The sequence below is a fragment of the Plecotus auritus genome (genome assembly GCF_963455305.1).
Source record: "Plecotus auritus genome assembly, chromosome: 7".
Taxonomy (NCBI): domain Eukaryota; kingdom Metazoa; phylum Chordata; class Mammalia; order Chiroptera; family Vespertilionidae; genus Plecotus; species Plecotus auritus.
Genome location: NC_137774.1, coordinates 94,589,575 through 94,733,497, shown reverse-complemented (window position 1 = coordinate 94,733,497; position 143,923 = coordinate 94,589,575). Strand labels below are relative to the sequence as shown.

Genomic DNA, 143,923 nt, shown 5'->3' with positions numbered 1-143,923 from the left:
TTGTTTTGATTCTGTTACCATCAGATTAGCTATTAGAGGAGTTAAGTTTTTCAATTCAGTAGAAACTGTGTTGGCTAGTCACACCTTGAAGGGAGGGTAGCGGGACCTTAGGGGAATAAAGAACACAGGCCAAATGGTGGACTTTTTTTTTCTTTTCTATTATCCACAAGAATCAGGTTAGCTATGCCCATAGAATTGTGGTCCCACCTTGGCCAGTTTGGCTCAGTGCATGGAGCATGGGTCTGCGACTGAAGGGTCCCAGGTTCGATTCTGGTCAAAGGCACATGCCCAGGTATTGGGCTCGGTCCCCAGGTTGGGGCATGCAGAAGGCAGCCAATGGGTGATTCTCTCCCATCGTTGATGTTTCTATCTCTCCCTCTCCCTGCCTCTCTGAAATCAATAAAAATATATTTAAAAAGGGGAAAAAAGAATTGTCGTCCAAGCAATATGTATACTAATTCCCAGTTGCTCTGGAGGTAGATGCCCCCGCAGGATGATGACATGTAGAATGAGTTTCGATTTGCATTGCAGCTGGATTTGAAAGTAAACAGTAATTAGGAGCAGGAAGGTCATGGTCTGGGTAGGAGTTGTGGGCAAAAGAAGATGGCATGGAAAAAAGGTTTAACTTGAGTCTGTTTGCTAGAGAAAGGGAAAGTGCTTTTGGGCACTGCTGAAGTCCTGCTTCTGCTGACTGCCTAGCGTACAATAAGCACCAAATTAAACTTGTTGATTGTGTTATACACTGGCGTCCTGTCCAGATTCCTCTAGCCAAACTGGCACACCTATCCACTAAGCTGCCCAGAGTTTAGGCTGCTAAGTGCTCACAGCTCTTCCCTTCTCCAAAGATTCTAGAGACTTGTCCTCAGATGGTGGGAGCTACAACATCCAGGAGTTAATCTGCCATCCCCACTCCAGCCAGTGACTGACTGATATGGAGGTACAAAAGGTTGATTCACTTGCCTAAAGCAGGGGAAAACTATAATGTAGTTTATGTTTCCCAAGCCACTCTTTGTGGATCAGGCTAAGGCTAGACCTTGAGACTGTGTCCATGCTTGACTCTTGCCCTCTTGATCGGTTTCATTCCCTCTTGCAAATATTTTTCCTGAAGAGCATACCCTTAACCAATCATGAGGTCTGAATCCCTGTTTTAGGCTCTGTTTTAGGGAACCTGATTTAAGACATTTGGTGCTGTGAGCTGTCCTAGGAGGTTGACCACTGTGGAGGGTGTCCATGAGGCAATGAAGACTCCCTCACTAATGGTGGGTGAAGTATTGGTAGTCCCTGGCGTGTGGTGGTGGTTCAATTGTGAGACGTTCACTATGGTGAACTGGGATGGCATACAGGTGGAAAGGGATGTACTGACTTGGGTAAACTTTGGTGAAAAAAATGAAAATAATAAAAGGATTATGGAATTCTTGCTGAAAGTCACTGATTGCTTGTAAAGAGAAAATGACACACTTGGGACAAATAACCACTAACTTAATGCAAACTGTGTCAAAAGTCCTTCTCAGGAGCATTAAGGAGATTCTTGTCTCCTGCAAATAGAGTCACAGAGCTAAAGATCAGATATGAGACTTGAGAATAATAACCAGTAAAGCTTGGTGTTAATATTTATTGAGCATTTAGCATGTTTTAAACATGCTAAATTCTTTTTGCAGATCATCTCAATCTTCACAACATTATGAGGTGGTTTCACTTATTAGCACTCATTTTACAGTTGGGAAAAACTGAGGTTCAGAATAGTTCATTCATTCGCCCAAAATCACACGTCCCTCCATGGCAAAATAGCATTTGAACCCAGATCACTTTTCCTCCAAAAGCTAAGATCTTAAGCACTAAACTATACTCTGTCTTATAAACATCAGATATTACAGAGTGGTGAAACTGTTGTTCTCATCTGTGTGAAAAACATTTTTGATCAAATATATGATAAAATCATATGGTTACAGAATCTTAGAATTGTAATGGGTCTCATGGGAGCATCAAGCCCAGTGGAAGAATCCCCATTCAATTTGTAAGCATGTGCCTGTAACAAGGCTTACAACTGTTGAACTGGAGAAAGCATTTCCTGGCAACTGACCATCCAGTTTTTGCATGAAATCCTTTCAATGATGGGGAGTTCATTGCCTTCTAAGGCAGCCTCTTCCATTTTAAACAGCTGATTTCCAGAAACTTGTTTCTGAGGTCGAAACTATGTTGATCTGTAGTCTTGTATCTTTCCTTGCTCCTAGTTGCAGGGGAAAAAAAGGTAAGAGTTTTAAGATTTGAACTTTTGACTGAAAAATATTTTGCTTCCATGCAGTCATCACATTTATCACAGCCATCCCTTACAAATTTCCAAAAGGAAAGGGAAAAACATTACGGTCACATATTTTGTTTGCTCAAGTTTGGGCAAGTTAGAGCAGGATTTGTTTGTTCAAGATGCTATTTCCTGATCCTTTTTAACATGAAAATGTTAGAAAGTACTGAAGGCAAAAAGGAACCGAACAGTATAATGTGCATTGCAATCACCTCAGTGAATAGGTGCTCCGAGCATGTTGGTTGAATTTTATAGAAGTGTTTGCTAAGGTACTGGCGCAGAGAGGAAGCCTGTGACTGAGTCTATAAAAAATTTGTGTTGATTTTACAAAAGTAACAGCCATCTAAGTAAGGTCATTAGCTTGGGGTCCTTTCTCTGCAGAAGGAACAATTAGAAACAGATATCATGTGCTAGTTCTCAAAATTTGTGACTTGCACCTTTCACCCAGGAGGCTAAGATTGCCCATCAGCTCCTTACTTCTTTCTCAGGGGTAAGGAGCTGCTTCTTAACCTTGGTATTATCCACAGACTTAGAAGGAGATTAGAGCCCCCTGGATTTATAGAGGAAGGCTCAGGGGACACCTGCTGGATTCCCAGGGAACACCAATGGGATGGAGCTCCAAGGGAGGGAGTGGGAATGGGATACACTTTCTGTCAGACTTGTTCTATTTGTCCTGAAGGTCCTGTGTTCTGCTTGAAGTCCCTCTTCAGGCCCAGCCACACAGCTTTGAGTTCCCAGCTGCAGGTGGTGGAGGGGACACAAGCTGCTTAGTCACTGCCCCCAGCAGGATATGGACAAACCTCTCACATTTCCCTCCCTCTTCCCAGTCCAGCTCGGTGCTTTGACTTTACCTAAATGATGGTCCCATTAGGAAAGGCGTTAAAGACAAAATATAAGACACTAGCATTTTTCTGCCCTTGTACAGGATGACTTCACCATAAAATGCAGCTCTGGTGGTTTGAACCAAAGGAGAAAGAACAGAACTTTAAGAAATTTCAGAAAAAGGAAACTACAAAATTTAGGGTGTTCACAGAGTTGAACCTGCCAAGTCACAGGTAGTAGAACTAAGAGACAATCCTTGAAATCAGAATTAGATAAGGAGAAAAACTAACAAGTACTCTTGCCCCATGGGTAGTAAACTAATGACATGCCTACAGAGATGCAGAAAAAATAGCAGACTAAAACATTAGGGAAATTAAAGGGTGAATACCAAAATAGAGGACCTTGTGTGTTTTGGAATTGATGTCAATGACAATTTTCCTCTTCACAACACATCTGTCCCTTGGTACCTCTGACAGACGAAATGATGAGCATGATAAATCAGGAGTTTGATGCAGTATGGCAACTGCTTTGTTTTAACCTTGGCTGGAAATACTACAAATATCACTGGTCATGAGGACAACCAGGAGAGAGAATATGACTGGATTAGCATGAACTCATCACTAGGTCTAGATATACAACCTTAACAAACCATTGGGACAATAGTATAATCTTATTTCTAAGAGAAAAAGTTACATATATTGTACACCTGATAATGTTATCTTTTGTGCTAAGTACCTTACATAGTGTGTTAGTCTGCTCTGACTGCCATAACAAAATGCCACAGACTGGGTAGCTGAAACAATAAAATCGATTTTTTTCACTATTCTGGAGGCTGTAAATCAGAAATCAAGGTGTCTGCAGGGTTGGTTTCTACCGAGCCTCTCTCAGTTTGCAAACAGCTGCCTCTTCATGTGTCCTCACATGTGCATGGGCCCTACCCTTATGACCTTATGATCTCATTTAACCCTAATTACCTCCTTAAGGGCCCTGCCTCCAAATACAGCCACACAGGATGTTAGGACTTCAATGTATGAATTTGGGGTTGACACAATTCAGTCCATAACAAATGGCTTTATCAGATATTTACAATAGCTGCTTAGGAGTGCATCCCAATTTTACAGTTGAGAAATCTGAGCTTCAGAAAGTTAATAAATTGTCCATAGTCAGATAGGTACTGAGAGTTGGAGTCAAGTTTGAAATGCTAATGTGCCCAACTCTGAAGCTTAAGCTCTTTATCTGCAGCATGTGGAGTATCTTTTTTCTTATGTAGCTCTATGAGTATTTATACTCTATATAGTGCTTTAAATTTCCAAAGCATTGTCATCTGATCTTCAAAAGTGCTGCAGAGAAAATGAGCAGGATAGTCCATTTTACAGATGAAGAAATGGAGGCACAATGATATTATGACTTGACTGTAACTCTGAAATGGAGCCTGGAACCTCAGGCCTCCTAAATCCTAATCTAGAGAGTGCTTTCCACTACAACGAGAGAAAAGAAAGTCTGTACCTGATGTTTTCACAGCTTTCTAATTCTCCCATTCTGATAGCAAATTACTTGAGCTTCCCTCCCCATACCATCTTTTCAGAGGAGGGGTGACTTTGCATGTTCCCAGCCTCTCAGGGTGGCTTTCAGTTGGGATAGGTGTTCACCAAAAAAGGGAGCCATATCTCTCCCTTAAGAGAGCAAGAGGTTGAGAGACTGCCTTCCATTCTGAGACCCTAGCCAGTCCTAGTCCAGGAATGAGAAGCCTGGAGCATGCCCTTAAATAATTTATGACGCTTCTCAGGATTTCCTCTGAGGCCCTCTGAGCAAACCAGGGCAGAAACAGTTGTGGAAAATGTATTGTTGGTGCATTGTTCCTGTCCTCTAGGGTCATGGATCAGTTTTTTCTTTCCTAATCTTGTCTCTCATTCTTCAACATTAATTCTCTTCTTTGGAAAGAGAAGTTTCTAGTTGGGGGTCCTTATGGCTTTGAAGGATTATTTGCCTGGTTTTTGTAGTCCCAAAACCTGAGCAGCAAGGATAAGAATTCACTTATAAAATAGATCCAGAAAAGTTCAGTAATTTATCCAAGATTACCAAACCTGTTAGCAGAGCTGGAACTAAAAAACCAATCTCAACACAGGAAAAGGTAGGCACCCCTAAGTAGGAAGAGTAAAGAAACTCAGCCTGCCCCAGTGCCTGCATTATTAGGCTTTGTGATGAGGAGGAACATGCATTGTACTGTGAACTAAGTGTTGGTGAAATCAGGAGCTTCACAGACCAAAAAGGACTAAGGGAATTTATTACCACCAAACCAGCAATGCAAGAAATGCTAAAGGGTCTGCTGTAAAAAAAAAAAAAAGAAAGAAAGAAATAGGAAGTGAAGAAGGAACACAGGGGTAAAGAATAAAAATGGCGACAAATAAGTACTTATTAATAATAACTTTAAATGTAAATGGATTAAATGCCCCAATCAAAAGACATAGGGTAATGGACTGGATAAGAAAACAAGACCCATATATCTGCTGTCTACAAGAAACCCACCTCAGAAAAAAAGACGCACACAGACTGAGGGTGAAGGGATGGAAAAAGGCTTTCCAGGCAAATGGAACTGAAAAAAAAAGCTGGGGTAGCAATACTTATATCTGACAAATTAGATCTCAAAGTGAAGGACATAACAAGAGATAAGGAAGGCCACTTCATAATACTAAAGGGAGCAATCCAACAAGAAGAAATAACTCTGGTAAACATATATGCACCCAATACAGGAGCACCCAAATACATAAAAAAACTCCTGGAGGATATCAAGGGAGAGATTGACAGCAATACAATCATAGTAGGAGACTTTAATACCCCACTATCACCATTGGACAAATCCTCTAAACAAAAAATCAGCCAAGAAACATCAATCCTAAATGACTCACTAGACCAGATGGAATTAATTGACATCTTCAGAACATTTCACCCCAAAGCCACAGAATATACATTCTTCTCAAGTGCACATGGGTCATTTTCAAAGATAGACCATATATTGGGACATAGGCAAAGTCTCTTCAAATTCAAGAAGATAGAAATCATATCAAGCATCTTCTCAGACCACAGTGGCATAAAACTGGAAATCAACTACAATAAAAACAACCCAAAGAAATCAAACACATGGAGACTAAACAGCATGCTATTAAACAATGATTGGGATACCAGAGAGATCAAGGAAGAAATAAAAAACATCATGGCAACAAATGACAATGAAAACACTACAATCCAAAATCTATGGGACACAGTGAAAACAGTCTTTTTTTTAATATATATTTTATTGATTTTTCACAGAGAGGAAGGGAGAGGGATAGAGACTTAGAAACATCGATGAGAGAGAAACATCGATCAGCCGCCTCCTGCACACCCCCCACTGGGGATGTGCCCGCAACCAAGGCACATGCCCTTGACCGGAATCGAACCTGGGACTCTTCAGTCCACAGGCCGACGCTCTATCCACTGAGCCAAACCGGTCAGGGCCGAAAACAGTCTTGAGAAGGAAGTTCATAGCTCTACAAGCCTACTGCAAAAAAACAAGAAACAATGGTAATAAATTACCTAGTCCAACAACTCAAAGAGTTAGAAAAAGAGCAACAAGAAAAGCCCAATGTAAGCAGAAGGAAGGAAATAATAAAGATCAGGGCAGAGATAAACGTCATAGAGACCAAAGAAACAATACAAAAGATCAACAAAACCAAGAGCTGGTTCTTTGAAAGGACAAACAAGATTGATGAACCTCTAGCCAGGCTTACCAAGAAGCAAAGAGAGAGGACCCAAATAAACAAAATCAGAAATGAAAGAGGTGAAATAACAACAGATCCCGCCGAAATACAAAGGGTTGTTAAAAAATACTACACACGCCCTGGCTGGTTTGGCTCAATGGATAGAGCGTCGGCCTGCGGACTGAAGGGTCCCAGGTTCGATTCCGGTCAAGGGCATGTACCTTGGTTGCGGGCACATCCCCAGTGGGGAGTGTGCAGGAGGCAGCTGATCGATGTTTCTCTCTTATCAATGTTTCTAACTCTCTATCCCTTTCCCTTCCTCTCTGTAAAAAATCAATAAAATATATTTAAAAAAAAATACTACACACAACTCTATTCCAACAAACTGGACAACCTGGAGGAAATGGACATATTCCTAGAAAAATATAACCTTCCAAAACTCAATCAGGAAGAATCTAAACAGCTCAATATACCAGTAACTATGGAAGAAATTGAAGCAGTCATCAAAAAGCTTCCGGCAAACAAAAGCCCGGGGCCAGACGGCTTCACAGGAGAGTTTTACCAAACATTCAAGGAAAAACTAAAACCTATCCTCCTCAGACTATTCCAAAAAAAATTCAAGAGGAAGGAACACTTCCAAGTTCCTTCTATGAAGCCAGCATCACCCTAATACCAAAACCAGATAAAGACAACACAATGAAGGAGAATTACAGGCCAATATCCCTCATGAACATAGATGCCAAAATCCTCAACAAAATTCTAGCAAATCGGATCCAGCAGTACATCAGAAAGATCATACACCATGACCAAGTAGGGTTTATCCCAGGAATGCAAGGATGGTTCAATATCCGCAAATCAATAAATGTGATACATCACATAAACAAATTGAGAGATAAAAATCACATAGTCATATCAATTGATGCAGAAAAAGCATTTGACAAAATCCAACACCCTTTCTTGATAAAAACTCTCAACAAGGTGGGAATAGAAGGATCATACCTCAACATAATAAAAGTTATATATGATAAACCCACAGCTAACATCATACTCAATGGGCAAAAACTAAAACCATTACCCCTAAGAACAGGAACAAGACAGGGATGCCCACTCTCACCACTCCTGTTCAACATAGTACTGGAAGTATTAGCCATTGCAATTAGACAAGAAGAAGAAATAAAAGGCATCCAAATTGGAAAAGAAGAAGTAAAGCTGTCCTTATTTGCAGATGTCATGATATTGTACATAAAAAACCCGAAAGACTCCATCAAAAAACTAACAGACTTAATAAATGAATTTGGCAATGTAGCAGGATACAAAATTAACGCCAAGAAATCTATGGCATTTCTATACACCAATAGTGAACTTACAGAAAGAGAGACTAAAAAAGCAATCCCATTTACCATCGCACCAAAAAAATTGAGATACTTAGGAATAAACCTAACCAAGGAGGTAAAAGACCTATACGCGGAAAACTACAGGACACTGAAAAAAGATATAGAGGAAGACATAAACAGATGGAAGAACATACCATGTTCATGGATTGGTAGAATCAACATCATTAAAATGTCCATACTACCCAAAGCAATCTATAGATTCAATGCACTCCCCATTAAAATACCAACGGCATATTTCACAGACCTAGAAAAAACTCTCCAAAAATTCATCTGGAATAAAAAAAGACCCCGAATAGCCACAGCAATCCTGAGAAAGAAGAATAAAGTAGGAGGGATCTCAATACCAGATTTCAAGCTGTATTACAAAGCCACTGTCCTCAAAACAGCCTGGTACTGGCACAAGAACAGACATATAGATCAATGGAATAGAATAGAGAATCCAGATATCGACCCAAACCACTATGCGCAATTAATATTTGACAAAGGAGGCATGAACATACAATGGAGTCAAGACAGTCTCTTCAATAAATGGTGTTGGGAAAATTGGACAGATACATGCAAAAAAATGAAACTAGATCACTAACTTACACCATACACAAAAATAAATCAAAATGGATACAGGACTTAAATATAAGACGGGAAACCATAAAAATACTAGAGGAATCCACAGGCAGCAAAATCTCAGACATATGCCGAAAGAACTTCTTTACTGATACTGCTCCTAGGGCAACGGAAGCCAAAGAGAAAATAAACAAATGGGACTACATCAAAATTAAAAGCTTTTTCACAGCAAAAGAGACCATCAACAAAACAAGAAATCCCACTGTATGGGAGAACATATTTGCAAATGTTATCACTGATAAAGGTTTAATCTCCAACATCTACAGGCAGCTTATACAACTTAATGAAAGGAAGATAAATGATCCAATAAAAAAATGGGCAACTGACCTAAATAGAATCTTTTCGAAAGAAGACAGAAGGAAGGCCAAGAGACACATGAAAACATGCTCAAAGTAACTAATTATCCGAGAGATGCAAATCAAAACGACAATGCGATACCATCTCACACCTGTCAGAATGGCTATCATCAACAAATCAACAAACGACAAGTGTTGGCGAGGATGCAGAGAAAAAGGAACCCTCGTGCACTGCTGGTGGGAATGCACACTGGTGCAGCCACTGTGGAGAACAGTATGGAGTTTCCTCAAAAAACTGAAAATGGAACTCCCATTTGACCCAGTAATCCCACTCCTAGGAATATATCCTAAGAAACTAGAAACACCAGTCAGAAAGGATATATGCACCCCTATGTTCATAGCAGCACAATTTGCAATAGCTAAGATTTGGAAACAGCCTAGGTGCCTGTCAGCAGATGACTGGATCAGAAAACTATGGTACATCTACACAATGGAATACTATGCTGCCATAAAAAAGAAGGAATTATTACCATTTGTAGGCACCTGGATGGAATTAGAGAACATTATGCTAAGTGAAATAAGCCAGTCAATGAAAGAAAAATACCACATGATCTCACTCATTTGGGGATAATGAAAAACAGTATAAACTGATGAACAAAAAGATAGATACAGAGGCAGTAAAGCATCAAACAGACTGTCAAATTACAGCGGGAAGGTTAGGGAGAGGTGGGGGAAATAAGAGATCAACTGAAGGACTTGTATGCATGCATGCATATAAGAGTAACCAACGGATGCAAAACATTGGGGGGTGGGGGAATGTATGGGAGTGGGGTGGGGGGGCAATGCTAAGATATGTACACATATAATACCTTAATAAAAAAAATTAAAAAAAAAAGAATGAGAGAGGCAGCAATGGACATAGATTCCTTCTCTTTACAAACAGTCATATTTTCCCTACATTTAAAAACAAAAAAGACTTTCCTGTCTCAAAATCACATCTCAATTCCCTATTTCCAGGCAAACTTCTAAATCTTTGTAGTAGTCTTCCCATCCCAGGCCTCTGTTTAAAGTGCTCTTGCTAGTTACCAGTGACCTGAATAGCCTTTGACTCCTAGCAGTCAAAGCCTTTTCCCATCAGTCCCCAATATACTCCATTTGAGAACTCTGTCATTCCCACAGCACACCACAAGCCTTCTGCCTTTGACCATGTTGTTCTCTTTGGCTGGAATGCCCTTCCACCCACTCCCCTTCTAGGCCCAGTTTTTTTTGTGTGTTTTTTTCTCCCTAGGCCCAGTTTTTAAAAATATTTTTTTATTGATTTCAGAGAGGAAGGGAGAGGGAGAGATAGAAACATCAATGATGAGAGAGAATCATTGATTGGCTGCCTCCTGAACGCCCCCTACTGGGGATCAAGCCCACAGCCCAGGCATGTGCCCCTGACCAGAATCAAACATGAGAGCCTTTAGTCTGCAGGCCGATGCTCTATTCACTGAGTCAAACCAGAGGCCTGGTTTTTATTTACTTATTTTTCATTTTTATTTTTTAAATATATTTTTATTTATTTCAGAGAGGAAGAGAGAGGTAGAGAGAGATAGAAACATCAATGATAAGAGAGAATCATTGATTGGCTGCCTCTTGCATGCCCCCTAGTGGGGATAGAGTCCACAACCCGGGCATGTGCCCTGACTGGAATCAAACCTGGGACCCTTCATTCCACAGGGTGACACTCTATCCACTGAGACAAAACAGTTAGGGCTAGGCCCGGTTCTTAAGTGTGACTTCTATGGTCTTTTTCATCATTCAAGTCCTCTCTTTTGAGAGCCTCGGGGAACTTTTTTCTCACCTGTATTTTAGCATTTTATTCTTTCTGCTTATATTTTAGTTGGTTGTCATCTCCAAGACTATCTTCCTCAAAGGGTTTCCCTCTAGTAAGGGGCAAAGACCATGGTTTAGTCCCCTCTAATTGCCCCTGCAGCATCTAATACAGCTTGCCATTAGCAGCTTCCAGGTGTCTCAAATTGATGCTAGGAGTATTTGGGACTTTGGAGGTTCTCTGCTCTTCACCAACTGTCCCACCTCATCTCTAGCCCACCCAGTCTGTGTTTAGGAAAAAAAAGAAGTCAAGAGCCAGGAAGGAACATTGAGAATGACAACAGGTGGCAGGTGAGAGATTCCAGTGAAAGGTCAGAGGTGCTGTGGCCTCCTGGCATGTGGAAATTATGCCCTTTCAAGTTAATTAGTGCTAAATTGACTTACAAAGAGCTGTTGTCTCTACTCCCTGTCCTCTATTAGAAGCCAGGCACTTCAAGGGCTATGCTTGGATGAATGCCATGAGAATAAAATATAGATTGTGCCAATTGACAGGTGCAGCTGAAAAAAAAATGACTGGCTCAGTTATCCTAAAAAAAAAAAAAAAAAAAAAAAAAGAAAGAAAGAAAAGAAAAAAGGATAAGCCAAAATCCATTTTTCTCTACTTTTGGAATGTATTTTTAACCATAGATTTTCCTTCTTAATTATATTGCTTGAATGTAATATTAAAATGATACCATTGTAACATAGAGGAAAAAGCACAGGAAGCATTTAAGACCAGGAGTCAGTTTTCTCACCTGTAAAATGTAGAAATTCAACATTCCATGAAGTTTTCTAGTTCCCTGGGCCCACATCAACTGGGGACAGCCAAGGAAGGAGAAACCAGTCTCCGAACTCTGGGATCTGGTGCTTGTGCTGTAGACCCACCTCTGGATCATCCCTTTAGCACCAACCATAATGGTAAAAACTGGAAGAGTTTGCACACATAGTAGACCCACCCCCAGAATGGAGTGTCTGGTGTTAACAATAATCATTACACCTGATAATGTATAGGGACTGTTTGCAAAACATCTCTATATATAAAAGGCTGTTATGCAAAGTGTCCCCTCAGGAGTTTGCTCACTCGCTATGATGTGTGCTGACCACCAGGGGGCAGCGCAGAATGAAGGAAGGCCCTGGCTGGCAGCCGGAAGGCCCCAATCGGCTCTGATCACCAGCCAGGCCTAGGGACCCTACCCATGCACAAATTTCATGCACCGGGCCTCTAGTCCTTATATAAAAAAGGATAGCCTCATAGCAAATCTGGGCCATTCACTTAGGGAGTGACAGGTCCACGACTGGACTTGGTCTCGACTCCTGTCTGTGGGACCTTCTGCCATCATTCATCTTCCATCTCTCATGTCAAAAATCCTCAATTTTAGTGTTTCCAGGCCAGGGTCCAGATAACCCACTGCCACTTCTGCATGAGTCAGCACTCCTTACTTAATGCTGGACGAGATGGGTGTAGGCAAGACAATGTTGGCTGCACTGCAGGCTCCTTCGCTCCCAAAAGCCATTGGGCAGTGCTCTCTGGTTCTTGGGCCCTGGGGAGTAAGGGGGAGGGACAGGGTACACTGGACTCACTGTCCCCATTTGCTTGGTTCAGTCTTGTCTCAGAACCTAAGGTCTGCAGACTGACAGCTCCAGTGAGGTCCCTGAGGTGGGGGTGCAGGGACTGGCTGTCTTACTCAGAACTACTCACCTTCTGGGATCTGACTTGTCCTCAAGGACATGAAGTTAAGACTTGGTCTCTCTTGTCTCTGTCTTGGTCAATTTGGATTCTATTTCACAGGGCCCAAACTGGTCCCAGACTTTCCTACAAAGCCCTTAAACCTCTACTGAAGTGTACAAACTCCTCTTGGTTTCAGTTGCTTTTCTCACTATAGCTCACTGAAATTTTACATGAGTACCTGTTGATTATTTTGTAGTTCTCAGATCTTTCAAATGATTGTTGCATCTCTACTTCCTTGTACACATTGGCTTGAGACTTACATTAGTTTTTGGAAGGCAACTGATTGATGTTATCTCTCACATTGTCGTTTCTCTCTTCCTCTCTAAAATCAAATATATATATATATATTTTTAAGGGACATGTATGGTGAATAATTGAACCTGAATGGGGCTCTGCCTCAAAGGAAGGAGCAAGGCAGCAATAGTGGACAGGGGAACAGATCTGAGTATAAAATTGCCAAGAGCACTAATTTTCAAAATTAACAGTAATTCACACAAAATATGTTTTATGGTATTATCCTATATACACACATATACATGTAACTGACACAAGTTTCATGAAATAATACTGTTATTATATAGGAAAAGAAACCTAGTAAATTCCAAATATAATTTTATTAATATTTAAATACAATATACAAAAAATGCCTACAAATATACAAAACCAAAATTTTTTAATGACTGTATTTAATGTGATGGGTGTGCTTGCCTGTTCATTAGTTCATTCCAGTCAGGGACACACGAAGATAAGGCTACACACATGTCAGGTGCACTATTGAGCCTATTTCTTTCCTTTGTTTTCAATAGTGTCAAGATTGAAAATCCTAGTTCACACAAATGGGTAGTTGTGAATGGTAATAATTGCAATACACTCTTTCTACTTAGCAATGGAAATTCATCTTTAAGCTTAATCCAAAATGCTGATAAATGTAATGTCTCATAATAATGCCTCAGCGTGAATGATGAATTGAGCTGCAACAATTCACTCTCTTCTTCAGGCACCAAGTTTAACTCAATTATTGATTCTGGGGTTTGAAAAGCCAATGGATCTTTTATCCAAATATTTTCCTTTAACACTTGAAATTTCTCTTCTGGAAAGTAATGACTAAAGAGTTGAGACAAAGAAGTGAGGTGCAACAATATCTCTAATTTTATTTCTTTTAGGCAGTCTTCATTAATATTTTCTTCAATGTGTTATAACAATGTTGGGAACATATAGTAGCTAGGGCGATTACTTTTTAAAAAAATATATTTCATTGATTTTTTACAGAGAGGAAGGAGAGGGATAGAGAGTTAGAAACATCGATGAGAGAGAAACATCAATCAGCTGCCTCCTGCACACCCGCTACTGGGGATGTGACCGCACCAAGGTACATGCCCTTGACCAGAATAGAACCTGGGACCCTTGAGTCTGCAGGCCTAAGCTCTATCCACTGAGCCAAACCGGTCAGGGCGAGGGCGATTACTTTTAAGTCTTGCTTGCCACAACAATAATGTCTTTTGAAATCCTAGGATATGTTCAAGGTATTTCAATATATCAGTTTTCTCCCTTTATTTTCAAATTTAATTCATTAAGAATGCAAAAAATATCACTTAAATATGCCAATTTTGTTACCCAAATGTCATCTTCAAAAACAGTTGCCAAATGAGACTGCTTCTCAAAGAGAAAAATGTAAATTTCATTTCTGAGTTCATATACTCTGCTCAATATTTTTCCTTGAGACAACCAGCGAACTTCTGTATGAAACAATAAGTGGGTATGGTTAACTCCAATCTCTGAACAAAATAATTCAAGAGCTCAGCTGTTCAATGAACTTCCTTTAATAAAATTAACAATTTTCACTGCGTTTTTCAATACATCCATTAGACTTAGTAGAATTTCTTTAGATATCAAAGCTTCTAGATGAATAAAACAGTGGTTCCAAAGAGCACCGTTATGGGTTGCTTCTACCAATTTTTCAATAACTATGCTTTGTTTTCCCGTCATATTTGCTGCCCATCACCAGAAATTCCCTTACATTTTTTCCAGTTTAATTTATATTGACCAACAATATACTTTTCTAATTCAGTGAATAAATCTAATCCAGTTACATGTGAATTTAAACACAACAGATTCTCTATAAAATCATCTTGCCAAACCTATCTCACATAAAGAGTGTTAGAAAACTTGAAATATCAGTGCTCTCATCAAATTGGATAGAAAAATCTATACCAGACTGTAGCCTTGTAATAAGCATTGCTTCTAAATGTTTTGCAATAGTACAGATTCAATGAGATATTGTATTGTCACTAAGAGGTATAGTTCTTAATTTATCAGCTGATTTATCATAAAAATCGTACGTACCATATCCATACATGCCGGAAGAATTTTTTCAACAGCTGTGTGAGCCATTTTCTCTTTTGCCACTCGATACACAACTAAATAGGATGATAATAAGGCTCTCTCGTTCATAGTTGTGGTACAACTAAGAAATTGTGGTGATAACTCTATCTTATGTCTTTCTCTTTGGAAATGGTTTTTTCCATCCTTTCCATCTTCCTCCTCCACTTTCACTATCGCTATGCCTTCCATCACCTGGGTAGCCTGGGGAGACAGATCTGTAGCATTCCTTAGTTCAGCAGTTATTACCCAGGTTCAAAGATCTGGCTCACTTGATCCAAATAGGGTCTTTTTGCAAGACTATCCTTTCTGCCCTAGATGTTTTATGAGATTGGTTTTTGCAAACCTACAAGGTAGAAAAATTTTATAAGTATTAAAAAAGTAACACTGAATTGTTATGATGCTAACTCCTGATACAAGTACTCATGAAGCCAACTTACTAAATCCAATGGTGTAACATGGTAAATGCTGAACAATTGCCATTTATGTTAGCTGTGTACCAGGTGTATTTGGCACATTACATACTCAGGTCATTTAATACCCATGGAAACCTAATAAAGTACATAGGATTATCATTCCTATTTTATAGATGAAAAGAGAAGCTGAGAAAGATTAAAATAACATATAGGTAGTGCAGTACTCAAACCCTAGCCTGAAGCCCAGGGCCCCACAATGTTGTTACACTGCTATCTAGTCACTCTATTTCCCTTAATTTTTAGTGATATATTTTCTGAAAATTCCATTATGACAGGTATTTTAAGAAGATCGAGGAAAAGAGATCTTGGTTTTTTGACATCTTGGTCAAAGCTTTAAAGGTGGGGAAGGGGAGATGACACATCCCTAGAGCCCTTTCCCCTCCAGCCCCCCAGAATGGCAGTATGAATCAAAATGAAGGGACTTCAAGGACATGAAACTCAAAGATGCAGAGCTGAGGTCAGGAGCATAGCCTCTCCTCTCTGACCTGGAAAGGTCCTCTTGGATGTTTTCCTGCTCACATTCTGGGCAAGTAGCAGTGGAAAGGCTTGGTTTTATTTTACATTTCTTGAATGATCCTAACATCCAATCATCTTTTGACTTTAGACTCACTATCTCCATCATTAGTTTGGTATGTAATATTTTGATAGCTCTTACCCTGAAACTTAATTTTTTAAAAATGTTTTTATTGATTTCAGAGAGGAATGGAGAGTAAGAGAGACAGAAACATCAATGATGAGAATCATTGATCAGCTGCCTCCTGCAAGCCCCTTTACTGGGGGGATTGAGCCCGAAACCAGGCATGTACCCTTGACTGGAATCGAACCTGGGACCCTTCAGTCCGCAGGCCCAACGCTCTACCCACTGAGCCAAAACAGCTAGGGCTGAAACTTAATTTTTAATGCTTTCATACCTTATCTCAACTAGATTACTCCTCAAAAATACTCTTTTGCTTTCATCGTTGCCCTTAAGTCACTTTCATTGTTCCTTGCAACCCATAGACATTTAAAAAACATTTGTTTAAATAAAATGTCAACATTTTCTGCCCATGTGTAGACAGTTCAACAAATTCACTTTGGGCCTGATATTTCAGTACTTAGAAGGGCATGTCATTTATTAACAGATTTTGTTACATTGCAACTATCAGGTTATTTATGCAACATCTGAATGAGAAATATTATAGCAGCAGGTTTAAAATACATAAATAATGTGGCAATGGGTTAGTTACTTACATATCTCTTACTAGAGGCCCGGTGCACGAAATTTGTGTGTGTGTGTGTGTGTGTGTGTGTCCCTCAGCCCAGCCTGCACCCTCTCCAATCCAGGACTGCTGGCTCCCAACTGCTCGCCTGCCTGCCTGCCTGATTGCCCCTAACCACTTCTGTCTGCCAGCCTGATCACCCCCTAACCACTCCCCTGCCAGCCTGATCGACGCCTAACTGTTCCCCTGCTGACCCGATTGCCCCTAACTGCCCTCCCCTGCTGGCCTGGTTGCCCCTAACTGTCTTCCCCTGCAGGCCTGGTTGCCCCCAACTGCCCTCCCTTGCAGGCCTGGTCACCCCCAACTGAAAAACCAAACTAATATCTGAAATGATTTTTTTAAAATTCAGGAAGTTCAGAAGCTTAAAGGAAATGGTGAAATGTATATCTTTTCCTACTGCATCCAAATCACTTTTTTTCACTAGGCTTCAAACACTATTTTTATTTATTTATTTATTTTTTAAAGTCTTTTTTTAAAAAATATATTTTATTGATTTTTTACAGAGAGGAAGGGAGAGGGATAGAGAGTTAGAAACATCGATGAGAGAGAAACATCGATGAGCTGCCTCCTGCACACGCCCTACTGGGGACGTGCCCGCAACCAAGGTACATGCCCTTGACCGGAATCCAACCTGGGACCTTTCAGTCCGCAGGCCTACGCTCTATCCACTGAGCTAAACCGGTTTCGGCTTCAAACACTCTTTAATTACCACCATTGATGGTAATGGGTTTGGGGGTGAGCAAATGATCTGCAAACACTTATGAGGCTTAAACTTGTCCGCCATTAACACACACACACACACACACACACACACACACACACGCACAAAAAAAAACAACACAAAAAACAACCATGGAGCTCGGAAGCCTCAAGGGTCTTCCCCATTTTATACCTTGGGGTCCCAAGAAATCTAGGAAAAATGTTCTCACCAGAAGGACAGCACATGGAATTCTAAGTGGGGAGCACAAAAATTAAACTAGGGTCATTTTTGCAATCCACCCCTTGGGGTGAACAAAACTCATTATGGGCCTGATATGAGACTGCCTCTTCCCGGTCCCAGAAACAGCTCATCCTAGACCGGAAACGAAATTTTCTGCTTAGATCAGGGCTGTGGAGATGGCGGCGCTTCCTACCGCCGAGGCTGGGATGCGGGATAGGGACGTGGACCCTCCTCCACAGGGCGGTCGTGGGGTGGGGGATCGGATCGCACAACATAGCGGTACATAATCCACTTCTGTCCTGCCTGTCCTCCCCCGTCGGACCCACGTCTCACCGTGAACTCCGGAGAACTCTGGGGTTGCTGGGATACAAAAGGGAGGTGACTGGGGAAATCGAAGGGCAGCGGAAAATTGGACCCAAGCACTCTGCTCCCCAAAACCCAGGCTATCTGTTTGTTTGTGTAGTCACAGAAGCCGAAAGCGCGTCAACATCCGCCTTCCGGGACTGGGCTGCGCTTCCGAGTTCTCTCTAGGAAAGCGGGAGGACTTTGCATCTGTGTTCCCCAATCGCTGGGTTAGGCTTTGGGGAGAAACTTTGTCTACTCAGCTCAGCTTTAATCCTCAGGAAAAGGGGGGGGGGGGGGGGGATTATGTTACCCTAGATACCATCCTGTTCAGATAGGTATACGTTTCTCCTACGTTTCCTTATTGATGGTAGTAATTGTAATAATTCTAGTTATTACCAAACAATACTACTACTTAGTGATTGTGTGTCTGTGGCAGAGGAACTGCACAGAGGAAAATCAAAGTAAAGTCAATAATGGTTTCCATGACATATCGCTTTATACCCACTAGGATGCCTATAATAAAAAAGTCAGATAATAGGTGTTGGCAAGGATGTGAAGTTGGAACCCTCAATACACTGTAGTGGTAAACATGCAGACTAGTGCAGCCACTTTGGAAAACAACCTGGCATTTAAGTTGTTAAACACAGAGTTACCATATGTCCCAATAATTCCATTCTTAGCTATATATATCCAAGAGAAATGAAAACTTATACATGGCCCTAACCGGTTTGGCTCAGTGGATAGAGCATCGGCCTGCGGACTCAAGGGCCCCAGGTTCGATTCCAGTCAAGGGCATGTACCTTGGTTGCGGGCACATCCCCAGTGGGAGTGTGCAGGAGGCAGCTGATCAATGTTTCTCTCTCATTGATGTTTCTAACTCTCTATCCCTCTCTCTTCCTCTCTGTAAAAAATCAATAAAATATATTAAAAAAAACCTTATACATGAATGTTTATAGCTGTATAATCCATAATAGTAAAAAGGTAGAAACAACTCAAATATCCATCAAATTAATAAACAAAATGTAATATGTCCACAGGATGAAATATTATTGGATCACACAAAGGAATGAAGTACCGATACATGCATCAACATGAATGAATCTTGAAAATATGCTAAGTGAAAGAAACCAGTCACAAAAAAAATCAGTTATTGTGTGATGCCATTCACATGAAATGTCCAGAACAGGCAAGTCAATAGACAGTAAATTAGTGGTTGCCCAGGGCTGGGGAAGGTATAGGAAGAGACTGCTATTAGGTATGGCTATTTTTGAGAATGTTCTACAACTGATTGTGACGATGGTTGCACCATCAGCAAACATACTAAATATCATTGACTTTCATACTTTGTGTGAATGGTGGGGTATTTGAATTATACCTCAAAAATGGTTTTATTTTTTAAATATATTTTTATTGATTTCAGAGAGGAAGGGAGAGGGGAGAGAGAGATAGAAATATCAATGATGAGAGAGAATCATTGATCGGCTGCCTCCTGCACGCCCCCTACTGGGGACTGAGCCCACAACCCAGGCATGTGCCCTTGAACTGAATGGAACCAGGGACCTTTCAGTCCACAGGCCAACACTCTACCCACTAAGCCAAACCAGCTAGGGCTCAAAAATGGTTTTAATAAAAATAATTATTAAAAAAAAATGAATGGTTTCACAAAACCAAAGTGATTGCTTCTCTGGGGATCCTGATTATGCATTGCCACTTGAATGCGCAGTATTTTCAAACAGACATTCTTTCCAATACTAGAAGTTATAAGATTATGAGCTTATCCCTAACTGGTTTGGCTCAGTGGATAGAGCGTCGGCCTGCGGACTCAAGGGTTCCAGGTTCGATTCCGGTCAAGGGCATGTACGTTGGTTGCGGGCACATCCCCAGTAGGGGGTGTGCAGGAGGCAGCTGGTTGATGTTTCTCTCTCATCCATGTTTCTAACTCTCTATCCCTCTCCCTTCCTCTCTGTAAAAAATCAATAAAATATATTTTTAAAAAAAGATTATGAGCTTGGATAATGTTTCCAGGGAGTTTTCATAATAACAATAATGGAATTATTATAGTAAGTCAAATGTGAGGCATTTTTGCTGTCAAAATGTTATCAAAATAATGATGACTTTTACTATTACTTCATAAGTAGTTCAAGAAACTTCATCTTTTATAAAATAGTAACTGACACCTTGAATGACTGTGACACCACTCTAAATTCCAAGACAACTTTGAGCACAGCAATGGAAAGCCCACAAAAGGAATAGCCACCTGCTGCAGAGGCTGCCAATGACTAGGTGATATTCTGAATAACCTTCCATGCCCTGAAATGTCCCATTCCTTATGAGGTTTGACCTTGCTGTGTTTGCCATTGTTTTTGCTTTCTACTTCCCCATGACTCTTCAATAATTCACTTGAGTAGGTCTTTGCTCCTTATAACTGGCTGGATCCCTAACCTATAATCCTCTTTGAAGACATTGTATTCCCAGAACTTTTTCCTCCAGATACTTACTCATATTTCTGTCCAGTGTTTCAAGTCATCTCTAAGAGCCATTACATTATTATGCATTGTGTTTTTCTTTGTATAAACCTGCTCTTTTCCCTCTACCACCACCCCTATTTTTACATTAAAGTGATTGCAGCTAGGTTATTGAATGTAGCTGACTGGGTGTTTTTTCCATTTATGTAGTATGTGTGGCAAGGACTTTGGGAACATTTATAATAACTCCATTCTTTGCCTAATGATCTACTGGCACCAGGAACCCAAAGTGGCCTGGTGGTGTTCTGTTTCCAGTTCAGTGGGACACAATGTATCTCCTAAAAGAAATGTTCTTTAGAGAATCTGGACCATAACCCAGTAGACTCTAGGTTTGGAGATAGGAAGCCCAAATTCCACAAATGGATTACTGGGTGCCACCACTGTTTTGACCCCTTGGTTCCTGTACTCATGTAGTCTTTCTATTAGAGACACAATATCATATATGTAGGTAATTGGTTCAGTGCATATCAATGCATATACTGTATACCCAACTATGCAAGGTGCTGCATCTGATATGAGCAATTTAGTTGCGTCTTCAATACGTGCCTTTCCACAGTTCTATCAGGCTAGCTATCCTATATAATAAAAGGGTAATATGCAAATTGTCCCCTCCACCGGAAGTTCAGCCAAAGTTCGACCAGGGAGCAGGGCCAGCCCTCCAACTGCCTGCGGTCCTGCCCCCAGGCCATCCCCACCCCTGATCATGCCCTCCATCAGGAGGGGGCAGGCTGGCCAACCTCCCATGTCCCCTCCCATGGCCGGCCTGGCCCGATTGGCCCTGATCAGGGCAGGCCGGCCAGACCCCCCCTACTTGTGCATGAATTGGTGCACTGGGTCTCTAGTTTCTGAATAATGAGTAAGAACCATTAATTCTGTGGTTACATGCTCATTGTCACACCTCCTTGACTATAAAATAGGTTCCTTAGTTGTCCAATGGATAAGGCATCCTGTAAGCTCACAAATGATAGTGCTAGTGTTGACAAAGTAGTCAGATTTTTAGAGCATGTATCAATTTTAGTGTGATATTTTACTTCTTTTGTATTGATCCATGCCTAGTTCAATGGTGGGCATAAAGGAAAAATTAATGAAGCGCTCATACATTTTCTTTAAAGCTATATAGTTTACACTAAAAATCACCAAATTTATGAGTTGGTTGTTTCCATCTGCATCATGTGAGGAACCATTGAAAGAAAATTTTGCTCAGAAGCCAAATAGTAGCTATTGTTTCTCACCACTCTTTGTTAGGGATTGATGACATTGATACTCAAGGAGGAAATAAAGGGAAGGTATATCAGAATCTCTGAGGCTGATGTTGTTTAAAAAAAGATATACAATGCCATAGTTTTGTTCTTATTTAATTTGATGTGAAGTAGCATTAAAGGATAATGTTTGATGCCCTAACCAGTTTGGCTCAGTGGATAGAGCGTTGGTCTGTGGACTCAAGGGTCCCGGGTCTGATTCCGGTCAAGGGCATGTACCTTGGTTGTGGGCACATCCCCAGTAGGGAGTGTGCAGGAGGCAGCTGATCAATTGTTTCTCTCTCATCCATGTTTCTAATTCTCTATCCCTCTCCTTTCCTCTCTGTAAAAAATCAATAAAATATATTAAAAAAATAAAGGATAACGTTTGATTTGTGAGCTTAAACAAAGCAGTCCTACCTAAATCCCTTCCAAATCACTTTTTTTTTTATTCTTTAAGACACTTGCCAGTCCCTAGCAGATCTAGTTTCACAAGACATCACATTCTCTAAGAATCCATGAAATCATAATATAGGATATTCTGTTCAGCACTCTGGCCTCCCTGTCCAAGTTCTCCGTGCTTTACCTATCCTTGTTTCTGCATAGTCTAGTCTTTCCCCCAGGAGTGTGGCTCTCTCCCAGTCTCAGTTTCTCTCTTCCACTCCTATTTGCTCAACGCCCCAACTTCCGCCAAGAACCTTAGTAGATTCAGATCCTCGATTTTCTGTGTACCTCCTATAATCAGAATCTTCAATCCTCTCTTTAACGAGTATTCTGTACCCTTGTGCTAGTTCCCGACTGGTTGACTCAAGGAAGTCCTCATCTCCAGGTAGTCTCAAGGGTTGGCAGAAGCAGGGAAGGGCCTGCGGGGGCGCTTTGCAAGCCGGGGCAGTCCCAGTCATTACCGGTGTACGGGCTACAAAGGCAGCCAGCGGGGTTGGCAGGGAAGGAGGGCAGAAGGCACGACAGCTAGCTCCGAGGTTCCCACGCCTCACCCGTGGGCCTCCTCCAGGGCCCTCATCCGGGGCCCTGCCCTCTGCACCCGGCCGCCGGACTCCGCCTCCGGAAATGCCACCGAGAAGCACCGCCCTCCAAGCGGCGTAGAGCGACTCCCAAAAGGCCTGGGTGGCCGCGAGCAAAGGTGTCTGCGACAGGACGGCAGCCTGGCCCACTGTGGCACTTGGGTGAGTCTCCGGAAGCCATTCTGGGGTCGCGGTAGGGGCGGCCCCATGTTTTAGCCTGCCGGGGAGGAGGCGGAGGCGGAGGCGGCGGGTCCCGCCGACGGCGGTTTCCGTCCCCGGGAGCGCGCGGGCCGGTGGTGCGAGGGCCTGTTTCTCCTCAGCCCGGCTTTGCCCCGCGGACTGAGGACCCTGCTGTCAGGACCCGGTGACCGTGTCTTGGTGTCAGCCGGGTGACCGCGGCTTGCCTCGCCTTTTTGGGGCCATGTTTTCACCCAGCGGAGGAGTGGGAGGAGGGCACCGCCGGGAGAGGCCTTCTGACGACCCGACGCGAGGGCCTTTCTGAGGGTTGCGGAAGGGAGACAGCCCTCTCGCATAAGCGGGACAGAACCCTATCGCGTCCTTGGGTTTGAAGGACACCAGTCAAATCTGTTTGGACCGCAGCTCTTCCCTGGGTTACTGTCAGGATTGAGGGAAAAGGCCTGTCTACCTAGTCAGAGTTAGCGACGGGTCTCATCCCAAAAGTGGGATTTTGTTTTCAGTCAAGACTATTTAGTAATTGAAAGTCGGCTGACGGAGTGTTTACCAAGTAACCCTAAGGGGCCTGCTCTTAAAAAAATACTGAGTAATCATAAGTAGCATATATCTCTGGGTACAGACTTGAGCCTTGAAAGAAATTTGTAAATCTCAACTATTTTAAACTTCCCTCAGAAATCTTTACTGTATTAAATTGTACTTTATTGATTTTTTTTTGAAATACCACAAGTTCGTTGTTTAATTTAGGTGCTTAATCATTATCAACTATTTTTATTGAGTATCTACAGTGTCTAAGGTACTTTGCTAAGTACTCAGGATATGAAATTACAGGCTGTTTTAACTTATTAAAATAATTTCTCCTAATCTCACCCCACAGTGATGTTCATTGCCCTCCAGAACAGGGATGGAGGAAATATCTGTCCAGGAAGCAGCAGGATCACCAAGGGTCCAATTTCAGTCTTTGGAGACCCAGTCTGAGGGTCTGTCCCCAGAGCCTCAGTTCCTGCAGGACACCGACATGGAGCAGGGACTCACTGGGGGTAAGGCAGAGAGAGCACTTACATCCAGGAGAATGGGAGTGTAGAGGGGCTTCTGGGCCTGGTATGAGAGAGGCCAGGAACTTCAATAAGAAGATGGTCCCTTAGAGGGCTGTCTGGAAGGGAGGGGCTCGTGTGCCTCAGTTCAGTCCTGGTCTTGGGCCCCTCTATTAAGGACAGCCTGTCTTTCCTTAATAGGCAGAATGGTAGTCACTCTGCTCCAGCTGCTTTTTGTTGATACGACCTTTGCTTCATCCCATTTACCACATCCACAATCACTTCTAAGATGTGCCATTTTTGCCGCATCTCACAATCCTTGCTTGGCTTTCATTTCCTCTTAGGTTTAGGGCTATCCCTCCCCCTCTTCCCTTCACTTAGTATCTTCTCTCCTTGATGACTTTTCCTGCTTTGCCACAGGCCATTCTGTTGCAACTGCAGTGTTTGTGACTAATTTAATTGTGGTCAAGAAAGCACCCATTTAATTCCTTGGTTGAGCCTGTATGAATGTATACATGTCTTATATTGATTATACAATAACATTTTTATGTATTATATAGGTAGGTTGATCTGTCCTATACTTCCTTTGTTCTGTAATCTTATCTCAGAATACTTGTAGCCAACTGCAGTGAAATAATGTGTGTCAGCAACACTAGGTATGTAGAGTGCTGTGGGGCATTGTGGGAGTGTGGACAGGATTGTGAGGCAACAAATGGCCATTCCTTATTCTTAGCTGCCTTACACACTAGTTGCAGAGACAGTGCCCATTCACAAGATAAAGGTTTAGTGATTATAGAACAGTGTCTGGGGAAGGGTCAGAAGTCTATTAGGTAACCATGGCTCTTGACAAGTCACTGTAAGTTCTTATGCTTTGCTTTGCCCATTTGCAAAACGGGTATATTGCTTAAAATCCTGAATCATGGGTCTAAACTTTTGTAGTAGGACATGCAAGTGCTGAGAAGGAGCAGAGTAGACACACTCAATACTTAATAAATGTTCATGTGAAGAATGTTGATATGAAGAAGGGTCCTACTGGCTCTCTTCTGTAAGGGAGCCCTGGGGAAGGGCTGCTCTCACTCTTGGCTCCTTTCTCCTCCCTTAGCTCCACCTGTTCCCCAGGTGCCTGCTCTTCCCCACGAGGGAAGCCTAGGAGACCAGGCAACTGCACTCCTGACAGCCAGGTACCAGGTGAGCTGAGGAACCTTCTTTTCCTCAGGGACTGTTGCTGCTTATTGAGTGTGGCCCTTCCCTCACCCCATCCATAAACCTTGCCTAGAATTTTTTCAGTAACAGACTCTGGTTTCAGAACTGGTCCTCTTCAGAGACCTGGACGCCACACAAACCATCTTCCCAGCTTCTTAACACCACCAGAAAACACTGTTTCTTCTTTATCCCTAGTGTTTTGATGGGGGCTTATTGTTAAAGGGTTATGGAATTTATTCCCTAGATTCTAATCTGTTCTCACTCCTCCCTGACATAAATACACACTGGAGACTCTATATCATCTCCTTCAATCTCTGGCCATGATGCTGTAGTGGCCTTATTCCCAAGAGCAGCCAGGCTGTATTATTTCAGGAGTTTGTGACATTCGAGGATGTGGCTGTGCACCTTACTCGAGAGGAATGGGGATGCCTGGACCCCGTTCAGAGGGATCTCTACAGAGAAGTGATGTTAGAGAATTATGGGAACGTGGTCTCACTGGGTAAGGACTTCTTTTTATTCATTCAGTTGACCCATTGGGATTTCTTTACTGAGTAGGTGTGAGGTCTCTGAGAGTAGAGTTTGGCTCAGATTCCAGGTCTAAGAACCTCTGAATCCTCTATCTTTAAGGCCATCTCCTCTGGGAGTGGTTTTCCTTTGGGGGTTTTAAGATGAGACAGTCTACTCCTTATTCTGAGTTAATGGTTCCTGCTTTTATGGGGTATCTGTTCCTTGTTAAAAAAGGGAAGCTTGCTTGTGCTTTGCCTAAGTTCTCACCTTCGCTATTTTGTTTTAATTTAAATTTTATTTTATAGAGAGAGACCTAAGGCCTCCCAACCTACAACCAGACACTTTCCTTCCTGGTAATTCAGTTCCTTTGTATCTGAGTTTCCCATTTTCTTTGGAAGAAGAAATGCCTTTTTAAAAGATAAGCTTAAATCTTTCTTGTTGAGTAATCTCTTACAAGAGAGATTACTAAATTAATCTTCGAGCAGGCAGAATTTGAGAGACTTCATTTAAAGGCATGACTCACTGTGCGTACATTTCAGTGAATCACCCAGATGGTAATTCTAAATAACCTCATTCCTAACAGCAGAAGTCTCAGATTTAAACCAAGTCTCTCCTTTGTCATTTGGGTGGTATATAGTAGGCTGCCCAGATTAGGTGACCTGTGGTGCTGTGGAGAAACGTCAGTGGGGGGTTGTTGATAGCCCCCTTGATGTGAGCATTGCTCCTTTCTCCTCTCTCTCTCTCTCTCTCTCCCTCTCCCTCTCCCTCTCTCCCTCTCTCCCTCTCTCCCTCTCTCCCTCTCTCCCTCTCTCCCTCTCCCCTCTCCCCTCTCCCCTCTCCCTCCCTCCCTCCCTCCCTCCCTCTCCCTCTCCCTCTCCCTCTCCCTCTCCCTCTCCCTCTCCCTCTTTTTTGTTACCTGTCTCTGCTTTTGTTCTTTTTTATTTATGTGTGAATTTAATGAAGGTTTTTCTTTTCTCTCATTTTGCTTTGCCTATGCTGATGGCATCTAGGGTTGTTGCTTTGTCTCCTTGATTACACTCAGGATTAAAGAGGTCTTCTTCTCTGTGGGGAGGCAGCCTGCCCACTGGGAACGTTTTAGCGTGTTTTCCATTCGTGGCTCTTTGATCTTTGTAGGCATACTTCTCCGTCTTCCCACCACCCGGATTCATAGTGTGAATTCCTGCCCGGCCCTGAGTCATACCCAGGCAAGTGCTTTCTCTGGAGAAACACTTGCAGTCCTTTCAGCAGGAATCTCCAAGAGATGGCCCAAGTATCGGCTTCCCATCGATATTGCTCATCCCTGCTCGGAAACTACTTTTCCACAATTATAAGATATTACACTTGATTGATGGAATAGATGCTCCCAGGATGCCACCACTATGTAAAATTGCAGCTCCTCAAAAGACCTTTGTTAAATTTCTAAAGGGCCAAGGAAACTCTCCGTTGCCACCAGATGCATTTTGTATCCTGAATTTTGAGTTCATTCAGAAGCCATGGTTGGTGGTCATCTACTTGTGTTCTGTGAAATCACAAAGTTCAACTCCAGCTCTTCAGTTATGATGTTTTCATTTCATTTTAGAATGTGGAATGTTTGTTGTGCGCCCCTCCTTTTCTGTAGTGAACAGGACCTGCTCCTTCTGATGCTTAACTTTCTTGTTACCCCTGGGCTTTCTTTATATTTAACATTCTAGTCTTCTTCTTTTGAGTCCCTGTGGCCGCCTCCAAGGTCCTGACTTTGTCCCCTTTATTATTTGTTGCTAAACAAGATTGATACATTTACATGACCTTTTCTGATTAAGTGTTCCTTAGCTCTGTCCTTGGTGGAGGGGAAATGGGAAGGCAAAAGAGTTCAATTTCTTTATTTCAGGGCATCAAATTGAATGTATATTTAACAATTTTGTATACTGTAAAGTGATATGTAATTGCAAGATACTATAAATTTTATCTAATAATAACATAATTTCCAACAGTTAATCTGTCTACTTTTTGGAGTAAAGCAACTTCTTAGCAGCTTAATCAGCCTAATAGCACAGCATGCTAGTTAACTGAATTTCGTTCCATTTTCTCGCGTCTCTATATACACAGGACACACATGCACACTTATACACATACTGGGCACAAATGCACACAAGAAATCCTCATATTCAATTTGCTCTTGTGATAGGAGCATCTCCTTAGTAATTATTTTCTACTATCCTAGGGAAGACCTTTCATATTTGTGGGTTCAGCAAATTCCATGTGAATTTTAAAGTTATACACTTAATTAGCTTAGCTTAATGTTGATGTTATAAAATAAGGACTTTTATAATTCAGTCCCTTACTTAGCAGCCACACATCTTTTTTTCCCATGGCAGTAGCTTTGAGGTGTATTTGTCACAGACATCAGAACTTTGGTCCTTTGGTTAAGTGCTTTGACTATATTGTAGTAAATATACAGAGTATGGCCCTCACTGGTTTGGCTTAGTGGATAGAGCATTGGCTTGCAGACTAAAGGGTCCCAGGTTTGATTCCCATCAAGGGCATGTACCTTGGTTGCAGGCTCCTCCCTGGCCCGGGCCCTGGTCGGGGTGCATGTGGGTGACAACCAATGTTTCTCTCACATCATTGTTTCTTTCTGTCTTTCCCTCTCTTTTTCACTCTCTCTAAAAGATCAATGGAAAAATATCCTCGTGTGAGGATTAACAAAAACAAAACAAAAAAATAAGTAGAGTATGAACAGCTGAGTAAAAGAGTGAAAAAGTTTAGAAAATCATAATTTTTATTACCAAATCTAAAAAGAAGCATGCTCTATTAACAATGTATGAATTACTGGCTTGAGGGTCATACCCAAAGGAATGTTATATGTGACTTAGTGCTTAAAATTAAGTACTGGAAATTAAGACTGGGACAGAGGCCTGGCTTGCATTGCAAGTGGGACAGAGTGCCGGGTGCTTGATTAGATGACAGCATTAGAAACATGTTTATCAGAATTGTAGTTCATGATAAGTGAGTTTATCAGGAATGTTTGGTACATATCCCCTAACTTTTTTTAAAAATATATTTTATTAATTTTTTACGGAGAGGAAGGGAGAGGGATAGAGAGTTAGAAACATCGATGAGAGAGGAACATCGATCAGCTGCCTCCTGCATACTCCCTATTGGGTATGTGCCTGCAACCAAGGTACATGCCCTTGACTGCAGTCGAACCTGGGACCCTTGAGTCTACAGGCCGACGCTCTATCCACTGAGCCAAACCAGTTAGGGCTCCCCTAACTTTTTGAAGTTAATGTCCTCAGGACAAAAATGATTTTGTATAGAATGTTTTTATTGCCACAGCTATATACTATTTCTTGAGCAACCGATATGTTCCTAGATTTTATATATATATAATTTAATCCTTACTGTAACCTGTGAGCAGGTATTACTCTATTTTATACCTGAGGAAGCTGAGATTCAGAGAAATTAGTAATTCACGTAATTTGGACTCAAAACTGACTATAAAACCCATGCTCTTTTTTTTAATATATTTTATTGATTTTTTTACAGAGAGGAAAGGAGAGGGATAGAGAGTTAGAAACATTGATGAGAGAGAAACATCGATTCAGCTGCCTCTTGCACGCTCCTTACTGGGGATGTGCCCGCAACCAAGGTACATGCCCTTGAGCGGAATCGAACCTGGGACCCTTTAGTCCGCAGGCCGATGCTCTATCCACTGAGTCAAACCGGTTAGGGTGAAACCCATGTTCTTTTTCACTATTTTGTGTCTTAAAGCAATTAGTCAAACCACATGGTGTTTTTTATATTTTCATGGCTCTGTACTCCGATGACAATGAAAAATGGCTATGATAAATTGAACAGATAGGCATAAGTTTGTATAGTTTGGGAACAGAAAGGACACATTCAAGATGTAAAATTATCTAGGAATATATTCCATTATAAATATACTAGAGGCCCGATGCACGAAATTCAGGCCTACCTTCCCCTGGCTGCCAGCACCGGCTTCCCTCTGGCACCCAGGACCCGGGCTTCCCTCGCAGCCCCAGCTTTGTCCGGAAGGTCATCTGGAAGGATGTCCAGTCTAATGAGCATATTAAACTTTTATTATTATAGAAGACACACAAGAACAATATTGCTAAGGAGAGATTTTATTTGTGTATTTGTTAAGGATCAGGAAGAAAGGCATGAAGCTTCCCAATCGCTAAATCTTAGGCAGCAAACCAAATAATGAGGTATATTTTATTTTTTTGCTTTATCCCTTAACCTTTTAATTCTGAGGTATATTTTAAATGTTACTTTAAAAAACCAGATTAAGTAAAAATAAATTAGGAAATGGTCATGGATTAAATTTAAAAATTAAGAGATTTTAACAAAAAATTGTTATTTTTCTAAAATATATTTTTATTGATTTCAGAGAGGAAGAGAGAGGGAAAGAGAAGGAAAGAGAAACATTGATTTGTTGTTCCACTTATTTATGCATTCATGGCTTGCATCTTCTATGTGCCCTGACTGGAAATTGAACTTGCAAGCTTGGCATATCGGGACCACACTCTGACTGAGCTACCCAGCCAATGGCAAGGAAACCTGTCTGAATGCTTTCTGAGACCCTTAGTGTGGTAGAGTAGAAAGAATATAAACTCTGGAATTAAACTTGGGTTCCAGTTACCAGCTGTGATACACGGAGCAAATATTTAAGCTCACACTCATTTTCTTCATCTATAAAACATGAAAAATAGTGTCTCCCTTTTGGTTTGTGCCAAGGATTAAGTTAGATTATGTTTATAAGTACCTGGCTCATGGTAGTTACTCAGATGCTTGTTTGAAAAGGACAAGTGATATGAGCTATAGACCAGCTTTTTTAATACAAATAAAAATTTTAGGAGAGTGTTCAAATTATTTCTTTACAAGTGCAATTTCCTCAAATTGAATATTGCTCTGACTGTGCCTAGAGTTTGGATTTTTATTATAAAGAGATTTTTTATTTTTTGGCACTAAAGATCTCTTAGATCCCTTTTAATGAAAACATTCATGATTCCAAATCTTTTGGATCCTGGTTCTCCAATCACTATTTCTATTCTTTTATTATGTTTACTATTTACTCCATTATCAACATATTGGTCTTCTGTCTTTCTATACATATTTTGGAGGAAGGAATGGATTTCATTCACAATCATTTTTTTTTTTTACTAGTAGATTATTTAAAAGCCAGGTTCTGAAATAAGACTGGGGTTATGTCCTAGCTTAACCACTTAGGCCTTGGGCAAGTTAATTAACCTCTTTGAATCTTAGTTTTCCTATTTTTAAATGGGTATAATAATAGTGACTACCTCATAAAGGTATAGTGAGTATTAAGTGAGTGCAAGCTTGTACAGCTCATGGTATGGTACTTTGTACCTACCACCTGCTTAGTAAATCATAGCTTAATATTTGATGATACAGGTGACTTTAAGTCTATATCATGAACTCTCTTTTCTTCTGAACTTCAGTCTTGTATATCTAATTGCCTGTTAAGCATTTTATATCTTTCTACATTACCTTAAACACAAGTCCAAAATCAAACCTCTCATTCCACATTGAGATGATCTTTTTTGTTGTACATATGTGACTTAAGTGTAGATATAAAGAACCAAAATTTCAGTTGTCAAATACTTAGAAATATCTTAATATCTCAAAAGTAGAAGTTGCAAATTATGTTATGAGAATTCTAAACAGAATAGTTGCTGCTTCATGCCACAGTAACTTTTTTATAACTTGCAAAACTATTTCATTTGACATGGGGGACCTTACTAAATACATGTCCAAAAGAACTCTATTAATGCCCAGCAGGAACTCAGAAACACAGTAAATAAAAGACATTTATATCTTTTTTATATTTGTTCTGATCTCTCTGCTCTTAGACTCTCACACAGAATCCCAAGAGGGCAGCTGTCAGTTTATATTTTCCAAGCCCAATGCCCTTTTAAAAACATTGATTATTTGTTATATGTTGATACTTGGACACAAAATTGGCATTCAATGAGTAGCTTTTAAGCAAATGAATCAAAAGAAATGCAAGATACAAGCTACATGGACCCTGCAAGACACAAGCTACATGGTCCCTGCAATCAGGTAGGGATGATGATACCTGAAACCAAGTAAAAAAATCTATAAATTCCATTATATAGTGACATATCAGGATAAGAGGAACAAATAAATTTTGTAGACATTCAGTAAGTGAAGAGAAAGGCTTTTGGAGATGAGAGGCTTGAGCTAAGACCTTGTATGTGTGCTACTAGAAGCTTTCTGGGCTGAACACGTGTAAAAAAATGTCCCTTTGATACTATAATAGTTCTGGCCCTTCAGAAGCAGACTGCCTCTTACTTTCACTTTAAAAGAGTTTAGATCCTAGCAGTCCATTATGCAAGCCAGAGAAAGACCATTTTATGTGACGATGCACTTTTATTGCACTTTCCTCACTATATATTATAATTATTTGTTTATACTTGTCTCTGTAGTTAAGAGTATAAGGTCCTTGAGAGAATGGGCCTTATTGGCTTGAGCCCTTTATCCCTGACATACTTTGGATAGAGAGGGCATCCCGTAAATGTTTGTTTAATAAACAAGAGTGTAAGCTCCTAATGGGTGAGAATGTGTCATATTATTCTTTGTTTCCTTATTTGAATTGAAATGAATTTTCTTAAGGTTTATCCTAAGAATATTTACTCAGTCTTCACTGATTCTCTTGCTATGGTTCATGTTACTTACAACAGATGCTTAAATATCCACTTTTTCTAGGTTATATTTTGATTACCTCAATTTTGATCAGGTCTAATACAAGATTGATCTAGAGGCAACAGGTGAGGAGTGCTAATGATAATTTCTGTGAAATTATCCCATGCACAAATTCCGTTGTTTGAGTAATGTTTAAGTGAATACTATTGCTCCCAAAAGTCATAAACTTGTTCTTTGACATACTTCTTTATAGAGCACAAATAGGAGTTCCATGAGAGGATCTTTGCCACTTTCACACTCCAGGCCTTCTAATGTTTTCTAAGAATTTACTTTCTCTATTAACCATAAGTTAAGAGAAAAAGTGGCTGGTATGGTATCTGGGGATAAATTGCCACATCCCATTTCCTTCTCTATGAGCAGGATTTCCAATTTTCAAGCCTGATGGGATATCTCAGCTGGAACAAGATCTACAGGTCTTTGATTTGGAAACTAAGAATAGAGGAGTCTTAAGAGATGACTGCTCAGGTGAGTAAGGCAGAATCAATCAGATGGAATTAGTCCTGTTGTTGAGCCAAGTTGTAGCTGCTTTGGCAGTCAGAATGGAGAGCTCTGTCTGTATCCCAGAATGGAGAACTCTTTCCTTTTCTCTTCAATTTTTTTTAAAAATTGATTTTTAGAGAAAAAGGAGACAGCAAAATATCCATGTCAGAGCAAAACATTGATCAGCTGCCTCATGCACACCCCCTACTGGGGATCAAGCTGGCAACCTGGGCATGTACCCTGACCAGTGAATGGAACTGGCAAGCTTTTGGTGCATGGGATGCCAAACCAACTGAGCCACACTGGCCAGGGCTTCCCTTCAGTTTTGATGAACACTTTGCATTTATTTTGTCCTTTATCATCCACAAGTTGTAGTAGGTCCCTATTAAAGTTGCTTGTCTATAATTCGTTTGAACTATTTCTATATTTTCTCCTTTGAAATACCTTAATTGATTTTCTTACTCTGTTGAAAGTACCTTCTGTTTCTATCACACCCTGAACCATTTAGAACAGTGGTTCTCAACCTTTCCAATGCCGTGACCCTTTAATACAGTTCCTCATGTTGTGGTGACCCCCCAACCATAAAATTGTTTTTGTTGCTACTTCATAACTGTAATTTTGCTACTGTTAATGAATCGTAATGTAAATATCTGTGTTTTCCAATGGTCTTAGGCTCTACAGCAGTGGTTCTCAACCTGTGGGTCTGAACCTTTTCAATGTCACGACCCACAGGTTGAGAACCGCTAGCAGGGTCGCCTAAGACCATCGGAAAACACAGGTATTTACATTACGTTTCATTAACAGTAGCAAAATTACAGTTATGAAGTAGCAATGAAAACAGTTTTATGGTTGGGGGTCACCACAACATGAGGAACTCTATTAAAGGGTCGCGGCATTGGAAAGGTTAAGAACCACTGATTTAGAACCTACCACACTTCCTATTCATGCCCTTATATCTACTGTTGAAATTTTGTGCATATGTTTCAGAGTAAATAAACTTCTCTAATCTGGATAGATACTATATTAGCTTTTTCCTCTCTGAGTTTTCTTTTTCTAAGCATAGGGTACAGATTACATTTGCATTTTCTATTTATATATTGCATCAGATGGAGGAACCAGAGAAGAGAACAAGCTGTTGATTCCTAAGCAGAAAATTTCAGAAGTACATTCATGCAAAATGAGAGTAGGAAGACTCAAAAAGGATGCCGGCCAAGTTCCTGATACTAGAGAAGTGTATAAACCTGAGGACAGATTAGAAAGGCTTCAGGAAATACTAAGGAAATTTTTATTCCTGGAGAGAGAGTTTAGGCAAATAACAATCAGCAAGAAAACTTACACCAGTGAGAACAATGAATGTAATGAACCTGAAAAAAACTTCAGTCTGGAATCTACCCTTGATACAGACCAGAGAGATCTTAGAATACAGAACATTGATGACATTGATAGGTATGACATTAGCCTCAACCAGAATTCAGCTGCTGAGAAACATGAACAAGTAAATCTAACACAGGATTTTCAGAGTAGTGAATATAAAGAAAGCTTAATGGATCTTTCCCACCTTAGTAAATGTGAGAACATTTTCACCACTGAGAAATCCTATAAATGTGATGCATGTGAGAAAATCTTCCATCAGAGCTCAGCTCTTTCTAGACATCAGAGAATTCATACTAAAGAGAAACCCTACAAATGTAAAGAATGTGAAAAATCTTTCAGTCAGAGCTCAAGTCTTAGTCGACATAAAAGAATACATACTAGAGAAAAACCCTATAAATGTGAAGTGTCTGAGAAGTCCTGTGAATTATCTGACAAATCCTCTACTCAGAGCTCAGGCATAATGAAGCATAAGAGGATTCACACTAAAGCAAAATCTTATAAATGTAGCAATTGTGAAAGAGTATTCAGTCGTAGTGTACACCTTACTCAACATCAGAGAATTCACAGAGAGATGCCCTGTAAGTGTACTGTATGTGGCAGTGACTTCTACCATACCTCATTCCTAGTCGAACATCAGAAGGTTCACTGTGAAGAGAAAGCCTATGAATATGAATGTGGGATGACCTTTACTAAACATCAAGGAGTTAGTCTCAGAGAAAAGCCCTATACATGTACTGAATGTGGAAAAGACTTCAGATTGAATTCCCATCTTATTCAGCATCAAAGAATTCACACAGGAGAGAAACCACATGAATGTAATGAATGTGGGAAAGCTTTCAGTCAAACCTCATGCCTTATTCAGCATCACAAAATTCACAGGAAAGAGAAATCCTCTGAGTATAACGATTATGAGGAAAGTTTTAATCATAGCTCAGATCTTGTCCTGCAGCGAGAAGTCCTCACCAGAGAAGAAGCCTTTGATTGTGATGCATGGGAAAAGAACCTCATTCAGAGAGCACAACTTGTTCAACATCAAAGAATTCATACCAAAGAGAAACCTTATGAATGTAATGAACGTGGAAAGACATTTAGTCAAGTTCAGGCCTCATTCAGTATCTGAGAGTTCACACCAGGGAAAAATTGTGAGTACTGAATGTGTTAAAATCTTCAGTCAGCTCAACCTTTTCATCATTGGAGAATCCACACCAGAGAGAAATCTTCTGAATGTGATGAATGTAGGAAAGCTATTAGTTTTAAACTTTTAATTGACGCCTGCAAACCCATACCAGAGAAAACCTACAAATATATTGAATGTGGTAAATGCTTCATGTTCATAACTTAGTCATCATTGGAGAATTCTTACAGGAATAAAAGCCCATCACTGTAAAGAATGTGAAAAAGCCTCAGTCAAAGAAAATACCTTTTCAGCATCAAATTTATTCCATGCAGAAAGCCTATGAATGTAATAAATGTATGTGTGTATGAAGATTCAGTCATATTTCAGTCTTCAACATCAAAGAATCCATACCCAAGAGAAGCCATTGAGTATAGGAGTTCAAGTCTTTCATCATCAGAATATCTACACCAGACCAGAATCTGATATAACTCAAATGGAAAAAATTTACTGCCATATTTCAGGCTTTACTCAACATCAAAATATTGGAGGGACAATTGTTGATTATTTGTATATGAAATCATTAATATATAGTCCCGATCTTTTTCATTGCAGAAGAATCTAGCCTGAAGAGTGACATGGTGAATGCAGTGCTGTTTTCTCATGGCATTCTTTAATATAATAGGTGTTGTAAGTAACTATGTATACTTTATTTATGGAATTCATTTAAGCTATTTTTATTTTAATATGGCCTATAAACATTTTTCTTGAAATTGGTATGTATTGTTCTCAGCTTCCCTAAGGTAGTGTAATTACACCAATGTTAAAACATATCAGCATCTGGAAAGTAGCTCATTTAGTTTTTTTCTGCTGTTCTCCACCCAAGTTCTCTCCAAAACAGACTATTAGGCTTGCTTTTTTCTGGGGACCCTAATTCCTATTTGTTTCTAGCCACAACAACTGGATTCCTGTTGATTTCTCCACTCTCTTAAGCGCCTTTGAATGATGGTTTCCTACTTTTAAGCTTTTTACCAGCAGGTATGCCATCCCTACTTGATGTCACTGTTCTGGTGTCTTTTTTCCCAAAGTAAAGCATCTTCCTTTAAAAGAATTGGATTTCTACATCCGGTTCACCCATGAGTATGAAGGATTCTGTCTCCCTTGAATTTATGACAGCTAAACATTTTCAAGTGATGCCCAAATTCTTAGCTGCCTTGTTTTTCATCCACAGCCCACTAACAGAGATGATAAGAACTCCTGGTGTTGTAGCTGCATTCATTCAGCATCTACTCTGCATATCTAAGTTTAGAAATATTTTATATACTTCCATTGAAGGCCAGCAAAATTCTCGGGCCTGCTTTTGATAGGGCAAAACATAAAGAACATATACTAAAAGATCAGAGAGCTTCATAAGGCAGAGAGCTCAGCCTTCCAACAAAGATATTGCTGTTCTTATGTAATATCTCTAGAGAGAATATTTCAAGAGAGTTGGTAATTCTGTTCCTGGTAAAATTTTAACCATTAAGATTGTTTTCTTATCTATTTGGATTTCCAGCCTCAATATCCCCTCATCAATCTAGCATAGTATTTGAAGTGTGAGGGCATTGTGTATACTTATTCATTATCACTTTTTTTTTGTATTTTACTAGATTCTATAGGCCATATAAAAGAACATGATTTTCTTGATTGATAAAAGTGATCACAGATGTTGGCTCCAGAGTTCAGGGTCACCATCATAACACCTAGCAACAGTTTATGATTGTTTAGATGATGTTAAAGCATTTTATTATATTTTTCCATCTTAAGTTTCATAATATTTTATGAATAAGACAAGTGTTATTTAAAATTCTAGTTGTCATTCCAGCAGTTGAGGCCTTCATAGTTCAGATGTTATAATATTCATGAGGGATCCTCAACAAATATATAAAAATGTGTTGCTTGCCCTATAAGCATTTTATGGCTAACCTCTAGGATAGTTCTACCAGTATATTTTACCTCTTAGCCATCAGCAAGCATATGATCTAATCAGGGCAAGATAGGAATCTAAATGTAAAATCAAATGAAAATGCATGTTTTTTTCCTGTCAAGGAATGTGTATACTCATGTATAGAAACTAATAGTCACCTCCGGGGATTATGAAACAGAGATGAAGTAATCCTTAAATACCAGAATGTATAAACATGCCATGTATGCATTTGGTTTAGGAATGTGCTTTTTACTTCCACTTGAATAAAAGTGTGTTTGACATTCTGCAAATCTCTTTCAAATAAAATCTGAAGGCCTTAGCTGGAAGCATTTGGAAATTTTGGAATCACCTTTCTGCCTGCAACTCAGTTCCTTACAGATACTTGCTTCATAACAAGAGTAGATCGTTCTCCTGTGTACTGATACTTGCTCTCCCACAGAACTCTTGAGGAATAAAGTCTGAATGTTTAGGAATTAATGGGTTATTCGGTTGGGATGGTGTCAGTACATAAAATAAGAGTAAATCATTTGAGGTTTCAGTTAAACTAGGCAGTGTGTGTGTGTGTGTGTGTGTGTGTGTGTGTGTGTGTGTGTGTGTGTTTAAATAAAACACATTTTTAAAAATTAGAAAAAAGGAACTTGCCAGTTTAAGCTTGCTGATATTTAATTGGTCCAATAGAATATGAGTTTGTGTTCTTAATTTTTTTAGTCTTGATGCTGGAGAGGTAAGAGAAGAAATCCATTAGTTGAGAGACACCTAATTTTATCTATCTTCTATCTGCCCACCCACCTACATGTACATGTATGTATGTGCATATTCAAACTTAATTCTCACAACTCTGCAAGGGAACTAGCTTCATTTTACAGAACTGAGGTACAGGGAGGTTAAAGAACTTGTTAGGATCACATAGCAAGTTCAAAGTCAGGTGTGTTTGACTCCAAAACTTTGTATCATCATGAAGTTGGTATTAGACACCAACCAGGGACGTTTTCTTTGATTGCTCTTCATTCCCTGTTGCACCCCAGTGATTCAATGTTGTTAGTTTGCAGCTCATCCTAAATGCTCTTAAAGCTCTCTGGGATACTAGGAGAAAATATCCCAATATCTTTTGGGTGCTAGTCAGAGACCCTTCCCTGCCCCATGAACAGGCTTAGACAATTTTGACAGTGACAGATCACAGATCCAAGCTCCCAAATTCCTGTCTCTTGCTCAGTCCCCTCCATTCCCATCACTAGATTTACATTTCCATTTTCAGTGCCCAAATGTGCTCTTAATTTTTGCTGCTAATTAGAACTTGCTGATGAACATTTCTTCTTACCAAGATTTACTGTCACCTCTGGTTATGTTATAGCAGTGGAACAAAGCAGTTATTGGGAAAATCAAGTTTGATTCCTAGGTTCTGGCTTGAGCAAAAGAGTATCCAAATAGAGGTAGACTGGAGAGATATGTGGTACACTGGAACAGGAGCAAGGAGAGTATTTCAGGCAAGAGAGATGCTGTCAGAAGGCCTACAAATGAGAGTATGCTATTTTCAGGGTAATATATGAGCTTTCTGGAGAAATGCCTCACGCTAGGAAATAGTATGAGGGTAACTGATGAAGTTGAAGAACGAAAACTCCTAGAGTGTCATCTCAGCAAAGCATAATGGGATTACCACAACTAGAAATGTAACTACCTGTCCATTCAATAATACATTTGTAAGACACTGATATTCAGTGTTACAGTTAACCTAATCAAACGAATGAAACCATCTACTGAGTAAAAAGACACAGATTAGTTGTCTAAGCAATAGCTTTGGAATTAGACATACCTGTGTTTGAATTTTGCTGTTTACTAGCTGTGTGACTTAGGAAATTTTACTTAGTCTCTCTAGTTTTCTTGTCTATACAATGTGGTTAATAGCATGAAAATTAAAGAGATAATGTAAAAGGTACTGGTCATATAGTAAGTGCCAAATAGTTACTAATATAAATACTATTATAAAAACTAGTAAAAATAGAAGACAGATGTTTAGATAGACGATAGAGGGAACTAATGAGCAAGCATTTAACAGTGTAGGACTGGCATTGTCCAGGATGGGATGCCCTGGGTTTGGAGAACTTAAATATGACTAGAGAAAACATCAGGCATCCTTGTCTGTGCTAGGAACTGCCTCCTGACAGGCACTCCCTGCTGGAGTCAGCAAACTGACATTTGTCTCATCTAAAATTTGTATCATATGAGTTCACGTTTTCAAAATACAGATGCATAAAGGAACTATTGTTTAATCCAAGACTATAAGAATGATTTCAGTCAGAAATCAGATGGTGCCCTGTATAAGTCAACAAGAAAATAATGCTGGAATTTTTTAATTTTGTTGATGCATCCTATTCACTCCACTTACAGAAAATGGTTAACCTCTTGTGTTTGTATTTCATTCATGTTTATAAATTTACAACTTGGGCATAATTACAAGTGTCTTGTCTTTTTTCTTTTCTGCGGTTGCTCATATTACAAATCTTCACCCAGTCTTTCTTCATTGTCCTTCCTAGGTGCAGTTAGACACCAGGCTCTGATTTGAGCAGACCAGGGTGCAAATGCTGCCTTCTTGCTTACTGGCATGTAAGATGGTAAAAATTACCAACTTCATCGGATTGTTGTGAGGATTAATGAGATAATATCAGTTTAAATGCTCCACAGTTGGTAGCTGTTATTTCTGAGTTTAGCAGGAATCTACCCTTATCATAACTCATTGCCTTAATACCTTTTCCTGCTTCAACATATCAAATGTGCCACAGGCAGATCTGTACTGCAGGCGCAGTAGGGTCTTTGGACCTCTCTAAGGTTTTTCTTCCTCATATTGGTATTGGTACCAGCATGTTCCTCCTGTTTTTTTATATACTCCATGCAAAACTGGTAGGGACTAGGTTGAAGGGACAAAGGGAAAGGAGGACTGAGGGCCTTCATAACCTGAATTTGGGCTCAGCGGGTGACCTGATCTGTAATTTTGAAGGAGGTGAGATGGGTGGAAAACTGCAGGAGTCGCCCTGGCTGACTTGGTTCAGTGGATAAGAGTATCAGCCTGTGGACTGAAGGGTCCCGGGTTCGATTCCGGTCAAGGGCATATGCCTGGGGTTGTGGACTTGATCCCCAGTAGGGGGTGTGCAGGAGGCAGCCAATAAAAAATATTAAAAATATATTTTAAAACAAAAAAAAACACTGCAGGAGTCAAGGGGAGGAGGCAAATGGGGTGCATACAGGGTCAGAGGGGTTGAAGAAGAAAACAAATTTAGATCCTTGGTCCACTTAGTGATATAGTGGACAAATAGAGAAATCTGTTCCAATCTCCTACAATCCTTTCTGGGGGAAGGACAAACACCAATTTAAGGTCTACACCTCCACGTGGTTCTGGACCCAGATCCCCAGTGGCCTCTAGAGAACCTGCAATCAAGATTAGACCAGATTAGCCGAAACCGGTTTGGCTCAGTGGATAGAGCGTCGGCCTGCGGACTGAAGGGTCCCAGGTTCGATTCCGGTCAAGGGCATGTACCTTGGTTGCGGGCACGTCCCCAGTGGGGGGTGTGCAGGAGGCAGCTGATCGATGTTTCTCTCTCATCGATGTTTCTGACTCTGTCCCTCTCCCTTCCTCTCTGTAAAAAAATCAATAAAATATATTAAAAAAAAAAAAAAAAGATTAGACCAGATTAGACTTCTGAACTGCCTAGATGGGACCCGGAAATGCATGCCAAGGACCCGTTTCCAGGCTTCTGAGTGAGTGTAGGGCAGTGGTCGCGGTTTGCCACTCTGTTGACTAATGAGTTTGCTGACCACTGGACTAGACTAAATGTTACCGTGTAGTTGGAAGCTGTGAGGATTAGGCAATTGTGGCATATTGTGTCCAAAGAGGTAAAGGGTAGTATATGACAGTGGTCGGCAAACTCAGTCAACAGAGCGGCAAGCGAGCCGTGGTTTGCCGACCACTGGTGTAGGGGATCAGAGACCCAGAAAGGAGAGTGGCAGCCTGTGACAAGCTCGGACTGTGGTGGTGGACTAGGGCTGTGCGGGAGGGGAGGGGCGCAGTGCGGGGGACTCCCATGGAATTGGATTGGTGCTGGCAGTCTGGTGGCCATCTCACGGCAGGACCCAGATGACCTGGAGAGAGAATGAAGCTTCTCAGACCTTTTCCTTGGCTGAGAGTTTCTCCTGGGAAAGGTTCACCTGCCATTTTCCCTATATCTGACCCCTTCTCCTACCCTTTCCTGAAGTGACTGCTCGTCCCTTGTGTCCTGTTCTGAAGAATTTTTAGAGAAGATCTTGGCCTTGGAGCAGCACCAGAGATTGGACAGAGCCCTGGGGAGCCCTTGGAGAAGCTTCCTGAGCAGAAGTCCCCTGAGTCGCTGTTTCCATCCCCTGAGCAGTCATCTAAAAAGAGCAAGAGTGAGAAGCTAACCTAACTGGCTTTCTTTGTCTAAACTTTGTCCTTCTAACCATGGCCTCAGATCAGATGGACATGATTAACCTTACACTTAGAATTGTTCTGGTATTTATTTATCAAGACTACTGATTTTATTTATTTATTTATTTATTTATTTATTTATTTATTTATTTATTACCTAAAGCTCTATTGCATGTAAACAAAGCCTATAACTAATGTTTTCTCTCTATGTTGAGCAAACCGGCAGAAGCACTATCATAGCACTAAGTCTTGAAGAGCTATCATTCCAGCACCTGCTAACTTGCTTTGTCTTTGGAGAAGCTCAGTGAATGTTGTGTGGATAAATAAGTGAATGAACCCGGCAAAGTATGTCCCATACCCCAAGTACCAGGAAAAGAGCTCTCCTTCACCATTAGGGAAGATACATTTTCTACTCAAGGTATAAACTGCAAGAGGGTGGCTGCCTATGGAATACAATAGACAAGCTAGCCACCTGCTGATGGAAAAAGAGGTTAAACTCTAAATATCCATATTTTAATTTCAATCTTCCATCTCACTATTATCTGGTATATATGTCTGGCTATTAAAAAAGGTGGACTTGATTATTTAATTGGAGGACAAAGGCTTAGATATTGCACATCATGGACTTCGAGATGGCTTATGTTTGGGGAGATTTTCTTTCACACATACAGTCTTCGAATGGTGTTTTTAGGCTAATGTTTCATTCAGCAAGTATTTATTGAATTATTATTTATGAGATGTTGAAACTAAGTTGAAAAAAAAATAAAACACCTAACCCCTACCCACCCCCGAGCTTAGAGTTGGAATACATAACAGTGAGAGGTCATAGAACAATAAATAATGTAGAAGTTTACAAGAGGAGATCCCTGTGAACTAGTGTGAGCCCAGGAAGCCTTAGAAAGTCTCGAGTTTGTCCTTGGAAGAATTTAGAGTAAGAAAGGAGTCAGGTTTTAGAAGAGAGAGGATAGAATAGACCCTTACCATAGGTTCCTTGCCTCTAGTCTTTGTAAGAGGTCAAGTACCCATTTCACCTCCCTAAAATACAAATTTATTCATATTTTGAGTCCATACTTCATAAGCTGGCAATGAGTCCTCCACAGTGGCCTCAACCCAACTTAAAAGTCTCACCTCAGTGTTCCCCGAAGACAAACCCAGCAAGCATGGCGTGTCTGCACTAGGTAACGCAGGAGTCACTGTACTACTCACTGTTGTGCATTTGTGTCCTTTTACTCACATGCATTGCTGTTTCCTACATTCTCTATCAAACCCCACATGTCTCAAGATCCCATGTGTGAAGACTTAGTGCAGGACAGCCTCTTTCATGAAGCTTCTGAAAAGACCTGGGCTATGAAAAAGGAAACAGATGCAAGAGACATTTACATGGAAACTTGCCAGACTTGGTGGCTAGTTGAGCAGTAGAGGGATGTTGGCTACAATTGCCTTTGTTCCCTTCACTGTTATACCTCTTACAAAAAAAAAAAAAAATCTTCACCAGTTGCTAATATCTTTGTAATTGTCATTCATGTCTCAACACAGCACACTGTTTCTATTTAATAAAAACTGGTTATATCTAGCCCTGGCCGGTGTTGTTAAGTGGTTAGAGCATTGGCCTGAACACCGATCAAGGGCACATACCTGGATTACAGATTCGATCCCTGGCCCTGGTTGGGGTAGGTGTGTGAGGCACTGCTGGTGGTAAATTGGTATGGTCATTATGGAAAATGGTATGAAGGTTCCTCAGAAAATTTTAAAAAAAAGTACCATACAATCCAGCAATTCCACTTTGGGGTATTTATCTGAAGGAAACAAAATCATTATCTTTTTTTTTTTAAATATATATATTTTATTGATTTTTTACAGAGAGGAAGGGAGAGGAATAGAGAGCTAGAAACATCAATGAGAGAGAAACATCGATTAGCTGCCTCCTGCACGCCCCCTACTGGGGATGTGCCCTCAACCAAGGTACATGCCCTTGACTGGAACCGAACCTGGGACCCTACAGTCCGCAGGCCGACACTCTATCCACTGAGCCAAACCAGCTAGGGCCAAAATCATTATCTTAAAGATATCTGCACCCCCATATTCATTGCAGCATTATTTATAATAGCCAAGACATGGAAACAACCTAAGGTAAAGAAAATGTGGGGACATCTGTAATACTTTCAACAATAAAGATAAATGTTGCCCAGCTCAGTGGTTGGGTGTTGACCTATGAACTAAAAGGTCATGTGTTCATTTCCTGGTCAGGGCACATGCCCAGGTTGCAGGCTCAATCCCCAGTGTGGGATTTGCAGGAGGCAGCCAATCAATTTTTCTCTTTTGTCATTGATGTTTCTATCTCTCCCTCTCCCTTCCTCTTGGAAATCAATAAAAATATTTTTTTAAAAAACCAATATAGAAAAATTTTTTAAATGTGGTATACATATACAATAAATTATCACTCAGCCATAAAAAAAAGAAATCCTGCTACTTGAGGGCATTATGCTTAATGTTAAGTGAATTAAGTCAGAGAAAGACAATGTATGATCTCACTTATATATGGAATCTAAAAAATCCAAACTCATAGATACAAGAATAGATTGGTGGTTGCCAGAGGTAAGGGTGGTGGTTGTGGGAATTGAGATAAAGGTGGTCAAAAGGTACAACCTTCCAGTTATAAGGTAAATAAGTCCTGGGGATATAGTGTGCAACATGGTGATTATAGTTAACAATACCATATTGTATATTTGAAAATTGCTAAGAGAGATCTTAAAAGTTCTCATCACAAGAAAAAAATTTGTAGCCCTCCCCCCTCCAGTATCCAGATTGCATGCACAGAGAAGAGGGTATCTGGAGGTGGAGAATAAATGTAAATATGGTTCTGTGATGATATCACAAATCATTGTTAAAGTCCTTAAAGTCAGTGACCATTACCTAATAAACTCAGGGCTGCATAAGTTTTAGGCTTTCACTGCTGATGGAAATGCTGCATTGGAAATTTCTAAGCACCATCTTCTTCCAAAAAGATCCCTCTAAGTCGCACCTTATTTACCATGAATATTTTAATCATTAAAAGAAGTTCCAGAAGTACCTCTACTTAGGTAGTAGAGTATTAGGTCTATTCTGGGTATCTGAGAGGAATAAGTCTGCCCGGAGACCAAGCTTACCTGCGCGGGCCTCGGGGCCAACGGAAGCCTGGACCTCGAGCTGAATGGGCAGAGGAGGGGGGTGGGGCGAGGGCGGGGGCTGGTCCCACTGCCCTGGGGCCGCCTGGAGGGAAGCCCAGCCCCGAGACAGGGAGACCAGGAGACCCCTACGGTGGCCCAGAAAGGAAGAGGAACCGGTGGAGGGTGAGTGGAGGTAGCTTCACGGGTGGGGAGGGGGCAGACATGGAGAAGACACCATCTGCTCCCCAGGGCTAAACATAACCCGTTGAGCTGTTGAGACCCACAGGGTGGTGTCTGGGGGTGGATGGCCTGGTTGGGGCCCATTTTTGGGTCTGTAAAATGTCACTGACTTTGGGGTCACGGAAGGTCTGGGCAGAGGAAGGTTGACAGTGGGAGGAATGGCCTTCCTCCCCAATGTCCAGACGGTTCCCGCCTGGTCTCTTCCCTGTTCCAACCCAGGTTTCCTTTATGCGCCCACCTCTGTACCCCTCAGCACAGTTTCCAGGTGTCTCTGGGCCTGCACTCAGGCTGTTTCAGGGTGGCTCAGGGAGACTCCCAGAGGGAGCCCGGCTTGAGAATCCTCTCCCCAAGCCGGTGGTTCTAAGATGCTGTTCCTGGATTCACCGAGGAGTATGCGGTTCTGCTTCCAGTGTCTGAGATCCTTTTATTTATTTTTTAAATATATTTTTATTGATTTCTAAGAAGAAGGGAGAGGGAGAGAGAAACAGAAAAATCAATGATGAGAGAGAATCATTGATTGGCTGCCTCCTGCACGCCCCCCTACCAGGCATTGAGCCCACAACCAGGGCATGTGCCCTTGACTGCAATCTAACCTGGGACCCTTCAGTCTGCAGGCTGATGCTCTATCCACTGAGCCAATCAGGCTTAGGGCCTGAGGTCCTTTTAAAATAATGAAAACAGTCAATGATAGTAGATGACAGGTTTTTTTGTATGCCCTTACAAAATAAAAAATGGCAATTCTACCTTCCACTATTCTCTCTCCCTTTCTCACACACACATATGAACATAGCTATTAGAGAAAATCTCGGGTTCCATTGACTTTCACATTTGTAAATCACTGAGCTGAACTGCTGGCCAGTAGGGGCTGGTGAAGTGGGAGAGTCAGCTACTTGTTTTTCTGGTCCCTGGTCCTCACTGACTAACTGTGGGATCCTGGACCAGTGGAGCCTGCTCTCCTGCTCTCTGTTTCTTCATCAGTACCAAGGGGTCTACAAATCCCCTCTATATTAAAATGTCGGTGGTGGAGTCTGGCCTATATCAGTGCATTCCCAAAATTGCATATTTATCAAATCTCAGCACTAAGGGCTGTTCACATGCACGCAGAACCTTGGTCTATCCTCAGAGAAAGGTGAACAAGGGCCACCTTACTGGAGAGCAAGGTTGAGGGTAGAAGAGGGGTTGCATGGGGTGGGGAGTGCAGACAGGAGGTGGAACACTGGGTGGCCTGTGGTAACCCCAGGCTGGGGAGAGGAAAGTACTGTGTCAATATAATGTGTTTATTTGTTTCTCTCTGCAGTAGTTACCAAGAGCCTGCAAATTCCTGGCCTTCATTCCCCAACCCCCCCCCACCCCCGCAGCCCTGTATTGTTCCCATTGGCCTAAAATGGGCATGGGGCGTCCAGTAAGTGCACAGTTAATTTTTTTTTAGTGCACATTTAATTTTTGTGGAGGGAATGGATAATGGTTGGTAACTGGGAGGTCTACATGGAGTGGACAGACAGGATCAAGCTGAGCTTTGCAGGAGAGGTAGGATTGAAAAGGTCTGGAGGAGCAGAGAGGGCACCCTCAGGGAAGGACCCCAGGCATGGAAGCTGCAGATGCTTGGGGGGGGGGGTGTTCCAGGACTAGAGGGAGACACGAGGAGTGTGGGGGCAGGAAGGGTGCTTGGTTGGGAAATTTTGTAAAAACTGAGAAAACAAGGAAGGCTGATGAGCTGGGAGCATGAGAGAAAGGGAGAAGCCAACATGAGCTCCTGGCTATAATGTGGGCAATGGAGAGGATGACTGAATTAGGGACAATGCTCAGGTCAGTTTTAGACAAGGTGAGGTTTTTGGGAATAGACAGGAAGGGGTACAGACCATCAGATGAAAATGTCCAGGGTACTCCAACCCATCCAGAACATGGGGGTCAATGTGTAGCCATGACTCCCACCTGGAGAGTTTTATAGCTGGGACTCAACACTCGCTGGTTCCACCTATTTCATAATTGTAAAGCAAAGAGAACTGAGGCCCTGAAGTTCAGGTGACTCATCAGTAGACCTGGAGCGTGGAGGGGAGATCAAAAAGGTAGCTTTGGAGAGAGGGAAGGATCCAATTTTTCAGGTGGGGAGAATATAAACTGGTAGGTGACAGAAAGGAGGAGAAAGTATGTTAGAATGTTTTCAAAAGCATTAAACATTTATAAACACAGCATAGTTGGGTGGGAAGGCTGGGAGGGCACCCACACCTCTGCCCTCTGCCTTTAGACTTGTTCTTCTATAGTGATCAACAGTTCCCAAAGCCTCAAAGACACTCCTGGTTCCAGCTGCAGTGAGGGGTGTCTGTAGTGGGGACCATGGAGAGACCCTGATGCCTGGGCATGAGCAAGGGTGCTTGCACAGGGTGCAGAGAGGTAAGAGCAGCACCTTCACTCCAAGGACCCTGTCTTCAGTAGTCATCATGCACAGCTTGAATCCTTGGTGCTGCCAAGCACTGTCTGGCTTATACAGGAGTCTCTAGGCCTGGCTATGGGCATGACTTGGAAAGAAGAGCTGTTCTGTTGTCTTAGGGTGCCCCTCATCTCCCTTGTCAAGTGTCTCATCTCCTGATGCTTCCCTTCTGCACCACCAAGTGGGCAGAGTTATCACATGCTATCTGGATACATTCTGACCAGGCCTGCCCTCCCTGCAGCACCACAAGCTCCTACTCCTCTCCTTCCTCCACTTGTTCCTCTCCACCTTGGGGAAAACTCATTCCTCGGGGCTGCCAGGCTTGGCAAAGGCAGAGAAGAAAGCAGACTAGTTGAATACATTTTACCTTAGACTGTGAATGGCCACTAGCCCCCTTTTCAACAGGAATATTTGAATTTTAGGAGAAGCTCATCCCCTTCCCCTACTCCCCCTCCCTCTTTAACCAAGCACTTGAGTCCCAGCACTGTGCTTGACACTTCAGTATGCAGTATTTCATTTGGCCCTCCCCAGTGACCCACTGGGCATTATATCCTCCCTCTTCCAAATGGGAGACCCAAACTCCTGAGAGTTTTAGCAAGCTTCATGAAGTTACACAGCTAGCAAGTGATAAAGCAGGGATGACAGCCGAGGGTTTCTAAAGCCAAGTCCAGCCAGTTCTTATCTTCTACATCTCAGGTGCTCATTCAAAAGAAGGCATCTTTTTTAAAAAATGTATTTTTTTATTGATTTCAGAGAGAAAGGGAGAGATAGAAACATTAATGATGGGAGAGAATCATTGATCATCTGCCTCCTGCACACCCCACACTGGAGATTGAGCCTGAAGCCCTGGCATGTACCCTGACTGGGAATCTAACCATGACTTCCTGGTTCATAGGTCGACACTCAACCACTGAGCAACACCAGCAGGGCAAAAGAAGGCATCTTTAATGACGGATGGTGGTTAAGGAGAAGATTTGAGGAATCCTTAACAAAGGGCCTGACCTCCAGGCCTAGAGAATACCTGGGGCTTCAGGAAGGTCTCAGACTTTAAAGCTATTTGCAAAACTTGCTCTGCATATGATCTGCTCTTTTTTCAGCAGATGGCCCCTCCTGGCCAGGTGGACCCCTTCCCATCTAAACGCAGCGTCCTGAAGCAAAAGGGCCAGTCACTGAGTAAGGGCACTTCAGACCTGGTCTTACCTCCCCCTGGTCCTCATTCTGAAATCTCAAAAGGCAAATAGCTGACTGTAGAGGGCATTGGAGAGGTTCTTCTGTGGGTAATAACAATTGAATGGTTAGAACTTTAGAGCTAGGAGAGATTGAGGACAGCATAGTCCAACCTCCTCATTTTACAGAGGTGGAAAAAGGGACCCTACATGCCTAAGATCATCCAGTGAGTCAGTAGCAGAAAATGTCTATGTTATTTTAGGTCCACTGAAGAGGTCTGAAAGACTGTTAAGTTTATTGAGGCAAAGAAATCAGCATTTACTGAGCCTCACTTATGTGCTAGTATTACCTTAGATGCTATCTCCTTGTACCACATGAGTATTGAGAGTATGTGCCCCACCTCTTGCCCTCACTTTTCCCTTACACAGATGATACTGACTTTAGAGGATAAAGACATAAAGGGCTTCACATGGGCCATAGCCCCCACCTTGACTGCCCTGGGCTACCTGCTCATACTGCTGGTCACCATCTTCCCCTTCTGGGTGCGCCTTGTGAATGAGGAGTCCCGTGAAGTGTTTTACAGTGGCCTGTTTGAGAACTGCTTTCATATCAAGCGCTTGAAGCCTCGGCCCTTATCCAGTAAGGAGGGATGAACGCAGGGACTGGGGAGAGATGGGGCCGTTGCAGGACCTGGGGGTGGCAGACGACAGGCTTTAATAAGCCCATAAGGGGATTTTTCTCTGAGTCTCCACTCCTTAGGGGTTAAAGGAAAGTAGGCGGCTGGGAGGGGGTTAATAATGCCAGGCTGACACCAGAGTCAGGAGCCAATGTGTTAGCAACCAAATTTATTTATGGGGAAAAGAGTGGCCCAACATGTGATATGGGGGGTGGGATCCTGCCATACTCTGTGAGGCTCCCCCACCTCTCAGGGCTGCCATTAGCCCATCCAGACAGCACCCTTTAGGCACCACTCCTAGTTGAGGAAGCAGCCTGGTTAGCAGAGCCTCCACTTGTCCCCTTGGCCACACACCTGTCTGTCCATCTCTGGGTGGCAGCTCTGTAGATACTGTGCTCAGGCCTGGGTACCACATTATCAAAGAGACACTTGAGACCATGTTTTATAAGGAACTTGGAAAGTTCATGATGGTGTCTGTCTTGGAAAAGAGGTGACTCTGAGAGACCTAGGAATTATCTCCTGGTGATAGGAAAGAAGAGCCACTTTGGGGAAGAAGGGCCAGACTGTGTGAGCTCTTTGGTCTAGAGTTCCTCAACCTTGGCACTACTGACATTTTTGGTTGGGTAATCTTTGATGTGGAGGGCTCCCCTGTTTCTTACAAGTTAATAACACCCCTGCCCTCTTCTACCCACTAGATACTAGTAGAATCCTCCCAGCATTAGTTGTGACACATATCTCCCATGGGGGGAAAAATTGTCTCTGATTTAGAAGCACTGTTTTAACCCAAGAGTAGATTCTAGAACTCTGGGTCTTCAAAAATACCTTTGTCTCTTTGTTCTACCCCCAGCTGTCCATTTCTGCATGCTCAGGAATATATACAAACTCATTTTAACATGGGTCTGAATCATGCCAACAGTAGGAGAATAAGACACCCTGTCCTTAAGACTCTGGCTCTGCTATTTCGGGTCTGTTTCATTACTTCTATTAACTGGGATAATTATAGGGGTTTCCTGCAGAATTCAGAACATCTTGACTTTCCACCAGTGACTTGTACAATGTGACCAATACAGATGTGATTCCTCATGTTTCCTTGTGTAACAAATTTTATTACCAGGGTTTTATTTTAATATGTTTTTTAAAAAAAATGATTTTAGGAAGGGAGTGGGATAGAGAGATAGAAACATCAATGAGAGAGAAACATCGATCAGCTGCCTTCTGTACGCCCCTTCTGGGAATTTAGCTAGCAACCTGGGCATGTGCCTTGACTGGGAATCGAACCAGTAACTTCTTGGTTCATGGGTTGATGCTCAACCACTGAACCACCCTGGCCGGGCTATTTTGTTTTTAAAAACCACCATTTGTCCATCTAAATTTTTTTGTTTGTTTACTCCCATGTCATGGGGAACAAAATGGGACCAGAGCATTCTTGGGGCCAAAGTGGCAGGGTCAGAACCTTGGTCCCAGACCACATATTGGGGAGCTCCAGGGGTCATCCCTGCCAAGGATCTGTGGGCTTTGTGGGCTCTGCCCTTTGGGGTCAGGGTGCCCAGCACTTGCCCACTCTCCCTCCCCTGCAGTTTACATCATCCTTGGCCGAGTTTTTCTGCTGTCTGCAGTCGTCTTGTCTTTCCTCACCACCCTCACCATGGTGTCTTTTGCATCTCAGCTCTTTCTAAGGACCTGGAAGCAAACTTTTATATCAGCCTCCATCAGCTTCTTCACAGGTGTGGAGCAGGCAGGCAGGCCATGGGGAGGGTCTGGAGAGGGGTCCAAAGGCAGGTGGGGAAGTTAAGGGGGAGGGGAGTGGTCTCTGTGATGTTAGGAGAGAGGATTTGAAGGCCCCTCTCTTTTGTTGGCTTTTCTATGAAGTAGCCCACCCTCATACCTGCCCCCTCAGTATTTATGACCCCTTTTCTTTGGGTCTTTTCAGTTATTCATACTTCCAACTAGCATAGTCCTTATCACATTGATTGGAGGTCATTTGTCTGGTGGCCTTTTACCATAATCTCTATCCCAGTGACTGTCCTAGAGTCTAGAATAGAATTCTAATATAATTGAAATATACGATATAAATAAAATATCAATGTTTCTTAGATGAATGAATGGAAGGGACTATCTCTGCCCTTTGGAACCTCTGACGTTAAAAGGTTGACCAAGGCCTTCCCCTGCCATGAGAGGGAGGGGCTGGAAGGCTCATGGTGGGAGAATCAGGTTGGGTTTCATCCAAAGCATCACACCCAGAGGGCCCAGGCTGAGTCAGCTGAGGTCATGAGCATGGAGGGTACTCAGGAAAAGGATTTCTGATTAGGGGGCCCCTGGGAGGGGAGGCACATGGGCTTTGAGATTAGTTGGGAAAGAGGGCAAGATAGGCATATGGGGTGGAAGTTATTGGCTCTGAAAGGGCAAGGTGTGCCATCAAGAGGAAGGAGCCTCCATGCAGGAGCCACAGGGCTCTGTCTAATTAAGTCTGAGGAAAGGCTGGAGTGAAGGCAGAGAACCACAGGAGGAGATTAAGGATACTTCCCTGTGACCCTGCAGGGACTTGTGCTTTCCTGGCCTTGTTGCTGCATGCCCTGGAGATCCAGAGTCTGAGGATGCAGCCCAGCCCTCCCCAGTTCTCCGTGCAGTGGCCTTACTATGTCCTGGGATTTGGTATCCTTCTGTTCATAGCGGCTGGTGAGTGTCCTGGAACTGGTGCCCCTCTCCCTGCCCTCTGTCTGGATTCAGGAGCCTTGCTCTAGAGCTGTGCTGTTCAAAACTGCAATCACTAACTACATGTGCTATTTAACTTTAATTAATTAAAATGAAGTAAAGTTAAAAATTCAATGCCTCAGTTATACTAGACACATTCCAAATATTCAATAACCACATTATTCGGTGTTTAGTGGCTACCTTATTGGATGGTAAAGATATAGAAATTTTCATTGTTGTAGAAAGTTCTACTGGATAGCACTGCTCTAGAGCTTCAACCCTACCTTCCATCCTTGTCCTTTCCAATTCTTATCCTACTTGACTTGAGAACCAGACTCTTCCAAATTTTCATATTCTCCCTTATACATAATATCCTGGTTCCTAAGGCTTTCTAGTCCTATCTCTATCTTTTTAAAAAAATATATTTTATTGATTTTTTACAGAGAGGAAGGGAGAGGGATAGAGAATTAGAAACATCAGTTAGAGAGAAACATCAATCAGCTGCCTCCTGCACACCTCCTATTGGGGATGTGCCCGCAACCAAGGTACATGCCCTTGACCGGAATGAACCTGGGACCTTTCAGTCCGCAGGCTGACGCTCTATCCACTGAGCCAAACCGGTTAGGGCTAGTCCTATCTCTATCTTTATCCTGAAATCAAGAACCTATTCTTCACCCTACCCCCTTTATTTTTACATACCATCACCATCTAAGTTTATAGTCCTAATTTTGTCTCTATTATCTTTGCCTGCTATGTTAACCTGACCCATGATTATAATCTATTTTTTAAAATATGTTTTTATTGATTTGAGAGAGAGAGAGAGAAGAAGAAGGGAAATGGAGGGATGAAGGGAGAGGCAGAGAGAGAGAAAGAAAGAAAGAGAGAAACATCAATGTGAGAGAGACACATCGATAGCCTGCCTCCTGCACACCCCCTACTGGGGATTGAGCCCATAACCCAGGCATGTGCCCTGACTGAGAATCGAACTGGTGACATTTTGGTGCATGGGATGAAGCTCAACCAATGAAGTCTCACTGGCCAGGGCATGATTATAATCTATTTTAACTCAATTTTATTATACATTGAATATATAATAAAGAATATTTATAACATAACTTTAAGATATAAGTACTTAAAAATAAACTGCACACCCATATTTCCACTATATAGTTTAAGAACTAGCCATATTTCAGTGACTCCATTGTTTATGTACACCCTTATTTTATGTACCACTGAGAAAGAAAAGTTGATGCCAAGTATAATTCTAAGATGCTATAGCTTATAAGATACATCCTCATTTCAGAGATGTTAATCTTCCTCCGAGGATATTTAAATATATATATATATATATATATATATATATATATATATATGTATATATATATATATATATGTATATATATATATATATATATATATATATATTTAATATTTTTATTGATTTCAGAGAGGAAGGGAGAGGGACACTTCAGTGATGAGACAGAATCATTGATCGGCTGCCTCCTGCACACCCACTACTGGGGATGGAGCCTGCAACCAGGGCACACGCCCTGACCAGAATTGAACACTGACCTCATAGTTCATAGGTGGACACTCAACCACTAAGCCACACCAGTCAGGCTAAAGGATGTTTTTTCCACTGTTTTTTAGAGAGAGTGGAAGGCAGAGGGAGAAACCTTGATGTGAGTGAGACATATAGATTGGTTGCATCCCGCACATGCCTCTACACGGGATGGGAATCAAGCTTGCAACTGAGTGCGTGCCCTTGACTGAAATTGAACCTTCAGTCTGTAGGCTGACACTCTCACCACTTAGAAAAACTGACTACAGCTGGAACTTGACATTTTCTCTCTTTTAAATCCTCACCTGAGGATATGTTTTTATTGATTTTAGAGAGAGAGAGAAAGGGAGAGAAACATCGATGTGAGAGAGAAGCATTAGTTGGCTGCCTCCCTTATGCAATCCAACTGGGGATTGAACCCATAACCTAGGTATGTGCCCTGACCGGGAATTGAATCCACAAAATTTTGGTTTATGGATGAAGCTCCAACCAACTGAGTAGGCACTTAAAACTTTAATTCCAAAACACACACATACACACACACACACACACACACACACACACACACAAAACTTGAATTCCCCTCTAAGAATTGCTTTATTTGCAGCTCCTCTTTTAATGTGTAGTATTTTTTGTTGTTACATTTCAAATATTTTCTAGTTCTCCTTATGATTTCTTCTTTGATCCCTGAAATATTTTAAAATTTTCAAGCACAGAATTTTTATTGTATCTGTGTTTATTATTTTAACTTAATTTCAATTTGATGAGAGATCATGGTCTATATAATCCTAATATTTTTGGATTATTGAGACTTGCTTTATGGCCTAGTTTGAGGTCTGTTTTCATGTTTCATGTTGAATGCAATCTTTTATATTTCTAATAAACATCAGACCAAGCTTGTTTATTGTTTAAATCTTGTCAGAGGCTTACCATCTTTTAGTTTTTAAAGAACCAGCTTTTAGCTTTATTGAACCTTCATATTTGATGTTTGTTTTCTATTAATTAATTTTTACTTCTAATTTTGAACTTCCCTACCTAAATTTTTGCATTATTCTGCTACTCCTTTTCGAACTTTTAAAATCAGGATCTAAGCCCATTGATTTAGACTTGTTATATTTTACTAGGGAATTGAACTTTTTATCATTACCCTTTTTATTTCTAGTAATGCCTTGTTGTAAAGTCTGTTTTATCTAATATTACTGTAGCTACTTCTACATTTTAGGTTAGTATTTACCTGTTATATTTTTAAGACCTTTTACTTTAAAATTTTCTCTGTCTTTATGATTTGGATATCTACACTAATAAAAGAGAAATATGTAAATTGACCATACATCCACAACACCCACCAGCCAATCAGGAGGGAGTATGCAAATTAGCAGGACAAAGATGGTGGCAGCCCTGCCCCCCAGCCACTCCAGGCGCAGAGCAGCCAGGCGGGGCAGGATGCCTGCTATGAGGGGGCAGGTGGGTGGTGGAGGGAGCTACAGGAGCGGCTCTCTGGCTGGAGCAATGCAAAGACTGCAGACTCTGGCTGGAGTCAGCGAGAAGCCTGCAGACTTTGGCTGGAGCGAAGGCGGAAGGCTGCGGCCAGAGTGAAGGCCTGGGTCCCGGGTGCTGGAGGAAAACCGGTGCCAGCAGCCAGGTGAAGGAAGGCCTATTGCACGAATCTTCGTGCAACGGGCCTCTAGTCTTTTATAAATAGCTTTTACTGGTAACTGGATTTTTTCATCTAGTCTTATAATCATTGTCTTTTTAAAATTTAATAAATATTTATTGTACAGTTTATTACAGTTGTTCCTCTTTTTTACCCCCATAGCTCCCCTCCACCTGGTTCCCACCCCACCCCATGCCCTTACCCCCCATCTCCCCACTGTCCTCATACATAGGTATAAGATTTTTGACTAATCTCTTCTCGTACCCCCCACACCCCCTTCCCCACAAGAATGTCAGTCCACTCCCTTTCTATGCCCCTGATTCTATTATATTCACCAGTTTATTCTGTTCATCAGATTTTTTATTCACTTGATTTTTAGATTCACTTGTTGATAGATATGTATTTGTTGTCACTTTGTTATTCATAATTTTTATCATTACCTTTTTCTTCTTCTTCCTCTTCTTAAAGAATACCCTTCAGCATTTCATGTAATACTGGTTTGGTGGTGATGAACTCCTTTAGCTTTTTCTTATCTGTGAAGCTCTTTATCTGCCCTTCAATTCTAAATGATAGCTTTGCTGGGTAGAGTAATCTTGGTTGTAGGTTCTTGCTATTCATCACTTTGAATATTTCTTGCCACTCCCGTCTGGCCTGCATAGTTTCTGTTGAGAAATCAGCTGACAGTCATGTGGGTGCTCCCTTGTAGGTAACTAACTGCTTTTCTCTTGCTGCTTTTAATATTCTCTGTCTTTTTCTCTTGGCATTTTAATTATGATGTGTCTTGGTGTGGTCCTCTCTGGATTCCTCTTGTTTGGGGTTCTCTGCACTTCCTGGACTTGTAAGTCTATTTCTTTCACCAGGTACGGGAAGTTTTCTGTCATTATTTCTTCAAATAGGTTTTCAATATCTTGCTCTCTTTCTTCTTCTGGCACCCCTATAATTCGGATATTGGTATGCTTGAGGTTTTCCCAGAGGCTCCTTACACCATCTTCATATTTTTGGATTCTTTTTTCTTTTTGCTTTTCCGGTTGGGTGTTTTTTGCTTCTTCATATTTCAAATCTTTCACTTTATTCTTGGGATCCTCTAGTCTGCTGTTGGATCTCTGTATATTATTCTTTATTTCAGTCAGTGTATGCTTAATTTCTGATAGGTCCTTTTTCATATCCTTGAGGGTCTCACTAAATTTCTCGGAGGTTTCTAGAAGATTCTTGAGTAACCTTATAACCATGGTTTTGAATTCTATATCCAGTATTTTGCTTTCCTCTATTTCTTTCACTTGTGACCTGTTTCTTTGTCTACACATTTTGGCTGCTTCCCTGAGTTGATAGAGTGGCTTTGTGTGCTAGGTGTCCTACAGGGCCCAGTGGCTCAGCCTCTCCAATTACCTGAGGTGGACACCCTTGGTGCACCCCTTTGTGGGCTGTGTGCACAGTCTTGTTGTAGTTGAGCCTTGATTGCTGTTGGTATCACTGGGAGGAATTTACCTCCAGGTCAATTGGCTGTGAGGACCAGCTGTGTCTACAATGGGAGAGCTGCTCTGCTGGAGACATCCTTATGGGGCAGGACTTGCTTCAGTGGGGCTTTGGTGCTCACGGAGTCTGCCCCTTGAGTGTGTAGCTTATGGATGTGAAGGGTTGTAATCTGGTGTGGTCTCACTTTGACCACTGGGTGCTCTGGCTCTTGGATCTCCAAGGAGAGAGGCCACCTAGCAGGAACTACAGAGATCTGCAGATTCCTCCTCTTTGTTTGGGGTTTGGAAGTGCCCAGATGAGGCCTAGCTGTGAAGCAATGCAGGCTACCACTGCAGGGCCTTAGGTTTTCTTTTGGATGCTTTGAAGCTCTCTGATCCAGCTGCAGTTTGTTAGGTTTTAGGTTGCAAGGGGAACAGGCCATTCATATGCAAATGCTGCTGCGCACAGCTTGGGTGGGGTTGTAAATTGGGAGGGGCAGGGTCTCAGGGAATCACCAGGGCAGAGCAAACAGCAATGGCTGCCAGTCCACCCTGCCCCAGCGAGGTCCCCTGGTCTCTGTGTCCCGCAGCCCTGTGCAGGAACAATGATCACTGTGAACACCTCTGAGAGAAAGCCACCCTCGCGTTCCTGCCTGATGCCAGATAGTCCAGTTTCTCCCCATATGAGTCTGGGTCCCCAGAGTCTCACCTGGAACTGGAGTTCAGAGCAATTGGGAGCCTGTTTGTCCCTCCCGATTGAAAAAAACAACAGCTCACCCAGTTGCCAGCCCATTACGTGCATCTCCGTACCTCCGCATTTCCACACCTCCTGCCAGTCTCAATGCGCTTTTTTCTTTCCTTCTAGTTGTAGAACTTCCAGTCAACCAGGTTTCCTGTGGTTCTGGATGATATTTGTTTTGTCTTTAATTGGAGTTTTGATGTGGTTGTGAGAGGCAGCAAGTACAGGTATTCACCTATGTTGCCATCTTGGTTGTTCTATAATCATTGTCTTTTAACTGGAGCATTTAGTTGACTTACATTTATTGTGACTACTGATATATTTGTATTTTTTCTGTCACTTTAATTTGTATTTTCAGTTCTTTTATCTTCCTCCCTACTCCCAAATCTCTTACTTGTTTTGGATTGATTGAATTTTATGTATATAGTTCTTATTACATTTCTAGCCTCTTTAGTTCTGAAGGCATATGGTCATTTTTACTTAAAAATAGGAATTAGAATGTTAAGCAAGCACACAATTATTTTTGACATTTTAAAATGCTTACTTAACAAAGTTGAAAGATAATCAACAGTTATTCTCTACATAAATAATAAAAGGACCCCCACAAGCTATATGCTATTTTGTCCAATGTTTTAATTTCTTCTTGTTTTTTTAAAAATCCATACGTTTGGTATTATTATTTTATGCATTTAATATTTGTTTTTTTTTAATTTAACCACATATTTACTAATTTCGTTGCTCATCAAAACTTCTTAGACCTTTTATCTAAGATCATTATCCTTCTGCTTGAAATACATTCTTTATTATGCTTTTTAATAATAGTGAATTATAGAAATACTCTCTCATATTTGGTTGCACATTAAATAATACATTATTTAAGAATGTATATGTTTGTAGTAAATACTATTATCATAAGTTTCATAATAAATGGTTCTGGAGGGGAGAAAAGATGAAGGTATCAGGAAGAGCCAGATTAGGGGCGGGGGTGGGGGGGAGGGAGACTTCAAAGATACTTAATGTTCTACCATATTTCATTAATTTTGACAAGCCAATTTTTTTAGGAATAAAAAAAGCACATAACTATAGATGCAGCACAAATTAAGAAAACATTTTGAATAATTTTATATCAATGAATTTTAAAACTTAGATAAAAATGGAGAGAAACCAAGATGGCGGCATAGTAAGCACCTAAACTGCTGCCTCGCATGACAATTTCAAAACTACAACTAAAAGACAGAACGGACACCATCCAGAACCACAGGAAAGCTGGCTGAGTGGAAATTCTACAACTAGAAGGAAAGAGAAAAGCTCACAGAGAATTGGAGGTACGGCAAAGGGTCTTTGTGTGCGCAGAGAGGAAGGGTGGCTGAGAGCCTGGCTGACTTTCTCTGGCGGAAGGGGGAAGGAAGCCCCCGACTGCACTGAACCCCAGTTCTGACTGCACTGAACCCCAGTCCCGGGTGAAACCCCGTGGACCCAGGCTCATGCAGGGGGAGTCTGGACTGTCAGGTAGAGAGAAAGGCACCTGGAGACTCGGAGACCCAGGGGAGACCCAGGGGAGCCCCGGCAGGCAGGGTTCTGGAGGCACGCGCCAGTGTGCACAAAGGCTGCGGAGGTTGCCACAGGCTTTCCCTAGCAGAAGGGAGTCCGAACCTCCTGACTGCACTGAACCCCAATTCTGACTGCACTGAATCCCAGTTCCAGGCGAGCCCCTGGGGACCCACGCTCTTACGGGGGGGAATCTGGACTCTCAGGCAGAGACTCGGGAGCCAGGGAAGGCAGAGGTCTGCAGGTGCGCGCATGCCAGTGCGCACAAAGGCTGCAGAGGTTGCCACAGGCTTTCCCTAGTGGGAGTCAGAAGCTCCTGACTGCACTGAGCCCCAGTTCTGACTGCACTGAACTCCAGTTCCAGGAGAGCCCCCGGGGACCCACGCTCTTGTGGGGGGAATCTGGACTCTCGGGCGGAGACTCGGGAGCCGGCAAAGGCAGAGGTCTGCAGGCGCACATGTGCGCAAGGGCAAGGCTGACTGGAAGCCAAGACTGTCTGCTTTGCCCTGAGACTCCACCCTATCCAAGCTGAGCACAGAGGCTATTGCAATTTGGCAAGTCTAATCCTATAATGCTGTCTCCAGCACCGAACTTCTCCCAGCGTAGACACAGCTGATCCTTACAGCCAACTGGCCTGGAGGTCAATTCCTCCCAGTGATACCAACAACAATCAAGACTTAACTACAACAAGGCTGTACACACAGTCCACAAAAGGGTGCACCAAAAGTGTCCACCTCAGGTTAACTGGGGAGGCTGACCCACTGGGCCATATAGGAAACCTAGCACACAAATCTACCCTACCAACTCAGGGAAGCAGTGAAAATGCGGCGTCAAAGAAACAGATCACAAACGAAAGAAATGGAGGCAAACAAACGACTGGATATAGAATTCAAAACCACGGTTATAAGGCTTTTCAAGAATATCCTAGAAAAGGCCGATAAATATAACGAGACCCTCGAAGATATGAAAAAGGACCAACTAGAAATTAAACATACACTGACTGAAATAAAAAATATTATACAGAGACCCAACAACAGACTAGAGGAACACAAGAATCAAGTCAAAGAATTGAAATACAAAGAAGCAAAAAACACTCAACCGAAAAAGCAAAAAGCAAAAAAAAAATCCAAAAAATTGAAGATAGTGTAAGAAGACTCTGGGACAACTTCAAGCGTACCAACATCTGAATTATGGGGGTGCCAGAAGAAGAGAGAGAGCAAGATACTGAAAACCTATTTGAAGAAATAATGACAGAAAACTTCCCCCACCTGCTGAAAGAAATAGACTTACAAGTCCAGGAAGTGCACAGAACCCCAAACAAAAGGAATCCAGAGAGGACCACACCAAGACACATCATAATTAAAATGCCAAGGGCAAAAGACAAAGAGAGAATATTAAAAGCAGCAAGAGAAAAACAGTTAATTACCTACAAGGGAGCACCCATACGATTGTCAGCTGATTTCTCAACAGAAACTATGCAGGCCAGACGGGAGTGGCAAGCAATTTTCTAAGTGATGAATAGCAAGAACCTACAACCAAGATTACTCTACCCAGCAAAGCTATCATTCAGAATTGAAGGGCAGATAAAGAGCTTCACAGATAAGAAAAAGCTAAAGGAGTTCATCACCACCAAACCAGTATTATATGAAATGCTGAAAGGTATTCTTTAAGAAGAGGGAGAAGAAAAAAGTAAAGATAAAAATTATGAACAACAAATACATATCTATCAACAAGTGAACCTAAAAATCAAGTGAATTAAAAGCCTGAGGAACAGAATAAGTTGGTGAATATAATAGAATCAGGGGCATAGAAAGGGAGTGGACTGATAATTCTCAGGGGGAAAGGGGTATGGGGGGATTCAGGAAGAGACTGGACAAAAATCATACACCCATGGATGAGGACAGTGGGGGGAGGTAAAGGCAGATGGTGGGGTGGGAACCGGGTGGAGGGGAGCTATGGGGGGGAAAAGGAGAAACAATTGTAATAATCTGAATAAAGATTTATTTTAAAAAAATAAAATAAAATAACAGTCTAAAAAAAAACCAAAAAACTTAGATAAAAATGTATAAATACATATAAATATGTTACTAAAATTGACTCAAGAAGAAATAAAATACCTGAATACTCCTGTATTTATAGTGTTTCCTGAAAAAAGGATTTGTATTGCTTCTGCCTGGGACACAGGTGCATAACTAGCCTAGGATCACAAGCAAAATACATAAATATTGTGAATACAGCTATGAATGCACATAACAACTAGCTTATATTTGTGAATTCTTGGTCCGCACAGGTAACTTTGAAGTTGCAGTTTCATATGACAGACTTTTATTAGATTCTCACCCTGGGCTTTTTCTGCTATTTTTTGTGCCCCAAAAGGCCAACAAAATGGAAAATCAGAGTCACCTGGGTTGAGTGTGTCTCTTCAAAGTGAAAGCTAATTGTGTGCTTGCTTAACACTCTAATTTCTATTTTTATTATGGTTTTGGCTTCTAAGAAAATTTTGCTCTGATGCCAGCTTGATGATGTATTTACAAAGACATTTTTCTCATTTAATCTTTATTGTTGAAAGTATTACACCTGTCCTCCTTTTCCCTCCGTTAACCTTTTCCAGCCCATTCCTGTTCTCCCTCCCATCTCCAGGCCCTCACCACCCCATAGTCTGTGTCCATGTGTTATGCATATACCAGTATACATACAAGTTCATTGGTTGACCTCTGACCACTCACCCTCCCCTGCCTTCCCTCTGAGGTTCAACAGTCTGTTCATGCTTCTATGACTCTGGGTCTATTTTTGATCATCAGTTTATTTGGTTCATTAAATTCCACATATGAGTGAGATCATGTGATACTTATCTTTCTCTGACTGGCTTATTTCGCTCAGCATAATACTCTCCAGGTCCATCCATGTTGTTGCAAATGGTAAGAGTTCTTTTTTATTGCCGGGTAGTATTCCATTGTGTAAATGAACCATAGTTGGTTTTTAAAAATTATTTATTTATTTATTTATTTATTTATTTTAATTTCTTTATTGATTAAGGTGTTACATATGTGTCCTTCTTCCCCCATTACCCTCCCACACCCCCGACTCATGCCCTCACCCCACTGTTGTCTGTGTCTATTGGTTAGGCCCATATGCATGCATACAAGTCCTTTGGTTGATCTCCCCCTCTTACCCCCACCCTCCCCTACCTTCCCTCCGAGGTTTGATGGTCTGATCGATGTTTCTCTGTCTCTGGAACGGTTTTTGCTCATCAGTTTATGTTGTTCATTATATTCCACAAATGAGTGAGATCATGTGATACTTATCTTTCTCTGACTGGCTTATTTCACTTAGCATAATGCTCTCCAGTTCCATTCATGTTGTTGCAAATGGTAGGAATTCCTTCTTTTTTAGCGCAGCGTAGTATTCCATTGTGTAGATGTACCACAGTTTTTTAATCCACTCATCTGCTGATGGGCACTTAGGCTGTTTCCAAATCTTAGCTATGGTAAATTGTGCTGCTATGAACATAGGGGTGCATATACTCTTTCTGATGAGTGTTTCAGGTTTCTTAGGATATATTCCTAGAAGTGGAATACTGTGTCAAATGGGAGCTCCATTTTTAATTTCTTGAGAAAACTCCATACTGTTTTCCACAGTGGCTGCACCAGTCTGCATTCCCTACAGCAGTGTTCTAGGGTTCTCTTTTCTCCACAACCTTGCCAACACTTGTTGTTGGTTGATTTGTTGATGATAGCCATTCTGACAGGTGTGAGGTGATATTTCATTGTCATTTGATTTGCATCTTTCAGATGATTAGTGACTTTGAGTATTTTTTCATATGTCTCTTGGCTTTCTGTATATTCACTTTGGAGAAATGTCTATTTAGGTTCTTTGCCCATTTTTTAAACTGGGTTGTTTGTCTTCCTTTTGTTAAGTTGTATGAGTTCCCTATATATTTTGGAAATTAACCCCTTATCAGATGTATCGTTGGCAAATATGTTCTCCCATGTAGTGGGATCTCTTGTTATTTTGATGATGGGTTTTTGTTTTTTTTTTCGTGCAGAAGCTTTTTATTTTCATGTAGCCCCATTTATTTTCCCCTTAGTTTCCATTGTCCTAGGAGATGTATCGGTAAACATATTGCTGTGAGAGATGTCTGAGATTGTGGTGCCTATGGTTTCTTCTAGGACTTCTATGGTTTCATGTCTTATATTTAAGTCTTTTATCTATTTTGAGTTTATTCTTGTGTAGGGTGTGAGTTGGTGATCTATACAAAGGCATTTTTGAAGAGATATTTTATTTAGACCTTTTGTTATTTTTAGTGGGAGTGTATCTAGTCTGCTATAAGGTTGAAAATAGTTGTCATTTATTTTCATGTTAACATTAATACAGTATTTACCATTCATTTAAGGTATCGCCACTTATTCTTATGAACATCAATTCTCTTTTTCCTTTCTTTTATTTTACTAAGGTTCTTGAGTTGGGCATCAAGAGGCCTGGATTTTATGTTTGAGCTTCTTCTCTTAAAACTTGTTCTCTCGTCTAATGGTTTGGCAACTGTTATTTCCAGCACTGGCCATGGGTCTGTGAGTTTATCCATCTGTTTGTATGCCTTGTCTTCTGGTGCATTCTGTTTCTCCTTCTGTCTCTATAATGCTCTATGTTGGAGGGGAGCCTTGGGGAGGGCAGAAAGAGTTCCATTAGTGGAGCGAATTTCTGACCTCTAGGGGATGAAGTATGATACCCTCTCTAATCTGAGCCAAACTTTTGCTGTTCCCTAGGTGTCATCTGCCTCTCTCAAGAAGCCTGCCATAGGTGCCATTTATTACACATTTCCCAGCGTATCAAGGAGACTCGAGAGAGCCCACACCTTGAGATTCTGGAGAGTTTTGGAGGAGGACTGAGCTCATTGCAAAAGGAGACCCTGCTGAAGGAAGAGACAGTTATCTAGTCCAGGAGAGTCTGTCCTCCACCCTTCATCAAGTTGTGTGAGAGAGCGTGTGTGGGTGGCACTCCCTTCTCTGCCAGTCTCTGCTACTTTTAATAAGCTTCTTGTATATCAAATTAATGCTCCACTTCCCTCTACAGTGATTCTATTTTGCTCATATTTGACTTTTTTTTGTATTTGAAATTTCTGAATTCTTCTGAGTCTCCTGAGTGATCTCTCTCCTTTCCTCCCTCCCTCCCTCCCTCTCTCCCTTTCTTTTTTCCAGTCTTTCTTTTTTTTCAGGTGTTTTCAATAAAAGGACTACTGTCTGTTAATCCATACCTCAATCCAGCCTGGAGGATAGGAGGGGAGGGAGTTATATTATAAAATGATTAAGTGAAATGATCTTTCATAAGACAAAAAATGAACAGAATGTAACCACTACAGGTGTCTGAGTTAGTTATATTAAAAAGAAAAGTGATTTCGCCATACTAAAGTGTGACTTGGTACAGAAAACCTTTCCTTCCTTTTTTTTTTTTATTCTTTAATCTTCACCAGAGGATATTTTTTTCCCATTGACTTTTTAGAGAGTGGAAGAGAGGGAGAGGAGAGGGAGAAAGAAGGAGAGAGGGAGGTGTGAGAGAGACACATTGATTGGTTGCCTCCTGCCTGGACCAAGGCCAGGAACGAATCTTCAAACCAGGTATGTGCCCTTGACCAGAATCAAACCCATGGCCCTTTGGTGCGTGGTCCGGTGCTCTACTACTGAGCCACACCGGCCAGGGCCAGAAAACTTTTCCTAAGTATGTGTTGGGAGGAAGGTTTGGGGTGGTTAAAGGTGAAAACATCCCCAGGATTGAATTCCAAGGTCTGGAAGCCTGAGCCTAATGAGTCTATGCCCCGGAGGAAAGCATAAAGCAATGTATTGGCATTCCATCCTTCCACTAGAGTCAGAAGCCTCCTGAGTGCACCTCTAACATGCCCCGTTCACATTCCTGATGGTGCTTACAGACTGGGGAGTGCTCAGCCTACCAGCTAGGATGGGAGTAACTGGGAAGTACAAATGCTTTGGGGTAATGGGGAGGCCAGAAAAGTGATCCTAAGTAACTGCCTCCCCACTTCTCTCTCAAAAGAACACACATGTGGAAAGCTCTTAGAACTTTAAGCAGTGTAGATTCAAAAACAAGTACAGGGAGCCATCTACGTCTTTCTGAAGAAATGTGATGGACATAGCTAGAGCCTGTTGTGACGGTTAGTGTTCATAAAAGGTTGACCTCGTGCAGTGCGCCTTGGGGTGCACAGAGGTATCAGAATCAGTTTCTGTTCCCTAGAGGCTTACACCCAAGCAGAGGAGCTAAGACATATACACCTGAAAAACAGCCACAAGGTGTTTTAATTATATTTTTTTAGTTTCTTATATTTCTCTCCAAAAGGTATCTTGGGAATTTCTTATAGGGATATGGTGACAGCCTAATTTCCAGTCGTCTCACTTATATTCCTAAAAAAAAAATCCATATAGGAACTATAATTATCAGTTAAACTAGGAATAGAGAAAATCTACAAACTAAAATATGTAATTGTGGCCCAAACCGCCCTACACCAACAAAACCAATATGGGAAGTCACAACTGGAAGAGTGGCATGGTGGGTACAGTGGGGTGGGTCAGACAATATATAGGGGTTGTAGTGGTGGCAAATTCCAAAACTCACTAGCAAATACTAACCTTCAGATGTCTGAGAAGGACCCACTTTGAGAGGGAATGGCTACAAATAGGACAGAGGAGAAACATGGGACATGTGTGTTAGGGAGGCAGAGAAGGCATGGAATGTGCATGGGAGTCTATAAAGGGAACGTTTTAAGAAGCACCACTTGCAAAAGAGAGGAGACCACCTTGGAAGGCAAATGACAGTATCCTTTGATAGCAATGACTGATGAAGAATAGAAGGAAGGAAATGAATGATAGTACACGCCACCCCTTTGAACTGTTAGGATATAAGAACCAGAGGAATCCTGGCGACATGGGAACTATATATTAAAGAAAGTATCCCTCAATGTAACAATGGAAAAAAAAGCCTTCATACTGAGAAACTGGGAACGTTCTGCTACCTGACTCTCTTTTCTCAGTATCCATCTGCAAATAGCTGATCCAGAAAAATCAAACTCATTCAAATAAAAGAGTAAAACAGCAGTATCAATACAACAGTATTACAGGAAAAAGCAGAAAGAGAAGCAAAAGTCTGGCTATGAAGAAAACTCACCAGAAAAGTGTTACCACAAAGTAGAGGAAAATTAAATCCAGCACCAGGGCACGCGAAATAAACACGCGTTGACTCACTGGGCTTACTGTAAAGCCTAGACCGAGAGGGAGGCGCAGTGCCCGGTGTAAGTCTGGAAAGCCCTCCCCACAGAGGGGAAACAGGTGAAAAGGCATGGAGGCGCAAAGGGGCCTGGCGACCGAGAGCCCCGAGGAAACCAGTTAGCCCGGGAAAGTGCCCCTCACGGTCCCACGCGCCCCAGAACGGTCCCCGGGGATGAGCGACCAACGAGTCGCCCCGACCTCCGAGAGTCCTAGAGAGGAAACGGAAGAGACCCTCCCCTTACGCACCTGTCTGACAGCGTTCGCCTACTTCCGGTCCTCGGAGGGCACTGGGGAACTTGGCGCGGTTGCGGGGCCTTGGGTGAGAGTCGGGTTGGGGCCGCGAGGCACGTTGGTGTTCGGGGCGACGGGTCCGTGCTGTGGTGCAGGTCGGGGACGGCGGCGGGGCTGACATTGCGGGAGGCGCGTCTCCTCGGAGCTGCCTACTGCGCACCTAGGCCTGGCGGGCCGGGATCCTGGCGGCGGGGGTGGAGTGACGCCCGCGGTTGGCTCAGGTAGGAGGGATGCTGATCCCGCCCGGCCAGGGTTGGCCTACGTTGTCCACGTACTGGAGACCTTGCACCAAAGCAGAACTCTCTGAAACGTGAAAGTAGTTATTGTAGAGCAACACGTAGGATAACGAATAGTTATGGGGCGCCTACTATTTGTCAGGTGTCAGGAATAAAAGATGAGTGAGGACTTGCCTTCTGGGAATCTGGTAGACAGAGACACGTTGGTAAACATTTGCGCTATAGTGGGATGAATGCAATAGCTAGAAAGTCATGAAAGAGCAAGCTCAATAGATGCAGGAGAGAAAATGAATAGACTGAAAATGTAAAATAGATTTAAGAAGAGTAAGTAAATATATAAACACCTAATGGGATATTTAAGCAGAAGCGTCGGATTTGCCTCCTACCAATGGCTCATTCTTTGCTCCATTTAGAGTGATCTTCCCTCCCTCTAAAAGCCGAGCCCCTTACCTGCTTTGGAGTTCTAGGTCCATTTCCCCAGCCTAAGTCACTCCCTCTGCCCCACAGTGGAATTAAACAGTACTCATTCTCCAGTGTAGTACAAGCCTCCTTTTTCTCATGAGTACTTGATCCTACATTTACCTTTATCTTTTTGGCTTCCCATGTTTCTCATCTAAACCATGTATTTTGGGATGCTGACCTTGGCCAGCCATCTCACCTCTTACATCTTCAGTTTATGCATCTTGAAAAGTAGGGGAAGTAGTACTCACTATACAGAATTGTAAGTATTAAATGAGGGTATGTGTTCACATGCTTTCTAAATGGTAAAGCCTACACAAATTAGAACTCTTTCAATCAATTATGATAATGGTATATATGTTGCTCTGTTGTCTTTAGGTTGAGCACACATCCAGGCCACCAACCAGTAAATCTATTGGGTTTATCTCCAAAATATGTCTTTGTCTGCTTCTTTGCCGCCATCCTGATCGAAGTCCTGTCATCTGCTTGGACCACAGTAAGTGCTGCTGCCCTCCTTTTCCTCTCTGTTCTTGATACATTGCAGGCAAAAATGACCTTTGTAGAACATGTAGCTCCCTACTAAAACAAGAAATAAGAGTAAAGCCCTTAATTCTTTTAAAAAAAATATTTTATTGATTTTAGAGAAGAAGGGAGAGGGAGAGAGATATAGAAACATCAATAACGAGAGAGAATCATCGATCGGCTGCCTCCTGCATGCCTCCTGCTGGGGATCCAGCCCACAATCCAGGCATGTGCCCTTGACCGGAATCAAACCCAGGACCCTTCAGTCCGCAGGCTGACGCTCTGTCCACTGAGCCAAACCAGCTAGGGCAAGCCCTTAATTCTTACTGTTCCCAAGGACCTGGGTAATTTTGGTTTCTGCATACCTCTGCTTCTACTTGTGTAGCTCTGACCATGACCTACTCTGCTGAAGCCACACTGCACTTTGGCTTGTTATCTGACATGCAGAGTAATTTTTATTCTCAAAGCTTTTGCCTGGAATGCTCTTTGAATGACTGGCTCATTCTCATCCTTCAGGTCTCAGCCTTAGTGTCATCTCTTCAGAAAAGCCTTCTTGAAATTGTCCCCTATTAACAGAAAACCCTACTTATTTCCTTTCTAGAACTTTTCCCAACAGACAGCTGGATGGACTGGTCTGTGTCTCATTTGTGGTCGTTGTCAAGGATAAGCATCTTGTCTGTCTTGTTTTCTATTGTATTTCTAGTTTCTGTGGGTCTGGCATATATATGTGTTGAATGTTTATGTCCTTTAGTTTTGGAAGAGTGAGCCCAGGTGACTGACCTAATTATCATCCATCTTATATTATTATCTGATTAGAATGTTAGCTCCCTAATGGGATCCTGAGGTACTTGTGGGTAAAAGCTAAACCCTATACATTTCACATTCTCAGCTCATTCTAGGTGGTTGGCAAATAACTGAACTGAATTCACATGATTTTCAAGACTATGTTCAGTCTCTTGAAAATGTCTCCTAAAACAGCCCTAACTGGTTTGACTCAGTGTATAGAGCGTCTGCCTGCGGACTGAAAGGTCCCAGGTTCGATTCCTGTCAAGGGCATGTACCTTGTTTGCGGGCATATCCCCAGTAGGGGGTGTGCAAGAGGCAGCTGATCAATGTTTCTCTCTCATTGATGTTTCTAACTCTCTGTCCCTCTCTCTTCCACTCTGTAAAAAACGCAATAAAAAAAAAAAAAAAGAAGAAAATGTCTTCACCAGTTGGCGACCGCTGTCCTAGAAGGTCATTGCCATGTTCTCCAGTAGAATATTCATTGATGTAGAGACAATTGGGATGGACTGATCCATGTCTCATTTGTGGTCATTGTCTGTCTTCCCAACAGACCCTCAGCTTCCTGGATGAGAGTGTGAAGATGCTTAAAGAGCGTCCAGGGATGGCAGAAGTCCCTCAGCAGCAGATGGGTGTTCCTGTGGTAAAATTGGAGAAAGAGTTGCCATGGGGCAGGGGAAGGGAGGATCCTAGTCCTGAGACTTTTCGGCTGAGGTTTCGGCAGTTCCGCTACCAGGAGGCAACTGGTCCCCAGGAAGCCCTCAGGAAACTCCAGGAGCTCTGTCGCCAGTGGCTGAGGCCTGAGCTGCACACCAAGGAGCAGATCCTGGAGCTGCTGGTGCTGGAGCAGTTCCTGACCATCCTGCCCCGGGAGTTCTATGCCTGGATTCGGGAGCATGGCCCAGAGAATGGCAAGGCCCTAGTGGCCATGGTGGAGGACTTCACAGAGAGAGCACTGGAGGCCAAGGCGGTGGGTGAGAAGGGTGTCTTGGGTCTGGTTTTGTTGGTGTGGTGAGGGGAGATTTAAAGATTTGGAAGGTTTGTGGAAGCGTGGGAGTAGATGAGATGCAGAATCTTTCTCTGTTCCTGTAGTCCCAGATGTACTTTTTTGGGGGGTGAAGGGGTAGCAGTGGAGTTTACAGCAAGCCATTCCCAGGGATTCTTTTTTGGTCATCAGGGCAGAAAGCTGACCAGATGTTCCTTGTGAGCCTCAGACTCAAAAAAGGCACTAGTGGTGGATTCCAAGGTTCCTCGACCCATTCCTCTTTAGGCAGAGCTGATGTGGGAATGCAGGGAAGTCCACTTGGTGAATATTCTTTTTTTTTTTAAATTTTTTTTAAAATACATCACTTGTGTTTTTTATTTTTGTGTGTATGTTTTGTTTTCATCCTCACCTGAGGATATTTTTCCATTGATTTCAAGAGAGATTGAAAGAGGGAAAGACAGAGAGAAACATCGATGTGAGAGAAACACATCAATTGGTTGCCTCCTGCATGAGCCCTGACCAGGGTCGGCCGGGGAGGAGCCTGCAACCGAAGTACATGCCCCTAACCAGAATCAAACTCAGGACCCTCTGGTCTGCAGGCCAACGCTCCATCTACTGAGTCAAACCAGCTAGGGCTTGGTGAATATTCTTACTGAGAAGAGTTGTCTGTAATGGTGCTGTTCCACATCTGGGACGTTGGCTCAGATGACTCACATAGATATTCTGTGGTGGTGTTCTGGTGACACCAAGTAACTGCACTGCAGGTGCTTCCTTGAGACTCTGGTCATGTCTCTGTCACTCTCTAATACAGCTACCTGATTTTTGGGAAAAAAGAGAGTGACTTTTTCTCACTAGCTAATTTAAAACAAAATATTTTTTATTGATTTCAGAGAGGAAGGGGAGGAGAGAGATAGAAACATCAATGATGAGAATCATTGACCGGCTGCCTCCTGCATGTCCCACAACGGGAATCGAGCCCACAACCCAGGCATGTGCCCCCACCGGGAATCGAACTGTGACCTCCTGGTCCATAGGTCGATGCTCAACCACAGCCACGCCGGCTGGGCTCACTAGCTCATTTGTTGCAGAGTTTAGGCTTTGTATTTTTTTACTTTCATCATCTGCAACTGGGGAATTTTTTTTTTTTTTTCTAGTAGTGAGACAATATTTTGGCTCTCTGTGATGTTATTCATGGTAGAATTTGACCTATATTGAGGCAGACAGAAGGGACCCTTGTAAAATGTCATGGATACATAAAAGTTGCTTAGAGCTTGAGAAAGGAGTTTAGCTTCCTTTTCACCTTCTCACTGATGTCCTGGTGAAGAGCTGAGCCACCTTGTCCCTTTCCCGTGCAGCTGGAATGATTCTTTTATTGGCTCTCTTTTTAGGTTTTATTCAACTCCTTTCATAACAAGGCCTCATTCTAAATAGGTTTTGGGGCCTGTTCTTAGGTTCCATGCCACGTGCAGGGAGAGCAGGAGACAGCACTTTGCAGAAGCCCTTGGGAAGCAGGTGTCCACCTGGGACCAGTGGAGGTCAAGCCTGAGTGGGGGATGCCCCATGGGGAAGGTGTTCAAGGCCTAGACCAAGGCACCGAGGAGCAGCTCAATCAGGACCCTGGTGCTGGGACACAGGCCTTCCAGGAGCCGGGTAAGACGCAAACAGGAAGGAAGTAAGGGCACAGGAAATGGTGCTTTGTGCCCTCTCCCTCCCCCTTTCCTTTACAAACCCAACACTTGATAAACTACGTGCAAGATGTAATTCTGAGTTTTTCTGGCTACTTCCTTGACTTCAGTAGGAGAGAGATGAAGTGAAATACCTTCACTCTTCGATTTTATCAGGCAGTATCTCTTGTCATTTGTCTCCTTTCCCTCACATCCTTTCTAGAAACCGTCAGGAAATAAGCAGATGACATGTAGAGATACTTTTAAGTTAGCAGACTAGCCACATCCCTAAAAGTAATGTGTGACTTTATTGTATTACTGAATCTCAAAGGGAATTATTTCCAGCATAGGGAGCACCCATTGTCCTGAAGGGACAGAGTATATTGCATTGGGACCATTTTCTCAGCTGAGAACAGGATAGGGTACACCCAGACCTCTATCTGTCTGGAGTCTTTGGGTCCTGGGGTTCTGTGAATCAGCAGTGGACACTTTGAATGAGCTAACTGTAAGATAGCACTAATCCTGCTCATGTTTTTTCTATCTGCTCAGCTGTTCCAATTCTTCAGGCTGGTCCTGGCCTCCCCACAGTGAACACTAGAGACCAAGAGATGGCAGTTGGGTTCCTCACAGCTGGGTCCCAGGTGAGCTGTGTCTCTGCCTTTCCAGTGATCATGATGTAGCTTTGAATGAGGTTCACTTTCCCCAGGATTTCTCTGCACAACCGACCTCCGACCACGAAGTGGAATTATTCTTCCTTGTCCTGACGCGCTTTGTTCTCTCCACTTCACCATCCTCAGTTGTTAATGTGAACTGAGCCTGTGCCTTATGGTCCAGGCATAAGGCCCAATTCACTTGTTTGATTACTCTCTGAGTTGTCTTAATTGACCCATTATTACTCTTTTAATAGTGAGGAGGAAAGCATTGTTGATAGAAACCCATAGGCCTGATCTAGGCTGTGGTAGTTGGTCAGGAGATCAGTAACCCTATGTGGATACTTTGCTGCTGTTCTTCCCCTGGACCTCCCCACCCCCCAAGTCAGCAGGAGTGTAGCTGACTGAGGGTTGGGGCCTCTCATGAGTGCTGAGCAGAGTGGTCTGTCTGGCCCCTACGTAAGACCAAAACCAGGAATTTTGTTCTTGTTTGCACTTCTTAGCCTGCTGTTAGTCGGGGTAACTAGAGCAAAGGTGGGCACTCTTGCCACAGTGTAAGTCTCTTCCATGAGATTGCCAGGGAGGTGGGATTTCCAGTGTGGCACCTTTCTGAAAGGGACAATGAGTCTTAAAGTGAGGAGTTCATTGTAGAAGGGAAAATGTCATTTGGCAAAAAAAAAAGAAGTGAGTCAAGTCTGATCTAGCTAAAGCAGAATTGGGCAAGATTTGATGCCTGTGTCATTTCCTATTCCTGTTTTCTATGGACAGGGTTTGGAGAAAATACAGAATGACAGCAGTGTGTTTTAATTTGGTCAGACCCTCTTTGTCTACCATAATAGTTCTTTATGGTATCATGAATGGCAATGCATTTATTTTAACAAGGCATTATTAAGACAGGGCTTGCCTAATGTTTACTTATTTCTGAGGGAAAATTAGTTTGAGCTGAAGGGGTAAATAGCAGCTCTCGGGCTCGATCAAGTTTGATGATTGAGTGGAGGAGATTGGAAAGTAGAAATTGGATACTGTGTTTAGTGGGTAAAAACTAAGCATCTGCAGCAGAAACTCTAAAATGGCTCAAACAAGTCCATTATTCTGTCATTAAACTGTCTAAAGGCAGGTACTTCTGCTCCTAAAGCCAGCTAGGGACACTGGTTCCTTCCATCTTCTTGCTCTTTTCTTTCCTAGAGTTTTGGCCCTTGTGGTCTCTGCTTTTGGTTTGCTCCTACTTCGGGATCATTTCTTTACCCACAGTAGTGTCCTGTTGTTTCAGGGCTTGGGACCATTTAAAGATATGGCTCTGCCCTTCCCAGAGGAAGAGTGGAGGCATGTGACCCCAGCCCAGATAGACTGCTTTGGGGAATATGTGGAACCACAGGACTGTTCAGGTAAGACTGTTTCCATCCCACAGGTAAGAAACAGGCATTTTGGAAGCTATAACCTTGCCCCAGATTTCAGAATCTGGTGCTACTGACAAAGGAAGGGGGTTTCATGCAGATGAATAAACAGGACCAGAGAAAGAACATGGACCAAGGGTGTGAGAACTGGCTAGGCGCATTCCTGTGTCAGGAGAGGAGCAGGCAAGGGCAAGAAAACACAAGGTAGTTCTGTTTGTGATGAGACAGGTTGGTCATTAGGATCCTCTGAGCATCTAATCTGTGTCCATCATTGAAGGGTACTGAGGGCTTTAGATCAAGAGAAAAGCAGCAAAAGATGGGTCCTCTGATCTCGTTCATTCAGCACATATTTATTGAGTGCCCCCTGTGTAGGTCCTACATTAGTAGCTTTGTGTTGGAGAGAACTGATATACCTGAAACCTTCAGAGCATGTAGAGTATCTAGAGGAGGGCATGAGAAAGCATGGTAGGATTTTAGAGATAGGAGGTGTTGGAGTGGACCTGTGTCACTGACAAGCAGAGCCTCCATTTGGCTTCTCTCGTGTGGTGGCTGGGTTTTACCTGAGGTGAGAGCGGGGAGAACTTGGTCATCATGAACATGAAAGGAGCTCATAGGAGGTGGAGTAGCAGGAGGGAAGAGTTAGCAGGGTAAAGGCCCTGCTGGGGAAGCCAGCAGAGGGTACTGCAGGGGCTTGGGAACTTGCAAGTGAAGAATAGTGTGGAAAATCACTGGGCTGAATGGGGAGTACAGTGGGGACAGGAAAAGAAATGTGGTTGGCCTTTCCTTTGTTTTGTCTAATTCTCTTTCTCCCCCTTTAGAACACTGTTTCTTGGCATTAGGAGATAATAAATGTAAACATTTGGCAAGCATGGTAATGTTAGATATTCTTATTAGTTGTATAACTATTATTAAGTAATTACTTTATGAGTCATTAAGTATTCATTCATTTATTCACCCAAAAATCTTTATTTGGCATTTACTATGTGGCCAACACTCAAGTAGTCACAATGAAGAGTTAAAAATGAAGGTGCTTGCCTCTGTGATCTTAACAGTCCTATGAAGACCCCAAGTACCTGTAATAATACTCTATGGAGTAGTGGAAGGGGCACTAGAGGAAGGGGCTCAAGAGAACTGTGTCCAGTACAAGGTTGTTACACCATGAGAAAGAGATGTAAGATTACTTGATGGTGGAGGATGTGGAAACCCTCAGATAACTGCCCAGTGCAAGGCCTTGTGCAGCATGTCTCAAATGGAGGTACCATCATTCTAGTGTCTTACTTCCTGCTAGGAATGTACCTCTGCGAGTGATGTGACTATGTGGGGGAAGGATTCTGCCCTTGTGTTCCCAGAGGGTTTTTACTGGCCATTTCTGACTGTATGTTTGTCCTCTTATCCACTCATTGTTTCAGAACAACCCAAACGCTTCCCTAAGCATTTATGTTGAGGCTGGGTGAGATGAAGTTCTGTTTCCCGGGCATACCATCTACTAGCCATCTCAACCTTCAGGTCTTCCTGAGATTCATTCCAAGTAGTTACAGCTCTTGCATTGACAGCTTTGTACGATCAGGCCTGAGAAAATAAACATAAGGCCCTGGCTGGGTAGCTGAGTTGGTTAGAGTGTCTTCCCATACATTAAGCTTGCAGATTTGATTCCTGGTATCAATGCATAAATAAGTGGAACAACAAATCCGATTTTTCTCTGGGTCATGTATTGCATTTAGTTTTAATTTTACTATTTAGAACACCTCAAAATTGGGGACTATCCAAATGAACATCAGTGAAACTAAGAAATAGGTTGGAATATATTCTTACACTGTAATACTATACACCAGTGAAAAAGGATGTAGTGTAACTACAGCTACAAACCATGATATGGGTAAATCTCACAAGAATAATACTGTTGAGCAGAAGCCAGAAATAACGTGTAAATCAATTACGTAGAGTTTAAGAACAGGCTAATGTACTTTATGGTGATAAAAGTCTGAATAGCATGTACCCTGAGGGCAGGATATAGTCACTGAAGGGGATGGAAAAGGAATTTCTGAGGGCTGGTAATATTTGTTGAACTGGATGCTGTTTACAGGATTGTGTTCATTATGAAAATTCTTTGAGTGCTACATTTATGTTTTGTATACTTTAACTTTCTTGAAAAGTTTATGAAACAAAAGAATACATCAGAGGTGATAGCTGTGTTCTTCATATTTTTATCAAATCAGGACGTATGTAATTTCTGTGTTGTTTTTGTAAAAAGTGTATTTTTTTATTGATTTCAGAGTGGAAGGGAGAGATATAAGAGAGAAACATCAATGATGAGAGAGAATCATCTATTGGCTGCCTCCTGCATGCCCCTTAACTGGGGATTGAGCCAACAATCCGGGCATGTGCCCTGACTGGGAATCGATCTGTGACCTTCTGGTTTGTAGGTTGGCGTTCAACCACTGAGCCAGATCGGCTGGGCAATTTCTATTTTGTTTTTTTTTTTTTTAAATCTTCTAATGATCGTGTCTAAAAGGATCTTTTTCCCATTTAAGCACCACTTGTCATTTCTCTCTTGGCTTCTTTGCTTCCTATTACTTTTTCTCATCTTTTATCTCTTCCCCTTCCTCTGTTCTTCTATAAACAATTGTTTTGTTAATTTAGAGAGAGTGTAAAAGGGATCAGAGGAAGGACTTCTAGAATGGGCAAGGCATTTCAGTAGCATTCATAGGCATTTCAGTCTTACTAAAGATGTTATGGGAGAGGTGGTCTGGTATAAGAATGTCAATGACAAACTGGGTTCATTTGTTCTTCCAGCAGTCATTAAGCACCTTTCCTGAGTTAGTCCCTGTGCCAGGCTTCTAGGAAACCCAGACTAATAAAATAAGACCAGGCAGAGAGAGAAGTGTGAGGAGGGAGGAGAGTGGAGCAGGTGAATGGAGGATATGGAGAACTGCAAGTAGCTCACCATTACTGGAATAGGTTTATAATCATTGAGGAAGGCAAACGTTTGGATGAATATAAAGTAGCATTTACAGTGAGGTCATATATAAGTAAGTGCAGAATAAACAAAGTGCTAATTGAATAGATATGTGCTGAAGAGACCCACGGTGAGAGAATAACCAGGGTGTGTTTTTTGAGAGGAAATCGTTGAATTAGATTTTGAAGGAAATAAAAAAATGTGAATTAGAAAGTTAAGTGAGAAGACATTAAAATTTGGTCGACTACTCTGTAAAAAGGCATGGAACCTGTCTTAGTTCAGGCTGCTACACCAGAATACTAAAGACTGGGTGAGATGCGTGGATAAAAAAGCTTTGGTACATTTATACCATGGAATACTATGCAGCAGTGAAAAAGAAGAATCTCTTACCCTTTGAGACAGCATGGAGGGACCTGGAGAGTATCATGCCAAGTGAAATAAGTCAGTCAGAGAAAGACAAGTATCATATGACCTCACTCATATGTAGATCCAGAGACATGGAAGCATGGAACAGAGTGCAAAATCTTGGATGGAAGGTGGGTAGCGGGGAGGAGAGATGGGGGGAGGGAGGAGGTAATCAACCAAGGACCTTGCATGCCCATAGACACAGACAATGAGGTGGTGAGGGCCTGGGGTGGGGGGGGGGCTGGAGGGGGTCAATGTGGGAAAAATGGGGACATATGAAATACTTTCAACAATAAAGAATTATTTTAAAAAAGCAACTAAATAAATCTAAAAAAAAAAAAAAAAGACTAGGTGATTTAAACAATGGACATTTATTTCTCACAGTTCTGGGGGCTGGGAAGTCCAAGATCAAGGTGTCAGCACCACACTTGTCTGTTCCCATGGGCTGTGCACATAAGTTGTTTGGCAAATCTCTTCATCTTCTTTTATCGAGTCCCCACCACCCCCCTTCACTCTGACATTTGTCAGTCTGTTCCATGTATCCATGCCTCTGGTTCTGTTTTATTCATCAGTTTATTTTGTTCATTAGATTCCACATATTAGTGAAATTATATGGTATTTGTCTATCTCTGATTGGCTTATTTTGTTTAGCATAATCTTCAAGTCCATCCATGTAGTCACTAAGGGTGAGAGTTCCTTTTTTACAGCCGAGTAGTAGTCCATTGTGTAAATGTATCACAGCCTTTTTGTCCACTCTTCTGCTGATGGACATTTGTGCTGTTTCCAGATCTTCACTATTGTAAATAACATTTCTGTGAACATAGGGATGCATATATCTTTTCTGATTGGTGTTTCGGGATTCTTAGGATATATACCCAGACGTGGGATTGCTGGGTCAATAGGCAGTTTCATTTTTAATTTTTTGAGGAAACTCCATACTGTTTTCCACAGTGGCTGTACCATTCTGCATTAACATAAATTTGCTTTCATTGCTGTTACAGAATCAGTATGTATCTCCTTTGTCCTATAGGCATTGGGAGCAAGGAAAAAGAGGCCAAAATCCAGCAGGCAGACCTCAAGGGGGCGCTTGCTCAGGGGACCTCAGAGAGGTTTGGGGAAGCTGCTCTCCAGAGCCCTGAGCTTGGAAGAACCTGTGAGCAGGAGCCTGGTAATTCTATGGGAAACATACCAGGGCCTCCTCCTCCCCAGCATGGCATCCTACCTGTACCTGATGACCTCAAAACTCACAGCTCCTTCTGGAAGCCTTTTCAGTGCCCTGAGTGTGGAAAAGGCTTTAGTCGGAGCTCAAATCTCGTAAGACACCAGCGAACCCATGAAGAAGAAAAATCCTATGGTTGTGTTGAGTGTGGGAAAGGGTTTACTCTGAGAGAGTACCTCATGAAGCACCAGAGAACCCACCTGGGAAAGAGACCCTATGTGTGCAGTGAGTGCTGGAAAACCTTCAGTCAGAGGCACCACCTTGAGGTCCACCAGCGGAGTCACACGGGGGAGAAGCCCTACAAGTGTGGGGACTGCTGGAAAAGCTTCAGCCGGAGACAGCATCTTCAGGTGCACCGGAGAACTCACACTGGGGAAAAGCCCTACACCTGCGAGTGCGGCAAGAGCTTCAGCAGGAACGCTAACCTGGCCGTGCACCGGCGAGCCCACACGGGGGAGAAGCCGTATGGGTGCCAGGTGTGTGGTAAACGGTTCAGTAAAGGGGAGCGGCTGGTCAGACACCAGAGGATTCACACAGGGGAGAAGCCCTACCACTGTCTTGCCTGTGGGAGGAGCTTCAACCAGAGGTCCATTCTCAACCGGCACCAGAAAACTCAGCATCGCCAGGAGATTCCCGTGCAGTGAGGAAATACATTTTTTTGCTAATACAAGGTGCTGGACAAGGCAGGACCTTCCAGGACTACCAAATGGAGGGAGACCGTTCTGGAGGATGTTATTCACCTTTACTCACTGAAGGATTTGGAGGGGGTGTTGAGGGTTACGGGGTGCAGAAAGACACCTTGACCCATTTGTTCAAAAGGAAAAGGGCAAGGCCAGGCTCATTTTGAGTTCCCAGAGAGCACAGCCTCTCCTGTCCCTTACCCAAGTAGTGCTAACAGTTTTTCTTACCGTCTTTGGGGGAAACGATTTCCTGAGTTTTAGTTCATGTTGAGGTTTTTCTCCTTCAGTGGGATGTTCATATCCACCTCCTGAGCAAGTCTGGTAGTGAAGGCAAAATTTTGTCCATTGTTGGCAGCTTGAACTAATTTTTCTGTGGTGTGTATCCTGCCTGCCAGGATATGGACTCTATCTACTTTCCTCCCCCCACTCTCTTTTCCATTTAACAAATACTTATTGAACACCTACTATATGCCTGGCACTGGGTAGACGGTGAATGAGACAGATGAAACCTTTTTCTCCAGGAGCTTTTGATTTAGCACTGGAAGCACACACAAAACCATTATCGTGTTCTATGTCACATTGTGGTGAGTGCTGTGTAAGAAGATATTCTTGTGCTCACTCATTCTGCCCTTCCTGCTTGGGTGCTGGATCTTTCCCTCCCTAGTCGGGATCACTCAGGCAGCCTCGTTTATTTTACTTTATTTGTAGCTCCCTTTGAAACATTCTATCCTCATCTGTAAAGTTTCCCCATTCCATTCCTTGTATAACAACTGTCCACACATTTATTCGGAAATTAATATTTTGTTATCGATCACTGAATAAACATGAGAGTATTTTTAAAAGCATTCAGTTCTGTATAAAGATCTAATTAAGCCTGAAAGGTGAACTAGTATTAATACTCTATATTTGATGGCATTTTGCAGTATATAAAATGCTTTTCTCTGTGTTCTCACTTGATTAATTCCACACTTATTTATTGAGGCCCAACAGTGTGCCAGAAGCATTTGTAGGTGCTTGACATATATCAGTGAATAAAATCGGAAAATCACTGACTTCGTGGAGCTTACATTTTAGTGAATGTATTTGATCTTCAGAACCACCCAAGGTGGAATGCATGGATGCTCCCATGAACCCTCTGGACCTGGGATCTAAGCCTATGCGTTGGTTCTGTCAGCTTCTTGCCCTGAAATGCACCTACGTCTTGTTACTGAATAACCTCTGTCCTCAGTGCATCTAGATCCTTGTCATCTGAGGTGCTTGGCAAGGTCTTGAATGCCAACTGGAAATGATGAGATGGTAGCAATCTGTTTTGCATGAGTGCCAATTTAGGAAAAATAAATATGTAGGCATTTAAAAAAGGCATTTCTTTAATAATGAGAAGATGCAGTGTTTGTAACTGTGTTTAAGCTTTTTGTATTATCTTGCCATCACTAAAGGGATTTATTTCTGTTTGAAATTCTGAAGACCGCCTCACATGGACTGCACTGCAGTGTTGTAATTCTGTGCCTCTGAATGCCGTCTGCTGAGTAAATTAGTCTTTTGACTGTGTACTATAATTGCAAGATGTAATTTGTCTCATGATGCCTCTTAATATTCTTTGGGATTTTTTTTATTTTCTATTGTAAATAAGGTAAATGGTAATGACTTCAATACAAGGAATTGCAATACTCAGTCCATTTTGAAACACATTACTTTATCCATTTATTGGCAGATAGTCATGGTGTTTAATTTTGATTTAGCAAATGACCTTCTGGCCCCTCAGCTGTCCCCTCCAGGCTACACTAACGAGGATGTATCTGAGACATCTACAGTATGAGACTCTGGGCTGCTGCTACTTAGCAACATCGGGGTCCAGATGCAAAATCAACATGTTTTTTTCCCTGTTTCCCAGACAAACCAGGCAAAGCTTACAGCCACTTGGCAGCCAGACCTGATAGAAACCTCTGGCTTCTGGTCTATGGACATAAGGGCTGACCTGGCCTAGAGTTTGGCCTTCTCTAGGACAGTGGTTGGCAAACTCATTAGTCCTAAGAGCTAAATATCAACAGTACAAGGATTGAAATTTCTTTTGAGAGCCAAGTTTTTTAAACTTCTTGTAACTCCACTTCTTCAAAATAGACTCACCCAGGCCATGGTATTTTGAGGAAGAGCCACATTCAAGGGGCCAAAGAGCCGCATGTGGCTCGCGAGCCACAGTTTGCAGACCACGGCTCTAGGAGGTCCATATTCCAAAGGTGGGTGGAAGCATGGGGCCACCACGGACTGGGAGTTGTTCATTAGTGGTCTTTCAGTTTACTTGAATTAAATTGTAGATTCTCTTTGATCATACACTTAGCCAGAGAAGTCTCTGGGTTTTAGCCAGTTGGAATCTCTTGAGAGAAGCTTGGATAAAGTCAGGCCTTGCTGTCTTCCCATTTGGGCTCTCCTTTCTGTTTAGAGACCAAAGCTTATGGACGATGCCTCAAAAATGTCTCAAATGTCCCCATGGAAATGTAGCCTTATTTTTAAATGTCAAATATTTTATTTTCTATATATTTCTATTTAGAGATTTGTTATAATAGAAAATTTCAAACATATATAAGTGAGTCCTCATGTATTCATCATTCTACTTTAATCATAAACTCAGCCAGTTTTGCTTCATCTCTAATCTCTCCTCAACTTCCTCCCCCACTGAAGTACTTTGAAGCAAATCCCAAATGTTGTTTATAAATATTTTGGTGTGTAACTCTAAAGGGTAAGGACTCTAAAAGAATAATCACAATACTATTATCATACCTAAAAAGTTAATAATTCCTTATTTCCCAATTAATGTTTTTAAAAAACCACATACTTTTTTTTAAGAACCTTTGAGTTAAGATCCAAGATCCATAATTATAATTTGTTGTTTTGTCTTCTAAGTCTAATAATCAGTAGCTCCTATTTTTTTTTCTTCTTGAAATTCATTCACTGGGACAACTGGGTTCTTTATCCTGTGGAGTTTCTTACATTCTGAATTTTGTTGTTTGCATACCCATGGCATTATTTAATATAGTTCTCTGCTCTCTGTATCAACTAAAAACTTACAGATCTAGGGGTGTAACCAGATTCACATTTCACATTTTATCAAGAATATATAGATGGTGGACTCAGAGGGTGTTGAGGACATTGATGGGGAGACCACTGAAATAATAGAGGAGAGTGTGGGAAAGAGCACAACCTCTGTGACTAACTGAGAATCAGTCCCAGTCCTGAAACTAGGTTCAACAGAAGACTGGACTGGATTCTAGATAGTTTGGAATCTCTATTAAAGAAAAACACACACACTTCCCTTTTGTTTTCTTTTGAATGTTTTATTTTACCATGGCTTCTTAGTGAAATATCTTGTCGTAATTCTTTTGTGCTTGATAAAGAAAAGGAATGTCCTGATTTGTTAGAGGAAAAGGAAGGGTTTATGCTGCCAAGTCTGTAAGGGTGGCTGAGCTTCTGAACTTTTTACAGTTGACCCATGTGCAGGATGAGGAAGAGAACATTCCTATCCATTTACCTGTCAGCAAGCAGCTTCTGGGCCAGGATCAGAGTCAATCTGAAAGGTGTTTGCTATAAGAGAATTTCCTTATCCTATGCCTTTCCTTAGAAGAGCCAGAAAGGCTTTAGAGCCAGAAAGCCTTCTCACAATCCACCAATAAGCAAGCTCAGTTGAAGGTCTTTCATATTTATTGCTGCTCTTTCTCTTACTCAATTTTTTTTTTTTTTTTTTACCTTGGAGCCAAACTATTGTATTATTCACCATTATAGCAAACTAGAGGCCTGGTGTATGAATTTGCACCAGTGGGGGCTGGCTGGCCTGCCCCGATCAAGGCCGAGATCGGGCTGGCGGGGGCGAGGGGGAAGGTAGGCGGCGGGGAGGTGGGTGGTGGTGGGAACACAGGAGGTTGGCTGGCCAGGGGAAAGGGCTGCTGGCGGTTGGCTGGCCGGCCCCACCCCTGATCAGGGTGGGGGGGGGGGCGATCGGGGAGGGGCCACAGGTGGTTGTCTGCCCAGCCTTGCCCTGGATTGGGGTGGGGGTGGGGCTGATTGGAAGCGGGCTGTCTGGGGAGAGGGGCTGCGGGAGGTCGGCTGGCTGGCCCCGCCCCTGGGTCGAACTCCCAGTAGAGGGGACAATTTGCATATTAGCCTTTTATTATATAGGATGTATATTAAATGAAGACCTCTTCTCCATGTTTACATCAATTTTTCTACACATCATTTTTACATGTTTGAGGTGAGATTTTGTTACTTTTATTGTGGTTTTATGTTAGAGACCCAGGGAAGCGTAAATTCTGCCCTGGCAATCATCCCAACTCCTGGGGGCTTCCAAGGAGACAATTTAATTAAGGAACAATAGCAAACTTTGCACCGAAGTACCACTTTGTTAGTATCTGAGTTATACCCAATAACCTCCATCATTTGGATCACTGGTAAAAAGTGAGCTGGAAAATAGTCTAGGCCAGTGGTCGGCAAACCGCGGCTCGCGAGGCGTGGTTTGCCGCTCTGTTGACTAATGAGTTTGCCGACCACTGGTCTAGGCCTACCTTCCTTCCCTCTCTCAGCTCCAGATCTGAATTGAGGACCTGTGTGTGCAGGCATTGTGTGTATGGTTGACTGGACCCCAACTGTGGACTCCAACCAGACACAAATACAAGAGGACTAAATCAGGGCCAGGCTGGAAGGAAGGGAGCTTCATTTCTGGGTGCTGACCTTTCAGGGCACACTGCCCTTCATAATATATGAGCCAGTGAAGTCCCCGGGCTCAGACCAACCAGATTGGTAACTCTTTTTCCTTAGAGGAGGATGGGGGGATATAAAACGTATTGGCTAAAGTAAAATCATGGGGAGAAAGGCCTTAAGTGTTCTTTCTCCAGTGTTTGTCATTAATGTCATTGTCATTTTCATCATAATCTATAGCAGCATACTTTTATTGAGTCATTATTTTAAATCAAGCACTGTGATAGTCTTTTGAGGATGAGTTCATTAACATGAACAGGACCTTTTATAAAATTTAAAAAGGACCCACAATCCTGTTTGAACATGGATCATACAAAGCAAAGTATGAAAAGGGTTGTAATAGGATTTGAATTATATAGAATTCCAGAGGAGAGAAATTCCTTTGGCTAGGAAGACTCGAGGTGGCTTCATGAAGGGCATCCTATATTATCTGATCCAACTAGAATTTTGATAGAAATGGGCAAGATGGGCCTGCTGAATAGCATGAGTAGGAACTGAAAAAGTATGGTGTATTTGGTAGACTGGTAAATTTCAAATGGCCTGAAGTCAAATGGCTAGTAATTGGAGGGGCCAGGACTAGAAGCCAGTTATGACTTTCTGTGTAATGTTCTTTCCAGCTCTACCTCACAGGAAGCCAAATACAACTTCTTCAACCATATGAGGCTTTTCCTCTTTGTCTCCTTCTCCAGGTCAACTTATGGAGAAACATATTCCTAAAGTTTATGATGGCTTATTCCCTTTATGTTCTTCATACATAGAGAATCAACTCTAACTCTATCCTCTTTTCTCTCGTTACCACCATGTGGATGGGCAGACCTTTCTTTCCTAAGGGAACACAGAAGTAAGATAGTATGAAGTCTGCTTAGGTGCTCAAATAAAACAGTCACTGTAGGCATTGCTAATTTAAGTATCTCCAGCCATGGAACTCCCATCTAGCAGGGTCCAAGGCCAAGACTGGGGCACCTTTGGGGAGAATGATCATTCTGTGCCCAGAACTAGGTTCAACCCAGAATGTGGGAAAGTTGGCTGAAGAAGTGGGGGTGGAGTGGAGGAGTTTGGAAATTGGGATTCATAAGGGTTAAGTATTTGAGGAATGTGGAGGTGACTGGGGGTTTTCAGAGAGCACCCCTTTGGCAAAGGCATCAGCATAGGTCACAGATTGCTATGAGTTTACTTTTTCATGTGGAATGGGTGGCCTTTTCAGCTGTCTCTAGAAGGTCTCTGGATAAAGCGAATTTGCATCTGTTTATGTGGTTCTGTCTTTAGGGGAGAATTTCTCTCCCTCTTGGTAGTCTGGGTTGTCTGTGCAGGGGCCAAGAAATTTTGTTTCGTTATTTAAATTTTTTTAAAAAAATTTGATTTGAGAGAGAAAGAGAGTGATCAATTTTTTGTTGTTTCAGTTATTTTTTTAATTGATTTTTTTTTTTAAGAGAGGAAAGGAGAGGGAGAGAGAGAGAAACATGGATGAGAATTCCAGAGGAGAGAAATTCTGCATATCCCTTACCAGGGATTAAGCCTGCAACCTGGGCATGTGCCCTGACTAGAGATTGAGCCAGCAACCTTTCCAGGCATGGGACGACGCACAACCAACTGAACCATACTGGCCAGGGCTTGTTTCAGTTATTGATGCAACCATTGGTTAATCCTTGTATGTGCCCTGACTGAGGATCAAATCTACAACCTTGATGTATTGGGATGATGCTCTAATCAACTGAACTACCTGGCCAGGGCCCCAAGAAATTTTGGACTAGCAAATTACTTAGGGAACCATAGCCATGGTGACAACCCAGGATAATAAAGTCTGTGTTTCTCCTGCCCTCTGTATGTGCAGCCTGTCCCTGGGATTCATTCTCCTCTTCCCAGCACAAAAACCCTGAGGGGGAACTCTACTGTCCATAGCCTACAGGATAAAGCCTTCACACTGAACAGTTTCCTTAGAGCTCTCTTCATGTCCTTGTTTCTGAGGCAGTAAATGAAGGGGTTCAGCATGGGAGTGACCACCATATACATTATTGAAGCCAGTGAATCCTTGTCAGCTGAATGGGAAGATGAGGGGTTCAGGTAGACCCCTGTGATAGTCCCATAGAAGAGGATGACTACAGTGAGATGAGAACCACAGGTAGAAAAGGCCTTTTGTTTGCCTCTGGCAGATGGGACCTTGAGCACAGCAGACACAATGTGGACATAAGAGATGAGAATGCCAAGGAAGGGGATGAGGACGATCAAGCCTCCCACCAGCAGAATCATGAGCTGGTTAAGTTGGGTGTTGGAACAGGAGAGCTGGAGTAGGGGAACGAGGTCACAAAAGAAGTAAGGGATGACGTTGCTGGCACAGAACTCCAGTCGAGCCATGAGGAGGGTGTGTAGCAGGGAGTGGAAGTTAGCAATGAGCCAGGAGCTCCCCAGCATCAGGGCACAGATTTGCAGGCTCATGATAGTGGAGTAGTGCAGGGGGTGGCAGATGGCCACATAGCGGTCATAAGCCATTGCTGTCAGGAGGAAGTTGTCCATGTTGGCAAGCAAAATGCAGAAGTAGATCTGAGTTAGGCAGCCACCATAGGAAATGAACTGAGTCTGCATCTGGATGTTTACAAGCATCTTGGGGACTGTGGCGGAGATGAAGCAGAAATCCACTAGGGAGAGGTTACTGAGGAAGAAGTACATGGGCGTGTGGAGGTGAGAGTCTGAGCCAATGGCCAGGATGATGAGCAAGTTCCCTGCTGCCCCAATCAGGTACATGACCAGGAAGAGCCCGAAGATCAGCTCCTGCCTCTCAGGCTGGCTGGAGAGCCCTAGGAGGATGAACTCAGAGGTGCTCGTGTGGTTTCCTTTCTCCATGGTCAACTAGTCCTGCTGGGAGATCCAGACCAGGCACAGGCTATAAAGAGAGTGGAAGTGCCCATGCCTCCCTCCCTCCTTCAAATAGTCCCTCAACTTACAGCTGGCCACATCTGTGTGTTCATTTGGTACAAACCCCAAAGAAGGCTCTTCACCTTTCAAAGGAAAGTCCTATGGCTACAAAAGACCCCAAAGTCAGGGTTTTAATCATTTCACCATCAAAATGCTGCTGATCCTGGGCCCCACAAAACCCCATTTCCCATCCCTCTTAAGAGAATCCTTGTGACATATGGCCAGGTACTCAGTGGTGGTAACAATGAGGGGTTTGCTGAGGGTGTTTTAGCCCCTTGAATTTCCATTATACTTTCTTAGATATGAGTAAATAATGTCTCAGTATTAAGAAAAAAAGATATGGAAATATAGTTTCTTCCTAATCCTGATAAGATTACCACCTGAAGGCCATTTCTGTACAGAATTTTGGAACCACAATGATGCATATATAGAACCAGAGGGTATTATCCTATCTAATAAAGAGGGAATATGCTAATTGACCATCACTCCATCACAAAAGATGGCTGCTCCCACAGCTGAGGCCAAGTTCTCTTAAGGAGTCTTAACGAGCAATCAGCAGGGACCTGAGGCTACGCCCTCCCCCGCCCCCATGAGGGTGTGTAGCAGGGGGACCTCAAGGTGCTCTTCCCATCCTGGTGCTGGGCTAGGGGACCTCAGGCTGCTCCCCCGACCCCAGTGCCAGGCAGGGGGACCTCAGGTTACGCCCCCCACCAGGTGGGTCTTGACAGGGGACCTCAGGCTGTGCCCCCCGCCCCAGCACCGGGCCAGGGGACCTGAGGTTGCACCCCCTGCCTGGCTGGGCTTGACAGGGGACTTCAGGCCATGCCCCCTCCCAGCAGGGCTTGACGGGGGACTTCAAGGTGCACCCCCAGTGCTGGGTTGGGGGAACGCAGGCTGCGCCCCCGCCCAGCGGGGCTTGATGGGGGACCTGAGGCTGCACCCCCCTGCCAGTGGGGCTTGACAGGGGACCTGAGGCTGTTCCCCCCTCCTGGTGCTGGGCCGGGGGACCTGAGGCTGCACCCACCCACCTGGCGGGGCTTGACGGGGGACCTCAGGCCATGCCCCCCACCCAGCGGGGCTTGACGGAGGACCTCAAGGCATACCCCCTGCCCCGGTCTGGGCTGGGGGACCTCAGGCCATGCCCCCCATCCTGGCACCAGGCCAGGGAACCTGAGGCTACGCCCCCTGCCCAGCAGGGCTTGACAATTGTGGGACTGGCCGGGTCTGGAGCTAGCCCAATGAGGTGGGGGGGCAGCTGGGTCTGGGTCTCAATAATTTTGAGGTGCATGTGGGTGGGCGGGGACTTGACTCTGGGTCCTGTGGTGAGCCCCAGACACTGACAGGAGGAAGGTTTTCATATACATTTTACTAATTTTCTTTCATCTCTGACACTTCTATTATAGAGAAAGGGCAAATAGCAATATTAAATTATTTCCTCTAATTAATCCCCTTTTAATGTGCACAAATTTCATGCACCGGGTCACTAGTCCTATAAAATAAAGAGGTAATATGCAAATTGACCCTCACACCCTTGCACAAGATGGCCGCCCCCATGTGGTCAAAGATAGTTGCAACAAGATGGCCGGCAGGGGAGGTTAGTTGTGGGCGATTAGGCCAGCAGGGGAGGGCAGTTAGGGGCAACCAGGCCAGCAGGGGAGGGCAGTTAGGGGAGACTGGGCCGGCAGGGGAGGGCAGTTAGGGGTGACCAGGCTGGCAGGGGAGGGCAGTTAGGGGCAATTGGGCTGGCAGGGGAGCAGTTAGGCATTGATCAAGCTGGTAGGGGAGTGGTTAGGGGGTGATCAGGCTGGTAGGCAGAAGCAGTTAGGGGCAATCAGGCAGGCAGGCAGGTGAGCGGTTGGGAGTCAGCAGTCCCAGATTGTGAGAGGGATTTCCAAGGGGTCCCAGATTGGAGAGGTGTAGGCTGGGCTGAGGGACAACCCCCACCTAGTGCACGAATTTCATGCACCAGGCCTCTAGTTTGTATATAAACTCCTTCCTCTTGAATTTTGTCTCCCCACCCACAGAGAGCCCAGGGCTCAGGGTGCTCTGGCTGCCACTCGTCGCTGACTCTGGGTCACCTTGATCCTGGTGATGATGCTGGGGGATGGAGTAGGTTAGAGCAAACCTAGACAGAAGAGCCTGCTGACTGGGACAGTTCAGCCAGCCCTTCTGTCTGGGCTTACCCAGGAAGGGACTTGCCTCTGGAGGGTGAGAGTTGCCCCTGTAGATAACAAAGATAAGTCACAGGTATAACATTGCCCAAAGTAACAGTTGGAAGCAGGGCAACATGGCGACCCTGCTAAATTGGAATTCAAAATAGTTCAGTGCAAGCTCAGATAAAGTTTTGTTAGATATAATATAAATTATTTTTCACTGCTTCACAAGATATAGTGAGAATTTGGGTCCTATAAGAATAAGGGAGGGGAAAAAGAAAGAATTTGAGTTAGCGTGCCAAGTGGTGATGGGGAACTGCTGATAGCAGAAAAGCTATGGCATTACAGTGATGGCCCATCTGGAAACTGGGCAGGGAGTAATAAGGGGGAAACTGTCTTAGGAGGCTGACTTTACCCACACTGCCTTTTTGCTGAGATAGAGCCTGCTTGGAGAAAAGGAACTTACCAGTGCACTTGGGGAGGGTATGGGGTGAGATGGAGATTTCGCTTATGCAGGAGGTCCCAATTGAGGTCTTCGCCTGTGTTGAGAGCTATTCCTTAGCATGGGAGATAAATGACTAATTTTGAATTAATGCTTTACTGATTTGATTTCTTTTTCTCCTCCTGACCCTTCTTTTGTAATCCTCACCCAAGGATACCCTTTCATTGATATGAGAGAGAGAGGGGGAGAGAGAGAGAGAGAGAGAGAGAGAGAGAGAGAGAGAGAGAGAGAGAGAGAGAGAGAGACATTGATGTGAGAGGAACATTGATTGCTTCCTGTAAGCACACCAATTGGGGGCAGTGGGGGGGTCAAATCTGCAACCAGGCATATGTACTAACCAGGAATTGAACCCACAACCTTCTTGGTGTATGGGACAATGTCCAACCAACTGAGCCACCCGGATGGGGCAACTTGATTTTTTTTTTTTTTAGGGATTCAAGTGTTTGGTGATACAGAGGCAGAAATCTTTGAGTAAAGGACAAATGTAAGATAGAAATGCAGGAGCCTAAGAGGAGGGAAATCTGTTTGGTGAAAAGTAAAAATGAAGGGAAACATTTAATATGGTTGAGATCTTCATTTGGTCAGTTCTGACTAAAAGAGCTCTTTACTGGGTTATGTGAGAGAAAAAGAAAACAATAACATTTTTTTTCATTCCTAAGAAGCTTCTAGTCAAATGTAAAACTTTCACATAGGAAACAGCCCTTAGACCAGGGAGGTGACATTTATTGAGTACCTACTGTATGGCATAATATGGGGCTTGGCAAGCGCATGTATTTAACTTAACCCTAACAACAACCTGTGTAAGACAGGAATTATTATTCTTATTATATAGATGAATAAACTGAGACTGGGAGGGTTTAAATAATTTCCCCAAAGACATCAGGATTTGATTTCATGAGCATTGACCTATGAACCAGGAGGTTACGGTTTGATTCCCGGTCAGGGCACATGCCCAGATTGGGGGCTCAAGGCAGCCAATCAATGATTCACTCTCATCATTGATATTTCTATCTCTCCCTGTCCCTTCCTCTGAAATAAGTAAAAATATTTATACATATAAAAAAGTGCGATTGGGTAAACTTAAACTTGGAGCATCTGGGTAAATGGATCAGGGATTCCTGGAGTAGCCAGTGCTGGGACAGGAGAAAGGGAATGTAGAGCAGGGGTGTGGTGGAAGAGGATCATCTGTACTGAGGAGAGAGGACTCGGTTGTGTGGCTGCATGTAGGTTCTGAGACTGACCAAAGCTTGTGAACAGGAGCTGCAGTATGTGTAGTCCAAAAACTCAGACCCTTCATTGATTATATGCCTTTGAAACCAGGGTGACTCTATTTTTCTTTTCTTTGCAATCCTCCCATTTCTCCAGAGATATGGGAGAAGTAAATTTCCTTGTTACTATTTCTCACTTGTTAGGAAAATACTCTTCCCAAATACTCCTATTTCAAGAAAATAAAGCTAAGAGAATCTAACTTAAAACAAAAAAGATTCCCCCCCTAGCTTCTGGATCATTCCTGTCAGCACGCAAGCATCTCCCAGTTTTTTTTAAAAAAATCTACCCTTCACCCACATTTTCCTCTAGCTGTTAGCTCATTTCTCTACGCCCCCTTTCCACAAAAGTCCTCCAGATGCAGTCAGGACTGACTCTCCAGTTCCCCTCTTTCTATTCTCTCCTAAAGTTCCCTTGTCAAGGCTGCCATTGCTAACTCTGAGGTTAGTTCTCAGGCTCCATTTTACCGAAACCAACGAGCCAGAGTTGGCATAGTGTGGCACGTCCCCCATCTTCAGACACTTTCTTCACTTGGTTTTGAAGCACAGTTTTGTCTTGGCATCTCTCCTACTTTATTGGTTACTTGCTCTCCTTGTCTTTTGCTTATTCTCATTCTTCTGATCTCTAGCTGTTGAGATACCCCATCGACTCGTTAATTTACACTCATTCCTTAAGTAGTCTCATTACTCCTAAAGCTTTAAATACCATCCAAATTTCTATCTCCAGTTTGAGATTTTTCCCTTGAACCTCAAACTTATTTATGTCTAACTGCCTACTCTCCTTATCCACTTGGATGTCTAACAGGCATCTCAAACTTGTCCAAAACTGTCTTACTGGTCTTCCAGTCCTCAAACCTGCTGCTTCCTTCCTTGGTCATCCCCATCTTATTCTAATTGCTCAAGCCAAAACCTTGGCACTATCCTTAACTCTTTTTAAAAAACTGTCCTCATCCATATATTGGCAAATCTTGTCATCTCTACCTATGAAATATATCCAAAATGGGACCACTTTTTCTGTGTTGACTGCTACAGTCATGCCCCCCCCAATCATTATTTACTTACAGATTAGTGCAATAGTCTCTTAAATGGGCTCCCTGTTTATATCCTTGTGCTACCTCCAACAGTTTCTACATAGCAATCAGAGTGAACATTAAGAAATATAAGTCAGACCATGTCAATTCTCTGTTCGAAATCCTAACGGCTTCTCATCTCACTCAGAACAAAACTCAAAATCCTTGCCAAATTTTACAGGGCAATGCATGACTCACACCTCTGCCCTCTCCCTGATCTCACTCCTATTGCCTCTCACTTTCTGTATGTTGACCACAATGGCCTCCTCATTGTTTCTGGACACATCAAGCATGTTCCTACCTCTGAGCCTTTTAACCTGTTACCCATCTGCTTGGAATTCTCTTCCCTTTACTTCATTCTGATTTCTGCTCAAATATCGCCTCTGTTAAGGGTTTCCCCCTATCACCTATCTAAAATAGTACTCCTATCTCTGTCTCCCCCTTTATTTTGCTTTGTTTTTATTCTAGTCATTTATTAATACCTGTCTATCATCTATCTATCTATCTATCTATCTATCTATCTATCTATCTATCTATCTATCTTCTGTTTCTCTAGAATATAAGCTCATTAGAACAGGAACTTTATTTTTATGTATTACTCTATTCCCAGTTTCTAGATCTATGCCTGGACTATACAAGAAACTCTTATAGTTTTTATGCCATTGTTGAATGAATGGATAACTGTTCTTAATTGTCCCCTTTGCGACCTATGTCTTTGAGATTGGGAGAAACCTTTGGGGATATTTTATATATTTGTAAGTAGCCAAAGGTGTGAAAGAATTAAAGAATGTAAATATAATATGAAAAATTATAAAATAGTTTCTAAAAGGGCATTTGACTCCAATGAAGAAAATTTTCTGACTTTTCAAGAGCCAATAATTAACTTAGTAATAAATTTAAAAACAAAGAAAATTATAACAATAATCTGTAAAATGGATAGAGTAATAATAACTGCTTAGCAGGGTTGTTGTGAGGACTAAATGAGAAAATACCCATAATGTGCATAGAACAGTGCATTGTATATGGTAAGCTCCTAGTTAACATGCCTATTATTATTACTATCATTTTTTAAAATTCATTTTTAGAGGCAAATATGATTTTAAATCCAAACTAAACAAAGACAATGAAGGGAACATTTTAGACCAATTTCATTTTAGACATAGGTGCAAATGCCCCAAATAAAATATCTGCAAACTAAAAACCCAACACATTAAAAGAATTAGCTATTAAACTCAAAGAACTCTATTAACTTAGTTTATCACAAACAAAATATCAACATAATGTAATTAGATCCAGATAAAGCATCCAGATAAATTTATCATCACTTTGTAGATTAAAACTCTGAAAACATTAGGTGTGTTTTTCTTAATATGATAAACTGTGTATTTAAAAACAAGAGTCAAGCCCTGGCTGGTTTGGCTCAGTGGATAGAGCGTCAGCCTGTGGACTGAAGGGTCCCGGATTCTATTCTGGTCAAGGGCACATGCCTGGGTTGTGGGCTCAATCCCCAGTAGGGGGCATGTGGGAGGCAGCTGATCAATGATTATCTCTCATCATTGATGTTTTGATCTCTCTCTCCCACTCTCTTCCTCTCTGAAATCAATAAAAATATATATTTAAAAAAATAAAATAAAAACAAGAGTCAACAGCATGTTTATCGAAGACAAACTTTTTTCCTAAAAAGAAGAACAAGATATGGGTGTTCTCTGTTATCATTCCTTATTTAATATTTCACTAGAAATGCTGTTAATGGCTACCTGAAAAGAAAAAAGAAATAAAAACATAGCTGTTATGCAAAGTGTCTTATAACTAAGCTATTAAAATAAGTGAAGTCATCACTAAAAATAAGTTAGCTGGGCAAAGTTGCAGGCTATAATATCACATAAAAATCAGTAAATTGCTTACTAGCATATAAAAAATAAATAACCACCCCTCAAAAAAAGAATTGAAAAGGTTGGTTTCATTGCCTTTATGATAAAATTGAATATTTGGATATTAATTAAAATTGGAAAACATAAATATTTGTTCAAAAAAGTATAATGTATAAATAACGGAATTGTAAGATAGAAATAGATTATAATAGAAAGATTTAAATATACTCAGATGATCATGCTTTCCAATAAGGGTATAGGTATGTTATTATTGGGAATAAATTAATAAATATACACTCTATACCAGTCAGTATACTAAGTATTTAAATATTAGCTTTTAAATTCTACCCCAATCTCAATTAGGAAGTATTATCTAATTTACAGAGCTTTACAGGGATTATGTAAATATATATAAATGTAGGAATTTTACATTGAGGACCTTAGAGCAGGATACAAATCAGATGGAAAAAGAAGATAATTTATTCAAAGATATTTTGTTGAAACATTGTTCCTAAATTTAAAAAAGACTTAAAACAACCAAAGGTTCAAAATATATAGGGGAATATCTTTGCAACTATGATGCATCAATGCTGTGGAATACTATACAGATGTTAAAATTGAAAGAATAGTTGATTTATCGATATTTGTCTATGACACAGACTTCAAAAGCAGAATATAAGATAACATGTACATACAGACGACATCTATTCCAGAATGTTTGTACATTCACCAAATAAAATGTTAATTTGGAAGGTAATGGGAACAGTTTGAGGTTTAATTTTGCTTGTTTTTTTCTCCTGCTAAATTGCTTACATTCAACATGATGTAAAAATTAGGCCACGGTAGGCAGTCAACTGCTGTTCTTCTGAGCCTGTCTTAATGCCAGCAAACATATTCAGATTTCTCTGCCAAAGATAAGCATTAGATAAGGTTGGAATTGCTGGATAAGCCTCTATGGTCAGGAAGGAGGGCAGGGGCTGAGAGAAGTTGTCCAGAAATCTAATCCTGTGTGATTTTAGTAAGTCTGTACTCTGCTTTCTTGTATGTAAAGTGAAGGGGTTGGATCACTGCATGATTTCCAAGTCCCCTATGTGTTTCTGCTTGTCTTTGAGAAGTGGGGGAGGAGGAGATGTCTTTAGGCTTAAATATTTTGGGGCGTTGAGAGAGGAGTGTCTCCTCCTGTACCTACATTGGCACTGACCTGTCCAGTTGGTTTGACTTCTGCCAATCCTGCCCAAGGAAACTACCTCCTCCTGAGTTGCTTCTTCTGGCTAAGAAAGGGCAGACGGCTCACCAGCCACCTACAGCCAGAGACAAAATCCTGGGCTCAATGGAAAGCAAGATGAGGAACAAGCCTGTGGGTGGAAGACAGGGTGACCAAGGAGGCTAAGAGAAGAGGGCTCCATTCCCCGATGGTTGGGTCAAGGAGAGGTGTGTGGGCCTCACACTTAGATTATTTGCAGGGCTATGCTGGGCCTCTAGGGAGCAATACCTAAAGGGCATTGTTAAAAATAAATATGCAATAATTGCCTTGGGTCTGGTTGGGCCCAATTCTCCTGATCTCCAGACACATTATCTCCTTAAAGTTTTTTTACTGGAAAGTTATTGCTTTCAGTGGTTTAATTTGTTACTTTTGTCTACAGGGAAAATCTTAATATTTTCTTACTTTTAATTTGCATTCCAGGGAATTTATCTTGTTTCGTTTCTTCAGTCAGATCAGAACTTCAATGTTCATGTTGATGGTCATTTAAAAACATTGTAATAAAATGCACATAACATCGAATTTACCATCTTAACCATTTTGAAGTATACAGTTCGGTAGTGTCAAGTACATTCATTCTATCTATCTGTCTATCTATCTATCTATCTATCTATCTATCTATCTATCTATCTATCTATCATCTTGATTTCAGAGAAGAAGGGAGAGGAAGAGGGAGGGAGAAACATTAACGATGAGAGAGAATCATTGATCAGCTGCCTCCAGCACGCCCCCTACTGGGGATCAAGCCCACAACCTGGGCATGTGCCCTGACCAGGAATCGAACCAGTGACCTCCTTGTTCATAGGTCGATGCTCAACCACTGAGCCATGCTGGCTGGGCTTAAGTACATTCATTCTAATCTCCAGAACACTTTTCATCTTCTCAATCTGAAACCCTGTACTTATTAAATAACTCCTCATTCCTTACTCTTCCTAGCCCCTGACAACTACCATTCTACTCTCTGTTTCTATGAATCCGACTACTCTAGGTACCTTATATAAGTAGAATTATGCGGTATTTGTCTTTTGTGGCTGGATTATTTTATTTAGCATAATGTTCTCAAGGTCCATCAGTGTTGCAGCATGTGCCAGGATTTCCTTCCTTTTTAAGGCTGAATAATATTCCATTGTAAAGATATAGTAAATTTTGTTTATCTATTCATCTGTTGATGGACATTTCGGTTGCTCCCACCATTTGGCTACTGTGAATAATGCTGCTATGAACATGGGTGTACAATATCTGTTCAAGTCCCTGCTTTCAAGTCCTTTGGGTATAAACCCAGAAGTAAAATTTCTGGGTCATTTGGTAATTCTATTTTTAATTTTTTGAGAACCCACTATACTGTTTTCTATAGCAGATGTACCATTTTGCATTCTCACCTACAGTGCACAGGGTTCTAATTTATTCACATCCTCACCAACACTTACTATTTTCTGTTTTTTTTTTCTTATTGAAGTTTATTAGGCACAAAGAAGTAAATCTGCAGAGGGAACATCAATAAATATAAAATACATGTAAAACTTTGGGAGAGTCACAGACCACAGTGTCAGAGAGAATATATGAGGATGGTAGGGGCACTATGACTTGGATCCCTCTACATATGAATTTATAGTCAAGGAGCTAAACCTTTGTCCTACTAGAGGAAACTCAATGCACCAGCACAAATTCAAAGGGCATGAATTCAGTGGTAGGTCTCCAGTAATGAAGTGATGCCAGATTCCTCCCTAAAAGTGATTTGTTTTTGGTTTCTGCTCATTTCTCCCCTCTGTAAATAATTTCATTTTTTATTTCTATCATAGTGGTTCAGAACATGAATGTATGAACATCTCATCAGGACAGGCAGTTCACTCTGAAGGTAGAATTGCCTGTTTAGGGCCTTCTTAGTCATGATAAGTAAAACCTTGTAATTACTTGATAAACTGGGAGGGAGGTAGAGTGGATATTCTATCTATCTATCTATCTATCTATCTATCTATCTATCTATCTATCTGAATATATATACCATACTAATGGATGTGAGGTGGTATCTCATGGTGGTTTTGATTTGCATTCCCCTAATGATTAGTTCTGTTGAGCATTTTTACATGTGCCTGTTGGCCATTTGTATATCTTTGGAGAAATGTCTATTTAAGTCCTTTGCCAGTTAACATTCATTATTGTATTAGTTTCGGGTGTACAGCATAGTGATTAGACTTTATAAACTTATGAAGTAATACTCCTGATAAGTCTAATACTCATCTGGCACCATGCATAGTTATTATACTATTATTGATGTACTTTACATTGCCATGACTGCTTTGTAACTGCAAATTTGTACTTCTTCCTCTTCTTTTTTGTTGTTGTTAACCCTCAAGGAGGATATTTTTTCCCACTGATTTTGAGAGAGAGAGAGAGAGAAATATTGATGTGAGAGACACATCGATTGGTTGCCTCTCACACACGCCCCAACTGGGGCCAGGAATTGAAACTGTAACCCAGGTACATGACCTTGTCCAGGAATTGAACCTGCCACCCTTCAGTGTTTGGGCCAATGCTCTAACTACTTAGCAACACTGGCCACAGTGCCAATTTGTACTTCTTAATCCCTTCACCTTTCTCACCTAGCTCCCCTCCCCCAACTTCCTTCCCATCTGGCAAGCATCAGTTTGTTCTCTGTATCTATGAGTCTGTTTCTGTTTTGTTTGTTCATTTATTTTGTTTTTTAAATTCCACATATAAGTGAAATCATATGACATTTCTCTTTCTCTGTCTTATTTCACTTAGCATAATACCCTCTAGGTCAGCCGTGAGCAAACTACGGCCCGCGGGCCGGATTCGGCCCGTTAGGCTGTTCTATCTGGCCCGCGGAGCAGAAAGAGCGGAGGGTTCTCTTGCTCTTCCCTCCGCTCCTTCACTAGCAGCAGTGTTAACATGGCAACGTCGGGAAACATGGCTGCAGCTCCTTCTTCTGAGTGGGCAGATTTATATGCTCATTCAGTAGAAGGAACAACCTCTCAATCTTCCAGAGGCTCCTTGTAATGCCCGAGGACGCGTCTCCTGACATCACCCTGGGAATGCGTAGACACGTTATCGTGGTGATGTAGGGAGACACGCCCCTGGAGAGCACAGTATCAGAGCCTTTCTGAGGTAAGATTAAGAGCTCTACTCAAACACAATTTTTTCCTGTTCCCACATTCTGTACATCACAATGACTTGTTAATAAAACAACAAAGACTTTCAGCTTTTAGGGCTTGTATCCACTGCAGTTTTTTTTCCCACTGCGGACGCGCGCAGCAGGGAAAAAGACACACAGAGGACATGTCACACTAGCCATGCTGCGGCTGCATTTTTTTGCTGATACGGATGCGGTATCAGTAACGCTACCGTGGCCACTAACCGCATGTGTTAGCGGCAAAAGAAATGCATTTTGCGCTGCGTTTGCTTCTCCCCCTTGCGCCTGTAAAAATGCGTGCTACAGGGCATTTGTGTTAACATGCACCACTGCACATTAACATCAACGCAAACATGATGGAAACCTGTGTACCCTGCATTAACCCTAGCTGCACTGCATTGCAGTACTGCACCACACTGCAATGGCAGCACGGCTAGTGTGAACGAACCCTAATTCAGTGGGTTGAACAAAAAGATTGTATAGAAATGTGATGAACTAAAGATTTTATTACAAAATCGCTTAATTTCAGGGTTTCAGAAGTAATTGGAAATCAAATGTTCATATCTAATACTTGGATGAAACCCTTTCCTGGTAATGACAGCCTGAAGTCTTGTACTTGTGGACATCACCAGATGCTGGGTTTTCTCCTTTGTAATGCTCTGCCAGGCTGTCACAGTAGGGGTATATATATAAATATCCTGCCATTTCCAGCTTTTAATAAGAAAAACTGTTGCAATGGGCATTTAAAAGTGGCACTTGGTTGTTTTTATGGAGTCCAGTGGATGCAATCTGACATTGATAATGGGCTCTTTCACACTATGTGCACTGCGGCTGTTTTTTGCCAGTAACGGAAGTGCTGGTGGTAACTACTGGTTACCCATGTTTTGCACTGCCCTAGCACCTCCCATACAAGTGTGTCTGGAAGACACAGCAATGTGCAGCTATGTGTGTTACCATAAACAAAGGGCCTGTGTGAAAGATACACAGGTTTCCTATGGAGGAAAGGGGTTGTTCTCTATGGTCAGGGTGTGCCTCTGTCCCATGTCTGAACTTTTTCAGATGATTTTGTTATATATATATTTTTTAGAAGACCAAAAATGTTATAGTAGAGCAAATTTAATCACTTGTTTTTATACTTTACTGTCTTATTTTAGTAAAGAATTTAATAAGAAAACAGTACTGTTGGTTTTAGCCCAATATTAAACATGAGTGGACCAAAGAAAAGGAAAGTGGACAGTGAATGCCGAGTGTTTAAGAGGGAGTGGACAACAAAATATTTTTTCACCGAAGTCCGATCAATGCCGGTATGTCTGATATGCCAGGAAACACTTGCAGTCTTCAAAGAGTACAATCTCAGCCATCACTTTGCCACAAAGCATGGCAACTATGCTAGCAAGCAGTCACCTCAAGAACGGGAGGCTACTGCACAGAGGTTGATGGCTAAATTACAGGCTCAGCAAAATGTCTTTCACAGACAAACTGCAATTCAAGAGACAACTACCAAAGCAAGTTTTATGCTATCATTCAAATTAGCAAAAGCTAGCAAACCTCTCTCTGAAGGCGAGTTTTTGAAAGAATGTATGATAGAGACAGCAAGTCTCTTGTGTCCAGAGAGCAAAGGCAAGTTTGAAAAACTCAGCTTATCGCGCAGGACAGTGACTCGTCGAGTGGAACTGATTGATGAAGACTTGGCCAGCAAGTTAAATAGTAAGGCAGAGTTCTTTAAGTTTTATTCACTAGCATTGGATGAAAGTAATGACGTAAAGGACACTGCTCAGCTCTTAATTTTTATCTGAGGGATTAGTGACAATTTTGAAATTACGGAGGAGTTTTTAGCCATGGAGCCACTGAAAGGAAAAACACAGGGAGAGGACTTGTATGACCGGGTGTCTACTGTCATCGAGAAAATGGAGCTACCATGGAGTAAACTTGCTAATGTCACGACAGATGGATCTCCAAATTTAACTGGAAAAAACGTTGGACTGCTAAAAAGAATTCAGGATAAAGTGAAAGAGGAGAACCCTAACCAAGATGTTATTTTTCTTCACTGTATTATTCACCAGGAATCATTGTGCTAGTCTATATTACAACTTAATCATGTTGTTAATCCAGTCGTAAAGCTTGTTAATTTCATTCGAGCAAAGGGACTTCAGCACCGTCAGTTTATTAAGTTTCTGGAGGAAACTGATGCGGATCACCACGACTTACTTTACCACTGTTGTGTCCGCTGGTTGAGTTTGGGCAAAGTTTTCCAACGAGTGTGGGAGCTCAAAGAAGAGATTGGTGCATTTTTGAAATTAAAGGGGAAGTCTGACGAATTTACTGAGCTGAGTGACAAGAATTGGCTGTGTGACTTTGCATTTGCTGTAGATATATTTTCACATTTGAATGAGCTAAATGTGAAGCTACAGGGAAAAGATCAGTATGTACATGACATGTACACTAATGTGAAAGCCTTTAAATCGAAGCTGATTTTCTTTTCCAGACAAATTTCAGACAAAGTCTTCACTCATTTTGCCACACTAGCCACACAGAAGGAGACCATCCAAAACGTGAAGAAATACAGCAAATCACTGGATGACCTGCATGCAGAATTCTGTCGTCGGTTTTCTGATGTTGAAAAAATTGACCAGTCACTTCAACTGGTGGCCTGTCCTTTGTCACAAAACCCTGAAACAGCACCAGAAGAGGTGCAACTGGAACTCATCGATCTTCAGTCTGACTTTGTCCTAAAGGATAAATTCAGCTCTCTTGAACTAAGAGACTTTTATGCTTCACTTAATGAAGCCACTTTTCCAAACATCCGGAGGATGGCACAGAAGATACTGGTGCTGTTTGGGTCAACCTATGTTTGTGAGCAGACATTTAGCGTCATGAACATCAACAAAGTCCCTCACAGATCCAGCTCAACTGACGAACACCTCAGATCTATCCTGAGAATAGCCACAACAAAACTAACTCCAGACTTTGATGCATTAGCTAAAAAAGGAGACCAACAACACTGTTCCCACTGAAGTTGATGTTTTAAAGACCAAAAACCTTTCAACCCAGTCTACATTGCCATCTATATCTACGTCCCGGGCATAATTTGGAAGTTGCACTAAAGAAAATGTTTAATTTACTGTTTACACATTTTGTTCTTTTCTATTTGTTTTAGTTTTAAATTATTTTATTATATTTAAGTTTAATTTGAAAGGCTTTTGTACCTTTCCTTTGTTAGACAATTTTATTTTGCCTTTGCCATCTTCAATATAAGGTATGTTATTGTGCTATGATTCCTCCATTTTTTGAAGTTTCAAATTATAATAATTAGTGTTTACATTCTTCTTGTTAAAATGTTTGAAATGAATAAAACTATTGAAATAAAAAAAAAAGACCGTACCCTTTTATGTAATGATGTTTACTTTGAATTTATATTAGTTCACACAAACACTCCATCCATGCTTTTGTTCCGGCCCTCCGGTCCAGTTTAAGAACCCATTGTGGCCCTCGAGTCAAAAAGTTTGCCCACCCCTGCTCTAGGTCCATCCATGTTGTCACAAATGGTAAGATTTAATTCTTTTTTATGGCTGAGTAACATTTCATTACACACACACACACACACACACACACACACTCTAGTGGCCCGGTGCACAAAATTCGTGCACATTAAAAGGGAATTAATTAGAGGAAATATTTTAATATTGCTATTTGCCCTTTCTCTATAATACAAGTGTTTCTGAGATGAAAGAAAATTAGTAAAATGTATATGAAAATCTCCTTCCTGTCAGAGTCTGGGGCACACTGTGGGACCTAGAGTCAAGTCCCTGCCCACCACCCACATGCACTTCGAAAACGCAGGAGACCCTCTGGGTGGGGGTCGCAGCCTCAGGTCCCCCAGCCTGGTGCTGGGTGGGGGATGCAGTCTCAGGTCCCCTGTCAAGCCCTGCCGGGCAGGAGGGCGTGCAGCCTTAGGTCCCCTGGCCAGGTGCCAGGGTGGAGGGTGTGGCCTGAGGTCCTCTGTCAAGCCCTGCTGGGTGGGGGGCATGGCCTGAGGTACCCCGGCCTGACACTGGGGTTGGGGGGGGGCGTAGCCTGAGGTCCCCATCAAGCCCCGTCGGGCAGGGGCCGTGGCCTGAGGTCCCTCACCCTGCTGTTCGGTCGTGACATTATGGCGTCCTGGCTAATTTGCATATTCATCTATTATGTAGATAGATATATACCACCACTTTTAAAAAAATATATTTTTATTGATTTCAGAGAGGAAGGGAGAGGAAAAGAGAGATAGAAACATCAATGATGAGAGAGAATCATTGATTGGCTGCTCCCTGCATGCTCCTAAACACCATATTTTGAAGAAACAATCTTTACCTCATTGTATTATATATTCTTGTCACCTTTGTCATAGATTAATTGACTGTATAGATGTGGATTTATTTCTGGGATATCTATTCTGTTCCTTTGATTTATGGTCTGTTTTTTATGCCAGTACTATGCTATTTTGATTACTCTAGCATGTAGTATAGTTTGATATTAGGTAGCATAATACCTCAATTTTTGCTCTTCTTTTTCAAGATTACTATTGTTATTTGGGGTCTTTTGTGGTTCCATATAAATTTTAGGATTATTTGTTCTAGATCTATGAAAAATGCCATTGATATTTTCATAGAGATTGAATTGAATCCATAGATTGCTTTGGGTAGTCTGAACATTTTAACATTGTCAATTCTTCCTATCCATGACCATGGTATATGCTTCCATTTATTTATATCTTCTTTAATATTTTTCTTCAGTCTTATAATTTTCTGAATACAGGTCTTTAACCTCCTTGTTTAAATTTATTCATAGGAATTTTATATGTAAATGTAAATGGGATTGTTTTTTAAATTTCTCTTTCTGATAGTTTGTTATTGGTATATTAAAATGCAACTGAATTCTGAATATTAATTTTGTGTCCTATTACTTTAGTAAATTTATTTCTCAGTTCCAATTACTTTATAATGGAATCTTTAGGATTCTCTCTGTATAGTATCATATCATCTGCAAGTTCTTTTTATGGAGTTTTCTCCTTTCTTTCATTTGGGACATATTTCTTTGTCTCCTCATTTGGCTGCTCTCTTTCTTTGTTTCAATGTATTAAGTATGTTTCTCAGTCTTGGCAGGGTAGTCTCATGTAGTAGGTGTCCTGTGGGGTGCAGTGGCATAGTTTCCCTGGTCATCTGAGTTGGGTTCTCCAGTGATGTCCCTTGTGTGGGTTATCATCTTATAATTGAGCCTTGATTGCTGTTGGCATGTCAGTGGATTGAAGTGACCCTCAAGCTGATTCGCCATCACCACAGCAGGTGAGCTGCTGACCCCATGGAGTGGTATTCACCCGAGCGGAGCTCTTGTGCCTGCCAAGACCAAACCTTTGTGTGTATCATTTTTGGAGCTGGTTGGGTGGTGCTCTGTTGTGGTCTGAATCCAATCTGAGGTATTTGTTCTGGGGCCTCTTAGGAGGGGCTCTGGTGTAGGCCAAAGTCAACTGCTGCCTGTGACTGACATGGGGCCACCAGGTAGAAGTCACTAAGTGATCCACAGTTGGTAGCTGCCTGTGTTGGACAACACCATGAACTGAGGCTGGTTGGACCTGGACCCACTCAGCAAGAGGCACACAGGGCACACTGAGGCCAGCTGCAGCCTCCCTTGGGTCTGCAGACCTTTGAGAGTTTTTAAGAAAGTCTTCAGTGTGGGCCAAGGCTGACTGCCTATGAGGCTCAGCCATTGAAAGTGGCTTGGACTGTGCTCCAGTTGGGTGGGGCAGAGTATCAGGGAGTCACCAGGGTGGGCAAGTGAGTGTTCACCAGGTTAATGCAGTTTCTGATTTTGCATTAGCCTGAACCTGTAGGCTGTGTGTGTGTGTGTGTGTGTGTGTGTGTGTGTGTGTGTGTGTGTGAGGGCTCAGCACAGGAACAATGGCTGCTGCCCCTCCAGCCCTCTTGCTGAAACCTCATAATTCAGTTATTCAGTTTCTCCCTGTATGGTTCTGGTGATTTCCAAGCTCTGTCCCTTTGCTGAAGCTTAGGGTGAGTTTTGAAGTCTGTTCACAGGAGTGAGTGAGTCTGTGCATGGGCCTTGTAAGAGGAACTCGGGGTTCTCAGCAGCCTTCCTTTCATCCAGATGGAATTCCTGCTGATTTTTACAACCAGATATTGTGGGGACCCCTCTTCCTAGCACTGGTACTCTGGGCTGAGGAGCTCAATATGGGGCTAGGACTCCTAGTTCTTCAGCAGGGACCTCCAGCTGAGATATCCCTCCCCATTCTCAACTGCCATGTATGGGTGTGGGACAGCCAGTTTTGCATCTCCACCCCGCCTATCAGTTATTTATTTATTTATTTAGGTTAATCCTCACGGGAGGATATTTTTTCCATTGAAATGGTGCCTGTCATTTCTTTCATCAGCAGGTTAAAATAAAATCACAAAAAATGGTGTCTACCAGCATTTTTGTTTTTGGATAAAGTCCTTGCAGGTTACTGCCTCTTCAGCAGCCTCTTTAAAGTTAGTAAATAGGACTCCCTCTTTTATGGCCTAAGATCTTGTCACACTGATGTTTTTGTGCTGGATCTCAGGGGGTGTGGGTTGGTGTGAAAGCTCTTTAAGAGCAGTTTTTCCGTTCCCTACAGTTCTTTTTCTCCTGGTCTTAATCCCTTCCCCCCCCCCCCAAAACCAGACATTTTGGGGACTCATTTCTTCAGTGTCAGTCCCCAGAATTGGGATATCTGATGTGGAGCCCTTCATTCCTCAAGGGAGAGTTTCTTTTTTGGAAGGGAAGGACCTTTCCCACCTGTGAGTCACTGCATCTGGAGTGGTGTCCCAGGCAAGGCTATATCTCTGCCCCTCCTGTAATTCTCAATGCATCTCATTTTTTCTTTTATTGTGAAGGCACTGTTCTTTCAGTTCAAATAAATTTTTTTTTCCGATGTAGCTGTAAATCTGTTGTGTTCTTGGGAGGAGGTAAGCTCAGGGTCTTTCTGCGCTATTATTTTGAACCCTTCTCCTCTCAGATATTTTCTTTTACAGTGGACATACATTATTTTATTAGTTTCAGGTGTACAATGCTCAGGGGTTTTTGATCATTCTTATCGTGATGATGAGATGCTTTATTAAAACCTGAGGATCTGGAGATGTAACTTGTGCTGCGCCAGCATAGCCAAGGGTTCGGTGAGCCTGAGGGAGGGCCGGTGAAGGATGAAGAAAAGACAGACAAAGAGAATAAGCTGGGTCTATTCTAGGTGGATCTTCTGTACGTGACTGAGACCACAGAACAGATCCAGAAGGCAAGCTGAGCTTTTATTTTATAGTCAGAGATAAACAAGGTAGTGGTCACCATAGTTACAATGTTCTTGTGAGTTTCACTTGTTTTGGCAGCACTTGCTGCACCTCCCACAGCCCATTAGCTACCCAGGAAAGATCTAGGGAGCAGTCACAAGATCAAGCTTAATTATGCTAAAAGGGCTGTGCCCTCTAAGCTGGGACTTGTTTTCAGCTTTGCCAGCAGGTCAGTCCGAGGCTTAACCCTATAACTGCTCCCTATAGTAACTGCCTGAATTGATTACTATATTCCTGCTGTGGAGAAAAATAACAGCCCTGAGTCACTGCTTTTTGTTCATATATTCATTAATATGTTTAATATAGTTCTGCCCCTAGAGCAATTTTTTTTTTTACTTCTTTTATATTGTAGCTCACTTAAACTTAGATTCTTTGAACATAGGTGGATTTCAGTGTGAATCTGAGTCCTTGAAAAGACAGATGGAGGTAAGTTCCTTTAGAAGTAAATGTTGTAAGTGAACCCATGTGATGGTTGCATTAAATTGAGTTCTTTCAGTCACTGTATACATATAGCAGCTTTACAATAAGGGGAAAAATATAATGGGAGGAGTGGCTGTTGAATGAGTGACCTCCTCAAACTGAGTTCTATGCTTTTGTCTTTTAAATCCTATAATAGACCTAAAAGAAAGAGATTAGAAGGCAGGGTGGTGGCTAAGATCAGTAGCCAGATGAAACAAGTTGCAACTCAAATCAATTCACCAGTGACAACACTAGCTGATATTTTCCAACAGCACCACCTCATTGGCATTTTCCTTGTTGAACATTAAACAATGAACTGAACTTTGCACATGAACCTTAGGAAGTTCCTATTATAATCAGGTTAGTTCAGGCGGGTTGAGAGTATAAACTTAGCTCACCCAAGGAACACACTATTATGAAATTAGAGACCTGGGGCATGAATTTGTGCAAGAGGGGGGTGGGGCGCGGGTGGGAGGTTGGCCCCAGCTCCTAGGAGGAAGCTGGCCCTTGGCCGTCCTGGGAAAGGGGCCGTGCCCACTGCCGCCACCCACCCTCGGTTCCCCGTCCCAGCCCGGGGCCCAAAGGTGCCTGTCGCCGGGCCAGGCGCAGAAGGAATGGATGCTGGATGCCGCTGTGGGCGCCCTGCCACTGCACGTTTCCCTGCCTCCCCCACTTCTCCTTCCCTCGCAGCAGCGCCACCATCTCAGTGAGCGGACGGCCCCTGGGGAAGGGAGAGGACGGGAGCGAGACAAACTCTGGTGTTGAGGGCTGACTTTCAATAGATCGCAGGGAGGGAGCTGCTCTGCTTCATACGAAACCCCAGAAGCAGGTCGCCTACGAATGGTTTAGCACCAGGGGCCAATGGGGGCCAGCAGCGGGGGTGGGCGGAGGTGGAGGGTGAGAGGGGGTGGGGAAGGGACTGTGGACGGTTGGCCGGCCCTTGAGGTTGGTTGTGGGAGCACACTGACCACCAGGGGGCAGCTCCTGCATTGAGCGTCTGCCTCCTCATAGTGCGCATCTGGTTGACTGGTTGACAGGTCCGTCCAGTCATTCCAGCCGTGGGCAAACTACAGCCCGGCCCGCGGAGCTGAAAGAGCGGAGGGTTCTCTTGCTCTCTCCTCCACTCCTTTACTTTGAATTTATATTAGTTCACACAAACACTCCATCCATGCTTTTGTTCCGGCCCTCCGGTCCAGTTTAAGAACCCATTGTGGCCCTCGAGTCAAAAAGTTTGCCCACCCCTGCTAGTCATTTGGCTGTAATGGTCGCTTAGGCTTTTATATTTATAGATTATTGCCACTAAAAGTCAAGATTTCTGTGGCAGTTTCAGTTCTCTCAGAATATATACAATGAAGTTGAACTTAAAAGGTTGTTACTTGCATGTCCCAAAATTATATTCACCAAAGTAAAAAGCCTGTGATAGTTGAGTGAAACATAGTAAGTTCATACCCATTAAATTATCTGAGGACTTTAATCAATAAAACCTAATGCTTATGAAGTTACTTTAGCAATAACAGAAGCCAGAAATTTTCAAATACCTCTCAGGAAGAAGGCAAGGGCTGTGTAACATTCATTCCCTTAGTACTGTAACAGGCAGGTAGAAATGAATTCTCCTTCTCCACCCCTCTACACTGTAACTCAAAACCATATAAAAATAAAGTTCTCCAGTAAATGTAAATATATAAACAAATATAAAATCCTATATTTATTATAATTTTGGTTTGTGACTCCACTTTTTATTCTATTAACATGCCAAGTTGAGCTCATTGTTTTAAATATTCAACAAGGATTATACCAGTGGAGGCAGTGCTATAGGAAAATATCAAATAGTGTTGTCATTGGTGAGTTGATTTGAGTTCTAACATATCCCATCGACTACTGATCTTAACCACCACCCTGCCTTCTATCTCTATTTTCTAGGTCTGCTACTTTGGAAATTCTGAACTTAGCTCAGAGAAACCTAGGACCTGGGCATTGGGAACATCCCTATATTACAGACAGGAAGTTAAGAGTGAAAGGGTCTTGTCCATGGTCAAATAAGTGAATGGCAGATTGAAGTGGGATCATGGGTCTGAACTCCCAAGATGACTTCCTCCCAATATAATACAATTCCAATCGTGCCTTTATTTCCTCTATAATCTTACGTCTGATCTGAACTGCCTTCCATGCATAGGAGGTTCATAGGTCACTGTGTGACTCAGAGACTCTCTGTGGCCCTTGACATTCTTAGAAGGAATGCTCAGCCTCAATTTATAAAGCTGTTCTGGATGAAACTGATGGGAGGCCTTGTCCTTTGGCATTGTAATGTTCTGACATCTGTTTTCCACTTCTGTTTGAAAAGAGCTGATCCAGAAGGTCAGACTTCACCCTTTGGCATATCTTGGAGTGCTGACTCACTTGCTGCCCTATTTATTACTGCTCTGTCTTTCATCCTCTAGCTGTACCCTCTGTTTCAAACTAGCAATTCTGTGTTATCTCCATGCAAGGACTTTGACCTCCAGAGCTGTGCTGGATTCTATGGAGACAGCTTTGGGCTTTTGGAAGTGGCTCAAAGAAGGCTCTGGAATGGGAGGTGAGGGCAGCATCAGCATTTGGCAGGCCAGGAGGCAAGCACTGAACATAAAAGACCCTCACTATCATTCAGTTGGATAAGCATGTCTTCCTAACCTCTCTTGCTCTTGCCAGGAGTGGTGCTTGACAGAGAAATAAAAAACAGCCCTGACCAGTGTGGCTCAGTTGGTTGGAGTGTTGTCCCATACAACAAAAGGTTGTGGGTTTGATTCCCAGCTAGGGCACATACCCAGGTTGCGGGTTCGATCCCTGCTTGGGGCTCTTATGGGAGGCAACCAATTGATGTTTCTCTCTCTCTCCTCCTTTCTCTCCCCCCTTTCCCTTTCTCTTCCTCTTTCTAAAATCAATAAAAAATATATCCTCATGTGATAGATTAGAAATTATGTCTGTATGACTTCTAAGCCTGCCCCATTTCTACAATTTTAAGCAGTTTCAGGGAAAAATCTCTGGTTGTGGGTCAGGAGACCTAAGTTCTAGATTTAGTTCTCCTCTACATCATTTTGCAACTGGGCAGACCCCTTGGTTATTCTTGGCTAAATCTAATTTGCATTATCACCTCAGGGTTTTGCAAAAGCTATTCTCTGTGCATGGGATGTTCTCCCTCCAGTTTCTCTCTGTATCAGATGTACTGAAGACCACACTCAAGTCTAGTGATTTGCTAGGACTCACTGAATTCAGTAAAGCTTTTGATTTATCACAGCAAAAAGATACAGATTAAAATCAGCAAAGGTAAAAGGCACCTAGGACCAAAACTTCCAGTGTTCCCCTCCCAATGGATTTATACAGACAGCCCTAATCTCTCATCAATGATATGTAACAGTATGTGTGATATTTTGCCAATCAGGGAAGCTCACTTGAGCCTTGATGTCTAGGCTTTTTATTGAGTGCCCATGTGACTGACCTTAGTTATTCAGTCTCTATCCCCCAAAGGTCAGACTGATACAGCATAGCCCAAGACCCCACCATAGTTCACATTGTTGGCATAAACTATCTGGTTTGTTCCATTGCCCCCAGGTATTCAAAGAAACTCTTATTAAGCAACATATTCCAAAGACTTAAAGGTTATCTTCCTAGAGCTGGTCAGGATCAATCCTTTCTATGGAATGTGCAGCATTTGGACAATTCAGTCATGTTGAGTTAACACTTTACTACACACTCTCAGAGCACTTTCTTGTCATTCAAGACTCAGCACAAATACCACCTCCTTAGGAGACTTTTGCCAACCAACCATTCTGAGCTACCTTCCCTCACTTCCTATCATTTTGCTGTGACATATATTTTCTTGTTTGTTTATGATCTACCTCCTCCTTCTAGAATTGTTATATCGCAAATCAGCGAGCTGGACAAGACGCCTTAATTAGCCAATTAGTTAGGAGACATCTTTTTATTTTATTTTATTTTTATTTTTTTTAAATAAATCTTTATTCAGATTATTACAATTATTTCTCCTTTTTCCCCCCATAGCTCCCCTCCACCCCTTTCCCACCCCACCTTCTGCCCTTACCTCCCCCCCACTGTCCTCATCCAAAGGTGTATGATTTTTGTCCATTCTCTTCATGAACCCCCCATACCCCTTTCCCCCTGAGAATTATCAGTCCACTCCCTTTCTATGCCCCTGATTCTATTATATTCACCAGATTATTCTGCTCCTCAGGTTTTTAATTCACTTGATTTTTAGGTTCGCTTGTTGATAGATATGTATTTGTTGTTCATAATTTTTCTCTTTACTTTTTTCTTCTTCCTCTTCTTTAAGAATACCTTTCAGCATTTCATATAATACTGGTTTGGTGGTGATGAACTCCTTCAGCTTTTTCCTATCTGTGAAGCTCTTTATCTGCCCTTCAATTCTGAATGATAGCTTTGCTGGGTAGAGTAATCTTGGTTGTAGGTTCTTGCTATTCATCACATTGAAAATTTCTTGCCACTCCCGTCTGGCCTGCATAGTTTCTGTTGAGAAGTCAGCTGACAGTCGTATGGGTGCTCCCTTGTAGGTAACTAACTGTTTTTCTCTTGCTGCTTTTAATATTCTCTCTTTGTCTTTTGCTCTTGGCATTTTAATTATGATGTGTCTTGGTGTGGTCCTCTTTGGATTCCTTTTGTTTGGGGTTCTGTGGGCTTCCTGGACTTGTAAGTCTATGTCTTTCACCAGGTGGGGGAAGTTTTCGGTCATTATTTCTTCAAATAGGTTTTCAGTATCTTGCTCTCTCTCTTCTTCTGGCACCCCCATAATTCTGATGTTGGTACGCTTGAAGTTGTCCCAGAGTCTTCTTACATTATCTTCAACTTTTTGGATTTTTTTTTTTGCTTTTTGCTTTTTCGGTTGAGTGTTTTTTGCTTCTTTGTATTTCACTTCTTTGACTTGATTCTTGTGTTCCTCTATTCTGTTTCTGGGTCTCTGTATAATATTTTTTATTTCAGTCAGTGTATGTTTAATTTCTAGTTGGTCCTTTTTCATATCTTCGAGGGTCTCGTTATATTTATCGGCCTTTTCTAGGATATTCTTAAAAAGTCTTATAACGGTGGTTTTGAATTCTATATCCAGTCGTTTGTTTTCCTCCATTTCTTTCGTTTGTGATCTGATTCTTTGACCCCGCATTTTTACTGATTCCCTGAGTTGGTAAGGTAGATATTTGTGCTAGGTTTCCAATATGGCCCAGTGGGTCTGCTTCCCCAGTTAACCTGAGGTGGACACTCTTGGTGCACCCCTTTGTGGCCTGTGTGTACAGCCTTGTTGTAATTAAGTCTTTATTGTTGTTGGTATCACTGGGAAGAATTGACCTCCGGGTCAGTTGGCTGTAAGGATCAGCTGTGTCTATGCTGGAGACAGCCCTATAGGATTAGACTTGCCAAACTGCAATAGCCTCTGTGCTCAGCTTGGATGGGGTGGAGCCTCAGTCTTGGCTTCCTGTCAGCCCCGCCCCTGCGCGCACTTGCGCTTTCAGTCCTCCGCCTTCCCCAGCTCGAGTCTCCGCCTGAGAGTCCAGACTCCCCCCACAAGAGCGTGGGTCCCCAGGGGCTCGCCTGGAACCGGGGTTCACTGCAGTCAGAACTGGGGCACAGTGCCGTCAGGAGCCTCTGACTCCCCTCCACCAGGGAAAGCCCGCGGCAACCTCCGCAGCCCTTGTGCGCACCGGCGCGGGCGCGCGTGCGCACTTTCAGTCCTCCGCCTTCCCCAGCTCGAGTCTCCGCCCGAGAGTCCAGACTCCCCCCACAAGAGCGTGGGTCCCCAGGGGCTCGCCTGGAACTGGGGTTCAGTGCAGTCAGAACTGGGGTTCAGTGCGGTCGGAGGCTTCCTTCCTTCTTCCGCCAGAGAAAGTCAGCCAGGCTCTCAGCCGCCCTTCCTCTCTGCGCGCACAAAGCCCCTTTGCCGTACCTCCAATTCTCTGTGAGCTTTTCTCCTTCCTTCTAGTTGTAGAATTTTCATTCAGCCTACTTTCCTGTGGTTCTGGATGGTGTCCGTTCTGTCTTTTAGTTGTAGTTTTGAAATTGTTGTGCTAGGCAGCAGTTTAGGTGTTTACCTATGCCGCCATCTTGGTTTCTCCCCTAGGAGACATCTTTATTGCATGCAGGTTCAGAGCAGATTACTTCTGTCAAATTCTGAACACCCAAAGGAGGAAGCATTCTCTTTTTATATCTTTTTTAGGTCCTTGTGTAAGCTATTTTTTTCAGACAATTTGTAACCTTGAGTACATATCATATCTAACAAACACCTGTAACCTTGAGTATCATATCTATACAGACACCTGGCATCATTATCAGCATATCAGTTAGATGGCTAGCTTGCAAGGTCAGATAATTAAGTTTATCTTTTCTATTCAAGCAAAAAACAAAGTTATTTTACAGTCTAAAAATAACAGAGTTGACCTACAGAATAAGAGACTAAGAATAACAGAGTAGTTCAAACAGCAGTTTCAAACAGCAGTTTTCCAAAGGAGGGATTACTATACTTCAGAATGCAAATTCTCTAAGAGTAGAAACTTTGTTGATCATGTTGTACCTCAAATGCCAAAAGCAGAGAATGGTAAAGAATAGGCACTTAAATATTTTTTTTTATGAATGAAGGAATCTGGATAAAAATGTACTGTCTTATAATATCTTTTCTAGTTTTAAATTACAATTAATCAAATTAATCAATTCATATCTTTTTAACTAGATTTTGAGTTCTTACAGGGAAAGACTTTTTTTTGATTATTCCACTTGAAAGTTCTCAAGGCTGTGTTAGGCAAGAGCAGGTGTCTGAGAAATGCTTATTGAATGCATGACTTCTTGTATGTCCACTCCCCTTGTGATCCCCCAGGGCTTTCCCTGCCTTCTTTCTTCTTTTCCTGTTTGCTAATATGACTTGTGAATCATGCTGCTTACCTCACCTGCAGTTGTTCCCATTATTTGGAGCTCTTTTGTAATGAGCTGGCACTTTCCGAGATGACAAGCATGCCTCTCACTTAAGTGCTGTGGCTCTCTGATGACTTAACTCTAGGAGGAATTTCAGAAGATGCCCACTAGAAGTGCTTCTTGCTTGAGCGCCACCCCCCTTTTTTGCCACAGCATGTTTGAATGTCACATATGTTAGTGTCCTAGGGCTGCCATAGCAACTTACCACTATCTGCGTGGCTTAAAACAACAGAAATTTCATTTGAGTGACAAGGTCAATAGGGGTCAAAACCAAGTGTTACCATCGTCCCCTTTGCCAGTGATTTGTCCAGGAGTAGACATGTGACCCAGTTCTAGCCCATGGACATAAAGAAAAATCTTTGAAGTGCTCTGTGAAAACCATGATGAGAAGTGTGTGGGGAGAGAACTCCTTGTACCCCCACCTCCCCTTCCTGTGTTTTCCCATTTTCTTATGAAGATGTGATACTCAGAGCTGCAGCAGTCATCTTGCAGCCATAGGGGAGATACTCTGAGGATAACAGTTGAAAGAGTAAAAGAGTTTTGTTTTTTATGACATCGTTGCACCAATCCTGGCACTACCTACATAATCCTTATTTTGGGAAATAATTAAATGTCTTTGTTGTTGCTTAATTCATCATTTATCTATTACTTGAACCAGAGACATCTTTTCCAATATAATTGATCATCTCTGCCTCTTAATATTTTCATGTATCCTTGAAATAAACTTTTATTGCCTAAGGTCATCTAAGGTCACCTAAGCATATATCTGCTCTTTGCAATTCGAAAGAAACTAACTACCTTGAAAGAAACAAACTACATATCTTTATCTCTGTGTGGTGTGGGGGGCATGCATGCAGGCTATTCAAGTTAGTTCGGAGGATTGAAGTCAAGATCAAGGTGTCAGAAGGCTGATTCCTTCTGAGATCTCTGATTGGCTTGCAGATGGCTGTTTTCTCCCAGTTTCTTCACATGGTCTCCCCTCTGTATCTGTCTGTGTACTAATTGCCTCTTCTTATAAGGATGCCAGTCCTATTGTGTTAGTTCCCACCCATATGACCTCACTTAACCTTAATTCCTGCTTTAAAGGCTCTTTCTCCAACTGCAGTCATATTCTGAGGTACTAGGAGTTGGGACTTCAACATAAGGATTTTGGAGGGGGCGGGGAAAGAGACACAATTCTGCCTGTAATAGGATCTGAGGAGACAGCCTATAGACCTGCATGTGGCAGTCACAGGAAGACTAAGGGGACCTCCCCACAGCAGTGAGCATGCACTCTCATCAAGGCTGGGTGGAGGGTGGGGCTGGGGCCTGAGTGCCAGTGAGAAAGGCCCAGGTCAGCAGGGAAGACTCCCAAGCCTGACAGAACCACAAATGCAGCAGCGGACCCTTGAGGACCCTCTGTAGAACCAGGGAAGAAAGCAGTCGCCTGCAAGTTCTAGGGTGAGGTGAGGATCCTAAGCCCACTTTTCCATTCCCATAGGTCCGTGGTTGGCAAACTGCGGCTCGCGAGCCACATGCGGCTCTTTGGTCCCTTGAGTGTGGCTCTTCCACAAAATACCACGGCCTGGGTGAGTCTATTTTGAAGAAGTGGCGTTAGAAGAAGTTTAAGTTTAAAAAATTTGGCTCTCAAAAGAAATTTCAATCGTTGTACTGTTGATATTTGGCTCTGTTGACTAATGAGTTTGCCGACCACTGCCATAGGTCATACCGCCAAACATTTTGGGGATTTTCTAACATCTGCTATTAGGAGGTTCATTTGGAACTCAAACACATGTCTAGTCAAGGTCAGCAGGGAGGCTCTTGTCCAGGCTTCTATTTAGATCCACAAACATTTTCGGCACCTTACTCTGTGTCAGGGATGAGACATTCCCATTTTAGTGGGCAGAACAGACTGATTCAACGTGGTGGGAGGTTAGCCTGGTGCTTTGGGAGTGAAGAGAAGGAACATTTTGCTCCAGAGGAAGCTGACATTTATTTGAGGCTTTTACATTTTTCTTTTTAAAAATCAGATTTAGAGACATACATGCTTTAAAATGTAAAAGAGTTCTATAAGATATATAACAAAAGTAGTGGCACTTTGCCCTACCTGATCCCCACTCAGTTTTTCCCTCCAGAGTTCACTTTGAACTTCACTATTAGTTTCTTCTGATGTTTACTGCCATGTCATTAAATGACATTCTTAGACTCCTACTTCTAGATTACTCTGGAAGATGGGAATTTAGGTTCCTAATATCCTCCTTGTCTCATTCCCATTTCTCGTCTTTTCAAAAGAGGAATAGGAATCTGATTTCTATTTGGTGTTTGCATCATCAATATGACTTAAGTACTTACTATTAACAGTTGAGCCATGTACATTTCTATGCTTCCATTTGTGTTCTTGACAACTTTTCATTTTCCTTGAAATGAATAGTATCTTTTTGTAATTTGGTGAGTTTTCTCTGTCCTTATTATCTACCAGAAGCATGACTCTCCTCTCCTCTCCACATGTTCAGACCCTTCAGGGGCTCTCTCTTTGCTTTTGGTCTAGGCTGCTCGCTCTTGGTAACTTCTGCACAGCCTTGTCCCAGACATTTCATGGCCTCTCAGCTGGGATGAATGAGCTGTTCCCAGATCCCTTGCCTATCTTTCTTGTTTTTCTCCATCCATTTAGTAGAGGGAATTATCTTGTAACTTTCAGAGAAATGATACAGAGGAGTAAATTTTTTTATTTATTTTTATTTTTATTTTTATTTTTCTATATTTTATTGATTTTTTACAGAGAGGAAGGAAGAGGGATAGAGAGTTAGAAACATCGATGAGAGAGAAACATCGATCAGCTGCCTCCTGCACACCTCCTACTGGGGATGTGCCCGCAACCAAGTTACGTGCCCTTGACCGGAATCGAACCTGGGACCTTTCAGTCCGCAGGCCGATGCTCTATCCACTGAGCCAAACCAATTTTGGCTGTAAAATTTTTTTTTTTTAAACTTGCATGTCTGACTACATCTAATATATGTATCCTCATGCTAGGTTGATAGTTTGGGCATAGTTTCTAGGCTGGCCAGATTTCTCTGAGTTTAGAGACAGAATCTTATTTCTAGTTTTGCTGTTGAGAAGTTTAATGCCTTTCTAAATTTTAAGCCTTTGTATGGGACCTATTTTCTGCTCCCCTACCCTTTCCTCAAGCTTTTGGGAATCTTCTTTTTGTCCCTGTTGTTCTGACCTTTTATTATGATGTGACTTGGTACCCTGATTCCATCCATTATTCAAGGACAGAGTTGTTCAATGGACCTTTCTGCAATGATGCAAATGTTCTCTATCTCTATTGTCCAATATGGTAGCCACCAGCCATATGAGGCTCTTGAACACTGAGGAACTATGTTTCTGATTTCATTTAATTTTAATTAATTTTTACTTAAATTTGGCCAGCCATGTGACTAGGGGCTACTATTTTGGGCAGTGCTGTATATTGGCCTTGTAATCTAGGGATTCCCACCCTTTGACTCTGAGAAATTTTCTTTAATTATTAGTTTTATTTTTTCTATTATTTTGTTCTGATACCCCTACTGGACAGATGATAAAACTTCTAGAATGATTAGATTTTTTTTTTTTGTCTTTCATTTTCCATCTCTTTATTGCTCTTTTGGAGTGAATTAGTTAACTCTACTTTCCTACATTTCTATGGAATGCTATATTTTTTTATTATATTTTTTATTTCTTGAGGCATTTAAATTTTATCTTGTGGATGATGGGAGCTGTTGGTGGATTTGAGCAAGAGAGAAATGTTACAAGCTCCAAGTTTTACAAGGCTCTGCTGGTGGCCTCGTAGAGGATTTCCTGGATGAGACCAGCCAAGTGTCAGACAAAACACTTTAGGAGGTTATATCAACCATTAGGTTAGACCGTACAAGCTTTATCCCCTTTTGCAACATATTCTGAGATGATTATCTTTTGTTTCTTTTAACACTTCCTATTTATTAATTCCCTTCCACGTGGTCTTCTGAAATTTGCCTACCTTTCATTCATTGGTTTTGTCAACTTTTACATTCTGCTTTCCTGGAAACCTAAAAAATTTTGATTGTGACATGTCAGAATTATTTGCAACATCTTTCTTCTGCTGAGACCAGTTCAGTGAAAACACAACTTAGTAATGGATATAAGCACGTGCATATCATTTTTGGGTTACAACCAGCTCTGTACTATTTTTGCAACTACAGTGAAAGTGTGCTGGGCGGTGTGGAAGGAAAGGTCATTCCATGTAATTTGCTAAGTTATTTCAGGAGGCCCCTGGAATTGGAGTCAGCATGCCACTGTCCAATTTGGAATCACAAGACCTGGCTCCATGCCCTGGATTCATAGTTTAATTTCTTGGGAAAGACTCTCCTCCATTCTGAGCTTTTGTTTCCACATTTGTAAAGTGGGAATTTAAATAATACAACGTTACTTATCTCACAGGGTTGTTGTGAGGGTCAATTAAGAGAGACATGAAAGAACTTCTTAAACTGTACATTGAGGTAATATATTAATTCTACTTTTCCTCCGGATCATCTTCCAACCTCTCATGTTTGTCCTTTATAAATATTCCAGCTTGCAGCCCCTTCTTCTTACCTGTCTGTACGGCTCTATAATCTCAGAGATTCCAGGGGTATGCCACATTCTGAATACATTTATTTGTCTTTCTCCCTCCACTGGGAGAATCCTCTCAAGGATGGGGATTAAATGGCTTGTAGCCCACAGCCTGGTGATATAACTACACATCACATTCACACACTTGGCCTTGAATCAATACACAGATGGATAAATGTATTCATACAGTACACTTCCCAGTGGGAGCTATGGAATTTAACAGGTGCCTCCTGGAGCAAAACTTAATTCAAAGTTGACAAACTGTGATGGTAGAAATTTCAGGCTGCGTGACAAGCTTCCAAATAAATAAAAGGAAGTAGGTGAGATAGTTGGGACTTTCCGCATTTTACCAATGAGACATCCACTTACTCAATCCAGTTTTATGCAACCCTGGAGAATTTTTGGCCAGAGGGACCTAAAGAATTGGTGATAGATGAGTATCACTTTCTGCAGAAGGGCTGAAAGTGAGAAAGGATAAAGAGAGAAAGAAGTGCACAAACACAGCTTAAATGTCTCCTGCTTCTTTGATTTTTGGAAACCTTTAAGGTTTTGTTGTTGACATACTTCATGGTTTCTCAGGCCAAGCAGACACAGAACATGGGTCTGAGTGATGGTAAGGAGCAAGTGGAATTTACAGATGCACCGTACTTGGATCTCTCCCATCAGGTGACATGGACTAGTATTACAGGTTGTCTCCTATTAGCTCCTCAGCACCCATAAAAAAAAAAAAATCCCCCACTGCTCAAAGCAGGAAGCCATCTGCTCTGACCCTCTTTGTCCCAGAAAAAAAGCTCATTCATCTCTTTGAAGTCTTGCATGCTATGTGTGCTGACCATAGTGTGACATTTTGTCATGTCATTATTGTCTAAGGTATGACATTTGTCATGTCAGTGGAAGCCATCTGGCTGCTGTTCTCCTCTTCACACCCATTGGTCTTGGACTTGTGGTCTTTTCAGAGACAGGGAGCCATTCTTTGGTCATGAATTTATCTAACTCCCTGTCTATTGCAGGACCTCTGGGGGGAGGGGGTAGACAGGAAGCAGGATGAATTGATAAGCTTGGTGTAACCATTACCATCTCATCCATGTCCTGCCTCTCCTTTGGGAGCTCCTCGTCAACAAAATTCTGATGGATCAGCCTGAATGTGCAATAATAATTAGTGAGGCTCAGCCAGGCCCTCTTGTTGCATTAATAATCCAGGAAGATGGAGTGGTCACCAAAGAGCCACAGGGAAAGGACATGCAGAAGACCCAGCAATACCACTTTTACCAACTCAACTCTGCCGACATTTCTTTTTTCTTTTTCTTTTTTAAAAATATATTTTATTGATTTTTTACAGAGAGTAAGGGAGAGGGATAGAGAGTTAGAAACATCGATGAGAGAGAAACATCGATCAGCTGCCTCCTGCACACCTCCCACTGGGGATGTGCCCACAACCAAGGTACATGCCCTTGACCGGAATCGAACCCGGGACCCTTCAGTCCGCAGGCCGACGCTCTATCCACTGAGCCAAACCAGTCAGGGCCAAAAATGATTTTAAAGAACCTTCATAAGTTTTGTCCAACTGCTTTCCTGAAAGAGAGTAACAGTTTACACCCCACTGAATGGGATGTGAGGATGCTTATATTAGTGTCACTTTGGAACCTTGAAATAGAACCATTTTAAACATCTTTCTCATTTTTTTAAAATTTAATAAGTCTTTATTGTTCAGATTATTACAATTGTTCCTCTTTTTTCCCTCATAGTTCCCCTCCACCTGGTTCCCACCCCATCCTCTGCCCTTACACCCCCCACTGTCCTCATCCATAGGTGTACAATTTTTATCCAGTCTCTTCCCTCACCCCCCACACACCTTTCCCCCCGAGAATTGTCAGTCCACTCCCTTTCTATGTCCCTGATTCTATTATATTCACCAGTTTATTCTGTTCATCAGATTTTTTTATTCACTTGATTTTTAGATTCACTCATTGATAGATATGTATTTGTTGTTCATAATTTTTATCTTTACCTTTTTGTTCTTCTTCCTCTTCTTAAAGAATACCTTTCAGCATTTCATATAATACTGGTTTGGTGGTGATGAACTCCTTTAGCTTTTTCTTATCTGTGAAGCTCTTTATCTGCCCTTCAATTCTGAATGATAGCTTCGCTGGGTAGAGTAATCTTGGTTGTAGGTTCTTGCTGTTCATCACTTTGAATATTTCTTGCCACTCCCATCTGGCCTGCATAGTTTCTGTTGAGAAATCAGCTTTTAATATTCTCTTTTTGTCTTTTTTTTAAAAAAATAAATCTTTATTCAGATTATTACAATTGTTTCTCCTTTTTCCCCCCATAGCTCCCCTCCACCCAGTTCCCACCCCACCTTCTGCCCTTACCTCCCCCCCACTGTCCTCATCCATAGGTGTATGATTTTTGTCCAGTCTCTTCATGAACCCTCCATACCCCTTTCCCCCTGAGAATTATCAGTCCACTCCCTTTCTATGCCCCTGATTCTATTATATTCACCAGATTATTCTGTTCCTCAGGTTTTTAATTCACTTGATTTTTAGGTTCACTTGTTGATAGATATGTATTTGTTGTTCATAATTTTTCTCTTTACTTTTTTCTTCTTCCTCTTCTTTAAGAATATCTTTCAGCATTTCATATAATACTGGTTTGGTGGTGATGAACTCCTTTAGCTTTTTCTTATCTGTGAAGCTCTTTATCTTCCCTTCAATTCTGAATGATAGCTTTGCTGGGTAGAGTAATCTTGGTTGTAGGTTCTTGCTATTCATCTCATTGAAAATTTCTTGCCACTCCCGTCTGGCCTGCATAGTTTCTGTTGAGAAATCAGCTGACAGTCGTATGGGTGCTCCCTTGTAGGTAACTAACTGTTTTTCTCTTGCTGCTTTTAATATTCTCTCTTTGTCTTTTGCTCTTGGCATTTTAATTATGATGTGTCTTGGTGTGGTCCTCTTTGAATTCCTTTTGTTTGGGGTTCTGTGTGCTTCCTGGACTTGTAAGTCTATTTCTTTCACCAGGTGGGGGAAGTTTTCGGTCATTATTTCTTCAAATAGGTTTTCAGTATCTTGCTCTCTCTCTTCTTCTGGCACCCCCATAATTCTGATGTTGGTACGCTTGAAGTTGTCCCAGAGTCTTCTTACACCATCTTCAACTTTTTGGATTTTTTTTTTTGCTTTTTGCTTTTTCGGTTAAGTGTTTTTTGCTTCTTTGTATTTCAATTCTTTGACTTGATTTTTGTGTTCCTCTAGTCTGTTTTTGGGTCTCTGTATAATATTTTTTATTTCAGTCAGTGTATGTTTAATTTCTAGTTGGTCCTTTTTCATATCTTCGAGGGTCTCGTTATATTTATCGGCCTTTTCTAGGATATTCTTGAAAAGCCTTATAACTGTGGTTTTGAATTCTATATCCAGTTGTTTGTTTTCCTCCATTTCTTTCATTTGTGATCTGATTCTTTGACGCCACATTTTCACTGCTTCCCTGAGTTGGTACGGTAGATTTGTGTGCTAGGTTTCCAATATGGCCCAGTGGGTCTGCCTCCCCAGTTAACCTGAGGTGGACACTCTTGGTGCACCCCTTTGTGGCCTGTGTGTACAGCCTTGTTGTAATTAAGTCTTGATTGTTGTTGGTATCACTGGGAAGAATTGACCTCCAGGCCAGTTGGCTGTAAGGATCAGCTGTGTCTATGCTGGGAGAAGTTCGGTGCTGGAGACAGCCTTATAGGATTAGACTTGCCAAATTGCAATAGCCTCTGTGCTCAGCTTGGATGGGGTGGAGTCTCAGTCTTGGCTTCCAGTCAGCCTTGCCCTTGCGCGCACATGCGCGCCTTCAGACCTCTGCCTTCCCCGGCTCCTGAGTCTCCGCCCAAGAATCCAGACTCCCCCCACAAGAGCGTGGGTCCCCAGGGGCTCGCCCGGAACTGGGGTCCAGTGCAGTCAGAACTGGGGCTCAGTGAAGTCAGGAGCCTCCGACTCCCTTCCACTAGGGAAAGCCTGTGGCAACCTCCACAGCCTTTGTGCGCACTGGCACGCGCGCGCCTTCAGACTTCTGCCTTCCCCAGCTCCCGAGTCTCCGCCCGAGAGTCCAGACTCCCCCAGTAAGAGCGTGGGTCCCCAGGGGCTCGCCCGGAACTGGGGTTCAGTGCAGTCAGAACTGGGGTTCAGTGCGGTCGGGGGCTTCCTTCCCCCTTCTGCCAGAGAAAGTCAGCCAGGCTCTCAGCCGCCCTTCCTCTCTGCGCGCACAAAGACCCTTTGCCGTACCTCCAATTCTCTGTGAGCTTTTCTCTTTCCTTCTAGTTGTAGAATTTTCACTCAGCCAGCTTTCCTGTGGTTCTGGATGGTGTCCGTTCTGTCTTTTAGTTGTAGTTTTGAAATTGTTGTGTGAGGCAGCAGTTTAGGTGCTTACCTATGCCGCCATCTTGGTTTCTCTCTTTTTGTCTTTTGCTCTTGGCTTTTTAATTATGATGTGTCTTGGTGTGGTCCTCTTTGGATTTCTTTTGTTTGGGGTTCTCTGTGCTTCCTGGACTTGTAAGTTTATTTCTTTCAGCAGGTGGGGGAAGTTTTCTGTGATTAATTCTTCAAATAGGTTTTCAGTATCTTGCTCTCTCTATTCTTCTGGCACCCCCATAATTCGGATGTTGGTACGCTTGAAGTTGTCCCAGAGGCTCCTTACACTATCTTCATATTTTTGGATTCTTTTTTTCTTTTTGCTTTTCCAGTTGAGTGTTTTTTGCTTCTTTGTAATTCAAATCTTTGACTTGATTCTTGCGATCCTCTAGTCTGCTGTTAGATCTCTGTATAATATTTTTTATTTCAGTCAGTGTATGCTTAATTTCTAGTTGGTCCTTTTTCATATCCTTGAGGGTCTCGCTAAATTTATCGGCCTTTTCTAGAAAATTCTTGAAAAATCTTATAACCGTGGTTTTGAACTCTATATTCAGTCGTTTGCTTTCCTCCATTTCTTTCATTTGTGATCTGTTTCTTTGTCTACGCATTTTGGCTGCTTCCCTGAGTTGATAGAGTGGCTTTGTGTGCTAGGTGTCCTATAGGGCCCAGTGGCTCAGCCTCTCCAGTTACCTGAGGTGGACACTCTTGGTGCACCCCTTTGTGGGCTGTGTGCAGTCTTGTTGTAGTTAAGTCTTGATTGTTGTTGGTATCACTGGGAGGAATTGATCTCCAGGCCAATTGGCTGTGAGGATCAGCTGTGTCTACACTGGGAGAACATCTGTGCTGGAGACACCCTTATGAGACTAGACTTGCAAAAGTCTCTGTGCTCAGCTTGGATGGGATGGAGTCTCAGGGTGGAGCAGACAGCATTCATTTCCCATCAGCCCTGCCCTAATAGGCCCCTGTGTCTCAGTGTCCCATGGTAATTACTGCAAGCACCTCTGAGAGACAGCCGCCCTCGAGTTCCGCCCACTGACAGACAGTCCAGTTTCTCCCCGAATGAGTCTGGGTCCCCAGAGTTTCGCCCGGAACTGGAGTTCAGTGCAGTAGGGAGCTTTGTCTCTCTCCCGCTTGAGAAAGCCAGCCACATACTCAGTTGCCCACCCTCTCTGTGCATGCACGCCTCAGTACCTCTGCCTTCCGCAGTTCCTCTGAGTCTCAGTGTGCTTTTCTCTTTCCTGACAGTCCAGTTTCACCCCGTATGAGTCTGGGTCCCCAGAGTCCCACCTGGAACTGGAGTTCAGCAGTCAGGAGCTTTTGTCTCTTTCCTGCTTGAGAAAGCCAGCCGCGCACTCAGTTGCCAGTCCTCTCCATGCACGCATCTCAGTACCTCTGCCTCCTGTAGCTCCTCTGAGTCTCAGTGTGCTTTTCTCTTTCCTTCTAGTTTTAGAATTTTCACTCAGCCAGCCTTCCTGTGGTTCTGGATGATGTCCGTTTTGTCTTTTAGTTGTAATTTAAAATTGTTGTGTGAGGCAGCAGTTTAGGTGTTTACCTATGCTGCCATCTTGGTTTCTGCCAACATTTCTTAATACAAACTATGCGTAAAGTGTTTTGCTAGGGACTAGTGACATAATGGTGATTAATATCAGACTGTGCCCTTCATAAGACCTCAATTTGATAAGGGAACTTGGTGTGGAGACCAACAATGGTGCCAGAGGATAGAGGACAATAATAGAGACTAGAAGTTACCAAGAGGAAAAAGTGGTTGTATCTGTTCAGGGACATTGGCTATGAAGACGTTAACAGAGCAGAATTTGTCTGAGCTAGGTTTTGAAGGGTGAGTAGGAGTCATCAAGGGGGCACCAGGGAAGACAACTGCATGGGTAAAGATCTGTAGACCTAGATTGTTTGAAGGATTTCAAGTATTTTTTAGTGCAGGCAGCCATGGAGTCAAGGGCAGTTTAAAGATTTAAGACCAGTGACTTTACTTGAGTTTTCTGTAACATTTGGACTTACTGATAAAACGGAGTGAGTTGTTCATTGATTTCCCACAGAATATAAACTCAAGGGTGGTCAAAGTGGGAGTTTCCATGATGCTTTGCCAACTTTCAAGGTGGAGTGGGCATCTGCAGTTGGAGCACAGAGGGCCCTTTAAGTGCTTGCTGCTCTAGCCTTGCACACTTTCTCAGCTGTAAAGGTTCCAGTTAGGCTGAATCACAGCTGGGAGGGGAAGAAAGCCTCAAATGCGCGCACAGGCTGGCTGGCAAAGCGTAACACACAAAGCTTGTTGACAGGAAAACTCAAGAGGAGAGAACCTCCAACGAAAGTGGCCATGGACCTGATCCCTAGCTTTTCCACAGAAACTGGGTCCTTCTGGCTACCAGCCTGGTGCTCCTTTATCTGTGAGTTACTGTCCAGGCTCATGGTCTCTGTAATCATGGCCTTTGGGAGCTCATCAGGCCCCCCTCTGCCTTATCTGTTTTAAAGATCCAACAGGGGAAGTTGCTTAAACGGTGGAGGCTACAAACACCAAAGGGATTATTATTGCTCTTACCCTGATCTGTTGAAAGAGTTATGTCCCATTTGCCTCCAACTCTCAATTTCTGAGTGTTTGGGGACATTACTTGCTCCTGGGGGTGATTTTCTAATTGATTGACAGTTTGGGTAAACCTAGATTAATTAACCAGAATTCAGCTGAGGCAGATTAAAAACAACTGGCTTCTGTCCTTGCCCCTTTCCCAGCTCCAGGGATCCTGGAGGCAGGAGGGAGCGGCCTGGGGTTTGTCTCACTATCTTCACCTTTCCAGTTCTGTGTCTGCTGCTAGAGATGTGTATAAGGAATGGCCCTTGTGTAACTAGGTTTGTTCCTGCACCCCTCCCTCCCACTGCCTGGGATAATTTACACCATGTACGACGGTGCACCCCAGACTTCAGGGGGGCTGGAGACTCCCCCCTTCTCTTCAGACTAGCCCTTTCCTCTATTCTTTCTCTCCCCTAGAATTCCCCTCCTAATACTCAATTTCCACACCTTGTAATTGGCCAGAACTATTACCCCTAACTGAGAAAACTTTAGAGCAGAAGGAATTTAACAGAAATCTTGAAACTGTATTTTTTTCTTTCACCTTTTTTTTCTAGTCTTTGGGGAGGGTTGGCATCATTATAGAGATTTATTTCTCCCAATATGAAATCTGCTAACTGCCTGCAGAGGCACGAGCCCAAAAGCAAATTTGGGTTTAAGTTTTTTCCCCCATTAAGTTACAGTGCAGGAGGATGAATCAAACCATCTAGCAGAGGAATTCCTTTCAAGCATGAGATTCCTGGCATCATGAAACAGGTTGGGGGAGGAGTCATTTTGGACATGTGGGTAGGGAAGAACTGACCCCTTCTATGTCCCATTTGACCTCTATCTCAATTTCACTTTCATAAGGAGTAGGAAATCTTGATGACATGAACATAGAAAATATATACTTTGTTTCAATTATATGAAAGAAATATTATAAATACAGTTTATTGCGGCAACATATTTTCTCTCTGATAAAAATTTTAAAATTAATTGATAATGTTTAATTCTATTTAATATTAGATTTTTTTTTCTGAAATAAGACTATTTCCAGCATGTTCTTTCTGTAGGATAAAAGAGGCTGTTGGTTCAGATTTATGTCCACAAAAGTGTGTAAATAACTTCACCCTACTAGAATGATGTCAGGAATATGAGTCCATTGTACAAATATGTACTTCTATAACATAGATTATATATATGTTTTAAAATATACTTGCCTAACCAGTTATTTTAATCTCACAGTTCAGGTGAGTAAGCGAGATTGTGAGCCAGTGATGATAAGAGAGGCATTCTGGATGGTTTGGGAGAATATTTTTCCCAGATACTCCAGGTCCTGGTCCTGCAAGAGGTCATTAAGAGGGCAACAATGTAGGCATCTCACCTGCTTGAAATCTGGGGATAGGACACCATCGAAGTCACACTGTGTGGTCTGTGTGGCAATGGGTCAGTCACTAGATACTGGCACCACTGGATAAACAACACTGTAGCCTTAGAAAACACTGGTACAGCCATGAGTCAGTAGCTATAGAATAGACAGTGCCCTCTTATGGCAACACGATGTAAATGCAATAAAAATGATTGGTTTTATTGTTAGCCCCTTTCTTTGCATCCAAAGCAGCATTTCTCTACCAAAAAGAGGGAAGTTGGAAAGAAACCAAGGAATTCACCCAGCCCATCCAATGCCTTGTTATGGAACCATGTGAGTTTAGACTCTAGACCAGATCACTCAGTGGGATCAATGTTGCTGACACATTCATTCAATTGTTTGGCCTCACTTGAGAGTTCATGTAACATGCTGAAAGTTCAGAAGCAGAAATGGGTTTAATTGATTTGCCATGACTGTGATGGCAAAGGAAGGGACTCGGGTGGGACTAACCAAGGGTACCCCAGGTTTTGAAGTAAGTGCACATAATTGCACCAACTTTCTGGAGGAAGGTATCCAAATACCTATTTGGGTTTGACTGAAGTACCTCTGCTGTCCTTCATCACAGGTCCTTTTATGCAATGTTTTTTAGTTTTTTTTATCCAATGTTATCCTATCTAATAAAGAGGGAATATGCTAATTGACTGTCACATCCTCACAAAGATGGTGGTGCCCACAGCCGATAAGGAGGGAATATGCTAATTGACTGCCACGCCCTCAAATATTGACAGTCACAGGATGGCAGCACCCAGTCCCCTTGGCTCTGCCGGGGCAGCAGGCATGCAGCACGGCCAGGCCCGCCCTCAGGTGGGTCCGGCCGCTCCGTATGCCTGCCTTTGGAGTCCCCCAGTGCCCTCAGACCCCCAGCCGCCCAGGGCTGGCCCGAGGCGCAGGCAAGCCTTGGATGGCAGCTGCCCAGCTGCCCAGGGCTACCTGAGGCTCAGGTAACCAGGGCCAGCTGAGGCTTGTGCTGCCGGCAGTGGCAGCAGCAGAGGTGTGATGGGGGCATCACCTTCCCCTGATCGCCGGGTCGCCTCCCACCCCTGAGGGCTCCCAGACTGTGAGAGGGGGCACGCCAGGCTGAGGGACCCCCCCTCCAGCGCATGAATTTTCATGCATTGGAATCATGAAAATTATACACAATGTTAGAAATCTATACTTTCTTAAAGGTTAACCTCCAAAGAAGAGGCAACAAGATTTGAATTTGACTTTCTGGAACATTTCATGGATACTTATTTTGTGTTGTATAGCACATCTTTTACTGTCAACAGGAAGGTACTGAAGTTTGGAAGGCCCTCTTTTAGCTGAAAGTGCTTATAGGGCATGTTGAACCATTATACAGAGCCTACTTTTCAGCCATACTTTTCTAATTTGCCTTTATGAGGTGAGACTTGTAGGCCTAGCAACTTCATCCTTAAAATGGTTGCCAGCAGCCTCTTTCCTCAGCCTCTCTTCATCCTCCACTCTTGCATCTCTCAGTAATACTGGAGTGGGAAGGCTTGCAAGGATTCAGAATCTCAGTTGTGAAACTCCACACATGACACATGAAAGATCAAATGCAGGCAGGCCTACCATAGTAAGCACCGGCCTCAATGGGATTTTGAGGTAGTTGACACAGAATCAGTAAACTAACTGCTTTCTGACTGGCCATCTTGATAAAATGAGTGATCCTGGCACTGTGCTTAGCAGGTGAGCATCACAGGGTGAAGAAACAAATGCAGCGAGGGGAAGAATGTCCTGGAAACTGAGTCTTTACTCATAGGTTCCTTTATACAGTTTCATTCAGGAAACATATGGGTCAATCACCCTTCTCTAGAGCTCAAGTCAACCAAATTGCCTGACAACAGAGACTTGGGTGTAGCTGAAAGCACTCACATTTCTGTGATGCCAGTGAAATCCCTGAACACAGTTTTATTTCTATAGAAATAAGTACACTGTGGCTATTCTAAGGCCTCTTTATGATGATATATTTAAGAAGAATCAGAACTTAAAACAGGGTCAGGGCATAGGGGGAAGAAAAAGCATAAATGTGACTGAGCAAACTGTAAGAACAATGTCTCGGTAGGCTTGCAGTAACTCTCAGTTACTGAGGGGATGAAGTTAAGCAAAATATCATCATTGGAGCAGAAATTATTTTCCCTTTTTCTACCTAGAATTAAATCTCCAACATTATGAACAAACAAACTTACTATATAGCCATGAGTGTCTCCTGGAAAACATTCCAGCCTCAGCCTCTTAGGAGCACTCTCATTTGGAAACATTTATCAAGTATTCATTCTGGGATTGGGTCCGTGAAAAGTTCAACTGATTTTATCTAATCACTATCGCTTTCTCTGAATCTCACAGCGGAAGTGGGAAGAGAGGTGATGAGTGAATGTAATTATTGCTGTGGGAGTTGTTACACTTATCACCTACATGTTCATTCCCTAGCTTGACTGTTCCAGCCCCAGGACCTGATCCATAATCCCTGTAACCTGGCTTTCTCTTTCACTTTACAGATATGGGACTTATACACATGGACTTTTTAAGAAGCTGGGAATTCCTGGGCCGACACCCCTACCTTTTGTGGGAACTGCCCTGGCCTACCGTAAAGTGAGTGCTGTTTGGGCTTCCTCTTTTGCTTCATATGGTTCTGAAATTGCAGCTGAGTCCCCTAGTAAAAGGGCCTTGCTCAGGAGGAAGTTTCTAGAAAGGGCATCATAGGCCCTGCCCTGTGCAGGGCCAGGTTTACCCCAGGCTCTGTGTCAGCTGTCAGGAGCCTCAGGGGTTGGCTCAGAGGGGCAGCAGAGCTCAGTTGATTCAGCACACGCCTTGTCCTAACTTGTGAGCATCGTAGGAGCATTTTCTTTCTGCGAGGTGCAGATTCCAGGAAGACATAATCATACTTAGGATTAGGAGAAAAGCATGAAGGGATGCCTGGTCGTGCCCCATGAAGTCAGATGTGCTAGAGTCAGACTTCCCTGTTCACAGGATACACTCTAGGTAGCCTTCTCTAGATTCCTCTTGGGTAGCTTTGAAACTTCAGTGAATTAGGCAGCCCAGGTAGTCACCATCAGGTAATTTGCACATAAACACTTGAATTCTCTAAAGAACAGATAAATCCCTGCAGTTATTCCCATGGCCCTAAGTTACCATTTGCTCCCCATGATGTCTTTGGGGGATTTGAGAGATGGAACAAGAGCTGTCTGCTCTACTTGTCTGCCCTCAAAGGAGGCACCCTGTGGCTGCGTCTGAGAGGGAGTGGGTATAATTGAGGTAAGATGGTGTTTATCCATGAACTTCAGATATTTGCTAACACAAAATCACTAGAAAGGAGATGTTTGGACAAAATTATTGAACATTTATTTTATCTGAATAGAATGACCTCAGTGACACAAGGATTGTGAATTTTGGCAAAGTGTTTGTGGTTGATCTAGCCCTGATGCTTTGCCCAGGGCTTGACCCCTACATGGAAGGTTACGAGCTCATGTCCATAAAGCCAGCAGGCAGAGCCTTACATGCAAACTGCATTCTGCATCAGATTTTGTTTCCTGTAGACCAGATTCTCAGATTCTAATTTTCCAAGCTGAGTTCTTCAGGGCGTTATTTAGTTCAGGAAATCCCATTCTTTTTGCCTCTGAAAAGGCAATTTCCTTTCTACCTTTCCCAGATCAACTCCTTGAAGTTGCACCCCAAGACCCACATTTCTGGAACTTCCTTTGCATAATTAAAACATAAAATATCAAAACTGAAACTTAGCCTCAAGAAGATGTGTTTTTTAATTATAGAAGTGAAAACACAGAGAAGGTATTTTAATTTGCTCTGTCCTTGGTGACATCACCCCATCTTTTCCAATTTGAACTGGAAAATTGGAGAGTGAGTCACTTTGTCATTCATTCAGTCACTTCTCATTCAGCAAATATACCTTAGACGTGTTTAAATCTGCTAGACTAAAAGAGGTCCCTGGTGTCTTAAACTTCTTAGTTCTGCTAGGATTCTAGAGAGGACTCATGAGATAAATGAAAAGGATGCTTGACCAGGAGGTCAAAGAGTGTGCAAGTCACTCTTACTCTCTCTCAGCTTCACTTCTGGAGTGTCTATGGAGGTAATAATTTTGGGGTTATGAGATTTTAGAGGTAGAGTTCAGTACATTTAGATTAATAATCTAATTTTGTTTCTCCTTACAGGGGTTATGGGATTTTGACATGGACTGTTTTAAAAAGTATGGAAACATGTGGGGGTGAGTACTGGGGAAACTCCCATTGGATAGACTTGCTGTTATGATGAGGGCTCCCCTGGTGTGGAGGACAATCTCAGCTCACAGCCTATTGTAAAGCTTTTGGAGGCTTGTCCTACCAGGACCCCAGATGTCACCAGGTGTCCAGGTCTGCATTCTGAATCAAGATAGGGAGTTGCAGGTTATCATACTCTCCTGACTTTGATGGCCTAGGGCAGTGGTCGGCAAACTGCGGCTCGCAAGCCACATGCGGCTCTTTGGCCCCTTGAGTGTAGCTCTTCCACAAAATACCATGGCCTGGGCGAGTCTATTTTGAAGAAGTGGCATTAGAAGAAGTTTAAGTTTAAAAAATTTGGCTCTCAAAAGAAATTTCAATCGTACTGTTGTTATTTGGCTCTGTTGACTAATGAGTTTGCCGACCACTGGCCTAGGGACTCCTGGCATCACTTTCTGTCCAGTGTCTCATTATTCCCCTCTTCTCTATTTTTCCTCCATTCGGTCTCCTTTAATTGGATGAAATGCACAACTTCAGACCCTTCTAAGATATTCTTATCATAACCCATTTCCTACATAATTGACTTTAAAAACATTATAAACCATAGTTTTATAATGTTATTTTTTAAAAATTGGTTTTTATTGATTTTAGAGAGAGAAAAGAAAGGAAAGGAATAGAGAGATAGAAACATTGATGAGAGAGAATCATCAATTGGCTGCCTTCTGCACACCTCTTACTGAGGATCAGGCCACAACCGGGCATGTGCCCTGACCGGGAATTGAACTAACCAGCTCTTGGTGCATGGGTTGAAGCTCAACCACTGAGCCACACCAGCTGGACCATAATTGACTATTAACTAATTAGCCCAACTCTTTAATTTTAAATTTGGATTTGTTATATCCTTTTGAAAAAGGGCTGTGGGTCTAGGTAAACAGAATGGGAAACCATATCTGCGTGGCTTTGTTTTTACTTCCTCCACAAGTTTGGAGTTTGGGTTTTAAAAAATGTTTAAGCCAAGACTTCTCAATAGAAGTTTAGTTTATACAAGTATTGCTTTATTTACCCTATTATACTGACTTTGAAGAGATAGAATATTTCCAAACCATACTGCTTCCTGGTGGGCTGACGGACTTAAGGATTTTTCAAAGTGGTCTCAGCCAGTTGCAGCGGCTGTCCCATTCGGAGCTGCTGGAGGTATGGTGAGAGCAGCAGGAGAGGTGTAACGTGGTGTTTGAGTTTAGAAGCAAGGGGGAGAAGGCTTTGCTTCTCAGTACTGTTTCATTCCCTTTCAAATCCTCAGAACCCATAAGGTTCTACTGAGTTGGCATGGTCCAGAAAGGCTATGTGATGGAGTAGAAAGAACACACTGCACTGGGTCACCCTGGCCCAGTTCCAACTGCCCTCCCAACATTGACTACTTGTGAGCTCTGCATGGAGTCCTCTAAAGAAAGAAAGTGGTTCTCATGCTTGAGTGTGTCTAAGAACCACCTTGGAGAGTATGTTAAAAATACACACTCAGGGCCCAGCAACACCAAATCCGTAGTATCAGGGCTGGGGCCCAAGAATCTGAATGTTGCCTGGTATTGTAACAAACTCTAAGGCTGGTGTGAGGTCATAAATGTAAAGGGTTACCCAAAACCTTGTGTCTCTCCACTCAGGTGTTTTTGAAAAACACGATGGGGAGAAGGGAATCATCCAAGAAATATAGTCAATCAATCTGACCAATCTAAGTGCCACCACAATTACTTATATTACTGCTTCAAGACTAAATGTATTTGACACCCACTTACACCTTCTGAGATTCAGAAGATTTTTTGGAAATGGGCAACATTAAGTGCAGTGGTCCTCATCCATTTTTATATGGGATCACAAAACTGTTTGAAAGTCCTCTGAGGAGTCAAAGAAAGAATAGGTAAGACTTGTGGAAAATCTTCCATTATATTCTAGTTAATGAAAATGATTTATAGTAAAAAATAAAATGCTAGAGGACAGTGTTACTAAACTTATAGTAAACCTCATGTAATTCGACTTATAGTAAACCAGTCAGGAGATGGCCAGGTTGGGATGTATCACAGAAAGAGTCAGCTTTGTGTAGTATGTATGTTAAAAGTGGCTTGTCCTGCTGCTGGGTGATGACTCCTACATGGGGCCCAAGGCCCACTTAGGACCCCACATATACAATAAATATAAGTAATGGAAAGAAAATACTTTTAACTAAATTGTACACGCTCCTTTGTATGTTTTATTCTCTTTGTCCTTTGTTTTAAATATTTCTAAACTTGAATCTACCAAGGACTTCTCTTTAATAGTTAAAATAGTTCCTTTAAGCAATTGTAAACAAATTTTAGAAAATAGGGCAAAGAAATCATTCATATTCCTACTATACCTTTTTGAGCATTCCAAGTCATTATTATTTGGGTACACATTTTTACATATTTGTGATCAGTATGTTTACACTTTTCTTTTTCTGAGGAATTTTTCCATTGATTTTTAGAGATTGGAAGGGAGGGAGAGAGACAGAAAGGGGGAAACATTGATGTGAGAGAGACACATCAATTGGTTACCTTTGCATGCACCCTGACTAGGGCCAGGGATTGAGCCTGCAACCTAGGTATGTGCCACTGGGCAGAAATGAACTCAGGACTGCTCATTTTATGGGCCAAAGCTCTATCCACTGAGCCAAACCATCTAGGGCTATGTCTACACTTTTTGTCTAATAGTATGTTGTATGCATTTTTATATCTATATATATAAAAGCCTAAGAGACCATTATCACCGGTCGACTGAACGACTGGTTTACTGATCACTATGATGTGCACTGACCACCAGGGCACAATGCTTAACGCAGGAGCTACCCCCTGGTGGTCAGTGTGCTCCCACAGCCAACCTCCTGCAGTTCCTCCCCCAGGCTGGCTGGCCCTGATCGGCCTCAATTGCTGGCCAGACAGAGGGACCCCAGCCGTGCACAAATTTGTGCACTGGGCCTCTAGTATCCTAATATATAAAAACCCAGGGTCTGTAACGACCGACCAAAGACTTAACCGAACACTGGAAGTCAGTCTTGCAGTCAGTGCTGGGTTGCTGTGGCGACCCAACACTGACTGCCGCCGCTGTGGGCATGGTGACTCAGAACTGACTGCTGAGGGGGCTGTGGATCAGGCCCGGAGAGAGGCCTGGAGAGAGAGGCAGGGTCTGATTCGCAGCCTCCATGGCAGCTGTTGATCAGCCATTGCCTCTCTCTTTCTCTCTGGGCTTTGCCAGCAGTTGCGCCTCTCTTTCTCTCCGGGCCTCTGGGGGCTGCTGATCAGCCCTGCCTCTCTGATCAGGCCTGGAGATAGGCCCAGAGATGCTGACTAGCATAGAAACTGACCAATCAGAACCAAATCTGGGTAAACTGTGAGGAGCCAATGGCTGCCTAGGAGGCAGAGCTTTTGACACTGACTGGCATAGAAACCAACCAGTCAGAACCAAATCTGGGTGAACTGCAAGGAGCCAATGGCTGCCTAGGAGGCAGAGCTTCTGACGCTGACTGGCATAGAAACCGACCAATCAGAAACTAATCTGGGTGAACTGTGAAGGCAGAACCTAAGGTGGGGGTTGAGGAGTAGTTTTAAGGGCAACAGCTGTTTGGTATGAGGTGTAAGAAAGCGGTTCAATTTTTTAATGACCAGTTAGGCAGTATAGTGCATATGGCTGGCTATCAGTCCAGATATAGGGATTATGTATTTTTGTCTGCCAAGAGCATCTCCTCCTGCAGAAAAAGGCTTTTCCCCCCATTTAAGCAATCCTATCTTATATAATCTATCTATACTAATAAAAGGGTAATATGCTGATTAGACCAGGTCAACTGGCCATCTTCTGGACATCCAAATTCCTTCTGGACAAAGCCCTGGTGGTGGGGGCCGAGGCAGAGGCAGTTAGGGGCGATTAGGTGGGCAGGGGAGGGCAGTTGGGGGCGAGATCAGGCCGGCAGGGGAGGGCAGTTGGAGGCGAGACCAGCCTGCCGGGGAGGGCAGTTAGGGGTGATCAGGCAGGCAGGCAGAGGCAGTTAGGGGCGATCAGAAAGGCAGGCAGGCATAGAGGTTAGGGGCAATCAGGCAGGCAGGCAGGTGAATGGTTAGGAGCCAGCAGTCCCAGATTGCGAGAGGGATGTCCGATTGCCGGTTTAGGCCCGATCCCCCAAGGGTCCCCGATTGGAGAGGGTGCAGGCTGGGCTGAGGGAACCCTCCCTCTGTACACGAATTTTGTGCACTGGGTCACTATTATATATATAAAACCCTAATATGCAAATAGACCAAACGGCCGAACAACTGAACAATCGAACAACTGGTTGCTATGACATACGCTGACCATCAGGGGCCACGTGCGGAACATGGCGGGCATCGGCTGTGGCGGATAGTGGAGCAGATGAGCAGGGGCGCCAGACCAAGGCAGGGTGCTGGTCACTGTCATCAGGGCGAGCCTCTGGTGGTTACTGAAAATTCTTTGCTCCCGTGCGCCACAGTCCCGCCAGGCACTTGCACCTGCTGCTGGCACCAGAGCTGGCCCTGATTGCTTGGCACCATCAGCAGGTGCGAGTGGCAACTGCCAGCCCCGATTGCCCCTCAGGGATTCTCCACTCTCCCCTGCTCCTGAGGGGCACCCACTGCCAGCGATGGCCCTGCTCACACCCACAGCCAGAGCTGGAGCCACTGCTCGCACCTGCTGCCAGTGCCTGGCACTGGTCCCAATTGCTTGGCACCGACAGTGGGTGTGAGTGGCTGCTGCAGGCCCTGATCTCCCTTGAGGGCTTCTCCACCTCCCCCTGCTCCTGAGGGGCGATCGGGGCAGCAGCCGCCACTTGCACCCACTGATGGCACCAGCCCCACTTGCACCTGCCTCTGGCACTGGCCCCAATCACTCCACGCCGTGAGCGGGTGCTAGCAGGGTTGGCGCCATGACTGTGTGGGAGCGGGGCTGCCGGCAGACAGAGGACCAGGGGCTGCAGAAGTGGGGGCCAGGCAGGGGCACGGTGGATGGGCCGAGATCCGCCCCTGTGCTCACCGTAGCCTCATGGCCCAAAGTTTCTTTAAAGGTGCACGAATTCATGCACTGGGCCCCTAGTTTTTATATAACTTCCAAAGTGTATTTTTAAGTAACTGAGTAGGTGGGCTCTATGTATTTTTTTCTGTTGTCAGGTAATTTATTTGCCTTCATCTATTTACTAACTTAACTTCCTTTTTGATAATGAAATACTTTAAATATACAAAAATTTTAAAGAATGATATAAGAAATTCCCATGTACACACCACCTGGATTTAAATGTTCTAATGTTATTTCTAACAATGATCGCTAGGAATGTGGATTATGTAACATCAGAATGGAAGTCTAGACTTCCAGTTGTGGCACCAGCTGCAGAAACTGGCTTGTTCAATTTAATCAGCTGTTTTCCTGACATAGGTCCTATGATGGTCGGCAGCCTGTGTTGGCGATCACCGATCTAGAAGTGATCAAAACAGTCCTAGTGAAAGAATGTTATTCTGTCTTCACAAATCGGTGGGTAGGCATCCATTCTTTTAAAAATTAAATTGTTATTTATTTATAATGTTAAATATTGAAATAATAATAAATTGACAGGAAGTTATAAAAAATGCAGGGAGCCATGGTGGTGGGGGCCGAGGCAGAGGCAGTTAAGGGCGATCAGGTTGGCAGGGGAGAGCAGTAAGGGGCCATCAGGCCGACAGAGGAGGGCAGTTAGGGCGATCAGACCGGCAGGGGAGGGCAGTTAGGGGTGATCAGGCCAGCAGGAGAGGGCAGTTAGGGGCAATCAGGCCGGCAGGGGAGGGCAGTTAGGGGCAATCAGAATGGCAGGGGAGGGCAGTTGGGGTGATCAGGCAGGCAGGCAGAGGGGTTAGGGGCAATCAGGCAGGTGAGCGGTTAGGAGCCAGCAGTCCAAGATTGCGAGAGGGATGTCCGACTGCTGGTTTGGGCCCCATCCCACAGGGATCCGGCAGTCAGACATCCCCCGAGGGGTCCCGGATTGAAGAGGGTGCAGGCCGGGCTGAGGGACCGCCGTGCATGAATTTCGTGCACCGGGCCTCTAGTCCTCTATAATAAAAGCATAATATGCAAACCGACTGAACAGCAGAATGACTGGTCAGCAGGGGGCGGGGCTGGCGAGCAGAGGCACCAGGCCAGCCAAGGTGTGTGCCAGCGGGCAGAAGGAGGGGATGGCGGTGGGGGGGGGGAGGGGGGGCGTGGCAGTAATCAACAGCGGCACTGGGGATTTTGGAGGAGTGGGGCCAGTCGTTCGCCAGCTGGTACCATCCCCTGATCAGCCTGCCCAGTTGCCTACCACAGAGGGAGTCCACCAGTGGTGGCAGCAGTGGGGCGATAGGGGGCGGGGCCGGCTGCTTACTGGCCGCGCTGTCCCCTGATTGTTCCGCCTGGTCAGTCATCTCCTGAGGGCTCCCAGACTGCAAGAGGGCACAGGCCGGGCTGAGGGACGCCCCCTGCATGCACAAATTTTCGTGCACTGGGCCTCTAGTATCCCATATAACTATAGTACAATACCAAAGCAGGAATTTGACATCAATATTGTATCTATAGAGGTTATTCAGATTTCATAATTTTTATGTGCACTCATTTGTGCATTTCTTATAATAGACTACATAGACTAAGTTGAAAGTTGATCTCAAATCTCAGTTTATCAAAATCTGTTTCTTTCTTCTCAGGCAACTCCCACCTATGATGCCCTATCACAGATGGAGTATCTTGACATGGTGTTGAATGAATCCCTCAGATTATTCCCAATTGTTGGTAGACTTGAGAGGGTCTGTAAGAAGGATGTGGAAATCAATGGGGTGTTCATTCCCAAAGGGACAGTGGTGATGGTGCCAAGTTTTATTCTTTACCGAGATCCAGCGTATTGGTCAGAACCTGAGGAGTTCCGTCCTGAAAGGTAGCGGACCCCTGAGAAAGGGATCCCACCCTCATCCAACTGGCTGGACATATTCTGATGTCTTTTAGTATAGATGATGAATGTGTGGTTGAACAATTATTTATATGCATACCTATTTATATTTAGAAGTTTTTTCTTATTACAAGAGTGATTATTATTTTATAATCTCTAGATTAAAGGAAGTTGTATTTGTCTATAGTCCAAATACTTTAATATAGGCCTCACTAATAATGTGATGTATATCATTATTGACATTTTCTATGCATATGTAGATTTTTAAAAATTAGAATGATAATTATATTTTATACTACTTTATTTAACAGTAAACCATAAACAACATCCTATGTATAAAACACCACCTTATAAAGGTATATATTTATCTGTCTGTGATTGTATACATATGCCATAATTTACTTAATCACTAATGATTTTAGAAATATAGGCTTTTTTTCTTTAAGTTTTTCTGTGTTGTTCTCTTTAATCTGTGAATTTACTACCAATGTTCCCACATTCCATTTTTTAAAAACATTGGCTGCTGTTCCTTTAGCATTATTGGGAGAGTGCACGCTGACAACCTGAGAGGTCCTCATCCCTGATGGTTTAAGCAGTCCCTTAAAGGTAGAGGTGAACACAGGTTCCCTGGTCTGTCTTTGGCTGCAGTCCTGGGCCAGCTTCCTCCTGCTCTCAGTATTTGGTGACTCTTCCAAAGGGAAGTCATCTGCTCTCTAGACATTCTAAGACCCTCCTCTTTAGGGGTCATTAGCATGTTCTGAGAATTCAGAGCCAAGTTTGGCTTTGGGCACAGCTTGGACTCTGGAAAGAGCTGATGCTTCCCATTTAGTGTATTGGTGAGCAGAATTGGAAAGAACTATTGAGGGATCTAGACTTTTATTAGCACAACTCTAAGATCCCTAATGGCATGGACTTTGTCTCATTTGCCACGGTGTCCTTACTCTAGCATAGCGCTACACATAGTACTTGTGGAAGGAAGTTAGTTGACCAAGTCCTCTGTTTTCTGGAACAGGGGCCTCTGTGGTTTCTCCAAGCTCAGCAGTTTCCCTCCTTGTAGCTTTATGAACATGACATCGGAGACCTTTTCTGTACTTCATTTTTAATTCTATTTACTGGGGTAACACTGATTAATATTATAATAATTTCAGTTGTACAACTTTATAATACAACCTATGTAAACTTTATTATGTGATTACTATCAAAGTCTAGACTTCTCCAATCATCTTGAATTTGACCTCCTGTACCCACTTCATCTTCCTCATACCTTTCTTCCCCTCTGGTAACCACCATTCTATTGTGTGTATCTATGATTTTATTTTTTGTTTATTTGTTGCTTTTTGTTTTATATCCCACGTATGAATGAAATAATGTAGTTCTTATCATTTTCTGTTTATTTCACTTAATACATTCAAGATCCATCCATGTTGTTACAATTGGCAATAATTCACCCTTTTATGGCTGAGTATTATTCTATTGTATATATGTACCATATCTTCTTTATCCAATTATCTGTTATAGAACAGTTGTTTTGTTTTCATGTCTTGACTATTATAAATAATATGTTAATGAATACAGGGGTATGTGTATCTTTATGAATAAGTGTGTTCAAATTTCAAAATTTTCATGTATATATCCAGAAGAGAGATTGCTGGGTCTTATGGTAACTTTCTTAATTTTTTTGTGCAACCTCCATACTGTTTTGCATAGTGGCTACATCAGTTTATATTTGCACCAGCAGTGTATGAGAGCTTTCTTTTTCCACATCCTCTACAATATTTATTTCTTGTCCTAACTGGTGAGCTGGTATCTCATTGTAATTTTTATTTGCATTTAAATATAGTTAGTGGTGGTGAGCATTTTTTCACCTATCTGCTAGTCATCTTGACTTTGCTTCATTTAGTCATCAAAGAGTAAGTGCTGATCATGTGTCAGAAAGTGGGCCAGGCCGTGAAAAATCCATGTTTTAAAAATTTTTTAACATATACAAAAGTATATTGACATATATATATAGAAGCATTCCCTATATACACATCTATGAAATACTTATAACGTTATCTATATGTGTTCATCACCTGCCTTACAGCCATCAACCCAAGTCCACTGCCCCATCCACATGCCATCGATGCCCCCTCCTAATTTCCACATTATCTTAAGGCACAGCATCTGTAAATATTTTCAATGTTCCCCAAAATATAAGAACTCTTAAAAAATATATAACCACAATTCCATGATCACTTTTCCCAAATACATATTTTTCCTTAAAATAATAAAATATTGAGGAGTCAAGTTTGAATAAATCATAGATCTACCCTTCAGAGAATTTATAGGCTAGTGAAACAGATACATAAGGAAACCAGTGATGATACTAGAATAGAGGAGCATCATATATTAATGTAAGTCATCTGATTTAAGCTATTCAATGAGAGAGAGAGGGAGGGACAGAAGAGGAGAGGTCAGAGGAGGGGAGGGGAAAGAAGGGAAGAGAAGGAAAAAATAACTAATAGGAAGTGTTATTCCTGCTTCCTTCCTCCATGAGCATATGACAAGCATGAGTTTGAGGGAGGGAGAAACCTTCTTTTCCTTCATTTCCTTCTTGCCTTTAGAGTGTGACTATTTCAACATCCTGAATGTAATTTAGTGTTTAAAAATGAATTTTCTTTTAAACGGCATTCATCTTTTTTCTTCAATGAACTGAAAGCTCCTAAAGAGTAAGGGGAGTGAAAATGATCTCTAGCTTATATTTCTCACAGCAAAATAACCAGAGCAGGATCTCACTGACTAGCCCACTGGAGTATCCTGTATACTAGAACCCCAAACATGTGGATCTTGGGTGTATATGTTTTATTAATTGTTTTAATCTACTGTTGTGGAACCAGGTTCAGTAAGAAGAACCAGGACAGTATAAATCCTTACACATATATGACCTTTGGAAGTGGACCCCGAAACTGCATTGGCATGAGGTTTGCTATCATGAACATGAAACTTGCTATCGTCAGAGTTTTACAGAACTTCTCCTTCAAACCTTGCAAAGAAACACAGGCCAGATACTTTACATGTTACCACTCTGCCAAAATAATGCCTTATTGGGAAATTTGTAAAATATATATATATGTGTGTGTGTGTGTGTGTGTGTGTGTGTGTGTGTGTGTGTGTACTATTTGCATATGTATGTATGAATGTGCTCACTTATTGTTTAATAATTTATTCTCTAAGCTAGAGGTTCTATTTGGAGTCATCTGTGACCTTTAAGATCCCATTAGTCTGGAGTGCTAAGCCTGTGTTTTTATAAATATCCAACTATAAAGGCCATCTAGAGTCAATGTAGTTAGTGTGACATGATGATGTAGAGTCTTTTGAGAAAAGTTTAAATTTTGTTTCAAGTCCACTGGAAGGAAGGGAAAGTGCTATGCACAGTCTTGAAGTATAGTGGTAACTGAATCATGACTTTTGAACACTGCTCTTTTCCACTAGAACTTACAGAAGTTCTTGTGTTAGTTGTGGTTCTCAACCACTGGCTGTACAACAAAATAAGTGGAGAGTTATGAAAAATCTTGATGCCTAAGTCATCTCAGATACTAAAATAATTAATCTTGAAAAGCTCCACCTTTGACTCTCATGTGCAGTCAAGGTTGAGAATCACTGATGAAAGCATTTCTGCCTGATTTCCAGGGCCATCCTGGCTACGTGACCCCTCCTTCTGGGAGCCCTGCTGTGATCAAACTGGGCTTCTTTTACATCTAATAAGAACTCTATGATGTTTTTCTCATTCTCCTCTCATCCTTCAAGTCAGAGTTCATTCCCAAAACCCCTCCAGAAGTCTTCCCCATCTAGTCCAGAGCTCATTTTTCCTTTGCCCATGTTATTGTTACTGCAGGCTGGTATCATCACTCGTACCACCTAACCTAATACCTTTTCATTAAACTATCCAGTTTGGTTCTTTATGTACCTAAGAATGTCTTTAATTCTAGCACCTCATTTTATGCTTTTCATAAATTCCCAATGGTGCCTTGTAGTCATGCAGGAAATGCTTAAAGAGTGATTTGCAGTTGATTTAGAGCTCTTGGATACAAATTATAATCAATTTAATTTGAAAAATTTAACAATGTGCATTACATACATATGCCTCGAGGTGAAATTACAAAATAGGAAGGTTTTACATTAATAGGTAGACTGGAGTCTCTTCTTTGAAGAACATGCAGAAGAGTTGCCATTGATTCATATCAAGCAAGGCCCTATAATAAGGCTTATTTCTAGGACTCCTGTGTTTATTATGCAGCTCCTTTCCTTAAGTAAGCTGTCTCAGGGAAGAGGAGCATAGAGATAGTTTCCATCTTTTTTTTTTTTTTAAAGTTTTACACAGAAAACTTTTCTTTATTTGATAGGCCTGGGTAACATGGGGCACCACCCCTACCCCAATAAATCATCCCTTGGCCCTACTTCCACCCCCAGAAGATCTGGATCTGTCTTAATTTCCTATTGGCCTGGGCAGTACCAGTAACACACTGGTTCACCTTAGAGACAAAGCGGAGGGAGTTGAGGGACTCGGAGACATTTTCTAGGGGAGAAATGTTCACAAACATGAGCATCTTAGCGCTGCCACCCAGAGAGTTCTGCAGCAGGTAGGTGAGCTTGCTGTTCCGGTACAGTACATGGGACTCCTTGTTGCTCAAGGCCATGATGACGAGCCCCAGCGTGGACAGGCTGCTGTCAATGGCCCGTGTTTCCCAAAGGTGCTCCCGCTCCCCAGGACCGAGGGCTAAGCCAGGGTAGCCGCTTGCTCCCCGCCAGGTTCACGAGATTGAAGGGGGCCGCACACTGTAAGCCTCACTCAGTGTGCTCCCCAGAGATCTGCAGCTGGAACACACTATGGCTGCGTGATGACCGCTCATTCTGGGCTGTGCGGGCTACAGCCCGGTTCTGGTGGGCCAGAAGGAGCAGAGTCTCCACCTCTTTCTCACAGGAGACAGGAACATAGCAGGCATTGGTGACAGTAAGCTCCTCACTCCCTGGCCCTGCCCGGCGAATCTCGCACTCACTCCCCTGGCCCTTCTGGGTCCCGGTGGCCAGGAGGTCTCGGACGGACGTCTCATTGTAAATCTCTACATAGCTTGCCACAAAGCTATAGGTCCAGCCCTGTCCGCTCAGCTCTTGGGCTACAGAGAACAGGTGCCGCAGGGCCCTAGGGATTAGCCCCTCCACCTGGGGGTCTCCTGCAGGCCCACCCTCCATTGTGAAGGTAGTGCCGCTTCCTGTTTGGCCGTAGGCAAAGCTGCATACTGGGTAGCCATCCAGGGCTGACTGGACACGCATGGCAATATCCTCAAACACTTCGTCCTGTCCACTCCCTGGCGGGAATACCCGGTCAAAGGAGAAGTCGTGGCGAGTCGGGGGGAAGGGGCTGGCACCCCACTCAGGGCCCCACGGCACTCATCACACCGGAGGAGGCTGAGGTGGGTTGGAGGATCAGAGGGCCCAGCAGGGCCTGAGGGAAACAGGAGGAAGCCAGGGGGTGGGGTGGGCTCCCCTGGAAGTCAGGGCGGACGCGACAGAACACACGGATGTTGCCCTTGAGCCCTGTAGCTGGTTGTGTAGTCTCTGGCGCTCCATCTCTAGTCCATGGAGACTCTCTCCTTGCTCAGCCAGTAAGGTCGCCTGGGCTGCAGCCTCTTGGCGCAGAGATGCCACCTCCGCTTGGCTACCTGACAGAGCTGCTTCTGATGTCTGACGCCTCCTCTCCTGCTCCTCCAGCCGGGTGGCCAGTTCCCTCCGCTCCGCCTGCAATCCCAACTGTTCTTTCTGGAGCTCTTGCACCAAGGCTTCCTGCATGCCCAGCCGCTCTTCCAGCTCCAGGACACGGGCACTCAGGTTCCCCAGCTCCTGTTGGCCCTGCTCGGCCTGGGCCCATACCCTGGCCAACTCCCCTGCTAGTGTCCTGCGTTCTGCCCCCAGGGCTGTGGCCTGCTGCTGGGCCTCCCTGAGCTGGTCCTGCAGCTGTTGGTTCTCCTGGTCCAAAGTCTGAGTCCTCTCACGGTAGCATTTCCGCTCTGCATTTAGGTCACATAACTGACCCTTTAAGTCCCAGCCCCGACGTTTGCTGGGTTTCTTCCCTCCCAGCTTAGGAGGAGCAGCTGCTGTGCCAGGCTTCTGGGCAGGAGCAGTGGGGCCCGCCTTCTGATTCTTCAACACTGTGGCAACAGCTTTGGAATATCGGGGTGCTGTCTTCTTGGGAACTTTTGGAGCTGCGGTCTTGCCTTGTGTCTGGGGCACTGTGGTGATGAGTGGAGCTCTGTGGTGGGATGTGGCAAATTTGGTCGCTGTGCCCAGGCCTGGTGTCCTTTTCTTCTCCGGCTCCAAGACATCCTCCATCTGGTCAAGCCTCTGCTTAAACCTGCTTCCTGAGAGAGGCAGCCGGGAAGGGGCCTTGACCAGGGGTCTCTTCAACTCTAAGTTATAATTCACTCCCAACCAAAGGGACCTCTGCGGCTCCATGACCAGCTCCTGCCACACGTGCCAGGGGGCGCGATGAAGGGAGCAGGGCGCCGAGGCGCAGAGCAGAGCACGGGTGCTCAGCGTTCAGGCAGCCACCAAGCCCGCGCCACACCCGCCACTTTTGAACGGCTGTTCGACATAGTTTCCATCTTATTTGTGGCTTTAGGCAGCTGTGTAGGAGTCCTGTAAGTATATACACACGAGGGACGCAGCCCTGAGAGGAAATGGATCTCTGGCACACCTGGGGTGGGGCAGACACTCCCCGAAAACTTCCAGTCTTCTATTGCTGTTGCTTCTCACCCTCCATGACAATTTTCTTGCCCTTCAGTGAACTGAGATCAGAAGGTTACTGTGATGGGGGCTCCCCCAATACTGAAGAAGTGACTGGGTGAAAATTGAGCTAAAAATTAGTTAAAGGAATGTATAGGTCTTCAGAAGTTCACTATTTACACTACACTTGGGACCTAGGAGATGTTAGAAAACAGGTACAATGCATCACAAAGACCTTCTTCCATCATGAAACTGGAAGGTTTCCACTGGTAAATATGGCTGGGCTTTAGAAGTTTAGGATGGTCCATATAATTAAAACATGTAATATGTACTCAGGATTAATTTGCAAGTTTCAACATGCATGAAATGAACTCTACCTGGCTTTTCCAAATATTTTTCCATAATGCCTAAGAATCTGGTTTAAATTTTAAAAATGCATCCTTTTTATTTAAAATTTAAACTAAAACCAAACAAACACAGTTTTGTCTTTGGCCTGGTACAGAATAGGTGACATATATATATATATATATATATTT

General features: G+C 42.7%; 3 protein-coding genes and 1 pseudogene across 11 annotated transcripts; 2 read left to right on the top strand and 2 right to left on the bottom strand.

Moving 5' to 3' along the window:
* The first annotated feature begins 22,985 nt into the window (after positions 1–22,985).
* Positions 22,986–64,705, top strand: ZNF655 (zinc finger protein 655). 5 transcript variants are annotated; one of them, XM_080680311.1, is made up of 5 exons: positions 22,986–23,095; positions 24,003–24,165; positions 25,262–25,347; positions 25,735–25,861; positions 27,004–27,883. In XM_080680311.1, the coding sequence occupies exons 2-5, from the start codon at positions 24,030–24,032 to the stop codon at positions 27,198–27,200; spliced, it is 546 nt and encodes a 181-aa protein (XP_080536437.1). In that variant the 5' UTR covers positions 22,986–23,095; positions 24,003–24,029; the 3' UTR covers positions 27,201–27,883. The 5 variants fall into 5 exon arrangements, with proteins under 5 accessions (XP_080536437.1, XP_080536438.1, XP_080536439.1 ...); XM_080680312.1 differs by lacking the exons at positions 25,262–25,347; positions 25,735–25,861; positions 27,004–27,883 and adding exons at positions 52,181–52,318; positions 64,050–64,705; XM_080680313.1 differs by lacking the exons at positions 25,262–25,347; positions 25,735–25,861; positions 27,004–27,883 and adding exons at positions 32,977–33,081; positions 64,050–64,683.
* Positions 64,706–66,604: 1,899 nt separating this feature from the next.
* Positions 66,605–137,072, top strand: ZSCAN25 (zinc finger and SCAN domain containing 25). Of its 4 annotated transcripts, XR_013961215.1 has the most exons (10): positions 66,834–67,066; positions 67,919–68,036; positions 69,399–69,815; positions 71,282–71,480; positions 72,044–72,135; positions 73,415–73,529; positions 127,964–128,057; positions 129,632–129,684; positions 135,116–135,211; positions 136,390–137,072. XR_013961215.1 is itself a non-coding variant. In XM_080680315.1 (7 exons), the coding sequence occupies exons 3-7, from the start codon at positions 69,429–69,431 to the stop codon at positions 78,760–78,762; spliced, it is 1,626 nt and encodes a 541-aa protein (XP_080536441.1). In that variant the 5' UTR covers positions 66,605–66,873; positions 67,919–68,036; positions 69,399–69,428; the 3' UTR covers positions 78,763–80,348. The 4 variants fall into 4 exon arrangements, 2 of the variants coding, with proteins under 2 accessions (XP_080536441.1, XP_080536442.1); XM_080680315.1 differs by lacking the exons at positions 127,964–128,057; positions 129,632–129,684; positions 135,116–135,211; positions 136,390–137,072 and adding an exon at positions 77,930–80,348 and having other exon boundaries at positions 66,605–66,873; XM_080680316.1 differs by lacking the exons at positions 127,964–128,057; positions 129,632–129,684; positions 135,116–135,211; positions 136,390–137,072 and adding an exon at positions 77,930–80,348 and having other exon boundaries at positions 66,839–67,066.
* On the bottom strand, positions 85,387–86,451 carry LOC308253309 (olfactory receptor 1f45-like; the record flags this gene model as incomplete). The annotated part of the gene is made up of 1 exon (XM_080678681.1): positions 85,387–86,451. The coding sequence occupies exon 1, from the start codon at positions 86,377–86,379 to the stop codon at positions 85,387–85,389; it is 993 nt and encodes a 330-aa protein (XP_080534807.1). The 5' UTR covers positions 86,380–86,451.
* A 3,989-nt stretch (positions 137,073–141,061) lies between the features above and the next one.
* Positions 141,062–143,117, bottom strand: LOC308254478 (kinesin-like protein KIFC1; annotated as a pseudogene). The gene has a single exon. The product of its transcript is annotated as a kinesin-like protein KIFC1 (transcript).
* Between the last annotated feature and the right edge of the window lie 806 nt (positions 143,118–143,923).

Bases quoted from the DNA above. Each gene is read 5' to 3' on its own strand.
- ZNF655 (XM_080680310.1), top strand. From the start codon at position 24,030: ATGGAGGAAATATCTGTCCAGGAAGCAGCAGGATCACCAAGGGTCCAA. The intron at 24,166-32,976 runs GTAAGGCAGAGA...CTCTATGAGCAG, and splicing joins GGAGCAGGGACTCACTGGGG to GATTTCCAATTTTCAAGCCT. The intron at 33,082-34,202 runs GTGAGTAAGGCA...ATATTGCATCAG, and splicing joins CTTAAGAGATGACTGCTCAG to ATGGAGGAACCAGAGAAGAG.
- ZSCAN25 (XM_080680315.1), top strand. From the start codon at position 69,429: ATGCTTAAAGAGCGTCCAGGGATGGCAGAAGTCCCTCAGCAGCAGATG. The intron at 69,816-71,281 runs GTGGGTGAGAAG...GCCTGTTCTTAG, and splicing joins GAGCACTGGAGGCCAAGGCG to GTTCCATGCCACGTGCAGGG. The intron at 71,481-72,043 runs GTAAGACGCAAA...CTATCTGCTCAG, and splicing joins ACAGGCCTTCCAGGAGCCGG to CTGTTCCAATTCTTCAGGCT.